We start from the raw sequence: 144,179 nt of genomic DNA on the forward strand, positions 1-144,179 counted from the left end.
ATTTATTTTTCCCTTATCTATAGTGACCTTCTTATTTTGAACTACATTATAACTTGACCTTTTCTAGATAATCAATTGTACTGCCCCTAGATTGTGAGTGAATCCTAGTGTCCTCATTACCTCCTTAGCCCTATCTGGATAAACATTAATAAAACATTTCTTTTTCTCATTCATAGTTTCCATTATTTTAGCAAAAGTAATCATGAGTTTATTTATCCTATCTACCTTTGTGGTGGCATTACCCAAAGGATCATAATCTTCATCAAAACAAACAATAAAATCCAAAACCCTTGAGAACACTATCCATTTTTCTTTCTTGGTTTCTTGTTCTTTCAAGGAGAACTCATTTCTTATTATGTCTTCAAGAAAGTATGAATCATGTTTGATTTTTCCATGCTTGATTCTGTGCCTAAAGGCCAAGTCATAGAATCCCTTGGTGTCACTAAAATGGGGATGAGTAGAGCTGTCTTGTATTGATCTAGTATTTTATATAGAAAAAACCATCCCCCCTTTTTTATCACAAATTGGTGAGTGGAAGTGCAAGTTGGGAAAATTGAGCCTCTACCCCTTTTCACTAGATAATTTTCCTCTAGTCCTCCTAGCTACCACAAAAATTCAGCTAACCCTACCTTTAATGGCACCTAGGAGGGAAATACCTGAGGGGTTCCTTTAAAACCATAAATCCTAATGATAATGGAAATAAAGTATGGGATTATGTCATCCCAATTGTGTGAAACTTTCAAACCAATAGGATTATCCATGGGCATGATGAGACTTATTAGTGCCTTAGGCACTCTAGGATTGTCACTTAATAAAAGGCACCTCAATTTTGAGTCAAAGTACCTATCAAGCCTAGCAAAACTAGCATTTTCAGCATCCCAGGTCATATCTGCACTACATAACTAGACTGTCAGTGCATCTCCATCCTATTCTCTATTCAGTTTCATTTCATTACCAAAATATGCTACTCATTTGAATAGAAACATATGCATCAACAAAGAATAATGACCCAAAAAAAATTCCACCTTGCCTTTTGCAATTCCTACCAGGCCAGTATGAATTTCCTCTGCTATGTACGAAAAATAAAAAATAACATCCACACCAAAAGAGGCAATCTGAGTGATAATGTACACTAAACTAATGGGCATGATATTCTATTCATCCTCACCAAAAAATTGACACAAAGCCTTGTATGCCTCCATAGCTCAGGAAGTGAAAAATTCCTTTTTGAAGGGTTCCCTAGAGGATGCTATAATCACTGGCAAATTCCTAATTGAGCTTATGTGTGCTCTCAATGCACCCTTCCTAATTGCATCCTTCTTTGACATATATTCTTTTTCTAATTCTTGTAGGTCAATGGGCACATGATAGTTTGTCAAAGGCTCTAAACCAAATACCTCTTGAATCTCTTTAGGGCTGATTGTGACCAGAGGTACACCATCAACTCTCCTTACTACTCTATTTGCTTGATCATAATTTTTTGCAATAGCTTCCAAAAGGTCAAAATCAAAAAAAACACTTGGAACTACTAGCTTTCCTATGTCAAAGTTCCAGATATTGGCATGTGGGGAAAATAAATTCCTTTCTAAAACCCATTTCTTAAACAAAGAAAGCACAATTTGAGAAGTTTTGGCATCTTTGGCCCAATTCCCCCTATTGTATAACCCATCTGCAATTTTGAGCCTATGGTTTAACAAGGTTAACCTTTTCACTTTCACAATTTCATTTGTAGACTTAGGGAGCAATCCAAGAAGGTCCTCATGGATATTCTTTTCCAACTAATCTTCCTATCTAGAGAACAGCTTCTTGGGAGGCATACTAATTATAGTTAGTAGAAAACTTAATTGCTACAGAGAGTTTAGAACACGAGGACTTACTTGATTTCTTGATTTTTCCTTTCTATTATTTTGCAATATATTGTGAACAATGGTAAACTATTTTATGTTTCGATCAAGCCCAAAAAAAATTCTCACTAACTTCTTTTGCTTTAGAACCTAGAAATCTTGTTCACATGCGATGGAAATGCCAAGATCTTCTACAATATACTTTTTTTTTGCTCACATGCAAAGCTTTCATTCCTCATAAATGAACTATAAGGGAAACAGAGTGGCACCACCTTCTACATTTTAATTCACACTACTGATCTCAAAAAATATGACGATCAAGGAGTGAAAATAGGGATGACTCATTTTCCACTTGACATGCTGGTAGTCAATCCAATGAATTCTCCACCTATTTTTTTCCTTCACTACTAGTGTTATAAACTAGATCCAATAATCCTTGAGGACATGTGTTGCCGAGTTGCTGCATCACTATACATAAAGAGTGAGAATGTTGCCTATATGATATAGTGACAACCATTGATTCCATCCCAATATGACAATAGGAATTTAATTCACATTTCAACACCACTGTGGTGGGTCCCTACTTCATTCACTTTTCTTGCTTTGTCACTACTCTTAAAACTTGAGCAACCTCCCATAGTGATGAAGCAACAACCATTGATTTGAGCTTGATTTAACAGTGAGGAAACTGCATTAAACTTACACAAATGAAGTGGGCCCCTTATTTTCCATGTTACATTGAGTAAATAGCACACAATTTTCCATAGTGACTTGGCGATGACCTTTGATCTAATTTAATCCAATAATCGCAAACTCTCATCTGACTTTTGACTTGAGTATGGATCCATGTTATTGATGAAACATAAATGTCCTATCAAACTAATAGATAATTTAGTCTTCTAATTTGTATTGTGACATCACATGATTTGGGCCTTGCCATGTTTCATATATTCAGGCTAGGCTCTATTTCGCTACTGGCAAGGTGCAAGGATTTTTTGATCGCGACATAGCAACCACCCGTGCTATTCAAACTTCTAGTGCATACATGTTTCCTAGTAGGATACCACCTTGTCTATGAGATTATGTGGCTCATTTCTGAGAAGATAGTTGTTGGGACCCACCTTCTAAAATTAGTGCCATAAAAATCACTTCCTATCGAGTCCTTGTGTCACTACCAATGAGATCCATTATTTTTCCAGTCATGACATGGCAACCTCATGAATACCGTTAAAGTCCAATACTAGGAAGATACTTGCTTTTCAATCATGATTACCATATTTAATACCTTAAACAAAGTAATAAAGGCACATATCCATAATACCACTTGGGAAACTTCATGATCATCATCTTTTTTTAAAAACTATCGTCTTCTATATTCTTCATGAAGGTGCTATGTCAGTATTGGTAGGGAACATTCTTTTATCGATCATGACATAGTGACTTGTCTGAAAAACAAGACTCTAGTGATGCCAACTGCAAACTTGTTCCAAGTGGTTTCCTTGTTAACAATGACAATTCTGACATGAAGCATGTGACCAAACTTTTCAAAACAATGCAGTTTTTTGGCACCGACCCTCCACTTTATGACATGACCAATCCATTTCATGACAATCACTATGTTACTATCATTTAAAACCTTTCATTTCCCCATAGCACCAATGCAAAAACTGTAGATCTTATAAAGATCTAGGTAAAAGGCACTTGGTATAGGAATATTCAAAATTTCAAAAAAAAAGTTTCACACCTGATTAAATTTAAAAGGATCACAAGACTTAGGGTTTGATAGGGTTTTTCAAAGGGTTTCAAATTTGAAAACTAAAAAAATTGAAACCCAAGTGGGCAAGACATAAAATTAAATCTGATTCTTTAACTAGGACTAAGAAAATTTTATTTTGTAAAAAAATCTGACCTACATTATCCAAGGTCTAGATGTACAAGTAAAACTTTTCACAAATTAGTGAACCCATATCCATAAAATATATTTATGCACATCAGATCATAAAATCACTTAAACTTGTAGATTATTGTCCTAGGTCAAATCAACTTTGTAGAAATGTAAACATGAAACATAATAGATTCAATAACATTTTTTGACACAAAGATTTTACATGGAAACACAATTTGGAAAAAATTGCCAATAACATGGTACTCATTCTCACTCTTTTGAAGTGATGCCTTGTGAAAGTCCAACTCTATTAAAGGCTATAATACACACTATAAATGTGAGCTAGTTAGAGGACTACAATCACCCTATGAGGAGTGAGCCTTGTTAGAGGACATTAGATCATTCACTCAAAAAGTCACTTGGTTAAAGGATTTACAAATGACTATTAGGTCAACCTTGATCCAAAGAATTTACCCTAGACTGGTACAATGATTAGAATGTAACAGTAAGGCTTGATCTAATAACAAAATACAACTCACATGCAGATTAAAAATCTGTGTTTCAGTCCCCCATTTTACGTTGGTTTCACGCACTTCAACTCTAATAGCCTATTTACCCTTCAAGATTTCATACTCTTAAGCCTTCTTACATTGCTTTCCAATAGCAATTTCTTCTATTCAGTCACTAAATAAATTAATAACTTAGATCTCTTTTCTAACTTAGGTTCTCAAACATGACTAACCTTGCTTCTGACCATCTCTATAAATAGAAAATTAAGATCTTTTGTCATTCAACCTCTATCATTCATTTTAGGGTTATGTAGGATTAGGTAGGATTTAATTTTTGAGTCCCTTCTCAAAAATTCTTCTTTAATCCTCTTTGAATTTTCCTCAAAAAGGTTTACCATGAATTTTGTGCCACCAACTCATCATAGTTATCTTCTACATGCTTCACAAAATTCAAGAAAAAAAATAGTCGCCTTAGATTCGTCAAATCTATAATTTAACATGAATACTACCACTTGGCATCAATATGTTGTCACTTAGCCTCTAAACTAGTCTTCCACTCATCTTCAACTAGATCACTTAGAAAATACTAAAGTTTATTGGTGCTTGACATCAACTAAACTTTACTCAGCTTACATTATATCACTCGACATATACTAAACTTTTACTTTTCTCAGCTCCAACTGATTTTTTGCCTAGCTTGCACTAACTTTGGTTGGCACCTACTACCCACTTGGTCAATCTTGGCAAACTCAATTCTTCTTACTTGTTCTTCTAGACTTAGTCAATGTATCCAACCTTTACAACCTTAAGTAGATAATCAATGCACTATAACATCATTGTCTTAACTAATCTGTGTACTACTTTTTCTTACCATAACTCAACCTTTTCTCTAGGTTCTTTTGTTATCCCATTTGATCAAAACCTTCTGATTAATCAAACAAATGATAGTACTCAAATCAACTAAGCATTTGTCCTACCAAAAAGTAGTAGGTTTGACATTAGTGAGAAAACAATGATTGAAACACATTCTCATAATTGTATCAATTTATTTTTAATAATCTCCCTCTTTGGCATTGATGGAAAACTAGTATGAACAACAATACCAAAAGGAAAATAATTCCTTGTATTGAAATATCTCCCTCTATAAGCTTCTTTCATCTTTTTTATAGGGTACAAAATTATGTTCTAATCAACAAACAATCAACTCTTGCAGGACTTCTCCTTTCTATGTTGATCACTCCCTCTTTTTGATATTCATGTCTCTATTTTTATTTATTCTATTCTTATATCTCCCTCAACACTATCTCTCTTACTAGGTAGATATTCATTTTCTCCCTTGTTCTCACCATGTTTGATATTCTATAATTATGTATCTATTTCTCCCTCTTTGACAACAATGCCAAAGACTTGTCATCCCAACATGTAGATATGAACATTTTTAGTTTCTCCCTCTATCACCTTACTTATGACTGATCAACTATTCCAGCTCTTTCATTACTTTAGGCAACTCCCAATGTAAGATCCACTGCACCAATTTGTACCATAATCCAATTATCTCAATTGATGTAGGGCACTACTCATGCTTCTTAAATAACCTTGGATAGGGGCATCACCCCTAATTTACCTCTTAAATACTCACAAGCATCCTTAGGTAATTCTTTTTTGAACATATCATCTATCTTCTCTTTTATATTCACATATTCCATCTTCACCTCTTTGTCATGACCTAACTCTATCAAGTGTTGATCTCATATTGGTTTTGACTAGTAAGTGTCTATACACTTAAGTCATTTACTTAGTTCATGTCAAGTTCGCAATGAGTGCCAAGTCACTCAAGTGCCAAGAAGATAGTGTATGCCAAGTGATACAGAAGTCAAGTAAGCAGTGCATGTCGAGTTATTCATATGCTAAGTTGCAGTATAGAAAATAGTATATGTTGAGCATCAAAGACTTTAGATGCTGAGTAACACAGGTTTGTCATAGTTGTTTGTAATGGCACAAACAACTATGTGAACAATTTTTGATCCGATTTAAAGGTTGAACTATGATATTTTGGAGATAAGGATGAATCAAAAGCTAGAATCCCTATGAATTACATGCAGCCAATCAGGTAAAGGGGAGGTTTAAGCAAAAAATTAGATTAATCACATTCATTGATTCATACCTAACCCTAAGTAACCAAGTTCTTCTTAAGGAGGAAAAACCCTAAACTTCATATGTGTGTGGAATAATCGAAGAGAGAATTTTACAAGTGTAAATAGAACATTCATGGTGGCTAAGGAATTGTAAGTTGAGATTACATTTCAGAATCAGTGAAAGGAGAACAAAGGAAGGGAATGTCATAAAACAAAGAGAAATCTAATCAATAAGGATCAAGAATACATCAATTTAGAGGTGATCTATCATCAAGAAACAAAGTGCTAACCAAAGGATCAATGCTGAAACATTCTAACAGGTGAATTAGTTAAATCTATAACTAGAGTAGTCCTAACAAGCTATATTGAAATCCTTTAATAGGGTAAGACCTAACAGTTTTTGTAAGCCTTTAATAGGGAAAATCTTCTATGGGGTGGATCATGTCTCATGATCAAACATTGTAACCTTTATTAGATACATTTTATTACTGCAGTAGTGAAGATTTGTGGGTTTCATCTCCACCCCAGTTTTACCTTCTCATTGGAGGGTTTCTAGGTAATCATATCTAGTGTCATACATGTGTGAATGTTTACTTGTTTGCATGATTTATATGTATATGCTTTACAAAGTATTTCAGTTTACATATTGAATGTATGAGATGGATGTGTGGTGAATGATTTATGGGTCAAAGTTTAAAGCTCTAATTCACCCCCAACACCCCCCCCCCCGCCTCCCCGCCCTTAAAGGTTTACCTTTCCTATTGTAATTCCAATAATTGATATAAGAGCTCAGTTCTCTAAAAGAGAAGCTTTGCATCTTTGAGAAAAGATCTTAGAAATGGAAGTCTACAAGTTGCAAAAGATCATTGAGAATTGGGAGATTGAAATACATCTCATTCTACATCATCTGAATCAAGCTAGAGAAGATTTAAAGAAATATTTGAAGAGAAGGAATTAAATTTCTATTGAGGAGAATGACACACAATACATATAGGTGGACACTACTAAGATATTTTCTAATGGAGACTCCAATGAATTAGATGCAGCAGTTGTAGATCTAATGGAAAAGAACATAGCCCAAGTTGATGAAATCATAAATCTCAAGTTAGAGCAAGAACCACAAGCCATACTACTATGTGAGGTGAATAAATAGAAAAGGAAAAATATGGAAGATAAAGCCTTGATGCAATTGGATACTTTGATTCAAATGATGATTGCCAACTATAAGATGAATGTCAAGGGCATTGAGATAACAAAATTGAAATTACAGAATGAGCAATTGCACAATGAACTAAAAAGGGAAAAGGAATTTGCAAAAAGTTTCAATAAACCAAATGAAGCCATCAAATACTTTGGGCAATTATTGAAATCCCCTAGATCCAATAATGATATATCTAGACTAAGATACTTAAGTACTAAAGAAGGAGAGTCATCCAACAGTTTTGAAGAAAGGAGCAAAAAATGTAAGAATTCCAAACCTACTTGTAATAATATTGTTAAGAAAGGAAATAATACTAATGTGTGCAAGAACAAGATTTTAAATTAGAATGTCAAGCATAAGAGCATGGTTCACTGCCATAAGTGCAACAAAAAAGGCCATTAAGCACATGAATGTAGAAATAAGACCATGTACGTAAAGATTTGAAGGATATTGTTATAACTGTTAGAAGTATGGGCATAGAGCTTTTGAGTGTAGATGCAAACCCATGTAGTCATCAAACATGCAAACAAATGTAAAGAACAATGTCAACACTTATAACTGAGATTATAATTTAGAGTATAGTTGTTACTAATGTCAAGAGTATGGACATATTCCTAAGAATTATATTAGAACACACTTCATAAGTTACTACAAAGGGTGTTTGAGTCAAACCACATGTTTTAGCTATTTAAATATTGGCCATGTCAGTAAATATTGCCCAACAAGGTCAAAGGCACCAAGTTTTGAGTTCAATAAAGATAAAGGAAAAGATTAGACATATATTGAAAATTTTAGAAATGAAATTAACAAGACATGGAAGAGAAAGGAGGATTACATCACATCAAGTGGAGAAGGGATCACTTCACCCAATGGGTCAAGTGATCACACCTCATCAAACTAAGTAATAAAGAGGTATGTGGGACAGATACTCAAAAATTATATCACACATTAGTTCCAAAGGATTTAGTACTAAAAAGATTACATAAGCATGAACAAAGATGCAAGATGTTATTAGGAATTAAAGAAAAAAAATCTTAAATTTTTTCATGTTATTGCCGAGCATGATAAGTTTCTGATGATCATTGAGTAAATTTCTAGAGGATGCAAAGCTAATAGACTAGCTAGTTGATGTCAAGCTCATAATGATTGTTGAACAAATGAAAAGACTAATGGATGCTGAGTGAGCCTAAAATTGGTTAATTCCAAGCTTACATTAGTGTAAGAACTCAACATTAATTACAGTACTTTGAAGGGGCATTTGATCAATTTCAACTCATTTTACATCATTTCAAAGTTGAGAAAGAGCAAGAAGAGCTAGAGGCAATCAGGAAATTCATCAAAAGTGATTGCAAGAGATTTGAACAATCATTCAACACCATTTCATTAGATTTTGTGAGATATTTATTGTGTGCCAAGCTACATTATTTCTATTTTCATAAACCCTAGTTTCATAAGATGACATCTAGTTCAAAGGGTGTAGAGGGTAAGGAGGTTTTGAATGTTCAGTTAGTTAGCAATAAGGTCAAAAAACCAAATTTCAAGGCCATACTAGATATTGCATATAAACAAGATCCCTCTAATGCATTATCCATGATACTACTAAAAATTTTAATGGTTTAAGATGTCAAAAATGTTACAACTATAAGATAAGGATTATTGGAGACATGAAGATTAGGCAAGGATATGATAAACTTTGTGAAAATGGGGTATTAAGGGAAGAATTTAAAATTGTAGAAAAGAAAAGGTTAACTCGTGCCCTAGATTTCTCAAATATTTTCAAAATTGAATGGATCAGGATTGTATTGAGCAAGATTCATGATAGTTCAGTATGGTTAAAAATCACCAAAAGAATAATCCATAGGGTAATAAGGTATCCAATTACAGATCAACCTAAGACTTTGAGGAGAAATTCAAAAGAGGTTATTGAGAAGAACACATGGGTTGTGTGGAATAAGAGAGCAATGCCAATTGACACCATCATAGATCCATTGATAGACTTTGCAGTAAGGGTAATTGCACATAAGTTTTACCAATCATGCAGATTGAACAATGTACCCTATATTGCAATGGATGTAGGTTACAAGATTGTCAAGAAGGATCACACATATGATCATATTGAGCTATAGTTACAACAGTTGATTGAGAACCTAGGAGAAATAAGGAAAATAAAGAGTGCTCAGTGAAAATTTGGTTCTATCTCGATATGTATCTTCTTTTATGTTCAAAACATCTTTCCTACATTTGGCACTATGGCATGGAAGACAGGTCCAGATTTGTGGCAGTACAAATAGGAGATTTCATTTAACAATTGGGTGAAAATTTTGAGTCAATAATGACAAGTTACTTTGAGGAATTCAAGTAATCTATGAAAAAGAGATTGAGAATTCTAGTATCATTAGTGGAACAACATTATGATGGTGTTTTTTTTCTAGTTGATGTTGACTATACTTTTGTTTAAGCAGCAACTTGAAGGGTAAGATGGCTAAGGCTATTAGGCTATGAAATTAATGTAGATGAGGTCTCTACAAAAATAACTGCATTACTTATAGAGAATATAGATAAAGATGCCAAAGCATTTGGTAATTATGAGATGGAAAAATCTAAGATTACCATGGAACTAAAGACTACCTGTATCATAAAGAAGAAGGGGAAGTTGGTAAAGAAATTGAAAGCTAAATTTGGTGAAGGTGTCAAGCAGGAAGAGGATGAAGAGGAAGAAGACACCTAGACCAAAGCACCACTTGCATTAGCACAAGGAATGGGAGAAGATCAAGAAGAGGAAGAGATAAAAATTGTAGAAGGTGTCAAAGAAGAAGAAGCTAAGGAAAGACCTACTCCTACTAATAAGAATAAGAGGAAGGCTAAGGCTCAACTAGTGACAAGATCCAAGAAGATTGTTAAACCAAGCCAACCCAAACCTACAACACCTACCACAAGGGCTTGTACATGTGTCACTACACAAAAGGAAAAAGAGAAGACCAAACCTACAGAGCAAGAAGGAAGAGCATTGAAAAGACCAAGGAGAAAATACATTTCTCAAGCTGAATCTAATGAAGAAAAAACAAAATCTGATGACAATAGCCAATTCAAAGTGATGATTCACAATCCATCTTTAGATTTAGAAAACCTATGTGAAAATGTTAAGAATAGAGCAAATTTGTCAGGATTTTCTCATATTGATTTTGATAATCTTGGTAAAGCTGAAAAGAATCAAGTGGAGGAGGTAATATATGCCATGATGGAAAATTTTAACAAATCCCCACTAGAGATTGTAAACTCTATGCCCAAAATTTTATATGAAAGAGTTGAGAAAAAATGACATTATTGCTTAAACCTAGAAAGACAAATTAGGGAGACATCAATTGCTCAAATTATGCCTAAACTTAGTAGGGCATGAATTGGTAAAGCCATAAAGAAATATGTTATTAGATTTGTTCTTGAATATAGAGCCTTCAACATATTACAAAATAACATTGAAGATGTTGTAAAGAAATCTATACAATTGTGGAATGTCAAATATGGATTAGCTACAACAAAAGAAGGAGAACAAGAGCCTGTTGAGGCTAAAGATGATGACAAAATCACAACAATGAAAACATAGTTGAGGGAGCTATAGAAATGAATGTAGATGAACATGCAATAGATGAGGTAAAGAAACAAGAAGAATAGAGTGTAAAAGATACATAATTTCCTAATGTCAGCCCTCAACAAATATCTAGTGTAAATGCTAAAATAGCAATAGTGAAAGATGTTTCTAATCTCACTGCTTAGAACATAATCCCCTAACAAAGGAAGATCTAAAAAAGATACTAGATCAATCTACACTATAGGCTAAATTGTGTGATAATCTTGTGTTAGTGAAAGTAGATGAAATTCAAAAATCAATGACTAACACTACAAGTTAAGAGGTGAATACACAAGAACCACCTACCATCACCCCTCAAGTCACTAATGTACAAATTATAGATAAAATACTAGAAAATACACCAACAAAGGTTGATACAATTGAAGTAGATAAAGTGGAAACTCAAGACACCACTGATACAAAAAGTTAAACAAGTCAGATAGATTTATCTGCATGTCCAACACAAGTACAAGGTGCAATTCAAGGCATTATGGTAGAAAAGGAAAAGCCTAAAGAGACTGAGTTGACACCCAAACTGAAGGAGCAAGAAACTATCCAAGCCCTAGTAACTTTAATAGAATTTGGCACTCCTTCCAATCACACTCTTCAGAAGCTGAGCATAGATGCAACACCCTTGCAATTCTTAGTGCCAAGTCCAAGTTCATCAAAGGAAAAATAGGTAATATAATATGGAGATGTAAGCCTTGATGAAGAAATTTTTTTACCAAAATTTGATTATGCCACAATGATAATAGAGTAGATGGGCATACTAAAGAAGCAAGCTTTGATGGATATTAAAGACATCTTCCTAAATGCATTTAATCTTCCAACTCCAAATGAAACCAAGCCACTTATAGAACACTTGAAATATTTAGTGGAAAAGGTAAGTGAGGTAGACCTTGATACAAATGCCAAATTACTAGAATGGTCTCAAAAGAAATTTCAAAGTAAAGTGAATGAGAAAATATTAGGTGGCATAGCACTCGCACAAGTTGCATTAGCAACTAAGGTAGAAAGTATGAAGAAGGTACTTGAGAATATTTTCTCACTATACACCAAATTGTGCAACCCCAGAGTCTTTATACAAGAGACAAGACGTCATATTTTGAGCTTGGAAAGTCAAGTTAATTCTTCAAGTGCAAAATTGCCTATGAATCTAGCTCAAAGTGAGAAGCATTTTAAAACTTTATTGCAAACCTAGAGTCAGTTAGCAACATTATCTGCCAAAGAAGCCAACATAAGGGAAAAAGTAATTAGCATCCAAAAAAAATTGACTCCTCACATGGAGATTTTTTACAAGGAGTTAGGGTATGCTGAAACTCTTATGAAGAAAGAACCCAATCTTTCCACATTAGATGGGCTCATTCACCTTGCTATCGAGTTGGCTATCCAAATTAAGTCTTTGGATGTAGCATGTGAAAATTGGGATGCAACTCTTAAGATTATACTAGAGGTCCATAAATATTTGTTTGATAAACACACTATCAATGTATAGCCCATTGACATCAGTGTCAAAAAGGGGGAGTATAAGAGTTAGCAAAGGGGGAGAAAGGAACAAAAGAGAGAAAGAGTGCTAAGCTAAAATAGAGTAAGAGCATGGGGGAGCAAGCAAAGAGCAAAAAAACAAGCAAAGAACAACAAAGATAAAAATTTTGACTATAGAGAATCACTTGAGTACTCAGCAAGAGTAAGATGATTTTGATTATAGAACCAAATCAAACAATTCAGGGGGAGTATAAGATTTTCAAGTATACAAGTTGTTGCAAAATTTTGAAATTTTGTACATAAGACAAATAAGAGATATGTTATGCTCATAAGAATAAGGATATAAATGCATGACCAAGTGTTTTTGACACTCATTTCAAAGGGGGAGATTGTTGATCTCAGATTGGTTTTGACTAGTGAGTATCTATACACTTAAGTCATTTACTTATTTCACATTGAGTGTCGAGTCACTCAAGTGTTGAGAAGAAAGTCTATGTTGAGTGATATAGAAGTTGAGTAAGTAGTGTATGCCAAGTCATTTAGATGTCGAGTAATAGTATAGAAAATAGTATATGCCAAGTATGAAAGACTTCAAATGTCTAGTAACACAATTTTGTCATAGTTGTTTGTAATGGCACAAACTACTATGTGAACCATTTTTGAGCCGACTTAAAGATTGAATTATGATATTTTGGAGTTAAGGATGAATTTTAAGTTGGAATCCTTATGAATTACATGCGGCCAATCAGGTAAAGGGAAGGTTTAAGAGGAAAAATGGATGAATCATAGTCATTGATTCATACCTAAACCTAAGTCACCAAGATCTCCTTAAGGAAGACAAACCCTAAATTTCATATGTGTGTGGAAGCATCAAAGAGAGAAGTTTGCATGCACAAAAAAAAAATCATGGTGGCTAAGGAATTGTGATCTAATATTACATTGCAGAACTAGTTAAAGGATAATAGAGGAAGGGAATAACATATAATAGAGAAACATCTGATCAAGAAGGATCAATAATACATCAGTTTAGAGGTGATCTATCATCAAGAAACAAAATGCTAACCCTAGGATCAATGGTAAAACATTCTAAGAGGTGAATCGGTTAATTCTCTTAATAGAGTAGTCTTGATAGGCTCTATTGAAATCCTCTAACAAGGTGTTTACTTAATTATGAGTCAAAGTCCTTTAACAAGGCATACTTCTCATAGGGTGCTGAAATCCTCTAATAGGGTAAGGCCTAACAGTACTTGTAAGCTTTTAACAAGGTATACCTTTTATAGGGTAGATCATGTCTCATGATCAAGCATCATAACCTTCATAAGATAAACTTTATTACTTCAGTACTAAAGATTTTTGGGTGTCATTTCCACTACAATTTTATCTTCTCATTGGAGGGTTTCTAGGTAATCATATCTAGTGTCATACATGTGTGAATGTTTACTTGTTTGCATGATTTAGATGTATATGATTCACATGGTATTTTAATTTACTTATTAAATGTCTGAGATGGATGTGTGGTGAATGTTTTATGGGTAAATGTTTAAAACACTTATTCAACCACCCACCCACCCCCCCGGAAGAAGTTTACCTTTCCTATTATAATTCCAACATCAAGTAATGATACTTGATTGAAATGTGATAAGTTTTTGTATGCATCATAGGGTTCTTTCATATATCTCTAGCACTTGTATTATCACAATAAAGTATCATAGGTTTAGTGATTTTCTTCATACCTTTGAGTAGTTATTTGATCCACACAATGTTTGTACAATTTACTAAAACAACAACATATTCAGCTTCACCAGTAGATTGAGATATGTAATTTATTTTCTTATTAATCCATGTAACCAACCTCTTCCCTAAGAAAAATGCTCCTCCACTAGTGCTCTTTCTATCATCAATATTTCCATCCCAATCAACATTTTTATAGGCACTCAACTCAAACTTTTCATTTTTCTTGTAGCATAGACCATAGACTTCTATTTCTCCTAGATATCTCATTATTCTCTTAAAATCCATCAAATTATTTTCTGTAGGATTAGTAAAGAATCTTGCATCTATCCCAAAAGATAACACAATCTCAAGTTTTGCTATACACTACATATTGCAATTTTCCAATCATAGACCTATATAATGTTTGAGTCACCTCTGTTGAATCATCATTCTTTGAAAACTTGTGCCATGTCACCATAGGTGTTCTTACTAGCTTGGAATCTTCCAATCCAAAATTTTTGAGTATCTCTTTTACATACTTAGACGAAGTGAGATATATATCATATTTCATCTGATGTACTTGCAAACCCACAAAGAATTTGATCTCTGCAAACATAGACATCTCAAATTCTTTCTTCATTTCATTTGGAAAGGCTTTACATAAAGTATCTTGACCTCCAAATCTGATATTATCAACAAAAATTTTATATAGTGAAATACCTTTGCCTTTTTTGTCTTCAAGTATAGATTGTTGTTATCATCAGTCCCTTAAAACCAATCTTGACAAGATAACTGTAAGGCCTTCATACCATGCTCTTGGTGCTTGCTTCAAACCATTTAAAGATTTTTGTAGTCTATAGGCCATGTTTTTGTTGTTAGCATCAAGAAATCCTTCTAGTTGTTCTATATAGACCTCTTCTTCCAATAAGCCATTCAAAAATCTAGATTTAACATCCATTTGATAAAATTTGAAACCTTTGTATGCAAAGTAAGCAAGAAGAGTTCTTACTCCTTCCAATCTTGCAATAGACATGAATTTTTCACTATAGTGTATCTCTTTTTCTTGTGCATACCCTTTGAAAACTAATCTTTCTTTATTCCTTGTGACTTCCTCATTTTTATCTAACTTATTTTTGTACACCCACTTTGTGGTAATCACATTTTTATCTTTTGGTCTAGGAACTAGAGTCCATGTCTTGTTCTTCTCAATGTGTTCAATCTCTTCTTTCATGGCTTTAATCTAGTCCTCATCTTCTAAGGCATCTTTCACTATTTTCGGTTCATGCATGCTAAGAAAACATGTATCACTTTGCAGCTTGTTTCTTGTCATTGGTCTTGCATCTTTATTACCAATAATTTATGCAACAGGGTGATGTCTTTTGACATACTTTTTCAATCTTCGTTCTTCTCTATTTTCCTCATTAGGTCTGTCAACTTTTGAATCACTATGTACTTATCTATCAAGTAATTCAGCATCTCTTCATGTACACTAATCTTAGAATCAGAATGTGCCTTAGCTTTAGTCAGCAACTTGACATCTAACTATAGCTTGGTTCTTGAATGTGACTAAACATTCATTATATGTGACGCGTCAGTCATTGAAGCTTGTTTTTGATTTGCAACTTGATTTACAACATCTTCGTCAACATGCATACCTTCATAAAAGTATACAAAAGATTTGTATTCTTCACTTTTTGCATCTAATTTACCATTCTTTAAATCTTTGAGAATATAACACTTTCTTCCAAATATCTTAAAATATTTTGCATTGGGTGAATATTCATACCATAGTTCAAAAGTTGTTGAATGAGTACCTTTCTTGACTTTCACATAGTTTTAGGTATAGATAGCTGTACTTATAGCTTCTCTCGAATATTTCAAACAAAAATTATTCTCCATGATGCAGAGGTTGAAGGAACTACCCACAAATTTTCAAATTCAAATACAATATGGACCCAAACCCCCTATGTTTCAATGGTGTTCCCAAAAGCACACAATGCCACCAAAGACTCCAAACTTGGATTTACCTTCACTAAGTATTTCCTCCACCTCTACACACCTTAAACAACTTCAACCAACATGTTTCTAAAGTTTCAAAACCCACAAATCTTTAGTAGATACAAAAAAAGACCAGTTTTGCCCTTGACTAGGCTATTCTCTTCTTTGGATCAGCAGACCCTGTTTTCTTGATTTTTCTCCAAAATTTTCAAAAACACCAAAAAATGAATAGGCTTTTCAGATACCCTTTTTCAGAGTTCTATAACATACTCAAAACTTAATATGGACTCCTTTGGAAAAATATGCCAAAAATCATGACTGTCACTATTTTTCAAGGGTAAAACACGAGGTTTTACAAAGCAACTATGCAAAATACTTATCCCAATTCCACTAAAATCATATATTCATCATATTTTGTGCCTAATTAGACAAATCCATCATCAATTTCATCCTATGAGGACTTTTGATATGAAACCCCCAAATCCAAGCCTTAAAACCCTCAAAATCAAGGGTATCACCAATCTAGGTCAAGCACACACTTCTAGGATCTAAAACTCAGGATTCAGCATCCACTCATCATGTCTTCAAATAATATCAAATAAAAAATATGCCTTGTTAAGCCAGATGTACGGCTGCATAACACCTAGCACTCATTTGGGTACCCAAATTAATCCTTCCAGCACTCAACTTTGCATTTCTTTCACAATAACCTGCAAATCTTCACTTTTCTTGCATTTTCATAATTATTTAGACATGTTAGGGCATTTAGGGTCCATCCCGTGGGTTAGATGTACAAAACTAGGATGGTACCCTCATTTCCTATTGAAAAATCAAAGCAAAACTCACAGTTTCAGCATGACAGCAGCAATAATAACTATAATTTGATAAAAAAAAAGTCTCAAGATGGATGCAAAACCTCAAAATATAACCCTATCAGCATAAAATAAAGGTTACAACATCAAATATATTTCAAATAAGCAAGAAAACTCAGAAATCTTATTCAATTCTTGGTTGTCCGTACAATTCATGTGCTTTTCTATACATACCAATCTTTCTTCTTTTCCATATGGCTGAGACATCTTAAATAAACCTTAGAATACCTGCCGAACTAACCAAGTTGGTTGGAAATTTTTATTTAATCAAACAAATAACAAGTTACTATTTTTCCTCGAAAACTAAATTCAAATTTCAAATTTTGCTTCTATGCATATTTCAGCATTCTAACCTATGCAACTAATTTAAGAATGATCCAATGACCTTATTGAATGCAAAAACACATGAAACTACTTCCTATTCTACCCTTCATGGCTCATATGCCATTTTTACATCATGTTGCCCATAGGGCTTTATTAGGACCTTTGACCTTTAATGTACTTTGTCCATTACAATATGCCATTATTGGCCTTAGAATGTTCCAATTAATGTTTAAAGAGGTCCTTTCTCCATTTTCTTTATCTACTACCAAGGTCTTCTTCATTGTCTTGATAGGTGCTCCTGCACCACTCCATCATGAGTGCCCTACCACAGTCCATTATAGATTTGTTCCTCCTTTCAGAAATTCCATTTTGTGGAGAATTCCTAGGTGTAGATGTTTGTCTTTTGATTCTTTTGTCATTAAGAAACATCTCAAACTCATTTGATCTAAATTCTCCTCTGTTAGATCTCATACATTTTAGGCTTTTACCTGTTTCCTTCTCAACTCTTGCTAAGTACCACTTAAACATTTGGAAAGCAGTAGATTTCTATTTCAAAAACATAATTTTCATCATCCTAGAATAATCATCAAAAAATATCATATTGTACTTGTCACTTTTGTAGCTTTTCATCTTAATTAGTCGACACAAGTCAGTATGACCAATCTCCAAAATTCCTTTAGAGGTGTGAGTCTTCCTATTAAAACTAGACTTCAACATTTTGCCTAATTGACATTGTTTGCAAATTATATTGTCAAGTTTCTTCAAATTAGGAAAACCTCTAACACTTCTCATGTTATTGATACTAACCAAGTTATCAAAATTAACATGACATAACCTCTTGTCCCATAACCACACATCATCAAATTCTACAACAAGATAGGTAGCATTATTCATATTAAAGTAGAATAGACTACTTCTAGTTTGATGACCTTTCCAATTAGTTTTCCATAAGTATCATATATCTTAGCTATCTTGTTCTCAAACTCAAACTTGCAACCTGAACTATTCAATTATGACACACTCAAAAAATTATAGTTAAGTCTTTCAACATAATAAGCATTGTCACATAAAATCTTTTCTGTGAGTTTGATAGATCCTTTTCCTTTTATTAGACAAGGTGCATCATTACCAAACCTTACACTATTTCCATCATAATAATTCAAGGTAATGAACTTACTTTTATCTCCAGTCATGTAATTTGAACACCCACTATAAAGGACCCATCTATCATTCTTGTTCACACAAGACACTAGTGCAATTGCCTCATCCTCATTCTAATCATCCTTTATTGCAACATACAACACTTCATCATCATGATCATTAGATCCATCTTTGATTTCCTCTTTTGTAATGTAGCAAGACTCCTTTCCTTTGTCTTTGTAGTCTTTGTTATCCTCATGTCTTCTACTTATGTATTTGTCACCACTTCTATCATTCTTCTTCTCTAGACATCTGGTAACGATATGACCAACCTCATTGCAATTAAAACAAATGATAGGTAACTTACCTTTGAATTTTCCTTTGCCTCTATGAAATATCCTTTGTAGTAGTACTTCAAGTTGTTCTACATGCTCCTCATCTATATCACTATCAATGGAAACATATTTTACCATTTTCTTCTTATTATTATTAGGTTCCTTCAACGACAACTTAGATTTAAAAGTAAATTCAACATTATTAGATTTGAAGTTGTCAAAATTAAATAGCTCAAAAGAAATGAGCCTACCTACTAGACCTTCAAGAGTTAGATTAAAACCTAGTATACATCTCAGTTCTTAAATTGTAGAAATTCTAGTAGCATAGATGGGAAACAATTTTTTCAAAACTTTTCTTAATATACTATCATCATCTATCTTACCAGTAACTCCTCTTCTAGCATTAACAACATATTTTATTCTAGAGCAATATTGAGCAACATTCTCACCTTCTTGCATCCTCATATCATCGAAGTTACCTCTAAGACTATTAGATTTTTCTCTCAAAATATTTACATCTCCTCCATAGATGGTGTGAAGAGCGTCCCACATCTTATTTTCACTATCACAACCCTTGATGTCATCAAACTTGGCACAACTTAGTGCAAAGGCAATCTCTAACTTTTTCTAATTGTGTTCTTTCTTCTTTTTCAGATCTTCAACAATTAGGGCTCCAATAGGATCAACATTCTCAATAGAAATGGTAGATTGTGCATGGTCTCCAAAACCTATTAGGTGTAGCTTCATCAGACTCTACCATGCAAGGAAGTTTTCCTTGTTAATCTTGGGTACCTCTCTTTTTGACATCATGATTTTTTTCTTCTAGTACCTTCAAACTAGTTCTCTTAAGCAAATGGCTCTAATATTAATTGTTGAAATTATTTAGGATAACTAATAAGGGGGTGAATCAGTTATCCAAGGTCCAAATGTATTGTTATCTCTCAAATTTGTGCCTATGACTAGATTCTAAATTAGTCAACTTTAAGTAACATGGGAACACTCCTAGGTAGTGGGAAGTAACTAAGTTAGGAGTGAACCTCTATGTTATAGGTTGGATCCCCTTGATGTGTCACTAATTTACCTCTTTAAACAAGAAAATAAACTTGAAGGGGAAAGGGTTAGAAGGATTTCTTGGAATGTAAATACTAAAAAACTAAAGTGCGGTGATACACTAGATGTTAGGATGAAGATATTGTTGGCTTGACTTAATGAAATGCTTTTAGGTAGCTAACAAGAACTCAATATTGCAAATAATTTATATATAAATATTTCGCAAGAAGGTTGTACTCTAGAAAAGGAGATAAAGGGAATGCTAACATTCTCAATGTCACAACTTGAAAGAGAGTGGAGTATCTCAAATTGCAACCTCCATGAACAATCAAATCTCACTTGCAGTTAAAACTAAGATAGAACCCATGGATGCAAAGAGTAAATCTCAAGAAATTCTATCAAATAAGAAACATAAGAAACAAGTAGATATAAGAAGGGCTATAACATTGTTTTATCATTTAGATCTCAAAGGTCATTGAATAATTTTCACCCAAATTGACTGCAAAATTAAAGTGATATGCTAAGAAAGGCACGAAGGACTCCTGAGAGATCTTGACCATGTTATCTTGCATAAGACTTCAAAATTGCCATCCCTTTCTCCACATCTTGGGAATCCTTAAATAGACCATGATTGCAAAAATCATTAAATGGGAGGGGTACATGTCAAAAATTTACTAGAAGAGTACAGATATTTCAAAGAATTACATTCATGTTTACATTCTATGCTCTCCCCATCATGGGTAAGGCCAGGTGTTACATGGTGTAGGAATACCTTAACTACCCTTTGCTTCTTGTTATTTTCAAAGATCAAATTCACAACCACCCCCACCAATATAGCATTAATAGTTGCAATTGTAACTAAGAAAAGATCATATATTTCTTGGTGGTCATCCCATGAAATGATCAAATCTGATCTCTACCATATCCATACTTAACTGCAGATTCTATCCTCATCAAAACTCCACTGCCTAAGTCACCAAATCATCTTTATGATTGATGCCAACCTATACTGCTTCATTTTTGTTATTGATATTGTACCACCTCAAGGTAAAAATTTAGTTGATTGCCAAGACATATCCACATGATACAACATGATAGGTTTCGCCTGCCACCTTTTTCCTTTATATTACCATGCTGACTTGGTTGACCTAGGATATTATGCCATGATAGGGAGGAAACATTTACTATCACCATCAACATCCCTTTTAATAGTGATGTCTAGCTCCTTACAAAAATGGGCCTCCTGGACACATGTCCATCAGGTGTTTCCTCGTATTTCTTAAGATCATTGCAACTTTATAATGTGAAAAAATGTTGATTTCCAATCTCCACAAGATCGACAATCATGGAAAACCCTGATTATTACTATGCCTACTACTTGATATTCCTAGACCCACATGACACTCAGTATCCAACGCATTGGACATGTCAAACCCTAGAAAATCATCATGTAGTGTTTGGCACATATTCCACCTCAGTAGACCTATTTCCCTTTGGGAAAAATTACCCCACATGGCCATGTGACACACTCTCACTTTCTCACAATGTCTAAAGCCCTCACAGCTTCAAAATGTGAAAAAGTGACTACTATAGATCCTCCAAGATCGGATGACCCAAAAAAATGTCACCACCTTGGCCATCATGTCAGTATCTTGGCCAATAAAGGCTCTATCATATTCCATCTTGACCTTGACATGTCAACCCATCCAACTTGGGGGCCCATTGAAGAAATTTGGACCCACAAATCCATGTGGCACAATCTCACCTCCTTACATTGTTTAAAATCCTCACAACTTCAAAAAGTGGAGAAGCACCAACCATTGATCATAGAAGATCTGACGATCAAAACAAAAGTGGCGCATCGATTGCCCATGTTAGTACCTTAGCCAATAAAATGGTGTGACATTTCCACCATGTCTTGACATGTCCATATTGTGGTCTCGCCTGGTCTCCTTTTGCAGCTTTGATAGGAATGACATCATGAAGTCCACATGGTAGCATGACACTTTCCTACTTTGCCTAAACATCCCGCAACTTGATGAAGAATGGAAGCTCCTACCGTCAATCATCTTTGATCTAATGGTGGATGAAACATGGACCACCCATTGAAATATGTGAGTGTGTCAACCAACCAGAAGCTTTTCATATGCCAAATTGACTTGAAAAATTTCTACCTTGTCTATGGCCTACAGAAAGTAGGACACACATGCCACATTGCAGCAAGACACTTGTCTGCATCGAGCAACTTCAAAATGTGGGCTTGTTCCTACCATAGTTCTTGAAAGATCTGATGAATGGGAAAGTATGGGCCCATTGGAAAATTAAAACATGAAACAACCCTTGGGACTTAGGATATAATGTGTATAACTAATTTTTCTAAAATATATTTCATGTACCCTAGTTATATGGGTATTTAATGAGTCAAAATATTCATCCCCAACACCCTAAGAAATATAATTGGTCAACCTATGACCCATTTTGGTTATGTTGAAAAAATGGGTAACATGTATAAATAAAACTTGTCACATTTTAATGAGCCTATATCAATAAAATATATTCATACATGCATCCATTAGATCATATAATCACTTAAACTTTTAGATTACTATCCTAGGTAAAAACAACTTTGCATAAACGTAAACATGAAACATAATAGATTCAATAACACTTTTGACATAAGGATTTTATGTGCAAATCCAAATTCAAAAAAACCACTAGTAACATGCTACTCATTCTCGCTCTTCTGAAGTGATGCGCTATGAAAGGCCAACCCTATTAAAGGTAGTAATACACATTTTTAAATGTGACCTAGTTAGAGGATTTCAATCACCTTGTTAGGAGTGAGCCTTGTTAGAGGACTTTAGATCATTCACTTGGAATGTCACCCGGTTAAAGGATTTAAAAATGACTATTAGGTCAACCTTAATCCAAAGGATTTACCCTAGACTAGTACAATGATTAGAAATTAACAGTAAATCTTGATCAAATAAAAAATTACAATTCACTTGCAGATTACTAATCTTTGTTTTAGTCCTCCATTTTGCTTGTTTTTCACACCCTTCTGCCCTGATAACTTGTTCACCCTTCAAGCTTTCATTCATTTAAGCCTTCTTGCTTTGTTTGCCAATAGCAGTCTCTTTTGTTGGGTCACTGAATGAAGGAATACCTTAGACCTCTTGTCTAACTTAGGTTCTCGAACATGACCAACCTTGCTTCTAACAAAATATCTCTATAAATAGAAAATTTAGATCCTTTTCCATGCAACCTCTATCATCCATTTTAGGGTTAGGTAGGATTAGGTAGGATTCAATGAATCTACCCATCTTTACATTTGAGTCCCTTCTAGAAAATTCTTCTTCAATCCTCTTTGAATTCACATTAAAATAGTTTACCATGAATTTTGTGCCACCAACTCATCATAGTTATCTTCCAAATGCTTCATAAATTTCAAGAAAAAAAAATAGTCGACTTAGATTTGTCAAATCTATGATTTAACATGAATACTAGTACTTGACATCAATATGTTGTCACTCCGTTTCCAAATTGTTCTTCTACTCATCTTTAACTAGATCACTTGGCAAACACTAAAGTTTACCAATGATCAGCATCAACTAAACTTTACTTGGCTTACACTATATCACTTGAAGTACACTAAAAATTCACTTTTCTCAGCTCCAACTCATTTTTTTCTTGGCTTGCAATAACTTTGGGTGGCACCTATAGTCCACTCGATCAGGCTTGGTAGACTCGATTCTTCTTACTTGTTTCTCTAGACTTAATCAGTGTATCCAACCTTTGTAACCTTAAGTAGATAATCAATGCACTATAACATCATTATCTTAACTGATTTTTGTACTCCTTTTTCTTACCATAATTCAACCTTTCCTCTATGTGATTTTGTTATCTCATTTGATCAAAACCTCCTCATCAATCAAACAAAGGATAGTACTCAAATCAACTGAGCAATTTTCTTACCAGCAAGTAGTAGGTTTGACATCAGTGACAAAAAAATGATTGAAACACATTTTCATACTTGTATCAATCTATTTTCAATCCTTGTTTATTACACAATGCCCTTCTCATCATCTATTTTTCCCAATCTTCTAGTTGATTCAATAATTCAAATGATTGATATTACATTGATTCAATTTGACTATTAGTAAATGTCTTCTTTTTTAAAGTTCCATGTATTCATTCAAATTCTCTATATCCCTCTTATCCACACTTAAAACATGTTACTTTGGACATACTTTTTACTTCTCTTATGTAACCATTTCCTTTACGATAATCTTATTCTCTTCATTGATATAAATTCTCCTCCTCTTATTCTAATTTACTTTTATTTTGATATAAATAAGATCTTCCACATCTAATAAGTGGTTTACATCTTTAAATTTTTCCGCATCTTCCTCTTGGTCTATGTTCCTATCTTTTCTTTAGTTTCTCTTAAAATTATAGGGCAAAATGATGAGCTTCCTCAATACTTTCCATCTTAACAAGAATTATTTCATCCTGAATAGATGTCCCTAATCCATTAAAATGCTTTGCATTTTTTTTTGTCTCATCATCCTTATGTCCATATTTGATATCCAATCTATTGAATTATTTAGTATACTCCATAGAAGATTTTTTTTTCATGAAATTATATATTTTCCATAAATAATTAACCTAACAATCATGAGGCAAGAACCTTTAACTTTTTCTCCATCTTATCCCAAGATTTTTTCTTTTCTTTTTCTGTCCTCCCTCTCTTAGTTTTCAAATTTACCACCATAAATATGCATGTCACTTCAACTTAGTTTTAGAAATTTTTTACTTTATATCTTCAAATCTACTTTCATATTTGAAATACTTTTCCATGTCATTTATCTAATTTACTAATTCATAGGAATATAATTTTCCATCATACCCTGTTAACTAGAAATGTTGTCTAGAATTTACTATAGTAAAGTATCTTAGAAATATTTCATCTCCTTTCTCTAGTAAAGGTTCATCATTTCTTGTAACAACTTCCTCATCTTCTTCAACATTTACATCATCAATTAGTCTTCATCTTATTTGTGCAATTTTTATTGTTAAAATTCTATCAAAATTCTATGTTCACATATCTATTATTGTTGGATTCACAACTCTCCTTCCCCAAACTACCATTGGACACTTTGAAATTTTAGGTAAAATCATAACTCTACAACCATACAAAAACTATATTAGGGCTTATATATTTTGGATTTCTAATGCAAGTTCCCGAGGAATGCAACCTTCTCTTTAATACTACCAAGCACACCATAACTAATTGAAGAGATATTAAGGAGATAAGTGTAATTATGTAGAAAGAATAAGCACAATATATGAAAAAAGAATTTAGAGAGAACCAATAGAGGACAACATTCCCTAATAGATAAATAAATTTACATAGGTTGTAAAATCAACTTTGTTACATAACTGAACCATACATGCCTTCATTATTACATTAATTGGCCCTAGACCTTAGATCCAATTAAAAATATGTATTCCTCCTTAAATTATGAAATACTACCTCTAGAAATAGATCAATTTCAATACATAGGCATCACGACACATATGTTTCCATCAACATCAAGAATATTATGCGAGAATGAGAAACATGTTACATGAAGTAGGCCTAATCAGAAATCATAAGGCACAAATGATATTGTACATTTTAAATCCTTTTTTCCTAGATTTATGTCAAATTATCTAAGAACATCATTGAATTCACCCTCAAAGATACATGATCATAGATTTCCATCACAAGATCAAAAGTCACCAATGGACATGAAATTGACAAGGATACAATAATTTAGAGAAGATTAATATAACTCAAGAAAAAAAGAACCCAAAAATCTATGAAAATGGGTATAAGAAATTGGCTAGGTCTATATAATGTGCCAAATATCACAAGTGATTACTCAATCAAACAAAGGATTATTGATACAGTAAAATAGATTGGAAAATTAGCAAAACCATAAAAATCAAACATAGAATAGTTTTGATTGATGCAAGATCTCTCCAAAGTCAAGATTTTCCCATGTCATTAAATTAATGTCAAGGTTAGGGGACATTTTCCTTTTACATGTCACTCTTAGAAACATGGAAGGAATATCCATTATTCATAGAATTCCCCTCTTTGTTACTCACACTCTCCCAATAATCTTTAAGGATCAACTCCTGCATTCTTAATTTATCCAAAGCTATTAAAATTCTATTAGAGTGAAAAAGAGGGTTGTCTTCTTTTGTAATCTCAATCTATGAGTAAAATTGGTAGGTATTGGTTTTGTATTTATTTTGAGGTTTAATCACAGATCTAGGGTTAGATTTCTTATTTTTTAGTAATCCAATAGACTCTGCATCAAGGGAAAAAATCCCTAGGGTTTTCAATCCTAAAAGGATTACAGACACACCATTTTATAGTAGGGCCCACAGAAAGAATAAATGTGTCTATAGGGTAAGACTAGGCCTATGTGTAGTGCCTGCCCCTGGTTTGCATTGCTGTTATCATTGTCAAATTCTTTTAGGTTGATTTTATGCATTGATTAGTTTATAGATATTGGATTTACAATATTATGATATTATTTCATGTCTTGAATTACAAATGCATCAGTTATTATTGCTTAGTTGATTTCATTCATGTGTTGTTAATGGTATTTTGATGATTCCTAGTTAGTAAATGTGGTTTCTTTCATAAAAATGTTAACATGATGTCTTTAATGATGATTATGTTGTATTGATAGAGATGCATTATTATATGTACGCATTTGATGTTAGACTTGTGATTTTTACGATACTTACCCCATACTTGCATGTGTATGGTGTGCGTGTTTATTTTATCTTTCTATCTGACGTGTTTGATGTGGTTAAGGGAGGGAGTCGTAGTCACCTACTAGTCGGGATCTACACGATGAACCACTCCCCGCCATTGTCTGTTTAGTTTAGATATATTATATACATGTACATGCTCGTCTTTTATGCAGGATGCAGGTACCGGGCATCGACTTCCCTGAATTGCCAGGATGAGCGTGCCCTATTACAAATACTCAAATGGTGAGAATGGGAAGATAATAATCAGGTCCAATCCTAGCCATAAGCCTATAATACTTGTCCTGCAAGGAGGACTCGTAACAAACTGTCTACCCTTTTTAAATCCGTGAGTCTTTTGTGCGTATGTTGTTTTGTGAGTCTTTGATGAATTTCTATTAATTAAGTCTAATTAATAGATTAAATTAATAATTTAATTTAATGAAGAATTATTATGACTTTTTGAATATTTAATTATATTTAATTAATTGAGAAATTAATTAAATATAAAGAATTGTATTGGAAGATAAAAGTTTTAAGATTAAATTTAGAACATGATAATATTTATTTAATTTAATAATAATATATTTAGAGTTCATTTTTAAATAAATGCTAAATATTATTGTTATTTAAGTTAATAAATAGTTATCAAATTAAACGTTCAAAATATATTAAAAAGGAAAAAGATATTAAATTATGAATATGTTTTAAGTTCGCATGAATAAGATTAAAATATAGAAATTAATTAAAAGATAAAAATGTGAACTTGAATAAAGATATTTTAATAATGTGCACATGAGATTTTAAAAAGTTATAAATTTATTAAAGTAAAGTGGAAAGTTAAATAAAGTAATTTAACAATTCACTTAATGTGCATGAAAGGAACAATAAAATAATAATTTTAATTAAAAGGGAAATTAATTGTGCATGAATGAATTAATTAAATAAAATAATTGTAATTTTAGAGTTGTGGAGTTAGAAACCCTAAAGGGTAATTAGATTCTATATTAGAGGGTTTTCGGGTCATTATTGGGGACACAAGTTTTTCAGACACAGATTTTAGGGCACACACAGATTTATGGAGAGCAACTCGAAGGGTTTGGAAGGAAAAGGATTTTACGTGGCTTGAAAGATTTTGCTTGCGGTAGGAATTTGCATTTAGTTGTCAGAGGTTAGCATCAGATCCAGGTAGGATCTTGTGATTTAATTGTATAGTAGTTTTTGCTTTTCAAACTTCTGTCTGCTCCGTGTCTTTTGTATGTGTTGTTTTCCTGGTATGCAAATATTTGTTCTTGATTGAGAAATATCTGTACATGGACTTAATGGATACCTCGCTGAGTTTACTTTAGAGGGTTGTATTTTTTTTAATAAGAATAAGATTTAATAAGAAATTAAGAAAATACAATAATCTATTGGATTTTGAAATCGGGTTTGAGATTTAGAAGATAAATGTTGTCTTTTTTTTTCTAATAGACTTTAAGAACGATATTAATCCAAGAAAGGGTTTGAAATAAAAAGAAAATTTTGAATTAGAAATTCGAATAATTAAACTTAGTGTTCCTATTAGATTAATAATGTGATATATATATATATATATATATATATATACATATATATATATATATATATACATATATATATATATATATATATATGTATACATATATATATATGTATACATATATATACATATATATATATATATATGTATATATATATATATATATGTATATATATATGTATATATATGTATACATATATATATATATGTATATATATATATATTATTGTGGAGTTTGTTTAAAATGAGTATCATATATTTTAATAAAATAAAAATTGTAATTTATAAATTTACAAAACTCCTCTTAAACATCATATACAATAATTTTATAAAAACATATATAGCAATTGTATTAAATTATAAATGAAATTAAATTAAGAAAAAAAAAAAATAAATAAATAAATAAATAATATAATTTGGGGTGGGTACCCCACCGTACCCCACCCATTTCCTTGGATCAGCGGCATAAGGTATGCTGCACGGCAGCTATGACTGCTGCCGTAGCAGCAGGTACTACCATAAAGGCAGTACGCTGCTGCTACTGCAGCAGCGAAGCCACCACGGCAGCCACCCTTTATAAGGGTCGGCGATTATTAAGCCGTAGGTTGTTTCTTTTAAAAAATTTTAATATTATGTTTTTTTTTTTTAATATTATTTAAGTTAGTTAAAATTAATTTATATTAAAATTAAATTATTAATTATTAATTTTAAATATTATGATTTTCAATAATAATTTTTAATATTATATATAATAATATATTTATTTAATTATATTAAATTTGTTTAAAATTATAATTAATGAATATTAACAAAGTTAGAGATTGTTAATTAATCTAGTTAAATTTTATTTAATGAGAATTAATTAATAATATAAGATGTTCAGTTAAGAGACAAATGTATTTAATATTGATAAAAGTAATAGGTTATATCTTTAAGAATCAGCAAGTATTAATTTAATAATTTAAATAAATTATTCTTTGATTGTTTTTAGGAAATTGACTAAAAATCAATAAGGGTAAAATTCAAACTAAGAACGAGATAATTTGTATGGGTGATCTTTGAGACTTATTTACTTAAAATTTATGCTTTGAAACACAAATTAAAACTGAAGCTCTACTGGTAACTCTATTGTGTATTTCAAATCAAATGCAAACCATGAAATTATATTATTTGCATGTATTGTCTGTGCTTTTGGATTTTGAGGTTGATTAGATGTCGACCAGTCTAGAGGGTACACCAGAGGTTTTTGTGAGATTTATTTTATACTATTTATATGGCTGGATGTCATAATGTGTTTTGTGATTCATATTGAAATTATATTTATGAGATTTACTTTGTGGAGCAATTATGTGTACTTGGGTTTACCATCGTGTTATTAGGTTTCCTGTTAAGGAACCGAGTTTGATCTTTATGGATGTTGTGGTATGGGACACAACTGTGTTTTTATGTGCTTAGGAGAGGTTGTTTAGGTACGTGACTTGGGAGTGGCTTGCATAGGGGTCCGGGACCCAAAGAGGTCAGTACCAGGGTAACCTAATGCAAGTTGTGTAATAAGTGATAATCTAGTAATTATAATTTATGGGGGGAAATACACACTAAAAAGATAAGTTAGAGATTTTTGATTTACCCATGCCTTGAGTGCTTGTATAGACTAAGGATGGGAATGAGATAAGTGCCTCGTCTTCTTGAGAGGGCTTTCTAGTTTCCATATGTGTGATGTTGAGGGTCCGGGGTTCAAAGTAACCAGTCCAGGGTAACTCAACGCTTGAGGGTCCGAGGTCTATTAAGAGATCAGTCCAGGGTAACTCAAGCAGCCATGTGATGACACTCCCTAGTATGTAGCCTAAGTCTCCTCTGTAGTTTTTGTGTATCTCTGGTGGTGTACTTATTGTTGGATGTGGTGTACTTATTGTTGGTGGTGTATCTATTGTTGGATGTGTTTATTGTGGTTACTTACTTTCATTGATGATGATTGGTGTTTCATTATGTTGTACTTTTGACATGTGATTTTTGACTTAAGATGATTATCTTTTGTTGACTTTATCTTGTGATCTTGGTATTTGGTTTATACTTGGTTTGTGTATGATGTTTGGTTATGTGATGTCAGTATTGGATTGAGTGTTCTTTCTTTCTAGTTTATTTTATCTTCCTGAGTAGTATGTGTTACCTTTGAGATAGTTTTGGCTAGTAGGTATTCCATGCCTAGGAGTGTTTTATGTTTGATAGCCGTTTGTGGATCGTTCATTATCTTCCCTGCACGGTGGGAGTGGAAGCCTGACTAGGTAACCACGCGGTCGGGAGGTAGTGTCTTCTTACCATTTGGGTTCCCCCTTCACATTGCCAGCTGTTGGATGTTCGTTGCAGAAGATGTACCTTTATCATTCTTATTTCTTATCTTACAGACTTCTTTTCAGATGATGTATATATGCTATCATGTATTCTATTGTACAGTATCTATTTTCACATACCCTGCGACATGTGCAATGGATGTTATTTAGTGGATGTACTTTCATTGTATTGTTTATACTTATGCATTTGCTTATGCGATTATGTATCTGGTATTTCTTTATGATCATGAGACATTGTACTTGGAACTTAAACTTATTAATTTAAAAATTATTAAATGTGACTCAACGTAAAGGAACTCTTGAGGAATTGAAACTGTATCTATATTTGCATATGTGTATTTGATGTGTATGTTCATATTGCTTCCGCATTAATGTTATCTTGATGTTGTTTAAAATTCAAAAAAAAAAATAGTTCAGTAAACATTGTAACATGTTAGGTTTATTTCTCTTGGGTTCCCGAGCGGGGCGTTACACTATGAGAAAGGGGAAGGTAGTTTAGTAATTAACTAGATAATGAAATTTTTAAGAGAAAAAAGATTAAGGTGGAAACTAGGTAAAGGATACAGATTGACCCCTGGTAAAGCATAACATAATTTTTATAAGAATTTTTTAGCCTCTATGATCTCTTTCACACTACTCTCCATGTAGTGCAATAGCTAAAAAGGGATGGTGATGAGTTCATGATTACAAACATAGTTTACAAAGGGGAGATGATAAAAATAAACACTAAATTCACCTTCCAAATTAAAGTACTTCATGAAAATAGCACACACATAAGGCTAAATATCCTATAACTTAGCCCAATTGAAATCACCCTTGCATTTAAATGACTTCTTGTTGGGTTAGAAAAGCTAGTTCAATTTGGCTAGGTAATTTTTTTGAATGAATTGATTCCATTTTCTTACCTTTATGGATAAGTTTGTGGATCTGGTAGTGACCTCTTTATTTAATTCAAATATGGTGCTATTACAAGTCACTCTTCTCCCATTCTAGGAGGACACAAACTAGTGAGATAAACACTCATCTTGTCATGTCACACACTCCATAAATGGGATAATCCTACCATGTTTGGAAACAAGCATAATAGAAAGGTCATTTTTATAATTATTATCAATATTATCAAGGTGAAATCATAGCCTATCACCACCCATGAATCTCAAACCAAGACCCAAACTAGAGCAAGGATAAGCTCAAAAGAACTACAACTAGTAAGTTCAGCAAGAAACTAACCCAAGGCAAAGAAAACATCAAAATTTAAACCTTGAGAATGAAGGATGTCTTATTTAAAAGAAAAGGTAATAATGGGACTCGTCATTATTACCAAAAATAAAATTGTATTATGCATTGTTCTAAGTACACATAGACACATGTGATGTGTTACAAGTTCTTAAGTGAAATAAGTTGGAAATGATAATTGAAATATCTTCAAATATGAAGATATTTTTCAATATGAGAATATAAATTTCTAATTTTTATAAGTTAATCCAACTTACATTATGACTTAGGCCATTTCCAAGTATAGCTTATGTGAAAATGAAAATTTTCCCCCTAGTTAGAACTCTTAGAGTGAGATGAACAACATTTTTACATATTCATTATAGAATAGAATAATAAATGATGAAAGATTAGAGCTACAAAGACTTAGTTTTAAGATATTATAGTGAAAAAAAAGATGCAATATTATTATTATTAGTAAGGTCATTTTAGAGTATACCAATAAAACTAGAGAGATAAATTAGTGGTTTGAGGGTAACTATTCAAGATGAAATCAATATTAGGAGTCTTCACATTATTGAAATATTTTATAGTTTTCTTTGGATATTCATGAAATTTTATCTAAGAAAAAATTGAATAAATCAAGGGAAAGTGATAGATTTTCAAAAGCGTGACATCAACCAAATAGGAATTAGATGCTAGAAACATAAGTATTGAAATTCGTTATCATACCATACAAAAATAAAATGATAATCAACTCCACTAGATAAATATATATATATATATATATATATAGAGAGAGAGAGAGAGAGAGATTTTTATGTCTATATCGATAAAAAAAAAATAGTTTTCATTAAAGAAAACAAAGAAATTTGATTCTATTTAGAGCAGAAACCTTTTTTTTCACTTTGTTTACTAGAAAGCAAGTAATGCAATGTTATGATTATGATTGTGGCTTCAATAATTTAGTGTCAAATTAGATGATGAGTAAACTTGAGTTAAATGGAGTGACACACCCAAATAAATACAAGGTATTCTAGAAAAAAATTCAAATTGACGAATATGGAAAATTTGGTGGAGTTTCAAATTAGGGCCTCGGTATGATCTATGGTTGTTTCTTTTCTACTTTTTATGTAAAATCATGGAAATTTTAGTGGAAATTCATATGTGATAGATGATAAAATATGCACCATAAAAAGGATGACAAAATATGCTTTAATCCAACGAGGAAAATAATAAAAATAAATAAACACTCACCCATTGTATTTTGTATTTGGTGAGAAATGATAAAATAACATTTTTTTCAATTCAAGATCAAATCCTAGACTAACATCATTCTAGAATCTCATCCTCTATTTATTGTTTTAATGGAGATTTAAATGCTTATTTATACCCTTTTTTTCTATTAAATATGGTTACTCGAATATGATAATTTTGAACAGTGATTAATGAATCTATTTTCCCCTACCATTAGAGGAGTTACAAAATTTTTTTCATCGATAGATAGAAATAAAAAATCCCCTAGTGAGAATACCTATTTAAATTTATTACCCAGATCTATCCTCACAAAGTAATAATGATATGAAAATATTTTGCAAGTGCCAATCCACATGAATTTCAACCTAAAATTTGGAGACCAATAACTAATTAGATTCATAAGCACTTACGTACACAAGACACTTTTAGAAATATAATGGAGAAGTAAGGTGTTGGGAGGGGGAGGTGAATCATGATCTCTCAAACTTTTACCACTTCAAACATGAATCATATTTAAACTTAATTCACCACACATCTCAACCTTAATGTTAACCATACATCATCATGTAACATGTAATATGATATCCAACATCTACTAACATGAATAACACACATAAAAAACTAATCAACACATAACACAAGATGTGGTAACATAGAAACCTTCCAAGGTGAGGGTAAAATTGCAGTGGGGATGACACCCACAAAATCTTCATTACTACAACAATAAAGTGTGCCTGTTAGGGCTATGTTTTTTATCACTTCTAATGATCTACCTTGTGAGGGGTTTGGTTTGTTAAAAACTTACAAGGTTATACAAGTCTACCTTGATTAAAGGGTTTATACATCACAATAAAGTGAGCACTTTGTTATGGGATTTATAATAGGTCTATTAGGGACACCCTGTTAAGAGATTCACCTGATACACTAGTTAGAATATAATCACTACCATGATCCTTTGATTTGCACTTAATTTTTTCTGCATGTCTTTTATTTCCATTATGTAATTACCTCACTATGGAAGATATGCAATATCTCCTCTCTGCACTATCAGGTCACCTTAGTCTTTCAATCTTTTATTCACCTTCACTTGCACAATCCTTTTGCTAATAATTTAAAAACATAAAATTATGTTTTTAACCCCTCTCTTACTTTTCACTAATTCACACCTCTTTAATTCTTTTAAATCTTGAACACCATATATAACTAACTTGTTCTTTTCAAGACAAACTAGTGTCTTACCAATTTCATGAGTGCTATCTAGACGTAGGCATCTATGCAACTTTTGCAAATCACCACATTAAGGGAAAAAAACCTTTTAAACACATGGTTTTATGATAAATGAACCCATCATCTCATTTACATAGTACACTTGCAATAAATTCTCTCAGTGACTTAGCAGGTAATTGTAGACCACATTCCTGCAATATTTCATTAGTATGCAAAGTATAACATATATAATGATAAGCATCATACTGCATCTGAAATCTCAACATGAACTGTACAACAACATTTAGTGCCTATATGCTTTACCTTAACATATAATGGTTTTTTTTATCTCAAAAAACTTTTGTCTAATTTTAATTTGAGGAAATCTTGGAAGAAACATTTCATAAAATTGTGTTTGAATCATATGCAAAAAATGTTTTGCATCGGGATCACGGTTTATTTTTTCAATTCTTCTTTTGACAACATCTTTTTGGTCTGGTGAAGCCCTTATGTTTTCACACTAAAAGTTTTCTATTAATGATCTTAGTGCATCAACAATAAATTTATCCTTAAATGGGAGTCTACCTTGGAATGACCAAAGAGAAGTCCTATTAGAATTCTCAACTTTCTCTCGCCTCATTGAGGATTTGAGTAATGTTGTTCTACTTATCCTGAATGATTTATTTGTTTTTCTTACCATACAAGTTTTTTTCCATTTCCTTTCCCATTATGGTTGATGTGAGGATCCATCAACTTGTATTAGCATCTTTAGTATGTTGAACCAATGGATTGGCATGCATCAAAGAAATTTCTAATAATACTTTTTTCACTACTATTTTCAGATGTTCTTAATCCCAAAATTCTTATTGTCTCTCTAAATATCAGAATTTTAACCATTTCAACAAGAATTTTGCATCTTCCACTTTGATTTAAATTTCAAAATAGTTATTCCAAATCTTTTGAACAATTCTCTTCCAATTTATTTCTGACATTTTATCATGCATTGGATTAAAAATATTTTCATCAATGTTAATTAGAAACATTGGTTTTCTAAAAATTATTCTAGGAGATGTTGATGTACACACATGCTCTATATTTCTATTACTTACATAATGTGGATTCATAATTTCAACTTCAGATGTCGCATTAGGGGTATCAGGTGATGTAATTGTATTTTTCATAATCATTTCAATTGGGGTATGTTGAACATTTTCTTTTGCCAAATTAGGTGTATTTGCAACATCAATATCAATAGATAGATCTACATCACTTACATTGGAGGCATTTGATGATGTACCTTCACATAATCTCCTCATACACTCTCTTGTTTTTTCCTTTGTTGCCTCTCGTTTTTCAATCATTCCTCTTTTATTCTTTCCCATGATTGTAGATGAAAATTACGCTAAAAATAATAACATGAATAAAATAAAAAATAAAATACAAAACTAAACAAATTTGCATGATTATTTTATGCTCAATCATAAGATACTAACATAAAAAAAGATGTTGGCACATGAAAAATATAAAATTTAGCATTTCCAAACACAAAAAACCTTACAATTGCATACCTAGTTTAGAAATACATGTGAAACAATAGTAGAATGTGGTGGACCATACTAAAACATCATAATAATCATTGAAATATTTTATTTATAGTTTTTCAATAACCCAATCGAGGTTTGTATAAATTGATCAAGTTATTGAGTTCTAACTGCATTATCCATATGGACAAATAACTCGGTCGAGTTTTGTATAACTTAGTTGAGTTCTATATTACTACTACACATAGATAGATTGAAGGAGGGAGGGAGTGATAGAGAGAATGAGAGAGAGGGGGTGAGGCTAGGATAAATATATAGAAGGGGATACAAAGAGGGAGAGAGAATAAGGGAGGGAGAGAGAGAGAGAGAGAGAGAGAGAGAGAGACAGAGAGAGAGAGAGAGATTAGGGGATCGGATAAAGATAAATAATTAGAGAGAGAGAGACATGGGATGGAGAAACGATTAGGGGATAGAAGAAAGAGAAGAGGGGATAGGAGAAATATAGAGAGGGGATATACGAGAGAGAGAGAGAGAGAGAGAGAGAGAGAGAGAGAGAGAGAGAGAGAGAGAGATTAGGGGAGATTAGGGGATATGATAGAAAGAGTGATAGAGAGATGGAGAGAATGTGTGTGTGTGTGTGTGTGTGTGTGTGTGTGTGTGTGTGTGTGTGTGTGTGTGTGTGTGTGTGTGTGTGTGTGTGAGAGAGAGAGACAGAGGATATGAGGGAGGGAAAGAGAGATTATGGAATATTAGGAGATATGATAGAAAGAGTGAGAGAGATAGAGAGAGAGAGAGAGAGAGAGAGAGAGAGAGAGAGAGAGAGAGAGAGAGAGAGATAGAGAGAGAGAGAGAGAGAGAGAGAGAGAGAGAGAGAGAGAGAGAGAAGGGGATAGGAGAAAGAGAGAGTGGGATAGGAGGGAGGGAGGGAGAGAGATTATGGGAGATTAGGGGATATGATAGAAAGAGTGAGAGAGAGGTAGAGAGAATGGGTGAGAGAGAATGGGAGAGGAGAAAGAGATTAAATGATATGATAGAAATAGTGAGAGGGAGAGAGAGGGAGAGAGAGATTAGGAATATGATAGAAAGAGTGAGAGAGAGAGAGAGAGAGAGAGAGAGAAAGAGAGAGAGAGAGAGAGAGAGAGAGAGAGAGACTATGGGAGATTAGGGGATATGATTGAATGAGTGAGAGAGAAGGGGATATGATAAAGAGAGAGAGAGAGAGAGATTAGGGGATATTAAAGAAATAGTGAGAGAGAGATTAGGGGTATGATAGAGAGAGAGAGAGAGAGAGAGAGAGAGAGAGAGAGTATGGGAGATTATGGGATATGATAGAAAGAGTAAGAGAGAGGTGGAAAGAATGAGAGAGAAGGTGATATGAGAAAGAGAGGGGATATGAGAGAGAGAGAGAAAGAGAGAGAGAGAGTAGGGGATATGATAGAAATAGTGAGAGAGGGAGATCTAGAGGGATAGAGAGAGATGGAGAGAATGAGAGAGATAAGTGGGTGAGAGAAAGATAAGAGGGAGGGAGAGAGAGAGAGAGAGAGAGAGAGAGAGAGAGAGAGAGAGAGAGATTAGGGGATATGATAGAAAGAGTTAGAGAGAAGTGAATAGGGGAGAGAGAGGGGGGGATGGAGAGAGAGAGAGAGATTAGGAGATATGATCAAAAGAGTGAGAGAGAGATCTAGAGGGATGGAGAGAGAGAGAGGGAGGGAAGGAGGGAGGGAGGGAGGGAGGGAGAGAGAGAGAGAGAGAGAGAGAGAGAGAGAGAGAGAGAGAGAGAGATTATGGGAGATTATGGGATATGATAGAAAGAGTGAGAGAGAGATGGAGAGAATGAGAGAGAGAAGGAGATAGGACAAAGAGAGGGAGGGTATAGGAAAAAGAGATAATGAGAGAGAGATCAAGAGAGGATGGGATGGAGAGAAGAATTAGAGGAAATGATAGAAATAATGAGAGAGAGAAGGGGATAGGAGAAAGATAGAGGGGGATAGGAGAAAGAGAGAGGGGGGTAGGGGAGAGAGAGAGAGATTGTGTGAGATTAGGGGATATGATAGAAAGAGTAAAAGAGAGGTGGAAAGAATGAGTGAGTGAGAGAGAAGGTGATATGAGAAAGAGAGAGGTGGGATATGAGAGAGAGAGAGAGAGAGAGAGAGAGAGAGAGAGAGAGAGAGAGAGAGAGATTAGGGGATATGATAGAGAGAGAGAGGGATGGAGAGAGAGATTAGGGATATAATAGAAGGAGTGAGATAGATATGGAGATAATATGTGTGTGTGTGTGTGTAAGAGAGAGAGAGAGAGAGAGAGAGAGAGAGAGAGAGAGAGATTAGGGTATATGATAGAAAGAGTCAGAGAGAAGGGGATAGGAGAGAGGGAGAGAGAGGGAGAGAGAAAGATATTAGGCGATATGATAGAAAGAGTGTGAGAGATGGAGAGAATGAGAGAGAGAAGGGGACAAGAGTAAGAGAGAGAGGGGATAGGAGAAAGTGACAATGAGAGAGAGAGAGAGAGAGAGAGAGAGAGAGAGAGAGAAGATGGGATGGAGAGAAGAATTTAGAGGATATGATAGAGAGAGAGAGGGGGGGGATAGGAGAGAGAGATTAGTGGATATGATATAAAGAGTGAGAGATAGAATGGGATAGGAGAAAGAGAGACAGGGATAGGATAAAGAGAAAAAATGAGAGAGAGAGGATGAGGTGGAGATGAGGATTGGGGGATATGATAGAGACTTGTTTAGTATAATACATAACCTTCTCTCTCTCTCTCTCTCTCTCTCTCTCTCTCTCTCTCTCTCTCTCTCTCTCTCTCTCTCTCTCTCTCTCACACACACACACACACACACACACACACACACACACACCCTCCCTCAATCTAATCTTGTGAAGTAGTAATACAAAACTAGATTGGGTTCTGAATGAATTTTTCATTTTTATAACCCAATCAGGTTATTTGAATCCAAAAGACCTGATTGGGTTATGGCTTGGTGATAGCCTAGGAAAATGACCCAAAGGCTTGGGAGACTGTTTTCTCTCCATTTTTTCTTTAGAAGTTTTTTCATCTTCTAAGATGAATTATCATCTTTGTTTTTATCAGGTATGCTAATGGTGAAGTGGGTATCTCTAAAATCACCACCATAATCTTATACGTCTTCTTAGCTTTCCAACCATATATTTTTTTCTTTTTTTGGACAACATTAACATTTTAAATTTTAATTACTTTTACCATTGTCTTAACATTCCTCATAGACATATGTCTATCATTTTTTAAATAACATTTGATATAATTCACCAAATTCAAAATAAATTACATATTACTACTCTACACTTGATTATATATACATTTAAAAAAAAACAAAATCTATTTTCAATTATTTTGATGCAAGTCATGCTCAACACATGAACAGGTACCAAAATTTCAGAATGTAGTCTATTCAATAATTCATAACAAAAAAAATACTCATCATAAAATTACAAAAAAATACACAACTTCTAGATATGACTCTTAGCTATCATCCTACCAAAGGCATATGAAAAATACTAAATATAACTATATCTTTTGTGTTGCACATGAAAATAACTATGTTATATTTTTTAATAAAATCAAGAACTATTTTTTTTTGTGCATAAGGTTTGACCCACCAAATCTTATCCATTTTGTAAAAACTATAGTAGTTTATAAAGTAGATTCAAAGTACTATAATTTGTATGTTTTACACATCTTTCCATTTTTAGTGGATAACCCTCAAATGTCACGTCCAAGTTCAAGTTTACCTGATTTCAAAAAAAAGATGTCCAGTTATACGCCCCTTTCTGTACACCATTTTGGTGCACTCACCCAATATGATACAATGATGGCTTAGGTTTCCTCTCTAGTATCCCATTTCCATCGACAACAATATTATGTACATTTAAACTTTTGGAACCAATGCTTTTATGCTTGTCTCATGGCATCTACATCCCTTTCTTTTAACAACTATTATAGTTGCTTGAAGAGTGATTTCTTCCACCAATAACTATTTAGTATTTTATATGAGAAATTATTTACTTTGGTAGAATTTTTTGAACCTGGTAAATATGATTGTACCTCATTTATATTTGTGTCAACAAATTTTGATTGGATAGTAAGCCATCATTTACAACTTGTGCATTTAATGTCAACTTTGACCTAAATCATGAATCCATAAAAGTTGTTTAAATACTACGAGTTTATGGAGGACTACTATTACACCACTTATTTCAGTTCATTGTAGAACTCTTGTGCCAATTATTCTCAAGGCTATTATGAGGGAAATCAAACATTGTGATCTAAATCTAATTACATCACAGACATTAGGGTAGCTTTGCCATGACATCATTTTAAATTTCAACAAGTTGCCATTAATAAAACATACTTTTCATATTTAGGACCTCAAAAGATCTATCCCTTAGATTTATGAACTCCAAAAGTATGAGCTATATTACCATTTAAGAAAAAAATTGGCAATTGCATTTATATCCACTAATTACAAGAATGAAAGATCCTAACGAGGGGATTGAGAGAAAACAATAAAACCCTAGTCAACCAACAAAAGATAAGTACATATGAAACAAATATAGATAAATATATCTATTCACATAAATATCCATGTATAAGCTAAAATATAAAAATTATCTAAACAATTATAGATTTAAATGCATTGGCATACGGTACTATACACAACAAATACATCCAATTATTTGCACAACAAACATACACTATACACATATGAATAATAATAGCATTTGCAATTCCTAAAATAAAACAAAGATAGAAGAATGTGTCACTGTATCTTTGACACATAGAACAGTTAAATTCATATTTATCTTACAAAGACCATTGAATCTATTTTGATATTTTGATGGACATATACTATAATCAATTATAATCCATGTCATGACACATTTTTCTTAAGAGTCAAGTATGCCACCACCTTGTAGTTGCATCAAGAAGTGACTTCATGGTAATGTTGCTATCACTAACCCAAGTCAACAATGCATCTATTCCCCATAATACAAAAGAAACTAGGCATTCTATCACATTATGAAACAAAAACAAAACAAATAATTCTCACAAGAATAAAAATGGGGTTCAAAAAAGAAAACCTAAATAGGCATGAATTCAAGAATAAAATCTTATTAGACAGTTCACAAAAACAAGCTGGTAAAAAGCCCATTCAGTCCTCAACTGCAACCCAATGTGATCATCACTTCAAAGAATTATTAAAAAAATATAAGAGAAAAAAACATCATGTATAATTTTCACAACATTAAATGGTACATTTTGTATCAAGAAAAGGCAAAAAGAAAGTCAAATATAAATTTAAAATTTAATAATGCAAGTATCGAAAATAATAAACATCCTCCCCACAGATTGACTGAAAATCCATGGAAAACTTTGAGGATGTGTGTAAGACATGTTGATGTGAGTAATACATGGTTATCCAAAAAAAAATTATGAATCACTTAATCATGTTGAGTTGTTTCAAGAAGTGGGAAAGAATAAAACTGTAATCCAAAATAAATTGGAATTTTGGTTTAGAAAAGGTAACAACCTTCAACAACATGGTAAGAAGATCCAAGGTAAAGTACAAGAGCAAGCCACATTATCTTGTTTAAAATAAAGCATCTCTAAGCAATATGCTCAAAAATTATAATCTAAATTCACTTAACTATAACATGCCATTAATGTTATAAGTATTTAACTTACATTCCCCAATATAGGGCCAATACAAGGTAGAACCTCAGAAACAAGAGGATGCAAGCATCCTTGCACATTCCTGATAGCTTGTTGGAGATGATGAAGAGAGTTATAGATTTTTCACAATTATGTCAATCCATAAGTAAGAAACTATTATTGCCTCACAATCTACCTAGGGATTCCCATTATAGATCTTAATTGAATATTTTCAATCTATTATACATATTTAACAATGATTAGAAAAATCAATATTGAAGATAGAACAAGTGAGAATTAGAAAAACATATCCCATCAGCAATAATATTGAAAAAACAAAAAGAATTGTTTGGGAGGTTTCAGCTTATGCTTCAAATAATATTTGCAAACTCTTTCTTGGGATTGATTTAGCAAAGCAATAGAGAAAATATTCATGAAAATATTAAATTGTTAGATTTTTCAATAAAATGGAGAAAACTTGAATTAGACTAAGCTGCAATAATAGCAAAATTTTTCTAGATATTTTCTACTATTTCAAATGTTGGGAAGTTTGAATATATGTTTCATTCTTCCTACTCCATTTTTAATGTTCTTTTACCTATAATGTGTTTTGGAGCATGTTGGGGTCAGTTGTAACATTTAGGAAGGAAAATTTGTATTGATACTTTTCTCCTAGTAGCTGTAGTTATGAATACTTGAGAAAGAAAGATACTTTCCAAAATAAGTCATGGCTCGACAACATTCCCATCTTAACGTCTTTTCAGCCTTCCAACTTGCCATAGGACTCCTATCCAACTAAATTATGGCTCTAAGTCCAATATTCCAATTCTAAAAATTCCATTATTAATGATATTATGTTCTATATACATTATATTATTTAGTATTTATTAAGAAATCTCATTCCTCTACTGATATCTAATGATGTTATGTTCTATATACATTATATTATTTAGTATCTATGAGTTTTGAATTATTTTCCTACATATTCTAGACATATATATTTAAATATATATTTCATCTTACCACAATGAGCGAAAATGTTACTACCTAGAAGTCAATAACAAAATATGATCTTTTGTGATCACTAATATGAGATTGGTGATGCTTTTCAATGTCTAGTCTTCATTGTATGATTTGAGGTATTGGTGAATGATGATTAAGTGATTGTTGATTAAATGAGTGATGGTGTAATAAATTTGGGTTTGGTACATTGGCGAACACTGAATAATGATTGAAATCTATGTTGCACCTCTTTTGTTTAAAATTATACATAAACATAAATGCAATACAATATATTCAGATGGTATAGAATGTGGTTCATACTAGTCTTGGTATTTAGTAAAACTAGAATGTTTGTTATGAAGAAGAATAAGTTTCATCATTATATCCTAGTATCAATGAGACCCTGCCTTTTCTTTGCCTAGATTTGACTAACAAATCAAGTTTAATAGTTCATTTAATGAATGATGGGTTGTAAATACAAATACTTAATTGAAACTAATCCAAGAGGTTTTGGTGAGAAAATGGTGCTTACCTTTTCAATGGAAAAAAAAGAAGTAATTTTTAATATTTTGGATAGTTTAGTACTGTAAAAATATACCAACAAACTTAATCTCATCTCTTGTATAATTAAGTCATGCAAAACCTAGATTTTTGTGACCTCTCCCATTGTTTTATGTTGGGTTATTCAAATAATTTTATTTCATATTTTGGTTTTCCTTTGGATCAGATCCAACAATTTAGCACAAGATGGTTACAAAAAATTGTGATTATGTTCATCTTTTGCTTTTGTAGGAAGCAATTCTTACTATAAAACATAACCAAAGAAATTGAGTTTAAAAATCTTTTGTCCAAATATGATTGAAATACAAGCTATACAATCAGTTTTAAGTACTCAAGACTTTTCCAAAATCATGTTAACTGGAGAAGATGGAAGCCACAAAATGCAAAAGGAAACATTTCAGCATGCCATATTGTCTGATGTTCTAATCATTCACCAGTCCTCTAACATAGGAAATCTTGGGAAGGAAAACTTGGTTTTTGATCCAAATAAAGAAATAAAAGTAGAAATCTTTGAAGAGTGTTTTGAATCTAAAGAGACTTCAAAGAAAAAAGAAGCTAATGAAGCGAAGGCTGCAGAATCCAGTGGTTGTGCAAATGGAGAATCACAAAATGAATAAGAGAATTCTAAAGTAATTGGTGAAAAGTCTTATGTATCCAATGTGAAAAAGGAGAATAATTGATTTATTGACAAGGTATTGTTATTAAAATTTTGCACGTGTAAAATTTTAAGTATACATGCAATAAAATTATAGAAATGTCATTCATTTCATTCAAACAATAGAAATGTCCTTGTATAATTTATTTTCAATATACATTGATGTTTTACTAACCAATGAAATGAATTCATATGCTAGAAAGAAATGATCTCACACAAGCCGTGAGTGTAGCTACTAAGTTTCTCTCATCAGAAAATAAACGAACAAGATATATATGAGTGAAAGAAATAAAGAGTAGAGATAACCAGTCATTTCTTGTTTCTTTGACTGCTTATGAACTCTCTCTCCCTGCCGCTCTCTTTAAGCTTCAAGCTCCACTCTTTCCAATAGCTGCAAGAAACATGAAACCAACTGATGTTAGATCCCAAAGGATCTAAGCAATGATTGTATATCTCTATTCCTATACATACTTTATCTGTCAATGCTTTTCATCATGAAAGAAAAATAAGCAATGTATTGTCATCTAGTACTGAAGGAAATGAAATTCTTTGTGAATGTTACAGGATGGAAAAGGTTACAGCAAAAAAATAATGATTAATATCATGATGAAATAGCACAAACTCTAAAACAATAGAAAAATTATTATTTTAAGATTCCAGATTTCTATTCACAAACAATAATCAGCAAGCAAGAAGACATGTGATTTATACAGCTTTCTCAAGCATGGGAGAAAATAGATACTTAGAGTGTCAACTGCTATGGTAAACATAGATTTCCATTAGAAAATGGACGTCAACAAATTATTGGTTAAGAATATACTTTGCAAACCAATACCTTCTTAAGGATTTGTATGACTCAAGACTACTATTGTAATTCTATGTGAGGATTAGTATCTAAGGTAGAAGTTCTTTGACCAGATCAAATGTTTAGCAAGTAAGAGTCATGTTAATGATTTTGCACATATTGTAGTGCCCATGGCTAGAATTAGCAAATGAGGATGGGCTTGATTCAGAGGTTGATGTGTTTTCAATTTTATGTTTCTAATCTAAAAGTATGTTGCAATAAAGAACGCAAGTTCTTGCAATATTTGTATTCACAGTGGAAGTCTTCTTTCCTGCCATACATGTGCTGGTATCTATGTGCTAGTATCTAACAACAATTTTTCAAACCATCATTGATGGCCAAAAAGAAAAAGTTGGTTAACTTTTGACAAAGATAGATGAACCATATAAGAAGAAGACTGGTGCAGTTTATATGAGGTAATGACATAGAAATTGCAAATATCACACTACGCAATTCTCCATTCTGAACACTCTACCCGTACAACTATTAAAATGTTTCCCTTAGTGTATTGATTATCTTGGCTCCTCTATATATTCCAGAAACAAACAACATTGTTCCAAATTCTTGCTAGAATTGTATCATCGAAAATAGCAATCAAAGGTGGTTGGAATCAGTATGGAGTAGCATATGGTTGACTATCTGCAAATATTGATAAGAAGACAATAGTATTGATGAGCAGCGAGTTTCCAGTAAGGAGTTTAAAAAAGAGATTCAGACCTAGAATATCAACTACACTTTCGGGCCACCAGGAGATTGTAAATTGTGTGAAATGGCTTCCCCAAAATAAGGATATTTACAAATGTGACTATGGTTCATTGAAAGAATAGTACCTGTTGTATGGAGTCATTATGCTAGAAATAACCGTGAGAGTAATGTTTTAGCCATGGGAACAAATAATATTAAATTCAAGTAACCATTCTCTACATGGAAGTCGCACAATGAGTCATCTATTCCAATATTAGGGTGGTTCTACATGGGCAACATTAGGACAGTATCCTCACCTAGTTGGTTACTCAAAGCAAAAGGGAACAACCTAAAGGCCTGCAAAATGATGTGACTTCGTACTGGAACAAGTTTATGAGAAAACCTAGAAAATATAACAGTAATAACTTATAGGTATCCAACATATCAAATATAGAGACAGGCAACACACCTCATTCGGGTTTTTCTCTTAAAAGCACCTACAAATTCATTCCAAGGAAGAAACCCCATTTGTGTTTTATAATATAAAGTTAAAGTAGGGAGCCCAGCCATGGCAAGAAAAGGGAAAAGCCATTATATAATGTTATTTGAGAAAGAATATAACACCCAGCAAGAAATGGCTTTCATGGAAAAAATTCTTACAAACAAGAGTATAACAAACGATAATAAATGGTCTTGACATCTTTACAGGTTAAGCACTCACAAAACTGTATTATGTTATTCAAAGTAAATTCCAGCATATATCCATGTCAGTAAATAAAATACACTTCAAAACTCTTCAACACAGTAGATTTAAAAGGAGAAAGATCATGTGTAATAGCAGCAGCCATACCTTCAAAGCTGACCATTGTGTGAAGAAAATCCAGTCTAGATATGACAGCTGTGAAAAAACCATCAAATGTTCCCAACGTCAACAGATGAAACCCTTGTTTTCTTGCTTTGAGACCCTTCAAAAGTTGAAAATGAAGAAGATGAAAGAAGATTAGGGCTCTTCAATATGAATGCCTTTTGTTTTTTGCATATTTTTTTAGATCTGTAGGCAATATCATGGGATGTTTATCTCTTTTCCTTTATTTTGCATAAAACAAAATGTGAAAAGAGGTGTTTGTTAACCTCATGGGCTAGATTTATTCTTGTGCATAGGATATAATTTATATAAGAAATAATATTAATGTGTTATTTAATATTATTTCCTATTTTTAAAAAAATGTAAAAGAACAAAAAGGGGGATATTTTAATTTTAATTATTTCTTTTGCATAAGTATTACTGTAAAAGAGAAATATTTAAATGATGTAACTATAAGTCATTAGATATTTTTTCTATAATTAATGCAAAAGGAATCAAATGAGTCATTATTCTCCCATTATGGTCTTGAAGTCTAGAATCAGTTGGGCAACATATTGAGAGAATATAGGGGGTCGAGTTTGACTTTGCCCAGTCAGTTTGGAGGTCTTTATGACTAGTTTGAGCATTTTATTGACAGTGGAAGATGAGCCACTGGGTTCTTAATGAGATAATGGAGTTTTCCTAGGGTTAGGACTTCATTATCTAAGTTATTAAGTCCTCTTTTTGGGGCTATTATTCTGCATACGACCCAAGGAGTTGGGCATTGTACTTCTTGAGTTTGTGGATCTCATTTTGGCAATTTTAATTTGATGATACAGTTTTTGGAGACCTCTTTCTAAGTTCTAAGCTTTATTACAAGGTTTGTAATTAAACATTTTAGAGAGATAATTCTCATGACAACAATGTGATCATATTTTATGAAGTAAATTGCTAAGCCCTTTTCCTTCTGCAAATTTTGTGTGCGTCTTTGGATGATTTGATGGATTAACTTGTGAATATTTCATTGTTCCTTGTTTTCTGTCTCATTCCAGCACCTTTTTGTAGAAAAGTAATTTTTCTTGCATGTTTTGATATGTGTTTATAGGTGAAATTAATCAAAGTGAGGTATTCGTTTATCCTGCTTTTGTAGTTTCAGTATTGAAACCTTATCATAAATCACTTGTGCAAGCCTTTACAGGAAGTTGTGCTTTATGTGTGTTTCATATAGCTAGATAATCCTCTCTATTAGATTTTTATTACATCTTCAAAATAACTTCTGGTGTATCACCTCCTTAGTTTAAACTTTGGGTTTTAGGTTTTCTTTTAGCAATTTCTTACCTTTTCCCTACAAGTTTTCATGAATTTAAGAGATTTTCACTGAAAGATTAAATAGGAGCCGACCTAGAACCTAGAGGTTTCATTTCATTAGCCAGTCTCACATAGTGAAATGACTCCCATGTTAAGTAAGGGTTACTAAACTTCTTTAGTTTAGTTTAGGGTGTAAATCCTGAAACTTGCCAGTTTTGGCATGCCCGGTGGGACTCGAGCACATTATTCCTGTGTTGGTACAGCTGAAGGTCATCTTTCAACCAACTAGCAGAGGGTGATGAATTTATGAGAAAGATTCAAACATGAAGTTCCACTTATTTTGAATATTTACACTTAGAAACTCCAAAAAGACATTGAAGGAGCCTTGCTAGAACAAAACTAGCGTCGAGGAGGCAACTTTTAGCTCTTGTTCTTCGTGTATATAGCATAATACATTAAAGAAAAGTCAGACATTTAGCAAGTCCATCAGTAAGAGTTGATTCTTTTGACATATCTACTGATTCAACTAAAAATTCAGCAAGTACTAGTTTTATACCAGTAGGTATAACAAATACAAGTTTTCAATAGCAACCTGTACAACAGCAACTAGTACAACAACCTCCACCAATGGCAAGGGCATATGCTTTTGTTCCTTTTAATCAAGGGGGTCCCTTGAATTTTGCACAACATCATGACATACCACTTGCTGCATTGAAGAGTTTGCCAAATTTTACTGGAGAAAACCAAACTATAGCTTATGAGCACATAAGGATGTTGCTACTTTGTGCAACGCACATCATGTTACACAGGAGGATGTGGCTACTAAGCTACTGGCAGCATCATTAAAAGGGAAAGCACTTTAGTGGTCCAGAAGCCTAATTGTTGGTTCTATAGGATCATGGGATGCTTTGGGTGACACTTTAACAAGACACTTTGAGGATAAGTTAGACTTTGTGTTGCTTGTGGAGCAGCTCAAAACCATAAAGCGTGCACCACAAGAACAAATGATGGATTTTATTAATCGGTTTCAAAGGACCTAGACTAGAATACCCAATACGGTAAGACCTTCAGTAGATCATGCTTTTATTTATTATTTGAGAAGTTTAAATAGCGATATTTTAGTAATGATTTAGTCTATGGGAGGTGTTTCACTGCCTCAAGCTTATGAGATTGCTATTAGAGTTGAAAATAGTCTTATCCAGGCTAGTAAAATAGCCCCTAGACCTCCAATGCCCATTTTTCCAAATATTCAGCCCAATATGCTATTAGCAATTCATTCATTAAACCCATTACCTATTGTTCCCAGCCAAGAAATTACCATGGTAGATCCTTCAAATACCACAAGTCCTTCTCCAAAGCTGAGGGAAATCAAGAATAGTCAGCTCAAAATTGAAAATATGATGCAAACCTTTAGTAATAAGCTGGTTAATCTGAAAAAACAACAATTTCAGCCTAGGCCATCTTATCAACGGCATAATCCAACTATAAATTTGCCTTACTAGCAGCAAAATCAAGGCCAACCTCAAGGAAATAGGCTGCCATTTCAAGGTAATGCAATGGGTTATAGGCAAAATATTAATCAAAGACCTTTATGGCCATACAATCCAGTTCCTCTCAATTCTACTAATCGAGGTAGAGACATTGTGCCCATGCAAAACAATCTTGTAGCAGATTTTGAGTGGTGTTATCCCTATAATGAACTTCACAATCAGGCTACGTGCACAAATGGATTTATAAATCAGGCATTAATGGTGCAAAATATAGTAGCAGGATAGAAAAATATCACAAATGACGCACCTAAACAACAACATGATGCACTAACTCCTAAGACCAATTTCCTCAACTAGTAGAGAGATGAGTTTTGCACAATCAACAATGACTCACCCATATCGGCGAATACCCAAGCTAAGAAAAGAGCTCTTGAAATAGAGAAAACAGAAAACAAGGGTAAATCACCTAATACAACTGAGCCATCATCAAATGCTACAAACACAGTGGAAGACACTCATGTCCCTATCACCAAGGAAACTTTTCACAAGTTAGCAGAACATGGTGCAGTTAAAGCACATCAGAAGTCACACTTTGTTGTGTCATTCAACATAGTGGAGAATATGAAGAAGATGAACGTGTGTATGTCAATGTGGGAGCCTTTGGCTATTCTTGGTCAAATAGATATCTTGCAAAAGGCTCTCTTGGATGAAGCAAATTTCGCAAAGGTGATGAATGAACCAACAAAGGTGGTGTTAACCAATGTTGATGAAAAGAAGGATGATAGTGAGGAAACTACCAAGGAATCAAATAAGGTAATAAAACTACCTCCTTTCTACCTTTCTTTGATCATTGGAAATTAATTAGTCCATAACTGTATGGTAGATAGTGGAACTACAAGCTCGGTAATGCCAAAAAAGATAGCTGACCGGTTAGGACTAAAATACCAGCCCATTGAAAAAGGTGTTGTCCAACTTGATGGGACATCTATGGGTACTATAGGTGTGATTAAAGATGCAAGTGTCACCCTTCATGCCTGTCCTAATTTTTCCATTTAGTAGTATATCTATGTCATAGATTTACCCCTATACTTTGCTATCTGCTTGTCTAGGGACTTCACTACTAAGATTGGTGGCTATTTGTCATCTAATTGGTCCCACATGCTTTTTAGGACTAGATATGGCACTAAAGTAATGATTAAGTTTGAGTTACTTGCAAAAAACCACATAGAGCCCTATGTACCCAGTGTTGTCAATGCAAATCTGCTTACATTTGATGAAGAGGAGTGTCATACTGCTGCTAAAAATCAAACCCAGATAGATAACATCCCAAATATTCTTCTTGATGAATGGGCATCTAGTCAAACCTATGAAAACCAATTTTATCATATGACAAGTGTTGACTTAGGGACCTATATTATCCATGAGCAAAATGAAGTCATTCCCAATCTAGTCAAACCAACAAATTAGTTAGGAGAGTCCCAAGATCTGTTATGGAGTATTTTCATTGATGGTTCGAGGAGTAGGCAAGGTGCTAGTGGGGGTGTCATGTTAGTCTCACCCATCAACGAGAAATATTATGCTGCTTTTAGATTTAGTTTTTCTTGTACCAACGATACAGCAAAGTATGAAGGTTTAATCCAAGGGTTAGAATGAGCGAGAAAACACAAAATTAAGTGTTTAAAAGTGTATGGTAATAGCGAATTAGTAGTAAATCAAATCAGATGTTTGAATACTGCGAAAAATGATATTTTAAAATCTTATAGACATCATGTTTGGGATTTACTTGAAAATTTTGATGCATTTAATATACTAGTTGTTTCTAGAAACAAAAACTAGCACGGTGATAGGCTAGCAGCTATAGGAGCCTAGTATGATATTGTTAACAACGTGTCCATACATATGATCAGAAACATATCAAAATCATTAGCAGGCCTTCAATTCTTGATAATGATATTAATTGGCAAGTTTTTGACAATGATGAACAAATTCTGCAATTTTTGCTGGAAGAAGACATTTTTGCCAATTCTAATTAGTAGAGGTATAAGGATCAATATGGTGATCAGGTGATACAGTTAAAAAGCAACAAGTTCCCAAAGGGTTTAGTAATGCTAGAAAGCATTTTCAATTGATATGATCAGTTAAAACATGGAAAGGCTAACTTGTTGGTTAAAGAAAACTAGTATGCAAACCTGGAAATTGCACCAAGTAAATGCCTAAAATTTGGCAAAGTAAATTTAGCTGAATAAAAAGAAGCTTTTCTTAATTTTTTGCAAGAATTCAGTGATGTGTTCACTTGGAAATATAGTGATTTAAAAGGATTCAATCCAAGACTAGCACAACATATAATAGAGTTGGAACCAACAGTAAAACTAGTGTGTCAAAGGCAAAGGCCTATCAATCCAAAGCTAGAACCCTTGATGCAGAAAGAGGTTCTCAGACTGATCGAGAGTAAAATTATTTTTCCTATTAAACATACCAGCTAGGTTGCTAACCTGGTCCCTGTAAGGAAGAAGAATGGGGAGTTACGGTTGTGTGTAGATTTTAGGGATTTGAATCAAGTCCTGCTGAAAGATAAGCACCCACTTCCATTCATGGAATAGAATTTGTAAAGTGTATCAGGGACTGAAAGGTTTTCTTTATTGGATGGCTATTTGGGTTATAATCAAATATTGGTAAAGGAAGAAGATCAATATAAAACAACGTGTACAACAAAATGGGGAACAATGGCATACAAAAGAATGCCATTTGGATTGTCCAACGCTAGAGCTACATTTCAAAAAGCTATGGAGATGGCTTTCAAATATTTGATGTACAAGTTTGTCTTGGTCTATTTAGATGATGTCACAGTTCACAGAAAACACAAATCATATTGATCACTTAAGGTAAATTTTTGAGTGCTGTAGAGAGTTAGGCATCTCATTAAACCCTAAAAAGAGTATATTTTATGTACATGAGGGGAAATTACTTGGATAAATTGTATCTAAGTTAGGCATTACAGTGGACCCTGAAAGAGTTGTAGTAATTCTGGAGTTGCCTTTACCACAGCACAAGAAAAGCCTTCAAAGTTTCATTGGTCGCATCAATTTCGTGCAAAGATTTTTGCTTGATATTGCAGCACTTCTCAAGCCATTAACAACTATGCTTAAAAATAATGTCATTTTTGCATGGACAAAGGAGGCTAGAGATAATTTTCAGGCCATAAAAAATGCATTAGCATCAGCACCTATCCTAATCAATCCTAATTTCAATAAGGATTTAATTATTTATGCATATGGTGGTTATGATGTGATTTCAATTATGCTAGTACAACAAAATGCCGAGGGATTGGAATAGCCAATCACATTTTTTAGCAAAGGACTAGAAGAGTATGAGCAAAGGTACAATTTTGTTGAGAAACATGTTCTTGCTATTGTAAAAAGCCTTCAGAAATTTAGGCACTTTTTGACACATAACAAGGTCATTTTGCATGTCACACACCCAAGTGCCAAGGAATTCCTCCTAAGTAAGGATTTGAATGAGAAAAGAGCCAGTTGGATCACAAGCATCATGGAATATGAAGTAGATATCTAGATAACCAAGCTGGTTAGAGGAAAGGGATTGTGTGAGCAAATCATAGATAAGAATATTTCAGAGCTTGAGGAGAAAGCAAATGCTATTTTACTGATTGGAGCTGCTAGAAGCGATAATGGAATAGCAAGTTGGTTGCAGGATATGATACATTTTTTGAAAACCAGTGAGTGTTCAGCCACCTTGGATTGAACAAAGCGAAGATATTATCGCTTACAATTGATTCCTTTCGTGTTGATTAATGACATTCTATACTGTAAAGATTTCGATGGAGTCCTTCTTAGGTGCATTGATTCAGGTCAGATTGCTCAAATATTGCATGAATTTCATGATGGGCATTTAGGAGGACATTTTTCTCCTAGGAAAATAGCTTATAAGATTCTACAAGCTGGCTATTATTGGCTTGATTTGTTCAAGGATTGTCATGTACATGTTAGAAAATGCAGTAAATGCACTATGTTTTTTGGAAAGAGGGGTTGCTAGCTTTGCCTTTGCAGCCAATTAAGACAGAACAACCTTTTCCAAAGTGTGGCATTGATTTTATAGGGGCCATTAACCCTCCATCAAGTGTAGGTCACAAGAGGATTATTATAGCCACTGATTATTTCACACGTTGGACTAAGGTAGACGCGTTAAAGGATGCAAATGAAATATTAGTCCGAAGTTTTTATGATGATATTGTGAATAGGTTTGGAGTACCTGATTCCATTGTTTCTGATAATGCGCTTGCTTTCATTGGAATGAAAGTAACTGATTAGGCCTTTAGTCATGGGATATATCTTAGTACCAACTCTAATTATTACCCAAGGGTAATGGATTGGCAGAGTCTTCTAACAAGAACCTCATAAGAATCATCAAGTGCAATTTGCAAGAGAATCAGAGAGATTGGCATTCAAAGTTGAAAGTTGCCTTATGGGTTGGTAGGATTACTCCAAAGAAAGTTATTGGAAACTCACCTTATAGGCTTGTAGATAGAAAAGAAGCCAGATTGTCTATTGAGACAAAATTACCAGCACTTGATCTTGGTAAACAACTAGTTCTATTTGAGGAAGGTGACCCTATTTTAGTGCAGTGTGCTCAATTGATGGAGTTGGAGGAAACCAGGAAAAAGGCCATGGAAACCATGGAGTATCGAAAAATTTAAATAAAGAGGAGCTTTGATAAAAGAACTCAAACTAGGGAATTCCATGTTGGTGACATGGTACTGAAGTGGGATGTTCTAAAGAGCAGGCTAGGCCAACATAGTAAATTTAATCATGTGTGGGCTGGGCCATTTTAAATTGTTGAGTGTAAATAGCATAATTCTTACCAGATTGCTAGCATGGAGGGAGATCTACTACCAATCCCTGTGAACAGGATCCACCTCAAACCATGCTTTGAGGTATGAGTTTCAGTCCTACTTTGTACATATTAGGTTAGTTCCCCTTTTTTTCCATAACTACGTCTGCATTTTGTTTTGTTTTGTTTTCTGTCATATAATTTTTTGTAGTTTAGTTTAGTCAAGTTTCTAGTTTATGTTTTTCAGCAGTCATATCCACCCATTTCATTCATGCATGCATAGATATGTGTGCTTAAATGCATGCACATATCCAACATATGCACCCATACACACATACATATCACTAACACTAAATATGTATGGCTGCCAGGCATACATATCTACATACCTATGCATACGTTGCATACATACATTCACATAAGTCCATACATCCACACATACACCAACCAAATGGGTTACTATGATGCTTCAACTCCTAAAGTTGATACTTGACTTTTGACCCTGCATACCCATCAATTTAATAAGAGTTCCCAATCTTACTAAACTTAGGAGCATACATTCAAAACTGAACCAATAACTTTAGAAGTCACTTTGAGTCAGGTTTAGGTGCTAGGAATGCATAATCAAACTCTATGTCCAAGAAATAAGAACAGCTAAAGAACTGGTCAAATGTCAAGCAATCAGACATACAGTAGAAATTGCCAAAAATGTTACTAAAATTTTGCACATGCATAAAATTTTAAGTATACATGTAATAAAAGGACAAAAATTCCATTCATTTCATTCAAACAATAGAAATTTCCTTGTATAATTTATTTTCAATATACATTGATGTTTTACTAAACAATGAAATGAATTAATATGATGGAAAGAAATGATCTCACACAAGTTGTGAGTGTAGCTACTAAATTTCTTTCATCAGGAAATACACGAACAAGATATATATGAATGAATGAAATACAGAGTAGAGATAACTAGTCATTGCCTATTGGTTTGACTGGTTATGAACTCTCTCTCCCTGCCTCACTCTTTAAGCTTCAAGCTCCACGCTCTCCAAAAGCTATAAGAAACATGAAAAAATTGATGTTAAATCTTGAAGGATCTATGAAATGACCATATATCTCTCTTCCTATGCATACTTTATCTGTCAATGTATTTCATCATGAAAGAAAAATAAGCAATGATATTGTGATCTAGTGCTGAAAGAAATGAAACTATTTTTGAGTGTCACAAGCCCGTGCTCAAACCTCATAATATACAATAGGATGGAAAAGGTTATAGCAAAAAAATAATGATTAATATCATGATGAAATAGCACAAACTCTGAAACAACAGATAAGAATTATTTTAACATTCTAGATTGCTATTCATAAACAATAATCAACAAGCAAGAAGACATGTGATTTATAAAGCTTTCTCAAGCATGGGAGAAAATAGATACTTAGAGTGTCAACTGATATGGTCGAGGTAGATTTGTATTGGAAAATGGATGTCAGCAAATTATTGGTTAAGAATATACTTTGCAAACCAATACCTTCTTAAGGATCTGTATGACTTAAAACTATTGTTGTAATTCTATGTGAGGATTGGTATCTAAGGTAGATGTTCTTTGACCAGATCAAATGTTCAGCAAGTAAGAGTCATGTTAATGATTTTGCACAAATTGTAGTGGCCATGGCTAGAATCAGCAAATGAGGATGGGCTCGATTTAGAGGGTGATGTGTTTTCAATTTTATGTTTCTAATCTAAAAGTATGTTGCAATAAAGAATAAAAGTTCTTGCAATATTTGTATTCATAGTGGAAGTCTTCTTTGTTGTGATGAACGTGCTAGTATCTAACAAAAAATTTTGAAATCACCATTGATGGCAAAAAAGAAAAAGTTGGATAAGTTTTGACAAAGACAGATGAACCATATAAGAAGAAGACTGGTGCAGTTTATATGAGGTAGTGACATAGAAATTTTAAATATCACACTATGCAATTCTCCATTCTAGACACTTTACCCATACAACTATTAAAATGTTTGCCTTACTGTATTGATTATCTTGGCTCCTCTAGATATTCCAAAAATAGAAAACATTGGTCTAGATTCTTGCTAGAATTGTATCATCAAAAATAACAATCAAAGGTGGTTGGAATCAGTATGGAGTAGCATATGGTTGACTATCTACAAATATTGATAAGAAGCAGACAGTATTGATGAGCAGCAAGTTTTTAGTAAGGAGTTTAAAAAAGAGATGCAAACCTAGAATATCGACTACAATTTCGGGCCACCAAGAGATTGTAAATTGTGTGAAATGGCTTCCCTAGAATAAGGATATTTACAAATGTGACTATGGTTCATTGAAACAACAGTACCTACTGTATGGAGTCATTACATTGGAAATAATCGTCAGAGTAATGTTTTAGCTGTCAAAACAAATAATATTAAAGTCAAGTAACCATTCTCTACATGGAATTCATACAGTGAGTCATCTATTCTAGTATCAGGGTGGTTCTACACGGGCAACATTAGGACAGTATCCTCACCCAGTTGGTTACTCAAAGTAGAAGGGAACGACCTAAAGGCCTGCAAAATGATGTGGCTTCATACTAGAACAAGTTTATGAGAAAACCCAGAAAATGTAACAGTAATAACTTATCGATATCCAACAACTCAATAATAGAGACAAGCAACAAACCTGATTCAGGTTTTTCTCTTAAAAGCACCTGCAAATTCATTCCAAGGAAGAAACCCCATTTGGGTTTTATAATATAAAGTTATAGTAGGGAGCCCATCCATGGAAAGAAAAGGGAAAAGCCATTATATTATGTTATTTGAGAAAGAATATAACACCCAGCAAGAAATGGCTTTCCTGGAAAACATTCTTACAAACAAGAGTATAACAAAGAGTAATAAATCATCTTGATATCTTTATGGGTTAAGCTCTCACAAAACTGTATTAAGTTATTCAAAGTAAATTCCAACATATATCCATGTCACTAAATAAAATATAGTTTGAAACTCTTCAACATGGTGGATTAAAAATGAGAAAGATCATGTGTAACAGCAGTGGCCATACCTTCCAAGCCAACCACTGTGTGAAGAAAATCAAGTCTAGATACGACAGTTGTGAAAAAACCATCAAATGTTCCCAAAGTCAACTGATGAAGCCCTTGTTTTCTTGCTTTGAGACCCTTCAAAAGTTGAAAATGAAGAAGATGAGAGAAGATTAGGGCTCTTCAATATGAATGCCCTTTGTTTTTTGTATATTTTTTGAGATCTGCAAGCAATATCATGGGATGTTTATCCCTTTTCCTTTATTTCGCATAAAACAAAATGTGAAAAGAGGTGTTCGTTAACCTCATGGGCTAATTTTATTCTTTTTCATAGGATATAATTTATATAATAAATAATATTAATGTGTTATTTAATATTATTTCCTATTTTTAAAAAAATGCAAAAGAATAAAAAAGGGGGAATTTTAATTTTAATTATTTCTTTTGCATAAGTATTACTGTAAAAGAGAAATATTTAAATGACATAATTATAAGTCATTAGATATTTTTTCTATTACTAATGCAAAAGGAATCAAATGAGTTATCTTATTCTCCCATTATGGTCTTGAAGTCTAGAATCAGTTGGGAAACATATGGAGAGAATATAGGGGGTCGAATTTGACTTTGCCAAGTCAGTTTGGAGGTTTTTATGATTAGTTTGACAATTTTAGTGATAGAGGAAAATGAGTCAATGGGTTCTTTATGAGATAATGGAGTTTTCCCAGGGGTAGGACTTCATTTTTTTAGTTACTAAGTCCTCTTTTTGGGGCTATTACTCTGCATACAACCCAAGGAGTTGGGCATTGTACTTGTTGAGTTTTTGGAACTCATTTTGGAAGTTCTTATTTGATGATAAAGTTTTTGGAGACCTCTTTCTGAGTCCTAAGCTTTATTAGAGGGTCTGTAATTCAACATTTCAGAGAGATAATTTCAATGATAGCTGTGTGATCATGTTTTGTAAATTAAATTGCTAAGCCATTTTCCTTTCTACAAACACTGTGTGCATCTTTGGATGATTTGATGGATTAACTTGTGAATGTTTCATTGTTCCTTTTTTTTTGTCTCATTCCAGCACCGTTTTGTAGAAAAGTAGGTTTACTTGCAGGTTATGATATGTGTTTATAGGTGAAATTAATCAAAGTGAGGCATTAGTTTATCCTCCTTTTGTAGTTTCAGTATTGAAACCTTATCATAAATCACTTGTGCAAGCCTTTACAAGAAGTTGTGCTTTATGTGTGTTTCATATAGTTAGATAATCCTCTCTGTTACATGTTTATTACATCTTCAAAATCACTTCTAGTGTATCACCTCCTTAGTTTAAACTTTAGGTTTTAGGTTTGCTTTTAGCAATTTCTTACCTTTTCCCTACAAGTTTTCATGAGTTTTAAGAGATTTTCACTGAAAGATTAAATAGGAGCCAGTCTAGAACCCGGTGGTTTCATTTCATTAGCCTGTCTCACATAGTGAAATGACTCCCATGTTAAGTAAGGGTTACTAAACCTTTTTAGTTCAATTTAGGGTGAAAATATTGAAACTTAACAAGTATACAGTGCATATAAATGTCTGTAGAATTGTGATTCATTCATTGATATAAGAAGAAATCATAAACCTTGTTAGATAAAAGTTTAAATAATGTTTCTATTTGTTTGCCACCTTTTTAGAGCAAAATAGGATACCATCCTACCAATATTTGACACAATCCAGATCTTTAAAAACTAGCAATAGTTTACTTGGAAACAGTGGCAATATGTCTTGTTAGAGCCAAAATTCAAGGATTCTGAATAGTTTGGTCATAATAACGAAGAGTTCAATACAAAGTGATAAGGATAGAGTTTTAGCATTTACAAATAACATAATTAAGACGGAAGAGAATATTGAAGTCACACTAGCTACATTAAAGCGTCTACTTCATAAGAAAATTAACCCTGGAGCTACAAGGGAAAATTACACTATACCACAACCTTTTTCACTAGCTACTGATAAAAGGGCTTCATTTGGATCACAACAAACTGGCAGTGAAGTAGCTCAGAAACATTCTAGGCATGCTAGTATAAGTAATGTGGCATCTCCACTGGCTAGAAAAACAAGGTAGTGGGACTTCATCTTTTAAATTTTGAATAGCCCAAATAGTTTAGAAGAGCATCTAAATCTGAATTGAGGGAAAATTGTGATTGTTGATGTTTTTCGATCTTTGTAATGCATGGTGTTTGATGAAGATAAGTTAATTGGTGATGTATTGTGCTTCAATTATGAGAAAATGGATCCTAATTCATAATTATTTTTTCTGGATTACTCATTATCTATACAGGTGACTACTAAAACTGCTTCAAGAGTTTCAAAAACAAAATTTTCCCATTCTATTGGACACAAGTGAGTATTTTTTATCTTGCTTATAGTGGGCTGCTCATTTTTTTTCTGTTATTGGTGCTTTGTGGAAAAATTTCAGAACCATTTCTCTAACAAATGTGTATTTGGTAGCTGGTCTCTAATAGTCAAGTTTCTCAAATATAGAAAATGTTTTTTCCCTGGTTAATCACACAACCTGAAAATCACAGCTTCAGACTTGCAAAGAATGTACTGATATTCTTGATGTCTATGTGTCTTCTCATGGTATATTACTGGAAGATGCTAGTTGAGTTTTTTATGTTGATTAGAATCACTAAAATTAATAATACATGACTTTTTCCAATCTCACTATTTTATAATAATACATTTGGATTATTTATGTTAATTTGTTGATATTTTTCATAATGCATCAGTATTTAATAAAATAAAAAACTTTTGAGAATCATTTACCTGTTGATATTTATTTATTTTCCATGACACAAGTCTATTCTTGTTAACACTTTTAGTTTTATGTTTTTAGGTCTTCAACGGTAACCAAAGCCTCTAAAAGTTGAACAAGCATTGTTGCTACTTTCATGGTTAGCATATCTAGATGTAATGAATGGGTTGAGAAGTGAAAAGAGGTAAGAATTTACTTCTTAAAATGGAATTGAGCATTATGTCCTTGGTAAATTTTTTATATGTTTTTCTGATTGATTATTTCTTTGTAAACATTGACTATATTTTCTTTTTCTATGATTCATCAGTTTAACACAAAATTAGAGGAAAAACTCCATGCAAAGGAAGAGGAAAGGCCACAATTAGAAGCCAAGGAAAAGGTTAATGGGAGTTTCATCTTTTTGAAAATCATGTGTGATACTTATTATCTTGATGAATAAAAGTTTGTTTCATACTTTTGGTCATCATTTCAGGCGTTCATGTACACTGTTTTTGCAAGTATTAACTCAAGGTTATAGACATTACTATGTGATGTAGGTTCTTTCAACGTATGCATCTAGAATGCTAATTTTTTCCATAGAAAATTTCACGAATTGTGTAGGAAGAACAGTTGAAGAAGATGAAAAGAAGCCTCTCATTCAAGGAAAATCTCATTTGAGATTTCGATCATGAAATAATACCCTCAAAACTTGACATAAAGAAGGTAACAATGAAGCCTGCAAACCACCTCTACCATATGTATATTTTATTTATGTTATGTGTATTAACTATTGCAAAGAAAGACTCTTACCCATATCAACAATAGATCCTTATTCCCCACATTCTTTTGCAAAAAGGATATCCTCTAGGTTATGGATTATCACTCTATTTGTCTTACATTGATAACTCCAAACTCTTCATAGCTTCAATTCCAAGGAGTTTTAATCAACTAAGCCCTCGAATGCCCTCAAGAAGACCACCAAATTGACAAACCCTTATGTTCTGTCTAATCACATCTTCCTAAAAGAATTGAAAGCTTGGTTTGATGAAGAAATCCCCATTTCCTGCCATAAATTTCACATGAACGACTTTCTCTTTCTGGTCTATAGATTTATTTGGTGATGACTATTATGTCTTTCATATTTCATGATTTTATTTTTTGAAATAAATTAATAAATTTTTTAAATTATAAGTTCTCTTATAAAATCATCTTAGTCTATTTTTTAATGAAAATTAATATGAAATTAGAGAAAATTGTTGTTTTTTGATTGCTAACGAATTAAAAGAATTTAATAATTCAATAAATATTAAATAAAATATATGTAAAAACATTTTTATAAATTGAGTATATACAATTTTATAAAAAATTATTATTAAATTTTTGACATAAAATTTCCTCTCTGAGTTTAGTATTTTAATGACATCATCCTCCAAAAGTTTTATCTTCTAGATGACATATAAACTTCAAATAAATTAGGAAAGGTTTTCAAACCCATACTAATGATGAATTTGGAATTACACTTTGCAAACTTAGAACGTCATGGAATTTTTGGTCAATCAATGCGGATTTGGCATCATGCTCCTAGTAGAATTCTAATTTTTTACATGCTTTATGGGTAATACTCTTGTAGCATCTATGTATATTGCCATTTTAATATAGGTTGTCAAAATTAAGAAAAAATCATCTATCTATATTATTTTATTATCATATTATCAAATGGTATAATTATAAAGGGGGAATGATCATTTAGTCATTTTTGTTTGGAAAACTAATTATTGGTGACTAATTATTTAGTCATTTATTTACTAGTTTTGTAGACAACCAATTATTAGTGACTAGTTTTTCAATCATTTATTTAGTCATTTATTTGATAGTTTATTCAGTCATTTTCATTTGGATGATCTTGTGATTGTATTTGATTACTAACTTAGTCACTTATTTAATCACTTATTGATGTAAATTACAAAGAAATAATAGAATGTGATCAATTTTGATCATGTGACTAAATATTTTATTAGTGTAATGAAACATTTTAGTCACTTAGTCATATATTTGCCAAAATGTACTAGTGTTCACTTCATGGAGGTACTCTTCTCTAAGGCTCCCATCATCGCGACACTCGTCACTGAAGCTCCTTTCATTGAGGTACTCATAGTTGAGCCCCCCTTCGCCAACATTCTCACCATCAAACCTCTCTTTGTCAAGGTTTCATCCATCTAGAATATAATAGTGGTTGTTGTGCTTATGTTAGTGGCTAAGTTTGTGCCACCATCGACATATGTTTACATGACCATACCCAAAGAGATATATGAACATAATGACATGAAATATTTCATCAATTTGTGTCATTGAGATCCTATTGAAGGCTATGATAATGTTTATATCAGAGTCGCACAACGGATGCTTAACAATAGTATAGTGGTGCAAGGGAGATTTGATGACAATTCACTCATTTTGCCTGCATGTTTGGTTTGGTATCCTGATGCAAATTGCAAAGCTAGTGTTGAAGTGAACCCCCATAATGCTCTTAGTGTGTGGGATGAGAGCAAGGCTACTAATCTATAGGAGAGCATGGATAAGAATTTGGAGTCAATTAAATGGAATCATGAACCTAGAGAATGGGGTAAAGATTGTTTGTAGGAACAACTGCTATTGTTGATTGATGATGGAGTCTATCCTCCAACTGTGCTCAATGCATGTATAATTGTAATATTTCTCTATGAAGGTCTTTTGCACAAGAGAAGTAGGGTTTTCCTAAGTTATGAGTTTCCAGAAGAGATTGATGAACATGATGACATCGATGTATTTTATGATTGGCATCTTTGGGATCTTGGCGACACATGACACAATTTTTTTTTATATCAGAGTGACATTGCAAAAGTTTGATGGCAGTGTGGTGCTATGGAGATTTCACTTGTCTCACCTACACATTTGATTTAGGACCCTGGAGCTATTAGCATTTCATTTGATGACAGATTGCTTGAAGGCAAGCAATCTTTGGGAAGTGAGGATTTGTCATGTCCAAATTTTTTAATGTAATAACTTAATTTAATTAATTAATTAATTGGTCCCAAAATTTAAATAATATAATAAAAGGGCCTTTAATTAGTTACTTTAATTAATTACTATGGGGCTCAAGTTAATAATATTGGTATTTATGGTTCTGATTGATTTAGTATATCTTAGACCCATGTTTTATTTTAATTATTTGTATTGGTATTGTCGTTGGCTATCTTTGTAAACCCTCATGAGTTTCTCTAAAGGGTATTCAAGCACAACATATAGGTAGTAGTTGTCATGTGATTTGGATTATTTTATTATATGTGAATTCCTATTGGAGTTTTGTATTGTTTGCCATTTTGGAAGTGAGAGATCTTCCCAACTTGGCTCTTGCGATTTTAATGGGAATCAACCCTCACCCTATTTCGTCCATTGTATTTATTTGCTTCGAATTTGGCAAATCTAGAACACCATTTTGGTCTAGAACATATATATCTATAAGTGATTATCTCATTATATTTTGGTGTCTTTTTAAAGTTGTTAATTCATTCTAGAGGACTTAGCATTGGTGAATCTAAAGAACAAATTGTACTACCTTCTATAAGGATCGTAAGGCCTTCCATGACACACTCACCTCCATCACCATATGACCTCCTCTCTCCCTCATCGAACACATCACCTCCACCATCATAAGACCTCCTCTTCCCCCTCATCGTATGACCCCTTAATACACAATCATACAACCTCTCTATCACAACCTTATGGGCCTTCCAGACATAAACCTATAGCCTTTCTGCTACAACCATACGAACCTCCTGAACACAACAATATGACCACTTAGATAACCCTCCAACTACTTGACTATAACAAAATTAAGTATACTGAGGAATCACAACTTCAACTGCATAGTTGTATCAAAGCAATTGCATTCGGTTTGAGTTCCCCTTCGGGAACTCATTTCCTTCAGGTCAAGATCCCCTTCAGGAAGTCATTATCTTCAGGTTGAGATCCCCTTTGGGAAGTCATCGCCTTTGAGTTAAGATCTCCTTTGGATCGAGATCCCCTTCAAACCAAGATTCCTTCAAATCAAGTTTCCCTTAGGATCAGGTTTCCCCTCAGAACCAAATCCCCTTTGGATCAATTTCCCGTTTAGGTTCAGATTCCCTTAGGACCAAGTTCCTCTTCAAATTGAGTTCCCTTTGGACCAAAGTCCCCCTTCAAACTAAGATTCCCTTCGAATCAAGATCTCCTTCAGATTGAGGCCCCCCTTTGGATTGAGATTTCCTACATTGCCTCCAAATAGAGATCCCCTTCACAACAATATTCCCTTTGGACCAAGATCTATTTTAAGTTGAGATTGCCTTAGGAACATTACAGATGCATATGTGCATGCTCGTCTTTTATGTAGGTTGCAAGTACTAGGGATCGACTTTCATGAATTTCCAGGATGAGCATGCCCCAGAAGAATAACTCAATGGTAAGAATGGGAAGATAATGACCAGGTACAATCCCAACCATAGCCTAAATACTTTTCCTGCAAGGAGGACTCGTAACTAACTATCATTTTTAAACCTATGAGTCTTTTATGCATATGTGGTTTGATTTTTGCTTTGGTTGATTTTCTTTATGTTTTTCATGTGGTTTTCCTTTATAATTTTCTTAGTAGAATGCTTATTTATTGTTATTGGATTAATCATTTATATTTGAATTATTAAATGTTGTTTACTTAAAAAGAGAAAAATATTAAAATAAGATGATATTTAATTTGATAGAACTATTTGAATATATGGCTAATTTAAAAGATTTAACTTTAGGTCTTAATTAATAAAAATAAATTTTAAAAAATTAAATATAAAATATAAAATATTATTTAAGTGTGACTATTTAATTAATATTGACTAAACTTGGATTTGCATTTAAAGAATGCACATTAATTACTTTATTGATTTAAAATAATAAATAATTACGTTTACGGATTGTATTAAATAATAAAGTGGAGGAATAAAAATAAAAGAATATTTTAATTTAAAAATGAGTTAAATGTGCATGAAAAATAATAAAATAAAATAATTATATTTTAGGGCTTTTAGTCATAGAAGCCCTAAAAGGGAGTTGAGAGCTCTATGTTAGAGATTTTTTGGTCATTATTTCACACATAGGTTTTGGAGAGCAAAATTGTAGAATTTTGAGCAAAAAGAATTTTGGAAGCTTTGAAGGGTTTTGGTTTAACAAGGGTTTCACCTAGTTGCGAGATTGTTAGCATCAATGTAATGTAGGGTTTGAAATTCATAATAATATATTTCATTCAAAAAGATCTATATTCTTTGTATTCTTTGTCTTCTGCGTATTTGGAAATTGATTGTCATTTTATTTTAGTAGCTTGAATCTGTGCAAACAAATTGATTTTATTCAACTAGTTTAGATTTGTGCAAACAAAATAAATCTCCATATGTTGATTGAAGGAGTTCGGAAAAAATAAACTTTTTCGTTGTCAAATCCTTATTGAAAATTCCACAAAAGAAATTTAAAGAGAAGAATAATTAAATTGATTAGAGATTGATAGAGAAATTATGTAGATGCAATCTACAAGTTATATATATATATATATATATATATATATATATATATATATATATATATATATATATATATATATATATATATATATATATAATAATAATAATATTATTATTATTATTATATATAAAATTGATGGTTTGTATAAAAGATAGTTGAATTTACATTAAACGATATACTTCCATATATGCCTCTTGAAAAAATACAAGTATATTACCTACATGTGAAATATGGTAAAAATAAATAAATGAATAACAATTCGATATATATATATATATAGAAAGAACAAATAAACTGTAAAATATAATTATAGATGCATGTGAATGGTGTGTTTACTCCACCTATTCACTTTTTTTTTAGGAACTCTGTTTTTAGAAAAACGCATAGTCTAACATAAATTAACTTGTAATAAATGTGTCCACGTTGGGACCCGTTCCAGCACATCCTAATTTCATTCGGGCATGTTTTCTACGCTACCCTATATTTAGTATTTAGTGGTCGGTGAGACCCCACCTCCCTCCTTACTTATTCATTTTTTAATATAGAAAAGATAAGCTTTAGAAGAGTGGTGGGGCACGCAAGCTTCCTTTAAAATATAATCTTTAAAAAAAAGTTTTATTGGTATTTAGTTTGTTTAGTAAGTGATTTAGTTATAAATTATTTTATTATTTATTTATGAATATTATAAAGTTAATTTATTTGAAATTTTAATTTAGTTATATTTTAAATTATTTTATATTATCATTTAATTTAAAGATAACTAATGTTAAATAAAATTTGTAAACTAATTAAATTAAATTATGATTGAATTGGGATTTATTTATAATTCAATTAATTTAAAAGTTATTTTTTTTGTTAGAATTATAAATAGGAGCTTTCTAATGAATGGTTCATAAGGCACAATATTTGGTAAAGGTTTTGTAAATGGGGTTGCAAGCTTTGGGTTTAACCATGGAGGAAACTCCATGGTTAAGTGCGCTCAGGCTGGAGTAATACTAGGATGGGTGACCTCTCGAAAAGTCTCAGTGCTTGACCCCTATGAGCATCACCTAGATCCAATGAGTGCTAAGTGTTTCATTTATTCTCATGACAGATAGATTCATGTTGAATCACTACTCATGAAACATGGATCAATGAGTTTAACTCAAAATCACACAGTTAAATCCTGGTAGCAATATCGGAATTATAAATAATTTAGTATGATTATAATGGATTATAATTATACTTAATGCTAATATTATTATATGGTCAAAAGAAAGTTCATATATTGACATGTTGTATAGTTAAATTCGACTACTAAACACTTGATTTATTTTTATACATTTAAGATTGAGTTCGTCTTTTATATGTTTGGGTGTATCCTTTTATTCTAGTTAGTTTTGCTCAATGGGAATTACATCAGCTTTAGAAGTGGTACACTTGAGGCTTTTGCATTTCCTTCTATTATATTTATATGACTGAATGTCATGATGTACCTTGTGATTCAAATTGAAAATTGTATTTATGAGATTTACTTGGTTGAGCATATATGTTTACTTGGGGTTTTGAGAACTAGCTTTTTTTTGGGTTGCTTTTTAAGGAACCGAATCCGATTATTGTGGGTATTGTGGTATGGGGCACAACCATGTTTTAAGTACTTGGGGAGGCTGTCTAGGTACATGTCTTTAGGAGTGGCTTGCAATAGGGGTTTGGGACCCAAAGTGGTCAGTACCAAGATAACTATCATAAGCTGTGCAACAAGTGATAACATAGTAATTAAAATACCTTGCCTAGCCCTTTCCTTGAGATACACTAAAAAGATATGTTAGAGATGTTTACTTTGCTCACACCTTGAGTGCTTGTATAGGCTAATGATGGGAATGAGATGATACCTAGTGAGAGGTATGACTAGTTTTCCTTGTCTTCATGAGAGAGTAATTTGGATTTGCATTTGTCACATTGAGGGTCTGGGGTCCAGAGTGACTAGTCCGAGGTAACTCAATGCTTGAGGGTCTAGGGTCTAATGAGAGACCATTCTAGGGTAACTCAAGTAGTTTGACCATGTGATAACAATCCCTAGTATGTAACCTAAGTCTCCTCTGTAGATTTTGTATTTACCTCTAGTTGTGTTTTATTATCAGATGTATTTATTGTCAATGATTAATTTCATTAATAGAAATTGGTCTTCAGTTGGTTATTATACTTTGACATGTGGATTTTGACTCGAAGAGGATATATTTCATTGACTTTATATCTTGATTCTTAATACTTGATATATACTTAGTATATGTATGTTGACTTGGTAGGTGGTGATGGTATTGGATTGAGTTTCCTTTTGATTTTGATTATCTTATATCTTTATTAGTAGTTTATGTACCCTTAAGGTAGAGTTGGCTATTAGGATTCCTTTCCTAGGTTTATTGTATGGTATGATATATGTATGAAAATCATTCATTATCTTCCCTATACAGTAGGAGTGGAAGCCTAACTAGGTGACCACGTAGTCGAGAGGTAGTGACTTCTTACCATTAGGGTCCCTCTTACTTTGACAAATGTTGGATGCTTGTTGATGTAGTTGCACCATTATATTTTTTATTCTTATCTCAAAGACTTCTATTCTGTTGGTGTGCATATGTTATCATGTACCTTGTATTCTGATGTGCTTGTATCTATTCTCGTATACCCCATGACATGTGTAGTGGATGTATTTTCTATTGGAAATATTCAAGATATGAAATGTTACTGAGAGGGGAGGGGTGAATCAATGACTTCAAAAAATTTAATACAATTCAACACTTTAATCATATATGCTATTCACCATTCATTCATCTTATCTACTACATATATGAGAGATCAAATGTCCATAACACATGTACATAGTGATTTGGTAACCCAGAAACCTTCCAAATAAAAAGTAAAACTGGGGTGGGGATGATACCCACAAAACTTCAATACTGCAGTATAAAGTTGGCCTCTTAAGGCTTAAATTGACCACTTCTGATGATCTTCCCTGTTAGGAGCATAAAGGACTACTAGGTCCACCTTGTTAGAGGATTTTAAAAACATACACTGAAGTATGCACTTGGTTAAGAGATTTAGAAAAGACTATTAAGTCTACCTTGTTAAAGGATTTAGAAATTGGTTCACCTATTAGGATGAAACAGTAGATTTGACTTACAACTTGATTGTTGATTAGATCTTTGAAGTATAGATCACCTCTTGTGATTGATGAATCTTTACTGCTCCTTGTAGACCTTGCTGAATATTTTGCTCTGCTGTTGATTTGCATTTATTCTTCTCAAAGCATTACATGTCCATCTTTGATACTCTCATGCATATATTTTAAATGATATAATACATTACATATATATCATTCCAATAATTATAATTGCAAGGTTGGCTAAAACAAAAGTGAAAAAAACATTATTGAGTCTGCCCAATAGTAAATAACTTGGGTTCACTGAATCAACTCGGTGACCTTCTGATACTCGATATCCACTACATTACTCGGCATCATCATGCACTTGGTAGAAGTGAAGGCTCAGTCCATACTAATAACTCGACGTATTTCTAAACTCGGTAACCACTGGTGACTCGGTAGATGTAGTGTTACTCGACAAATATAGTGTTACTCGGTAAGAACTGAATCCTTCATTTACCTTGATTTCACTTGGTAGACACTACACTTTCATCAGTCAGTAAACATTACATTTTCATCACTCGATAAACATTACACTTTCATTACTAGGTAAACATTACACTTTCATCACTCAGTAAAAATTGTAACTTCCAATGCTCAATTTACACTGGATTCTCATGACACAGTCTGACTGCTCGGTAGAGGCTGAGATGCTTGGTGTAAACTGTGAAGCTCAGTGAGTGTAGGAAATTGAGTGCTGAGCTCGGTAGCTATATTGATATAGATAAGTTTTGTCACTAATGACAATAATAACTTAATACCAAAAATCTCCCCCTTTGGCATTAGTGACAAACAACTTATAAGCCAAAAACATATGTACATAACCTGACTCAATGAATTTTGGTTTTTCAAAATTGTTCTTTGTAGAACTGTTGCATATACATTTCTATATATCTTCTTGATGACTTAAATGTATATATAAAGATACTTTTGTGCACATGCTAACTCTATTGAGTGCTAGCTCCCCCTTTCACTTATACTAATAACTCTCCTCATTTATTATTTTGAATCTCTCCCCCTTTTTGACAATAATGCCAAAGGACTACATATATAATTTATATGACTACACCAAAGTGAGATAGAAAATCTTGATGTACCTTAAAGATGGTAGCAAAAGTACTATCCCAAGTCTGCTACAAAATTTGAGAGGTGGAGAGAGCAATTTGATCTTCTACTGATAATTGGATCATGTGATCAACCACTGAGAAGTTATGATCCTGGATCAATGTTTTGCAATGAGAAATATGTTTCTACATTGTATCCATGATAGGAAGGATCATGTTCTGGATGTCTATTAGTGTAGACTGGATCCTTGCTTCCTCTCTCAATAGTTTTGCTTGCACGTCTACCAGATATCTAATTGTGATGAGGGATTGTGGAGGAGCAGTCCAACTTTAGCTTAGATGCACTTGATTGCATATCAATGTCAATCTTATTTAGCTTATCCTTTATTTCTTTAGTAAAACTAGAGACATCACAAAGTTTGGCAAAAAGTGATGCTACACTATTAAAAGAATTTTCAAAATTACCCAAAAGTGTGGACAATTCAACTTGCTTGATTGCTATCTATTGAGCAATATGCTCTAGCACCTTGTCATCAAATTTCCTTTTAGCATTTTCAATTAGTTTTTCTTTTCCAGAAGGATCTTTATTGAATTTATGTACTGCCTCTTCTACCTTAATCAAAATGTGTTGAGTGGAATCTACTTCAACACCTATAGCTTGTGTAATTATATCCTTTGCATTCTCAATTATTTTGTACTCCTTATCCCTTTCAAATCTTAATTACTTTTGTGTAGCTTTCATCTCTATGAGTTGACTAGCTAACCTCATCTTTTCAATGGTAGCAGTGTCATAGTCAATTTTTTTTATTACTATCTTTGTGTCTAAGTCAATGTCTTCTTTAATTTCCTTTCTAGTGATCAGAAGTTTTAATGGATGTTTTTGTTTGACTTTTGACATCACCGGTTTGACCTTTGGAATAGACACGATAGTGGAGATAGAAGGGCTAGCAGTAAAAACTAGGATATGACTCAAGGATTGAATGCCAATAGAAGTATTAACTGGATAAAAATTTGAAACACTTCCCAAAAATGGTGTCACACTCGGTAGAGTACCCATAGTAGTATCTGAACTGATTGGAGTTGTAGTTGATATAGATAATGTTGGTGAAAACAAAATTGTAGAATTTACTAGAATTGATGAAAACAAAATTGTAGAACTTAGTGGTACACTCACTGATGGTGAAGGAGCTAAGGAGGCTAACTCGGTAGCTAAAGAAGTGACAGACAACTCGATAGATAAAGTGCTTGTCACATTTGTTTCAGATACATGGAGCTGGGAGATGGCTGGTGAAGATTGAGCAATTGATGTGGCAATTGTGCTCATAGTCTCACTTGCAAAAGTTGTCTCCATAGTAGATTTATTAGTCTTTGGTGGAGAGTGAGGAAGGGATGCAATAACTTCTGCTGCAATTTTTAATAGATCTTCTTCATCTTTTTCTTCCTCAAGTGCTTCTTCCTCCTTTTCTTCTTCATGTTTTTCTTCAATTAGTGCATGCAGCTCTCCTAATGTAACCATGATATATGGAGTGTTATCAAAATCATCATTGTCACTGCTATCATCATCCTTAATTTCAAAAGGATCATCTAATGGATTTATGAGATGATATGCATCATTCCAAATATCTATAGCATTTTTGACAATTGATTCAATGTGTTTTAATAATATGAGGCAAGTATTGAATCTCTTATTGATTCTTCCTTCATGATCTTTCAATGCCTTTTTGACTTCTGCATCTATTAGACTGGGTACTAATTTCTTCATTTTTTGCTGAAATATATCTTTGAAAATTTGTACTGTGTTTTTTCAATTGACTTTTATTTTGTCAAGAAGTACTGCTGGAATTTGAGATGCGAATTGATCAAGAGAGAATTTCCAAGTTCCTAACTTTTCCATTACCAAGTCTTCAATCTCCTTTTGCGCTGCTGAAGTTTGAGTTTCATATTTGAGAGCTTTAAAATTATTGATACCTACTCCAATCCTTAACTATTTTAGCCTTTCCTCAAATGTGAGTGGAGGCTTGACAAGTATAGTTTCCTGCTTGCCTTGTCTAGTTCTTCTAGAGAATATTGCAGTTGGCTGCTTCTTAGGTTTGGTGATAAACACCTTCCCTTTCTTCTTTGGCAGTTCCTCTTCTTTTTCAGATTCTTGTTTTTTGCCTTCTTCTTCTTCTTCTTCTTCTTCATCTTCGTCCTCTCTTTTACCTTTAGTAAGCATAAGAGGGCAAGACATAGTTTTCAATTCGGCTATGTTCCTCTTTCCTTTGCTTATAGCTTGGGGTAGCTTGATTTCAAACTCAATTCTAGTCTCGGCTTCATCATAAGTTCCAAAGGCAAGAAGCTTAGGATCTATAGGCTCATTCACCAGTGCTTCAATAATGTCCTTGGTCTCATCAATATTTACCTCATAAGGAGGAGGTTTCACCCATGCAACTCGAGGTCTAACTACCTGAATGTATACCTTATCACAGTCAACCATGAAGCATACATCATCTTTGTAATCTTCAACCAATTTTGGTGGAATTCACAACCTATTATTCATTCTTTCCTTGAAATCTTCAAAATAATTATCCATAACCTTCTCAAAGTTTTCACCCATGTTAGCATTAAACTCATTAATCTAGTATAGAAATGGGGTGTCTTTTCTCCATGCAACTGAGCCCTTTGATGGAAAGAAAATTTTAACATAGAAAAATAAACAAGTTAACAAGGAGCCAAATTTGTAGGGATTATTCTTTGAGGTCCTTATGTTGTCCATATTCTTGTTCAATTGTTTCAACAACAATTTGGATAGGTCAAATTCTAGATTTTTCTTCACAATCTTGAATGTTAAATCCACGGCCTCACAGGGCACACTGTTCAAATGACTAGTGCTATAAATCTTGTGAGCAATGACGTGAATGCCACACCTTAATTCAACATCAGTATCAGTACTAATCTTCAAACCTCTACCATCCCATTCAGCTAGGGTTTTCTTTTGTAACTCCTCCTGACCTAGGGTTTTGGTAGATTTGGCTTTGCTGAGTATGGGGAGACCAGTAATCTTATGAATTATCTTCTTGGTGATTAACACTAGTTGCTCTAACCATAGTTTCCCATTGTGAACATGAATGAGTATGTACCTAATCCACTTAATTTGGAAACTTCTTGGCATATGCAAGATATGGGTTAATCCTTTGTTCTCTAGATGCTTATGCTCGGGTTTTAAAGAGCCATCAGCACTCATTTCTCCTAGGGTATTGTCCATTTCTAGGTTTCCAATCTCTTGAAAAAACCATTTAAAATGTGTACGAATATCATTTATGAGGAGTACCTTTGGTGGAATTTGGGATTGAGCTCCATTAGGGTCAAGAGATTCTATAATAGCTGGAACAATTTTGAAGTTAGGCGCTTTCCATTCTGCACCCTTTACCAGCATCTCTGAACCCTTCTTTGCCTTGTTGCTGCTACTACTCCTGAATGCCATCATTGCTTGGTAGGTGTGAGAAATTTTTTGAACAAATTCTCCACTTGAAAATTTCTTGAAATCACTTGGAATTTACTTGAGTGCACCTGAAAATCTCTTAGCTCTGTAATTGCGATGAAGAATGAAATCAAATTCTACTTTTTGACAATTTTTTTTGTCATTAATGCTCAGTACGAAAGTCAATGAGATGACATAGTTCTTGACAGGCTATCATTCATTTACTTGCTTGGTAGAAGCTTGCAACTCGGCGATGGAACAAAACTTTAGTTACTCCTAACCTAGCTTGGTTGAGTTTGAGACTGAATTTGCTTGGTATGACCCGATTTCTTGTGACCCTTTGTATCTAAAATACTGATTGGATCTTTTTCTTTCTTTCATTTGGAACTACTCTAGATATAGCTTGATTATATAGTTCTAGATCCCCCTTTATGAATCTAATTGGAAATGGTGGAGTCACCCATTTCTTGAGTGACATTGCCATCATTTGAACTATTCTGCTCAGTAGATTTAGGAATCCACTATTGTCTTATCTATTTCTAAATGTTATCAGCTTTAGCTTTCTTTTAATTTTCAATTCTTCCTATATTCATTCAATTCTTGGCTATATGACCGAGTTCAGTGCATGTATAACATCTTACTGTTGTATCTCTTTTTCTCGAGTGATACCTTGAGTAGACCTTGCCAATGTGTCCATATTCTCCACAATAATGACATCTGCACCAAGTATTGTAATCCCATCCAAAGATTGCTTTAACAAGTTGTTCAGTTGGATTGAATGATTTTGATCTACATTGGAATGCCTTGTGACCATGCTTCTTGCATTTGTGACTATTGCCTTCAAATTTTGGTTTGTCCTTGTATTCATTAGCTTTATGACCATGTTGACTGTAGTTGTAGAATTTTCCATTGAATTTTTCTTTTCCATTACTCCAACATTTGTTTGATGTATGACCTAACTTACCATAGTGATTGCAAGTAGGTTTTTGATTCCTTTGAGCACCTTATTTGGAAGATTCACCTTCTTCATTATATCCAAGTCTTACTTTACCCTTTTGTCTATGAGTACTCTACTCATTTTGTTGGTTTAATTGATTCATATCTTCTTGAGAGTTCATCATTCTTTCAATGATTTTCTTTTTAGTGATTAAGTCATTTTCTAAACTTTCAATTATTTCTCTTTCAAATATTAAGTCACTTTGTAAACTTTAGTTGATTTTTCTTTCAGTGATTAAATCATTCCTTAGGCTTTCATTTTTAGATCTCAGATTCATAATTTCTTCATTTGCATTAGATTGTTGATCTACAAAATCTTCATGTTGATTGGATTGATTATTTCTTGCCTCCAAGTCTTCATTTGCCTTGTTTCTCTATTCCAAAACTTCACATAACCTAATTGATTGAATTTCTTTTTCTCTTTTAAGCTTTCTTACTTCTTCCTGCAGAGAGCCATTCTTTGCTAGGAGTTCCTTGATTGCCTCATTTGCTTCATCTGAACTACTTGATGGTAAAATGTGTTCAATCTTTTCTTGAACATATTGATAGTCATTCATTTGTCTTTCAAGTTCCTTCCTTCTTTTCAGGGATTGTGAAAGATGCTCCTTTGCTTCTTTGAGTTGAGCCATAGCCATTTCTAGATCTAGCTTTTCATTTTTAATTGCCTTGTCAAGTTTGAATATCTCCATTGTCCTTGATCTTTTCTCAAGCTATCAAACTTTATCCTGAGAACCACAAATGCTCTGATACCAATTGTTGGAAATATTCAAGATATCACAAGTTATCGAGATGGGAGGGGTGAATCAGTAACTTCAAAAACTTTAATACAATTCAACACTTTAATCATATATACTATTCACCATTCATTCATCTAATCTACTACATATATTAGAGATCAAACATCCATAACACATATACATAGTGATTTGTTAACCCAGAAACCTTCCAAATAGAAATTAAAACTAGGGTGGGCATGATACCCAAAAAACTTCAATACTACAGTATAAAGTTGGCTTGTTAAGGCTTACATTGACCACTTTTGGTGATCTGCCTTGTTAGGAGCACAAAGGACTGCTAGGTCCACCTTGCTAGAGAATTTTAAAAACATACATTGAAGTATGCACTCAGTTAAGAGATTTACAAAAGAATGTTAAGTCTATAACCTTGTTAAAGGATTTAGAAACAGTTTCACCTGTTAGGATGAAATAGAAGATTTGACTTACAACTTGATTGCTGATTAGATCCTTGAGGTATAGATCAGCTCTTGTGATTGATAAATCTTTACTACTCCTTGTAGACCTTGCTGAATATTCTGCTCTACTCCTAATTCACATTTATTCTTCCCAAAGCATTACATGTCCATCTTTGATACTCTTATGCATACATCGTAAATGATATAATACATTACATATATATCATTCCAATAATTATAATTGCAAGGTTGGCTAAAACACAAGTGAACAAAACATTACTGAGTCGGCCCAATTGTAAATAACTCGGGTTCATTGAATTGACTTGGTGACCTTCTGATACTCGACATCGACTACATTACTCGGCATAGTTCTGAACTCGGTAGCCACTAGTGACTTGGTAGATGTATTGTTACTCAGTAGATATATTGTTACTCGATAAGAACTGAATCGTTCATTTACCTTGATTTCACTTGGTAGACACTACACTTTCATCACTCGGTAAACATTACATTTCCATCACTCAGTAAACATTACACTTTCATTACTGGGTAAACATTACACTTTCATCACTCAGTAAACATTGCAACTTCCAATGCTCAATTTACACTAGATTCCCATGACACAGTCTGACTACTCGGTAGATACTGAGATGCTCGGTGTAAACTATGAAGCTTAGTGAGTGTAGGAAACTGAGTGCTGAGCTCGGTAGCTCTACTGATATAGATAAGTGTTGTCACTAATGGCAATAATAACTTAATGCCAACATTTTCATTGTACCAATTGTACTTATGTATTTTATTATGAGGTGATGTATCTATTATTTCCTTGTGACCATGATATTGTACATCAAACTATAAATAATTAATATAATTTCTTAACCATGACTCAATGCAAAGGAACATTTGAACAATGAAATATGTAATGTATTTGTATGTGTGTGATTGATGTGTATGTGTGTATTGCTTCTGCATAATTACTTTGATGTTGATTTTTTTTTTTTAAATAGTTCAATAAACATTGTAACATGTTATATTTTATTTCTCTTGGGTTCCCGAGTGAGGCATTACATGAAGAACCTTAGCAGTGAATATACCATCAATCTACTTTTCTAGCCTGCCTTGAGTAATTTACCATGAGTACATTAAACCACTCGTTTATACTACAAGGGTGTTTTACCATTCAACTACCAATCCAATGGGTGAAATTTTTTTTTAAAAATTCCATTCAAATAGTAAGGCTTAAACCATTCCATCTCATCAATAAGAAATAAATTGTATCAGCTTCAACAATAAGGTGCACACATAATTCTATTTCAAAAATTAAATTTATAACTCTAAATGATAAATCATAATATGTATCAATTCCAATAATTAAACATTAAATGATCTTATTTCACATAATAAATAACTTATAAGATAAATTTGTATCCAACAAAAGATGTGCTTTGTCAAGAATATAAATTTCCCATATAATAGAGCAAGAACATAGATTGCAGCTCCATTTTTCCAAACAAAGGAAACACACAACAGAATAAAATGACTGGAGACAATAACACAATGAATGGAAGCACACAATACTATCTTTCTTGATTTTATATTAAATCTGAAAATAAATCATTACAAATCTGAAAAGTTCTTCTACAACTTCATAAATAAAACTAAAAATGCTATTGTTGTTCACAAACTAAACTAGCAACAATTTAGTGTTGTATACAATCTTCCTAGAGCTTCTTACAACTCATACAAAATACCTAGAGCAATCATAGCTCACCTAGGAAAATAGACAGTTGATGACAATCTAATAGAAGAAGGAATGTAAATATCTCTCCTTTTGTCTATTTTTTGTTCACACATCTTTCCCACAAAAAAATCGAAATTCAAAATCACCCACTGGAATTAAATTTGTTAATTGTTATTACTACACTTTTTTGGAGATGTCAAGAGCCACTTGGGGATTACTTTCTCAAATTTTTCTTATTGTTGTTAACTATTGTTGATTCCAAATAGGTAGGTGGCATTAGTGGCTCGAGGGGAAATTAAATTTATTTTGACATTCCAACATGCTTGTCATGAAGTGGGATGATATCTCAAGGCAAAGAACCTCAGTAGTGAATGGACCATGGTTTTCTTGCCTATCCTTTCTTGAGAAACTTGGTGTGAGTATGGTGAAAAACTCGTTTATAGTATAAGGTATTTAAACCCTTGAATTGCCAACCCAATGGATTGAAAATGTAAAAAAGAAACATCCAATCAAACAACAAGTCTTTAAAAACTCTATATCATCAACAACATATCAAATGTACCTGCATAAAAACTAAAGGTAAAAAATGATTATATTTCCAAAAAAAAAGCATCAATCTCAAAAAAAAATCCATAATATGTATCAATCATAATAATAAGACATAAGATGAGCCTATTTCATACGAGGAATTTTAATTATAAGATAAATAGATATTCAAAAAAAAGGGGATTGTCACCAAGTGGGTGAATAGCTTGGGCCAAAGAACCTTAGTAGTGAATGTATTGTTGATCTACTTGCCTAGCCTGCCTTGAGTAAGTTGGCATAAGTATGTTGAACCATTCATTTATACTAGAAGGGTGTATTACCATTCAAATAGTAAGGCTTAAAAAATAAATTATCATCAATAAGAAATATATTGTATCAACTTCAACAATAAGGTGCAAAAGCAATTCCATTTCAATAATTAAATTTATAACTCTAAATGATCAAGCATAAAATTTATCAATGTCAACAATAAAGTATTAAATGTATCAATTCCAACAATTAAACAAAAAATGAGCTCATTTCACAAAATAAATAAATACAAGATTATATTTTCCAATATAAGATGAGCTTGTCACGAAGTGAGCCCATATCTTAAGGCAAAGAACCTTAGTAATGAATGGACCATGTTTTGCTTGCCTAGTGTTCCCTAAGAAACTTGGCGTGAGTACGTTGATCAACTCATTTATACTACAAGGAAGGTAAACCTTTGAGCTACTAACCCAATGGATCAATAATATAAAGAAGAAACATCCATTAAGATAAATAAGTCTCAAATATTCCATCATCCATAAAATGGAAAATATAGCTACTTAAACAATTAAGTTAAAAACATTTCAATTTCAAAATAAAATTTATCAAGTAACACAATAAGACAAAAGATGAGCTCATTTCATACAAGAAATCAATTTTAAGATAAATATATATTCACAAAATAGGTGTTAACTACCAAAATTTGCACCCGGCACCAAATTGAATGAGTTCAGTAATTCAGGCATAACATGGGAATCACTTCGATCTAGTACATGCAATTAAAGTGAGACCTCCAATTTCTAGGCCAGTTCTTATATGATGTTTTATTTAAAACTTGTAAATTTTCTAAGGGAAAGGGATATAAAGATGATAGATAGATAAGATAAGATACAATAATTTTATTAATGTCCAACAAAAGACCACAATGTGGGTCTATGGGACTGGAAGCTTACACCAAGAAGAAAGTAGACAAACGGAGCACCAAACGGTGTCCGAAAAAAGAACAAGTACAACAGCAACAAAAGAAGAAGAAAGCATGAGATATCATGAAAAAGATTAGGTTTTTTTCCTAATAGGGAAAAAGTCCAACAATAACTTATTTGTGCGGCTACCAGAGGCCCTAGGATGAAGCTGAGTCCTATAAGAGGAATGTCATTAGTGCACAAATCCCCTGCGAGGTCTCACAGATCTAGAATGGCCCATGTTAGGGAAACTATATAGTCACTTCACACCTCGAGCTAGAGCTAAGGGCAAGAAGAAGGTCGTAATAAGTTATGACTAGATCTAACTCCTAGGAAATGATAGCTATAAAGTATGGTCACGAAGCTGTAAGGATTCATGGAGCGCAATGCAATGTTGATCTGTGTACCTAAAAATATATGAAAGGGATCTACAATCTCTAAATATACAGTAAAATCTCCCTCTAATCTCATAGTATATGGGGCATCTAAAAAGGATATGGATCTCATATTCTACCTTTGCTAAGGTACAATGTCTACACAGTCAATCCTCTCTAGCAATATGGAGATCGACCTAGATTTAGAGTTTGTGCAAGACCACCTTGAAGGAGCCGAGGGAGATGTGCAAGGTGTGTGTCCAACATCTATGTAAGTACTTAGGGCATACAATAGTCCCATCCCAAATATCTAAGAAAAGAAATTTAAACCTATGGTAATGCACTTGAATTCAAATTTGTGATATTTAGATTAACTTTAACACTTGAAAATCACAAAACAATGTTTAAATTCACACAAATTTCCTTTACCATTTTGCACATGCAAATAACTATTTTGCAGAAAAGTCTAAATAACTACTTGCTCAATAAAGGAAAGATAATTTCATGATAATGAACCTATGACAATTTTCTCAACACAATTTACAACCTAAACATTACATTTATCACAAAATAGGTGCAAAATAGTGAGATGAAAGATGACTTTCACTAACAATTTGATCAAACCACACTGTACACAACACCATAAATTTCAAAAAGATGATAATGCTTATGCCAAAATGGTCTCCAAGCTTTCTTCCGAATATGTCATAACAATGTTACATAATCATGCAGTTTTTTTTTTTTTTTTTTAAAGACTAAAGGATAAAGAAAATCTACTAGTAGCAAAATTTTCATAAGAAAGAACTCCCTAGGATGAGTTTCAAAACTCATTAAGTTCTAATCCCAAATCAACCTCATGGGGTCGAATGCAACAAAGAAGCCCAGAAAATAGGCCCTAAAACACTTCCAAATGACATGTGTGTAATGATAAAGTCGAGCCATCTCATACTTTATCATGAATGGTCTTTAAAACTTTGCTAAAACATTCAAACTGAGTCAAAACTAACTCTTTAAAGGACTTAAGTACCCCCTATATTCTCTCCACCCATCTTCAAACAAATCCAACCTTCTCCTACACACAAGGTTGTCTAGCTTGAATAGTTTATCCATTTGACTCATAAGTTCATGTCTCTATTTTTACATTTAAAATTTAATACTCAGTTTATGTTTTATAAGACAACATGAAATAAACATCAATTACATCAAAGATATGCAAAAATAAAATGAAATTAGATTTAATAACTTATTAAATAAATAACATCATATATGTTATCATTATCAAATTCATAAATACTCATCAAATAATAAAAGGATATTATTTGATAAATAAGTTATTAAATTTTACTAAAGAAGCATAGTAGTGTGTGGGTATTTGAATGTTAAATGTTTAATCCATAAATTGTAAATATTTCCCAAGAAGACTCTACATATAGTAACCCTAAATCAAGCCTTAATGCATCCTTTCTGCATCATTTATTTGAGATAGAAGAACACCATTTAGTCGAACCATAGTCGCTATGCTATTTTCTTAAATGATGAATCTCTGTCATGTCTTGCCATTTTTGAAGATGGAACTACTAAACTTGATGAATTTATTTCAGCCGATTTTGTTGCAGGAGCCTCGATATTTTACTTTTTTTCCCCCTAAAATCCCAACCCTAACATGTTGTCATGGAGAACTAAATTGAGTCTATCTCTATGAGTTTGTTGTACATTTCTATCAATCTTATATCAGTTAGTTCATTTTTTGAAAGAAAGGTCTTTTGTAAATGATTACATACCTTTTGATTTTTGTAGTCCTTGTGATATTTCTTGTTGTTAATGCTTATACCTATAGATTTCTCTCAAAAATGACATTCTTTGATCATTGATACTAATAAGTAATTTTCTTCTAGATTTTCAATCTACACTCCTTATTTATTTGCAACTTAAAATTTCTTTGATATTCTTTCATGTCGTTTTACAAAAAAAAAAATTGGGTTTCATTGAGGTGAAGGGTTTGTGTTTTTTACCATTTAATTATTGAAGTTATCTCCTATGTCCTTGTTTATATCTAAAATGCCTGCCAAAATCGTGTAACCACAAAACTTCCCCTTGTCAAGTTAATTGCTTTCCCAATTCAAACTAGCTGAACTTTCATGCCCCTTTGACATTTGACTGAACATATATAAGAAAAATGAAACTTTATCTCTATGCCTTGGATATGTATGTTCCCTTTGTTTTTCCCTTTCTTTCTCTGATAAAGATGAGTAACAACCATAGTGGTGTTTTATATTAGATTTTTCATCTTGAAAACATAATGTAAAGTATATTAAAGAAATACTAGAAGCACACCATCTTATTGTTATATAAGTTTGTATCTATTCCTTTTGGAAAATTTAGGAATGTTGCTTGTCACTACCTAATCATGGTCTTTAGAATCCAAAACTAGTGACTACTCATTACTTACTCATGCCTATTATGTACACACGAGGTCTTCAGTGTTTATGAATATCAATTCATCAATATGAAGAGCACACGATTATACTAAGAGGGGGTTTAATCTATATAATAACAACTTTGCTAATTTAAAAACTCTTAAACAATTAACTTCAAATGCTTAAATAAATAATTATGCACGCGAATACAATAACACAATTTTTATTTGGAACCCAATGCAAAATAAAACCACGAAAAATAAATGCTTTTATATAAACTTGTTCTTTTACAATGCGTTGTCCTAGATTTTGTCACCACAAAATGTAGGTAATAGTATGAAACTTTTTCAACTTAGTTTCACATTTATCTGAGTTTAGTTCATTATTTAATTGGATAACATTGCTCAATCAATCAACCCCAATTGATTTAATGAATGGTTTTACTGAAAGCTTTTGTCCAGTCCTTTTAGTTTTTCTTTTTGTTGAGCCTATGCTTGATTTTTGAAGCCTTCAACATCTATTTTCTCATTTTTGAGAGTGTATGTATTAGTTTTTGGTCCTTTTTTTTGCTCAAGTTATTGCTTTCAAGTTTCCATTTGATTTGATCTATCTTAGGGATTATTTAGAGTTGTAGTCAAAACATATGACCAATTTAGTGCCCAAAAAGTGGACCTTTTAGGTGAAATTGCATGAATTAAAAATATCATGTTTTAAATAAAAAAATGCTTAGATCTACCCATATAATGGCTTGAAATCCATCACAAGGGAAATTTTTTTGAGTTTTAATGCATATATATGCATTTGGGGGGTCATGATTTTGCATACCCAAGTCAAACATAATAATTTTATATGCATTTTTGAGCCACATTTTTGTGAAAAAAACCCAGATTTGGAGCAATTTTGATCACTTTTTGGCTCAAATAGAAGTCATTTTGAGGTTTTGACTCATATATATGTTATTGCATAACACGTTTTTGTCTTTAGATGTAAAAAATGTTTCATTCCATGCCTACAATGAATCACGTTTTTGCTAAAAATGTCTAGAAAATTTGGGATTTTATCAAAATTTATGCATTTTGTAGCCACCTTTTTGCATTTGGATCCATGTATTAGCATTTGGTGAAGTCATTTTTGCATATCCAAGAAAAAAAAAACAATTTATATGCATTTGTGAGCCATGTTTTTTCAAAAACGGCCCAGACTTTTGCATTAAAATGACACATTTTTGTTAAAAACACTCAAAAAATGACATTTCTAGCTCCATCATTACATGCCAAGGAACATTGCATCCATGTTGGTTAACAATTTGTGTTCATAGATATTTTGGTTTATACCTTGACTCTTGGACAACCCACTGGCTTGTAGAGGACAAAGAAGTTAACAACAAAATGGGTCAGTGTAGTAATCTATTAACCATAGAGTATAGGCAAAAACCAAGTCACTCAACACCTTAAACAACTTAGGAAATTGAAGGGGGAACTAACTCATAGCATGCAATCTATTCTAACCTAGCTGCAAGGAAAGGAAGCATGCATAAACAACTAAAACAGTAGGAAGAAAGGAAGAGATGGTGAAACAAGTAATTCTCGAATTACTCAATTAGTTGATGTTTTGACAATATCTAGATTATCTATCTCTCAGCTTCTCCACACACTAGTTTTTGGCTTCCTCATGCAACTAACTACACTAAACACACAAATTACAGTGTACAACACGGAGAACAAATGAGATTCTTATGTAGAAGAAAGTAAAACATACAATCTATTGAACAAAGGAAACATAACTAAGTTCATTCACATTCATTTAACTTTCAACATTAGCACATTCATTCCATTTACTATACAATTAAATGAACATCAAAACTTAAGATGAACTCAGAGTCACACACAATAATCCTAGCTACACGGGTTTTCCCAAAGTAAATTTTGCCAATCTCATTAACATCATAAAAGGTTACATTTATAGGCCTTCTCTAAATGGCCAGTTATATGGATGATTGCTTTGTAGAGCATCTTTAGATAGAAAGACTAAGAATAGGAAAATCTTGAATCATTCTCCATTACAGATACTAACAAAATGCCAAGAATGGCTAAAATTAGTAAAGAGAAAAGGGAGAATGGCAGATGTCTAGAAAAGCATCAAAACATCATCCCTTTTTAGAAGTAATAGATTTGGCTCTATAAGCCTTTATGGCTTCAATTACTTTGTCTATCTCTTTGACATCTGGAATGATGATAATGTCAGCTTAGACCATCCAGTAGTCATGCATCTCTATTAGTTCATCTATTCTAGCCACCCTGGATTGGAATTTCTCCATTTCTCTCCATATGATTGCATCCACTACTGAGAGCTCCTGAATCTTGGACACTTGGAAGTTGAGCGGGTTAATGATTTAATCAAAAAATGCCAAGAATTTTGATTTATTCTCTCAATATCCAGAAGCTTTCCATTAGTGGACACAAAGGACTCTATATGCAGTATCCTCAGATATTGAAACAAATTTTCAATTACCTTTTACACCAGGTCGTGCACATCCTTGAGCTCATTTGTAGATCTCATGGAACTTTCTATAACACTCCAAGGATTGTTTCTAGTGAAATAGAGACTCCTTGCCTGTCTTCAAAATCTCGTGAGTAATGGTCACATTTGTCTTCATGTCAACAACTTCTTGTAGAAGGGTTAATTTCTTTGTCAGTTTGTTTGCTTCTTTTTGTATGGTTGTTTGATGATTTGAATCTACTTTGATGAGCTTGTGAGAATCCAACACTAGGCTTCCCTGATTTTCAACTAGTGGGGGGCTTGAGACTTGATCTAATCTACACATGCTTGTCCAACCTGCCTAAATTTCCTTTCTTGTTTCAGCTTTAGGAGTATATTTTTATTCTCCTCTTTATTTGGGTCAAATTGACTTAACAAAGTGCTCCCAAGAGCAGACCTTAAGCATTCTACTAATTCTTTATTCAAGGCTTTCAATATTTCCTTCTTTTCTCTATGCTCTTGCAGCTTATCCTTGATTTTCTCATTGGTAGACTTCCACATGTTCAACATGGAGTCATGAACTGGGATGCCAAGATCTACCATTCTAATTCAAAAATCATCCTTTGAGAGCTTGTGAAATCTCCCTTCTTTCTATGGCTCAACAATCTCAACTAACATATGGTGAGTCATTGAATCCATAACCAGTGCAACAATTGTCTTTTGCTTCTTTGTCTTCTTCAATGGCTGAGAGGAGGTGACTTGTGTGATCAAGTTCTCTGATGGGGTTGCATCCTCATATCTTCTCTTCTTCCTATCAATGGTCTCTTTGAGCCATGAATTTTTAGAGAGCACATTGATAGTGGATTGCAATGTAGTGGGGTCAAACAACTTCCTTGAGATTAATGGAGTTTACTTACTCTGAAAAGAAATAGGGAAGACAACAACCTTAGTTACCAAAAGGGCTAAAGTATCCCCTTGTTGAAATGCATCTTGGTCTTAGCTATCTATGGGGTTCGTGTTGCCATCCAAATTGATGACTTGAATAGGGGAAGATGGCTTGGCCACTAATTTTTCTTGTTCTTTTACCTTATCCTTGTCATCCTCATTCTCCCCAACTTTCCTAATGTTTGAAATAGAGCCATCTTCATAGGTAGGAGTGAGTGGCACATTCTTTTTTAAAGGTTGGTCTCCACCCTGGCCAATGGATTGTGATGGACCTATAGATGTTGATGTAGTGGATGTGGTGGTTGTTGCAATGGTTAACTGGGTGGCTTTAGATGATACTCCTCCCATAGAAACATTACTTTCGCTCCTCTTTTTCCTCTCTTGGGTCCACTCCGCCTATTTATCTATTCTCTTGATAATCCCCTACATAAGAACCTTCATAGAGTCAATGATTGGATTTGTAGGTGGGCTAGACAAAATTGCGGTGTCTTTGATCTTTTTGTAAAATGTGGGGTGCATGTAGGCTCCATCATCTGCAAGGTTAGAAACATCAACATAATCGTTATATAATTTAGTCTCATCAATAGTTATCCATGACCAAAATCTCTCCCAAGTTTGGTACTCACTGAGACACTCAAACCAAAAGTCTTCAAAAGTTTGGTACTCATTGTATCCCAACTTTCAAATGATCCCTTACAAAGTTAACTGGATCATATTGTGGCTTGAGCACCTCATAGTCTAACAATTTATTCTTTCTCTCTAAGCTCTTTATCAAATTATGAGCATTTAATCTGAAGGCACATGAATATGGGCCAACCACTATAAGGAAGGGAATCTTGACTATCTTCTTTATATTAGAGCATAGGGTATTCAATTCAAGGATTTATCGACATAGTTCAACTAGGACAGCCTTGTCCTCTGGATATCTTGGCTATCTCTTAGGAAATTTTTCATAACCTCCTATTCGCAAACATGAGAAACTCAAAAATTGGATGAATGAGCATCTGAATTGGCTTATGGTCAAAATCTACTTAGGTGAAAATCTCCTCTCATGGCATCCTTGCAATCCTTGGCATAGCCTCATTGTGAAGGCATCATTAACAACTATGTATTCCTCATAGCTTCTTTGCAACTGTAGATGTAGGTAAAATTCATAAAATTTGGTGTGCTCATCATAATTTGGGATGCTAGGGAGGGCGGGCTACAAGTGGTGAGTTCCTAATGCATAGATAAGATAAGTGGACATGTCGAATTTCTTGAATCCTCTGGTAGAATTCAACCATGAGATGCGCTCATCACAAATAATCTGTGCCCAGTTGATCTGCATATCCTCAACAAATATTGCTTTTACTAGGAAAAAATTGTGCTCGATGAACTCCAAAAATCTCCTCTTTTCCTTTTAACCTGAGGACCAAGGCAAGGATGTCTACTATCTCCTTTTGCAAATTTGTCCCAAATAGAGTCTTAGGCATTTTTCTCTTCTTTGAGCAAGCAGTTTGGAACCATGTCCTCTACTTGTCCTCCCATTCGAGAGTTTTCTTCTCATTAAACATGGATGTGGAAGACCCAAAATCAATGTCATAGTATTCTTCTGTTGTTGGAATGCCAAATGTGGACTAGATCAATGCCTTATTGATTGAAATAAGGATATATTGCTCCAAAAAAAAGATTTGCTTCATCTCAAGGTCATATCTCTCGATAAACTCCTTCATGATCTCAGGTGCATGTACTACCATTGGAAAACTGACTACCTTAACTAGTCCAGTCTCCTTAAGCTTCTAAGTAATGGGATGATATGGCTAAGAATTGAGTCTCCTATGAAGATCACCCAAGTCATAGAATTTAAAAGATGTATCTGCTAACACTTTAACTCACACTCTAGGCCAATTAACTTATCATAACTAGCAGCTCTAATTTCCATTCACTACGATTACAAAGGATACAATTCTTGAAAAATAGCCATTTCAATATACTTGTAGAAACCAATTACAAGCAATTCCGATGAAATAGATTTAGTAATTAGAACATTGGTGTCACACAAACAAAATTAAATTAGGCCAATAATTATAATAGTAGGATTTGAATTTAATTCGATGAGTAACAGATATTTGAACTTTCCATTCATTTGCATGTATAAACTACTTTTCTGAAACCTCTATTACTTTACATAAAGTAAAGTAATATGACTAGGAGTCACTTACTAACAAAAATTCTTTAGCTTTACGAGAAGTGCTCTACTTTGCTTCAAAATACAAAATGCAGATATATTTGATAACATCAACATATGTGGGAGAGAGGGAGAAACTTAGCTTTTTCACAAACCAATTTTCCTTCTATTTGGGATCGCTGCATGGGGAGTAATCCTTAGATGGCTCGCATACTTCATTCCTTCACTTTTTGCCTAAAGCCTTTAATATCGCATCTCCTTCATAACGGGGTTGCATTTTCATCAGTAACTTTTTCAAAAGTATCCTTTGAGCATCTTCTAAGGATATTCACATTTTAGAATTACTTTACTTTCTATTTTCAAAGCTTCTGAAGAAGTGGCCTATTTCATTGCCTTGGAATAGAAAACCCCTTTCTCGACACCATTTCCTAGACTGAAGCACTACAAACAACACTTTACCCTTAACCCCAACCTGATGACCTCAAAGCTAGGTCTTCGAACATCCCTTACTGATTATGAGACCAAGATGTTCATTAAGCATCATGTTTACACTATTTGATCATTGGGACTAAGATTTGGCTCAAGTTTATACAACTTCAAAAGTAGAACTAAACAACTTCGTTGCCATAAACATGCAATAGAAAACCCACAAACTCGAGTTTCCTCGTAGCACGTGATTTTACCTCCATGAATATGAATGGGATTCACTCTGGCTTTGATCCACAACTTTTTAGGCCTTTGGGCATGACATAATCATATTCATGGCTTGTTAATCATTGTCACGGCTTCATCATTCAGATATGCACTTGATAGAGTTTGCTCAAGGGGAAAAATAACTCAAAAGCTCAGAATCAATGGCACATGGAATGTTAGGGGAAGATAGCAGAGAATGAAATGTGGAAAAACTTACTTCTCATCAAGAGGATGCTAGAACACACTCCAACCATGCCTAGATCACCCAAATTTTGTAAGCACCAGAAAAATAGGAAGCCTGCATAGATGGTGGGTAAAGGTAATGCAAGGGAGACCTAGAAAACAAAGAAAGTAGAGCACTTCGGGAAAGATGAGAAGTAAGTGACCTAAAAGATACTTAGAAATCACACTTGGATACACACTCACTTTCGTACCAAAGACTTCAAGCTTGAAAGGGGTAAGACTAGAACATGGAAACAATTGGCTTTGACTGGGGACTTAGGTATTGCAAATGCCTAAGAAGGTACCCAAAATTTTTGGTTTCGTTCAGTTGTAATGGAAAACTATTGCGGGAAACTAAACTAAACACACAACATAAAGGAAAACTAACCTAGGAAAGCAGGAAAAAAAAGCAAGGCAATACACAAAACAAACCTAACTAGACTAACACTTAACTATAGGGGTTACCTATTTTCAGTTATGAATTTGATACAACCTTAGATCCTGGCCATTGTAAGAAAATGGCAAAATCTCTCCAAAAGGATATGCCAGAATGAAAGAATTATTCTGGTACTTGCACAATCTTGAAAGGGCCCTTCTAAAGGGAGTTGAATTTGTGATGCATACCTTTGGGTTCATGCCTCTTATCCCATAACAGGACCAAATCGCCCTCCATGAACTTCCTTGGTATGGCCTTCTTGTTGAAGAATGTCTTTACATGACTTTGATGTTTTGTAATATGATCAACCATCCTTTTGCATTCTTCTTCCATCTTAGTTAGGGACATAATGCATTTCTCTAGATCATCTTGGAAGATTGGATCCTCTATCACTTCTTGTAGTTTACAAATGGATAGCTCTAACAAGAGTGGTAGACTAGCTTCAACACCGTATACCAGCTCGAATGGGGAAATCCTTATTGCCTTCTTAGGTTGTACTCTATCTGCCCAAAGCACATCATGCAATTTCTTGTGCCAGTTCTTTTGGTTCTCAGAAACTAACTTCTTCATGATGTTGATCACTTTCTTATTACTTGATTCTGCTTGACCATTCCCTTGAGGGAGTTAATCTGATGAATGACTAAGGTGTAAACTTTTGTCGTAGCAGAATTCCATAATCTCTACAGAAGAAAAGTAAGAAGTGTTATCCATGACTAGCTTTATTGGCACGCTGAACCTTATCAGAATGTTCTCTTTGATGAACTCATAGACAACTGTTGAAGTAGTAGTTCTAAATTTTTACCCCAAGCTGAAAATTTAGGTAGAGCCATAATTATGCTAATCATAGGTGCATTTTTGTGTTTTCGGCCAAATACAAGAGTTTTAATAACATATAAACTAGAGAGCTAAAACATTGCATTTAAAGGAAGAAAAACATCACATAAAGGTTTAAAACTGATTCTTACAATTTTTTCTAAAAGACTTTCTTTATTGATCAAAATGTTCAAATTTTCACACATGCTGTGAAATTATCTAAAGAGAAAAACAAAACTGAATTTCAAAGCATGATTACATGTGAAAAGAAAAATAAGGTATAAAGAGTCATAGGAGCCAGTCATTGTTTGAATGATTAGCGATGTTGCTGCTCATTTTGATGATGCACGCTCTCGATGCCCTTGCTACTCCTATTTCCCCGCATTCCAACACCAAATCTTGCAATCACATGAACAAATAGAGTTAGATGCAATAGATCTAAGCAATAACCAGCCTACCTCATTGTTATGCCTCACACATGCATCCACATTTTTAAAAATAATCTTGATTTTCTCTCTAATTAGTTTGTTTCATGTGCAATAACATATATCTCTGATTAACAAGTGAATGTACATGCGATTCCCACAAGGGTTAGAACTCAGCCTGTTAATAGAGATAAAAAAATCCCATGATAAGGAAGCAAGTTCCAAGGTTGTTAAACTGAAAAAGTGAAAAGGCAAAGTGTTGATGCTGGTGTTCTAAAGTGGATATTACAGAGGCACGAAGTAAATGATATTTTCAATCAAATAAGTATGTTTGCTTCAATCAGAATTTTAGAAAGCATGACATCCAAATAGAATGCCATAGAGCATAGTGTTTCAGTTATTTTAGAGCTTGGTATTTTCACTTTTGGAGTAGCAAATGGAGCATTTTTTCTTCGTAACAGAGAGCAACGTTGTCAACAAAAGTGCAAAGGAAGGAGCGAATGTATGCTTTCAACAATTAGGATCTGATCATAATAGCATAAAAACCCACAGTAACAGTATGAATGCACATATATCTGAAAGATTTTTGTATGCATTTTAGAGTTCATCCTCTAGATTTAAAGCTATAATGAACAGAAGTCATGAGAGTGAAAAAGTTTCAGTTTTATGACAAAGAAATGTCTTTTTTTTTCCCTAAAAACTCTCTGGTTAAGACCTTCCGATTTAGGGAAGATGACAGCAAAAATGAAAATCTTTGTAAGAAATTTTCCAGATTTTTAAGAGAAAGTACAACAAGAAAAACGTGCCTTACCATGATGATCTTCAACAAAGAATAGGTCTGCTATTTGAAGCCCAGAAAATCCATAAAAATGGTGATATTTGAAGCTCATAATGGTGCCATAAATTACAGAGAAAGAAAGAGCAAAAATGACTTTCATTTTTGAGAAAAAAATGCATGAGATAACACCAAGAAATGTGCCCAGAATGCAGATTCCGACCTGCTATGAAAGCTCAAAGAAAGAGCAGAAAATCTGGTATGAAATGGTAGAAAAACATACCCAGAAATGACCAATTTCGAGCCACAAATGTCTTCAAAACGCCACTAAAACCCTTGCACATCTTCTCATGGCAGCTAGCAAGGGCCAAGGCGTCAAAATCAGAAGAAATATGTTACTTTTCACGCCCAAAAAATGCCCAGCTTTGCAAAAAAACGCGTAGCAAGAGTGCATATCAAACCAGAAAAGCTCCAAAAAGCTACAGCAAAACACTTTTTCTTTTCCTCCTGTAGCAACCAACAAAGAGAAGGAACAAATTTGAAAGAAAAATCTATGAAATGCACAGAGATCTCCATTCTTTTTAGTTTCCGAACCCTCTTCTTCTTCCATGCGGCTGGAGCTCACAATGGAGCTAAATGAAATGAGATAAATGAGCTTCTTTTAAGGTTCAATCCCTAATATTTTCCAAACCTATCGTGCATAGTGGAGAGGCTTTGGTTTTGCCTTTACTTTCTTTTAATTTTTTGCCTTTCTCCTTCATACTCACGTGAGTGAGTTTTGATTTGTGCAAAGTGTCAAAAGTGGTGACTATTGCCTGCTTTAAGAATGTAAGCAATATTATATAAAGTGACATATTTATAAGTCATTTTATTAATATTTGGTTTTAAAATAATTTTTTAAATTATTTTTATATATTATAAAAATATTTATTTGTTTTTAATATATTTTTCTTTTTGATGAAGTTATTTATTCAATAACAAATAGATACTATGTTGATATTATCAAATTGATTTAATAATCAATTAATATAATCAATATAGTTTGTATTTATTATTAATAAATTAATTAACAATAAATATAGTGAGTATGTTAATTTTATTTTAAAAAATTATTTTTATAACATTAGTATATTTAAGTGTTTATTATTATTAAGTTATTATAATTTGTCAAATTGTTATTAATATATATTAGAAACAAATATCTATTTTTATGTTATAAAAAATTGATAAATATCTTTGGTAAAGCATGATAAGGAGATGGGATGGACTTATCTGCAATTGTTGAAGTCAAAGAGAGTTATTACATTTTGAAGACTTTTTGGGATACTTTGAGGGATAAGATTACATTTTAAAGGGGTTTTTATGATGATATTATCAGTTCATGACTTTTGGGCCACTTATTCCCCTTTTGAAGTCTTTGTAGGAGGCTTAAAAAGTGTGTTTTTGACTGAACTTGTGTATGAGCTGGTGGCTTGCATTTATGATGCAGCTAGATGTAAAATGCATATGTATGAGCTTGAGGCTCATTTGTAAGGAGTTTTAGTTTTAGCAGATTGGGGGACTTGTGATTTTTGTTCAATCATTCTCCTCATTTCTTGCCTATTTCTTGTAACTTAGTTTATGATAATAAGAAAGATAACCTTGGATACCATTTTTATCAATTGTTTCTACCCTATTGTGTTTGTAGAACTGTGTATCAGTGTGATTGATGAACTTGTTAGTGAAAAGAATGAGTTTTCCTCATATTTGTCTCACTATGTCATACCTTTTCTATTATAAATGCAATGTGTAGGTTACAGATTGTGTCAAGCAGGTGTTATAGGCTCTTTATTGTGAATTTTTCGGTTCCTTTATAAAGCAATTGGGCACCTAGACCTTTTTGTAAATTATTAACGTGCATGCCTAGAAAAGACAAGTTGTGTGAGTTTAGATCTATTATTTTGGTGTTCAAGTGTTTCAATTTTCTAAATATCATAAGTAATTTTCAATGCATCACCTTAGTCTTAGACTTTATTTCGGTTATCCTTCTATCTCCTTCCCTCCCAAGTTTTATATTTATGTTTGAAGAGCAAATAGGTGAAGCAACATAAGAAGCTAGCCTAAAACCTAGAGATTCACTCCTATTTCTAGTACACCCACTACTCAAGAGTGTTTTCATGTTTCTCGAAATGACTGAGTTTTTCGAATTCATTCAAGGGTGCAACTTTTAGAGGTAATAGCAAGCTTGTCTTCCACCCATTTGATGAAGTAGTTTGTGGCAGTGATGACATACAAATGACCACAGAAGAGGGGGTATTGATTGCTCCAATAAAATCAATTCCCCACTACTAAAAGGGGCCTTCAATTACAACTAGCTTTAAAGGTAGAGCGGCTAATTGAGGCTTGTTGGAGAACACCCTACACTTGTCAAACTTGGCCACCCACTTATAAGCATCCTTGAAATTGCCAGGCCAGTAATAGTATTGCCTTGAAATCTTGCATGTTGCAACTGTTGATGAAAATAAACCACCACAACTCTTATTGTGGAAACTATAAAGTAACCTTTCTTGTTGAGGTTTATCGACACATCTCAAGAAGGTTCCATCTATTTCTCTTTTGTCAAGTTGGTCATCACATATGATATACTTAGCTAATTTAACTCAGAGGTCTCTTTTTTGCTTATATCTCAGTCCATCAGGGTAATCCCTGTAATTCAAAAAATGGGCATTGTTTGAGAATCAGGGGTTTTATAGGTTGGCCATTAGTGCCCTTGAAGATTCATCTTCTTGACCTAAGTCCTAATTTTTTGCAATTATCTTGCACAATTCGTTTTCTCACACCAATTTTTTTGGCTTCAGGTCAATGTCATACTCTTGAACTTTTTCTATCCATGCACCTCTAGTGTTGCAACCCATCTCTTTTGGGTCAATATGCTTTTGACAGCCGAATCAGATACAAATACAATAGAATGATAGTGTAAGACATAGAATCTAAAAAATTTGAGCGCTCTTACCACTGCATAGGTGTACTTTTCCATTTGTGAGCATCTCAACTCATGCTTCTTAATGGGAGTACTTACGAAAGCAATGGGTGCTTGGACACCTTCCTTATTTTTCTGCATGAGTATTGCAAATAGTGTATGGGATGAGGCATAGCAATATAGTATGAACTCCTTAGTATAATCTGGATGTACCAACACAGGTGCTTTGGCTATGGCGTCTTTAATCTGATTGAAAGCCTTCCTTCTAGAATCATTCCATTTGAAGGTTTGACTTCATTTCATCATATCTATTATGCATTTGGTGATTTTAGAAAAATTAGGGATGAAACATCTCAGAAAGTTCACCTGTCCAAAGAATGATTTGACTCCAGATTTTCTTCCCAAAAAATTCAATTGTTGGATGGCTATAACACATTCTGGGTCAATCTTGATGCCTTCTTGGGAGACTATGTGACCCAAAAGTTTTCCTTCTGTAACACAGAAGACTATTTTTTGGAATTGAGTGAACTCTTATGTTCCCTAAATTTTTTCAACACTCTCTCCAAGTCCCTTAGATGATTTTTTCTTTTCTTGGAGAGAACTAGCAAATCTTCCAAGTAGATAACGATAATCTTATCTTTTAGATCAGCAAAGGAGGACTTCATATCCCTTTGAAAGGTGGCACCAACATTAATGAGCCAAAAGGGCATTCTATTATCTACAAACATTCTCCAAGGAGCAGTGAATGCAGTCTTGAACTGATCTTCTAGATCTAGCTCAATTTGGTTAAAACCCAAAAAATCCATCTAACATGGACATCATTTCGGAGCCAACCACTATTTGCAAAAAATGATGCATATTGGGCAAGGCCTAGTTGTCCTTTAGAGATGCCTAGTTCAAGTTCCTGAAATCCATACAAATTCTAATCTCCCCACTCTTTTTTTAGACTAGGACAATGTTAGCTATCTATGTCGAATGGTGTATGGGGTAGATAATTCTTGCTTCCAACATCTTTTGAACTTCCCTAAAGATGGCATTTGATAGGATAGGTTTGTAGTTATGCTACTTTTTCCCAAAGGGAGTGGCTTCAGGTTTGAGAGGAATTTTGTGTTTGAACTCACCATTCCTAAAGGTATATCCAAAGCAAATACATCTTGGTATTCTAACAAGAATACTTTTTCTTTTGCCCTTGTATTGATTATCTATGAAACTTGGATGGAGAAGTAGCAATGAAGGTGACACAGCTAACAAGTCCACCCTTGCATTTTTCTCCCTTCGAATAACTTGAATTGAGAAAGCATCCAAGTGCTCAATCTCATCCCAGACCCTATTTCTGTAATTCCTGAGCCTTGCATTCTTTACAGTGTACTGAGCTCCAACTTGCTTCACTATAAGCTTTGTGTCTCCTTGACCTCTTAAGACTTTCACTCCTCTCTACTTTGTAGCTGTGACACCTAACAACAAGGCTTCATACTCTTTTGTATCGTTGGTGTTTTTGAATTGCAACTTGTATGCAAGTTGGGTTACATCTCCATTTAGGGATACAAGCACTACACTAGCTCTGGACCTGGCAATAGAGCAATTGCCATTGAACTCTATGGTCCAAATCTTTGGATCACTAGAAGGCTCTAGTTGTTCCTTAGAACAATTGAAGTTAGAGAGAAACATGTAATTTCTAAACTCCATTTCTTGATATGGGATCTGTGCCTTAGGATCATTAGACTTCAAGACCATGAATTTGGCCTTCTTAAGTTCCAACTTGATCTTTTTGTTACCCATGGGAATTGTGGCATGAGATCAATCCATTTTGTTTTCCCCTCCCATGTCTCTGCAAAAGCTTCTACTCAAAAGCATACAGTAGTTGGCTGGAATATCTACTACTAGGATGGTTAGCTTCATTCACTTTGCAGGGTGAGCAACCAATGTTACTTGTGCATCTTTCACTTGACCTATTAGAGGGACTTTCTTTGCATCCATGGAATAACAATGTCCAAAAGGTTTGGTAAGGGTCAACCCAAAGGCACAAGCAACTAAAGAGGGCATTACATTATTAGAAGCTCTGGAATCAATTATGCAATTGCTAAGCTTATGGCCATTTAGGTATAAGGACACATAGCATGGGTCTTTCTTTTGATCAGGGGAGATAGCTAAAACTAACGCTTCTTCCTCTTTGAAGAGCATAAGAAAGAAAGGCTCTTCATCAACTAGTGGTCCACTATCCAATTGAGGCTGGTAGTTGCTAATGGTGGAGTTGACATTAGGTTGAGTTCAAGCATTTGCATCATTTTTACAATAATCCAAAACCTTTTGTAATTCAATAGGATAATTTTTGAGATAATCAAGGGGAGACACCTAGATATGAGCATCCTTACAATATTGTATTATATCAAATGAGAAATGCAGCTTACCACTTGATTTGAACCTTGACTACTCTTTCCTCCAAGATGAGGGAGTTGATGCTCTAGTTGTAGCTGGTGAAGGGCCAGTGACTATGTTCTAGGAAGGGACAAAGTTCACCAGGTTCTTCTCTCTCTGACTTCTCATAGCCACGATCATCTGAATTCTGTCCAAGGTGGCAAAGCAATCACCTCCAACATCTGAATCTGATTCATACTCCAAAAAGAATGTTCCAGAGTCCCCATGGGGAGCAGAATTGTCTTCACTTTGGGGGTACTTCATGGTTAGCTCATTACTAGTAGTGAGCTTCTTATATCTGTTCATTTCTGGGTAGGAATCACTATCGTGATTAGCTCGTAAATGAAAAATGCACATGTATTGCTTCTTGGGAGGTGTGTAAATAGCAAGCTTTTTCTGAACAGATGGTAATTGCAATGGTCTACCTTCAAGTGGCCTTCGAGAAACATCTTGATATGCTTGTTGGAGCAAACAAATGGGCTTTCCCATTTTGTCTCTTCATGGAAATCATTTCATTAGAGAGCTTCTGAAGCATTTCTTCAGTATTGTTAGTTGTACCAGGGATAGAGCTTGTAGAAGCTCCATTCTAAATTTCTCTGTTCCATTTTCGAATTACTCTCTAATCATCCTCTAAGTCAATTTCCAAGGCTGAGAAGCCAACAGGTTAGCCACATGTGCATGCCCAATTTGAGAACTTATGTCAGGGGGCATGAAGCTGATGAATAACATCTTCTGGTTGTCTGCAGTAGGTCTGCTTGCAGTAGGGATCCTATTTACTAATTTATTGAACTTTGCAATGAATTCTCTCATAAGAACGTTGGGTTCCTTCTTTATCTGGGTAAGTTGAGTCAATAGAGTACGCTCATCCTTTGTACTCTTATAGCATTCTTCAAATTGGTTCCGCATGTCATCCCAAGTTGCGATACATCCTACTAGGAGGTGCTGAAACCAGTAAGTTGCATTGTCAACCAAGGTTTCCACAAACATTCTTATTGCTACATCTTCATGTTGGGGACAAATGACACTACATGTGGCAAAGAAAGCCACGATGTTCTCGTTAGCAGAGACCTTCCCTTGACTATTGAATATGTGAAAATTCTTTCAAGAAGCTCTAGGGAGGTCATTGTTGGTAGCAATTCGCAAAGGGCCAATAGCATTACCCCAGGGAATAGCCATTGAGGCAAGAAGGATTACTGGTATAGCCTGAAAGGTGATAATAGTAGGGGTAACTATTCTATGAAGAGTGAGAGAGTTGCACAATGATGGGATTTGAGCAGCAAAAATAGGAGGAGAATATGAATGGCTATGCATCTGAGAAATAGGGTGAGGTGGCAGAAAAAGAGCACCACAGGTACCTTGATATATTAGATCCAGAGAGAGGGTTCTCCCTCTTCCTATAGGATCTTCCAATATAAGGAACTCAGCTTTCTGCAATTCTTCAAATACAGGGTCAACTTTCCTTTTACCATGAGCGCTATGTGTATACATAGAATCTAGGGTGAACTATCTTAGTTCACAATAGGAACACTTCTCTTAATCTTCTTTCTTGTAAAACTCCCTCCCAATATTCATCATTTTCTTCTTTTCTTTCCAGGGCGAAGCTTACTCTTCTATATTGGTCAAGGGACTTTTGGCTTTTCCAGTCAAGAGTATTCAACTGATTTATTATGTCCTCTTGTTCATCGTGGAAACTAAGGTTAGGTTCCACTATAGAGATTTTTCCTTCGTGAGGCAACACAATGTCTTCTTATAAGTTTTTATGCATGACTCAACTATATGAGTGCCATAGAGATAATCTCTAAATTTCTTAGTAAAGCCACATAAAAACATAAGAAAACTTAGGACGTATGACTATCTTCCCTAGTAGAGTCACCAAAAATTGTTGGTTAACAATTTGTCTTCCTTGATATTTTGGTTTATACCTTGACTCTTAGACTGCCCAATGGCTTGTGGAGGAAGAAGAAGTTAGCAATAGAAGGTCAGTGTAGTAATATATCAAAGACCCTTGAATTGAAAGGTACAACTCCCTTTTGAATGCAAGATATGTAATGAATTTTTTTTTTAAGGTTTTGGAGGTATGCTCTTAACCAGAGAGTACAAGAGAGGCAAAAACCAAGTTTCTCAACACCTTAAACAACTTAGGCAATTGAAGGGGGAACTAACTTGCAACATGCAATTTATTCTAACTGGGATGTAGGGAAAGGAAACATGCATAAATAGATACAACAACAGGAAGAACAAAAGAGATGGTGAAACAAGTAATTCTGAGATGGCTGAGAGGAGGTGACATGTGTGATCAACTCCTTTGATGGGGTTCCATCCTCATATCTCCTCTTCTTCCTATCAATGGTCTCTTTGAGCCATGACTCTGTAGAGAGCACATCAATAGAAAATTGCAATGTAGTGGGGTCAAACAGCTTCCTCTGTACTAATGGAGTTGACTTTCTCTAAGAAGAAATAGGGAAGGCAACAACCTTAGTTATCAAAAGGGAAAATTTATCCCCTTGCTGAGATGCATCTTGGTCTTGGCCATCCATGGGGTTAGTGTTGCCATCCAAATTGATGTCTTGAATAGGAAAGATGGCTTGGCCACTAATTTTTCTTATTCTTTCCCTTATCCATGTCATCCTCCTTCTCCCAAAATTTCATGGTGTTCAAAAGAGAGCTAGCTCCACACGTAGGAGTGAGGGGCACATTCTTTTCTAGAGGCTGGTCTCCACCATAGCCAATGTTTCGTGATGGCCCTATAGATGTTGATGCAGTGGCTATGGTGGTTGTTGCGGTTGACTGAGGGACCCCAATTGATACTCCACCCATAGACCAAGTACTTTCGATCCCCTTTTTCCTCACTTAGGTCCACTCCACCCATTTTTTTGTTCTCTTGATTATCCCTTGCATAAGAACCTCCATAGAGTCAATGACTAGATCTGTAGTTGGGGTGTACAAAATTGGGGTGCCTTTGATCTTTTTGTAAGATGTGGGGTGCATGTAGGCTACATCATCTACAAGGTCAAAAACATCAACATAATCGTTATATAATCTGATCTCGTCAATGGTTAGCCGCGACCAGAATCTCTCCTGAGTTTGGTACTCATTGAGACACCTGAACCATAAGTCTTTAGTATCTAAAACATGTCTGTAGGCATATCCCAACTTCAAATGATCGCTTACAAAGTTAATTGGATCATATTGAGGCCTGAGCACCTCATAGTATAACAAATTAATTTTGCTCTCAAAGCTCTTTACCAAATTCAAAGCATTTGATCTGGAGGCACATCAATACGAGCCAACCACTATAGGGAAGGGGATCTCGGCTGTCTTCTTTACATTAGAGTACATTGTATTCACTTCAAGGATTTTTCAACATAGTTTGACTAGGACCAGTTTTTCCTCTTGATATCTTGGCAATCTCTTAGGAAATCTATCGTAAGCTCGTATTCGCAAATAGGAGAAACTCAAAAACTCGATGAATGAGCATCCAAATTGTCTTATGGCCAAAATTGCCTCTAGTGAAAATCTCCTCTTAGGGCATCCTTGCAATTCTCAGCATAGCCTCATTGTGAAGGCATCATTAACAGCTATGTACTCCTCATAGCTACTTTGCAACTATAGATGTGCGTAAAATTCATAAACTTTGGTGCGCTCATCATAATTTGGAATGCTAGGGAGGATGGGCCACAAGCGGTGAGTTGCCAATGCATATATTAGATAAGAGGACATGTAGAATTGCTTGAATCCTTTGGCAGTATTGGTCTCAATTTTCCCAATGGTTGTCTGAGAATTGGAGTTCATGATGGAAGGCACTAAACACTTTTAAAAAAAAGTTAAAGGTGCTGATAGAAAGTTTCTTTGAGTTTACATCAAGAAACCATCAAGAATGTTTTCAAAGTGTCAGAGACTCTAGTTTGTGTTGATATACAAAGGAGAACTTACGACAACTTGAATGAGAAAAAGCTTGATCATATCAAGATTTCAAATGATAAAAAAACACTTATTAGAGTAAGAGGCTATCAAAAGATGCAACACCATGATTATCAAGGTGAATGTTGTGGCATGAAATACATGAACTTCCAATCCTGTGATCATCCAAGATAGCATTGCCAAGTACAAAGCCCTTCAAAATAATACATAGGATTGTTTTAATTCTCTTCTGCCTTTCTTCTTCTTCTTTCATGCTTGTAATTGAAGAGGATGTATTACATAAAAATGTGTAATGACATGTAATCTAATAATTTCTCTTCTAGTTAGACTTGGTCAAAGTTGGTTGAGTTGCTTTCACTTTTTCCTCCATCTTTTATTCAACTCCTGTGCCTATATAAAGGAGTGCCCCTTCATTGTAAAATCATCTTTTATTGTATGAAAGAGAGCTCTGGAGAATTTGTGCTAGTAGAACTTTGATTGCATAGCACTATATTGATAGAAAAGTGAATACAAAGGAGCAACTAAAACATAACTTTGATTGAGTGCAATTATTACTTGTGACAATTGGAAGCTTTTTCTATCATTTGCATATGTTATCTTTGATTCATGTAATATTGTGTTATTCATAATTGAGTGTAGAAAAGAGTTAAGTAACAATTGGAGCTGGAGCTTTGACTAGGGGCAATTGTAGAAATATATAGACTAGAAGCTTTGTCTATAGCTTATATGTCTTTCTTGATTCATTAAATAATTAGGATATCTTTAATTTTTGGAAGTCTTTGTGCCCTATTAGTAAACCTTATTCATATAGAATTACAACCAGACTTAGAGCCAAATTGGTACACTTTTAGATAACCTTTGAGTTAGTGTTGGTTTATTTGTATCACCGTTTTCAACTTTTAGATAGAAGTGTAGTTAGAGATTTCACCCTACCCATTACTTGCTCCACGGGTAAGTGATTTTTTTTTGAAAATTAAGAGCTAAGAATATCGGTAACACCTTTTTACAAAATCTCTCAACTTCTTGCTTACCTTGAGTTGATCCAAGGAACGATGAGAAGGGATAGCTTCCCTTTAAGGTAGGAGAGACTCTATCTCACACGTTGTACCTGGTCATCCTATTTTGCGACTGAATTTTACCCAAAACCACTGATTGCAAAATATCCACCCAACACAATGATTTATTGGCTCCAACCTACTACTGGCTCTAATCCCTTTGTTTATGAACAAAAACTCACTAGAAACTCCAACTCCCACATGTTGCAGGCTCCGACCTACTAGAAGCACCAACACCCAGTTATGTCTTCGTGAGCACCAACACCCACTTATGTCTTCATGAGCACCAACCCACAGCACAAACTTATTTTCCACCTTTGCGATGTTGCTATCTTCAACTGATGATGGACACTATGTATGTTTAACTTCTAAGTCAGACAATCACCTCTTATATCCTTATAAATATTTATATATATTATATCAGACAAAAATCTGATCATCTATTCAACCTTAGCTTTCTCTTTCTTTCTATATATATATATCAGATTTAAAAATCTGAATATATTTGTATGTTTATACTCTGCTCCCTTCAATATTTCTTCATTTTTATATCCACTCATACTTCACCGCACTATACTCTTGCCGATAAATTCACTTATTTTCCTTTATATCTCTGATTCGTCTCACTCACTTCTATTCACACTTTTATTCTTCTCTCAATCGCTTACTTCTTCATTCACTGCTGATTCTTATGTTCTACTCATTACACACGTCTTCATCTTCAAAACTGATCTCATATTTATATTTCCATCTGCTAAAAGTCACTCTTTTTGCAGTGTAAATACATATCTTTATATCTTTACAAACTTAAGTTTAAATCTTATTACTTAAAACAATTTTGTATTTAAAGTTGTTCCTTGTAAATGTTGATGGAAATGGTGTCATGAATGTATGAAGAAATTGTCATTGATGGCAAATGAGAAATGAGTTATTATCTCTGAAGTCATAACTTGGTTGTTCATGAAGATAATTATTTGTAAAAGAAGAGAAGGAAGTGTTAACGATGAAAACAAGTATAAAGCTTACCAAGACAGCGATGAAAAGGCTTCACCATAACATAAGTAAGTTATTACCATTAAAGTGTGGAATGGATTATTACCATTAAAATCAAGGACACTCAGGAGATTGTGAGAATTTGTCATTGAAGATATCACTACTAAAATGGTATAACAGTTATAGTCACAATAATAGCTGATTGCAGAAGAAAATAAAATCAGAGTACTTCATTATGTTGAAAGAAAATCAAATTGACTGTGCATTAGCAATATGAAAAGAAACATCAATGAAATGAAAGAATAATAATAGTAAAATGAAATTGTGAAGAATATTCTCCTAGACATAAACAGAATCTATTGAACTTTATCGTGATCAAGAAGGCAGAAAGAAATCTCATAGCATAACAAAGACAGAACAGAGGAGTCTTCGGAAAAGCCAATGCAATGAACAAGTTCAGATTTAAAACATAACAGCCAAACTGTGATACAAATATAGAAATGTGGTATGGAAGATAAAAGCTATGAGCAAACATATTCAAAGTATGCTGAGAAGGGAATGCCAACAAGTTTCAGTTTGGAGTTCTGAAATAAGCCAATATAGCAATGATTTTGCAACTTGGGATATAGCAGTCACGATATCTGTGTTGAGAAACATGTGTCTCAACCTTGCAATCCTTTCTTGGAAAATTTCAGAATTTGTTTGTGGAAATTTTCCACTTGTTTATGCATTGGAAAATGGTTAGTGAGTTGTTAAAATGAGTCTTGTCCATAGTAGAATATAGGTAGGTCATTTTTAGAGCCTTGATGACTCATTTTGTGACTTTTATGGGGGTCTAGACTAAGAGACAAAATTGTGGACGGGATTACTATTTTAACTTGGTTGTTTTTTCCATATTGGAAATGTAAATGTCAAAAATGGGTAACATGTGGCATGGTAGTTTTGCCCATGGTTTTGTAAAATCATAAGTGGTTTCCAGGTTGTAAAATCACTATAAAAGGAGGGCTTGGGGAGGTGTTTGTGTAATTGAGTTTAGTTTGCAAGACTGGTGCTAGAAGGAGTCTCTCCAAGTTTGAGTTGTGGTGATGCACTCCTGTAAGAACTTGCATTGCAAGTGTATTGTAATCATCTTGGTTTGATAATACATTGTGTGAGTTTTGGAGGGTGGGGTTTTTCTCCCAGAAGGGTCTCCCCATGATAATCACCGTGTTGTGTGTTCTTTGTTATTTTGATTATGTTATTATGCATTTCTTGAGATCATTGCAATAGTTACTTTGATTTGCATAATCGTCCTCTCAAAGATTAGCATAGGAAGCGATTCCGCGCACCTTTGCTTCCTTACAAGTGGTATCAGAACTTGACCGGTTTTGGTTCTATTTGTTGGGTACAGGGTTTTTTGAGCTAATCAAGGATTGAGTGGGAGCTTGTGCAGAGCATTTCATTTCTATGTTGCAGGATTGAAAAGATGGCAAGCATGTCAGGGAGAATTGATGTTGAAAAGTTTTCTGGGACAAACTTTGAGATGTGGAAGCTGAAGATGGAAGATCTGTTGTCTAATCGAGATCTATGAGATACAATTGATGAGAACAAGCTGAGACCCACAGATCCAACATTAGCCGCACAATATGATGTGACTGATAGAAAAGATAAAGGTCTCATTAGATTGTGTCTTGCAGACTCAATTCTAATTAATGTCCATGAAGAACCTACCACGAAGAAGCTTTGGAAAAATCTTAGTGAGATTTATCAAGAAAAATCATTTGTGAATCAGATTTTCTTGAGGAAGAAGTTGTATTCCTTGAGAATGGAAGAAGGTGGACAAATTTCTGAGCATCTAGAAAGGTTTAATGTGTCGGTGACTCAGTTGACCTCAGTAGGCGTGCCAATGGATGAAGAAGAAAGGTGTCAAATCTTGTTATGTTCATTGTCAGACTCATGGGATAGTCTTGTGATGGCTATAGGGAGAACTTCAGTTGTCTTGAAGATGGAGGACGTTGTTGGTTCTCTACTTTTTGAGGAGATGAGAAGGAAGGTCTCTCTAAATGCCAAAGAGGCTTTGAGTGTTCACGGAAGACCAAAAGAAAGAGGCAAGAACGAAAAGCAGCATAGCCATTCTAAGTCCAAAAATAATGGGAGATCGAAATCCCCTAGTAAGTCCAAGGAAATCTGTTGGAATTGCGGCAAACCTGGACACTTTTGAAAGGACTGCAAAGAGGACAAGAAAAAGAAGAAGAAGAAGAAGCAAGATTCTAATTCTAAGTCCGAGAAGGAAGATGGAGATGCTTTCATTGCAGCCTTGGCCACTCATGCAGGTGAAAATGCATGGTTAATAGATTCAAGTGCATCTTTCCACATGACTCCTAATAGGAACTGGTTTAGTAAGTATGAAAATTTTGACGGTGGTAAGGTGTATTTGGGTGATAATTTAGTACTTGATATTGTTGGTCATGGAAGTATTCATGTGAAATTTTCTGATGGTAGAATTAGAAGATTTGATGGTGTCTTGCATATCCCTGGACTAGCAAGGAATTTTTTATCTGTTAGTAAGCTAATAGATGTGGGTGTGCATGCACAATTTTTTGAAACAAGTGTAAAAATGGTGAGAGGTGCTATAGTAATAGCAAGAGGAAGTAGATTGGGTACATTGTACCAACTTGATGCATGCACAGTCGAGTGCAATAGTACTTTTGATAATATTGTGAAAAAGACTACTCAGTTGGAGAAGGAGAGAGTTTCTCTTTCAACAGATGGTCATGGTTTTTGGGTACCCAAGGGTGCTCTATCTACCGAATCAAAGTTGTCTATAGAGAAGACTATTTTATGGCACTAGAGACTTGGCCACAAAGGTGAGAAGGGCCTACGGACCTTGAAAAATAAGAACCTTGTTGATGGGTTGAATGACTACAATCTTGAGTTTGATTTTTTTGAGCATTGTATCTATGCTAAACAAAATTGCGTTCATTTTTACTCGAGTTCTCATAAGTCTTCATGTATTTTGGATCTAATTCATTCAGATGTATTTGGTGCAGTTGATGTTCCTTCTATTGGTAGATCAGTTTATTATGTTTCTTTCATTGATAATTTTAGTAGAAGAACATGGGTTTATTTCCTTAGGAGTAAAGCTGAAGCTTTCAGTCATTTCAAAGAATTTAAAGCAATGGTTGAATTGTAGACTAGAAAGAAAATAAAATGGTTGAGAACTGATAATGGTGGTGAATTTTGCTCTAATATTTTTGACACATTTTGTAAAGATTGTGGTATTAAAAGAGAGAAGACAACTCTGTATTCTCCATACCAGAATGGAGTTGCAGAAAGAATGAACAAGACCTTGATGGAGAAGGCTAGGAGTATGCTAAGTAGTGCTAGACTAGAATAGAAGTTCTAGGCTGAAGCTATAGCCACTGCCTGCTACCTGATAAACAGGTCTCCTACATTAGCTCTTATTGATAAGATGCCAATGGAACCTTGGTCAAGCCACAAGCCTTCACTTAGACATCTGAGAGTGTTTGGTTGTGAGGCATATGCTCATGTGCCAAAGGAGAAGTGAACAAAATTGGACAACAAAGTTGTCAAATGTATCTTCATTGGATATAGTTATGGTGTGAAAGGATACAAGCTTTGGGATCCTGTTGCACAAAAGGTATTTTATTCCAGAAGTGTTATTTTTAGAGAAACTAAGCCTTCTTCTGTTACAATGCAGCCAGAACAAATTAAAGAAGAGAAAGATGTGATTCAACTTCTTGCTACACCTGAGAAAGTTGAATCAAGGCCCATAGAAAGACGAGATGTTGAAGAGAGCTCTACGAGTTCTAAATCATCAGAGGAAGAGGAAGAACCTAATCATGAACCTGAACCTCCTAAACCTGAACTAGATCTTGTTCGAAGATCTACTAGACAAAGGAAACCACCTGAAAGGTATGGGTATTCTCCTAATGATTGGAGGTGCATATTTGTATTGAATGCTAACATTGATGAACTGAGATCTGTAGAAGAGGCTCTTCGTATGAATGATTCAGAGTCTTGGAAAGCAGTCATGGATGAAGAAATGGCAGCTCTTAAGAGGAATCAAACATGGGACCTTGTACCATTGCTTGAAGGACGGAAGCTTGTTGGTTGTAAATGGGTGTTCAAAAGGAAGATGGGTTAACATGGAAGCATTGAGAAGTATAAAGCACGTTTGGTTGCAAAAGGTTACTCTCAAGTTGAGGGAGTAGATTATGGTGAGATTTTTTCTCTAGTAGCCAAACTGACATCCATTAGATTTTTTCTTTCTATTGCAGTAGCTTATGATCTAGAGATCGAGCAAATGGATGTGAAAATTGCTTTCCTTCATGGAGATTTGGAGGAAGAAATTTACATGTCACAGCCAGAGCACTATGTGGTGAAAGGTAAAAGTCATTTGGTCTGTAAATTGAAGAAATCCTTGTATGGTTTAAAACAGACTCCTAGGATGTGGTACCAGAAGTTTGATACATATGTGTTGAGTTTAGAATTTGTGAGATCTAAATCTGATCACTGTATATATTTCAAATCTGATGGTGATGGTTTCCTAGTTATTTTCTTGTATGTCAATGACATGTTGTTTATTGGCAAAGGAAAAGGTTTGATTGTAGAGTTAAAATCTCAACTCTCAATAAAGTTTGAAATGAAAGATCTTGGTGCAGCTAGGCACATTTTGGGAATGGAGATTATATGAGATAGATGGAACGGAAAGCTTTGGCTAGGCCAAAGTAAGTATTTTGGTACTATTTTGAAAGGATTCAATATGCAGGATGCAAGACCATTGAGTGTTCCTGTTACTATGGGAACAAAGCTTTCTAGCTCACAGTGTCCTACATCCCCATTGGAGATGGAAGAGATGAGTTGAGTACCATATCAGAGTGCTATTGGAAGTTTGATGTATGCTATGGTTTGTACAAGACCAGACATTGCCCAAGCAGTGGGAGTACTTTCCCGTTATATGTCTAATCCAGGAAGAACACATTGGGATGCAATAAAAAGAGTTTTCAGATACTTGCGAGGTACCTGAGAGTACTCAATATGTTTTCATGGAACAGGAAGTGAGCATTCCTTGGATATTCGAGGCTATGTGGATTCAGACTGGGCTGGTGATGTTGATAGAAGAAGATCCACCAGTGCATATGTGTTTACATTATTTGGTGGTGTAATTAGTTGGATGAGTAAGCGACAGGCTGTGGTCGCTTTGTCCACTACTAAGGCAGAGTATATGGCAGTTACTCATGCTTGCAAAGAAACCATCTGGCTAAAGAGATTGTGTTTAGATATAGAGTTCAAACAAGGTGCAGTGACAATTTATAGTGATAGCTAGAGTGCAATCTGCCTAGCGAAGAACCTGACTTTTCATGTGAGGACCAAGCACATTGATGTACAATATCATTTTGTGAGAGATATGGTTGAGGACGGCAAGGTGAAGCTAGAAAAGGTAGAGACTTTAGTGAATGTTGCCGATGCATTAACTAAGCCCGTGAGCATAGAAAAATTCAGATGGTGTTCAGATTCTATGGGCCTCTCGGCCCCTAGCAATTAAGTCCATGATATTTCGGATCCCCTGACTCTTCCAAGGTGTTTGACAAGTGGGAGAATGTTGAGAAACATGTGTATCAACCTTGCAATCCTTTCTTGGAAAATTTCAGAATTTGTTTGTGAAAGTTTTCCACTTATTTATGCATTGGAAAATGGTTAGTGAGTTGTTAAAATGAGTCTTGTCCATAGTAGAATATAGGTAGGTCTTTTTTAGAGCCTTGATGACTCATTTTGTGACTTTTATGGGGGTCTAGACTAAGAGACAAAATTGTGGATGGGATTACTATTTTAACCTGGTTTTTTTTTCCATATTGAAAATGTAAATGTCAAAAATGGGTAACATGTGGCATGGTAGTTCTGCCCATGGTTTTGTAAAACCATAAGTGGTTTCCAGGTTGTAAAATCACTATAAAAGGAGGGCTTGGGGAGGTGTTTGTGTAATTGAGTTTAGTTTGCAAGACTGGTGCTAGAAGGAGTCTCTCCAAGTTCGAGTTGTGGCGATGTGCTCCTGTAAGAACTTGCATTGCAAGTGTATTGTAATCATCTCGGTTTAATAATATATTGTGCTAGTTTTGGAGGGTGGGGTTTTTCTCCCGGAAGGGTTTTCCCACGATAATCACTGTGTTGTGCGTTCTTTGTTATTTTGATTATGTTATTATGAATTTCTTGAGATCTTTGCAATAGTTACTTTGATTTGCATAATCGTCCTCTCAAAGATTAGTGTAGGAATAAATTTCACACACCTTTGCTTCGTTACAATCTAAATGCAAAATAAATAATGAGTTTGCAAAGTCAATGATAATCAACATTTATTCAAATACCCCTTTCCAACATCAGGGCTAAAGTATGAATCTACATATGCTGCATTAAATAAAGAGGAGGAAGTGTATAAGTCATGGAATAAAAGAAACAAGGCAGTGTTTGGATGAGCATAAGTAATAAAAGATAATTCTACAAAACAAAAAAGGACCATGAACTTATTACATACTGTGTAAAGAAGGCTGCGTAGATATGGAGTTGTTAGCATCAATTTATTCTGAGCATGTAGCTCGATATTGAAAGTCATCAATTTAATTGAAGGCAGCAATAAAGCTCAATGAGATGGCATCAGATGTTTCCATTTTGAAATTAAAGTATGATTTAATATCACATGACAACATATGTGTATGATTCAGTAAACTTAGTGAAAGAATGACATGTTCAAACAACAATGAATGGAAGTTGACTACTATAAGCCATTTCTAGAATCAACAACATCGAAAATTATTATCAAAGGCTATGCTGAGTCATCGTACATTTCTAGTCAGCATGAGTAAATGATGGAGTTTTATGATAGCTCAGTTCAGCGATTGAGATCTACAGAGCATGATGAACAACAGAGTCATCGCATGGTTCAAATTAGTACTTGACAGAAGTTTGAAATGAAATTGTTGGTAAACAGATTTGTTATTTAGAAAATACATGATTTAGTCCAATGAAGTATGTGGCAAATCAATTTCTTCAATAGTTGGATAGGCCCTTGATATCTGGCCTTCCTCTGTGTTTAGAGAGGTAGCTCCCTTGTTAGATAAAATTTTCATTATTAAATAAAGATGATTACAACTTATAATATAGAAAGAAACTATTGATGACAAATGTACCATACGACTTCAATGTTTCTATAAAATTGACATAAACTACTAATGAAGACAAACAAGAACCATGCTTGAGAGCTATCATTGACACAATGCTAATTCAATAATTCATGAATACTTGCACAATACCATGAAAACATTCATTATAGAGAATTGACACTTTTATAATTTAGAAGAATGGAAAAAGAACCCAAATGCACATTCTTTTATTTCCTTGCACCAAGAACATAAACAAAAATTTTGATTACAAAGACAACCTCTGTACCCACATCTCAAAAATTGTCTTATCACCAAAACTCTAACATAAGTGTTCCCTTATTCCAAAATCCAAAAAGCCCCCCTTTACATCGAGGTTTGTGAATTTATAAGTCATTCTGGCTCACCTAACTTTTTAGGTTCGTCACCACTTAAAAAGTTAGAGCTTTGAATTTGGCATGTATTTGAAAACTAAATCATATGAATCAAGACTCTAAATCCTAACTCTAATTACAATAAGTGACATAAGTCACTTTTCACCATAAGATAATAATAAAAAGAAAAAATTACTCTAAAAAAAGACTACAATGCTAATTTTGCTAAGGTAGCCTTCTATCTTCATATTCTTCCTTCATCATTTTCTTTGTCCACCAATAATATTGAAGCTTCTTCATAAGTGGAATAGTATGACGGCATATTCATAGCTCATGACTGAATATAATTTACCAATTGACAGGAATAGATTTGAAATTAAGAATATTGCTCTTTAACCAAGTAATCTTGCCTCATTCCATCGGAAAATTCACAAGCCTTCTCTATGCTACTTCTTTGTGATACCACGATCCAAGCTCTTTTAACCGAATCACATTGTGTGATCATGATAGAGATTGGATCGTATTCTTCAAGCTTCACAATCGGCAATGCATTGATTGCAAATTTCCAAGGATTTTTCGACGAATCTGTTATGTGCAATATTTGAAATCATCGCAGTCATGAGGTCACTGGTTTATTTAAGAATTCACATTTTCTACAACCTTACCACCGCTTTGGAGCATTTTGTCAAATGGTTCACATTCAATGTCTTGGATCCCACATTGCATGGCATTGATATAGGATTTTCTCACAAAGTTCTCATACTTTTAGTATCCAAACTGGAATCGTCCCTTTCCTCTAGATGAGCCTCTCATCATAGAATTATGTTGAATTGTTCATGGTCTTTGTCAACGATTCCACATTATTCATGCAGCTTCTCTCGTGGTCTGTTCCAATTTTGAATGCTCCTATCTCATTCACAAACAGAGTATATGAAGGTGAATCCCGAGGATGCTAAGGTTCACATTGCCATTCTATTGAGACAAGGTGCTTGAAAGACATTCATTTCATATCTCTCTGATCTTTTCTCTTGTTGATCAAAAATGAAGCCTTGAAGAAGACTTGTAATATCATGCGAAACACTTTCAAATCTACACAAATGCATCCAAACTATGCACTGTTACTACAAGGACATTCTTTGACTGTGACTAAAAACAAGGCTCTGATCTTTGAAGCCATGTTTTCCACTACTGAAGTTAGCATTTCATTGAGAAATACCATGCTGCAGATGAGAATTGGAACATTCCAACAAACAGTTTGCTTTCTTTGTCTAAGCTTCTATACCATACTTACATGTCTGCTCATATGTTTCATTTAATGTTCTTTCCATCAGTTTGAGAACTATATCATGAACTAGATGGAGGCGATGGTATTACTCATAAGCTGCACTCATTGTAATCCGTTGTGATATTTGGTTTAACTACATGAGCATGATGGTCGTGGATATATTCACCCGATCAAATTGCCAACTCTTTGAACCAACAGTGACATGGAAGTCTTTCTATGGATGCGGTGGGGGTGGGAGAGCCGGATTGACGGCTCCCAAAGACTACGCAGTTTCATCTATACATGTAAGGAAGATTCAAATTCAAGCAGAGCAGATCTATATTAGGCTGCACTCTCCATGGCTTGGTGATGGTGAGTGTTGTCAGACATTTGATGTGCATGACCTGTGAGGCATTTCAACAAATAGTTTACTCTTAATCTGTCATAGCGCTGCCTTCAATGCATTTTGTCAAACAAGTCACACACCTTGTCTATGATTCGACACACTGCATATATTCTGGAAATGGAGTTACTGTGATTTAGCTATAATCTGGTTAAACACATTGGTCGGAAATATCCATACTTCTTTACTCATTCTTCTACAGACATATTGTGAACTCAGAGGGCAACGCAATGTGACAAGAAATTCCGTCATACAGACCATGTGCATTGGATTATGGAAAATACCACTGATGTCCTTCGGAAGCCGCAGGTTGAGATGATGTCTTGTCTTTGGTTTTGATTCACATGCTCATATCTTCACCAACTTACTCTCCTTTTTACATGGGCTTGAAGCTAAGGAAAAGTTGGTCAAACATTGCACATGTACCTTATAATTCTTTCTCTGTTGATATTCGTAAGTAACCTTCAGCCGTTTTTAACACAAAAGTCATATTCCAAACGTGTATTACTAATCTTCTGAAGTCACCTAATGCGACGGCTTGGAGGTGAATATTTCCATCTTAATGGTCCTTGCAATCATTCCAAAATGCATTGTGTGAAGTAATGATATTGAGATGACTGTCTGGTCTTGATCTTTGACTGCAACTTTCCAAGCTTTCCCAGCATGTGTACTTTGGGTTTCTTTTGTAGGCAGGTTAATGGAGGAATTTATCAAAGGTAAGCCATTGACACAATTTTTATTAACTGGGAAAGAAATTAGTAACCGTCTCTGATATACATGTTTTGAGAAAAGACACAATTCAAAATCGAACTTCTTTCTAAAAATTTTGGTACATAGTAAGATAGGGGTTTGAATATGTAGTGCAAGAAAACTTTTAATATGTGGAGAGAGAAAAGTATGGGGAGAGAGAAAGTTTTGGTAGCGGGAGAGAGAAAGTTTTAGTACATGATGAGAGATGATTTTGAATATTTGAAATTAATCTCTCTCCGAAATTAATTAAACTAACTCTCATACTAAAATATTTGGGTAGCAGAGATGAATTACCAACATTCTCTGGGTATACAAAATAGATAAGAGACTACTGATGATAATTACAAGCCAATGACTTGCAAATAACGAATCAGATTATTAACAAGGATATGAATACGAAGACATCCATACAAATAATATAGAAAACACCAGACAAATTCCCTCCGTACAAAGATATACATACAAGTAAAGCTGAGTCAGTATATGCCCTATGTGCGGAAATATGAGAATTGAGTGAGCATATATAAATGCAGATTTTAAGGCCACATAAGCAGTCAATGGTTATAATACTTAGTATAGAGATCAATTTGGAGATACGATTCTGTAAATGGAAGCTCATTAATTCGTTAATATATTTGCCAAGTCAACAACTTAGCAATAGGAATATGAGACTGAATGCCTACACGATTTTATAAATAATAAGAGTGGAAAGCAGCGGCTAAATTAGATAGAAGTGAACCATGATTACTAAACAATTTCTTTTTGTTTTACTGAAAGGGTGTGTAGCATATAGAAGATGCATCTTTTGGTCAGAGATGAATAAAGCATAAGGAAGAGAAAAAGAGGTGAGAATATATGAGTGAGTGAAGTGCATGGATGTGAAGAAAAGTAAAGGAATAGATAAGAAGGAAGGTGTCAGCGGTGAAGTAGAAAAATGGAAGTGTATGAAATGAAATAATAAAGATAGAGAAGTCAGAAGTGAGAAGAAGCATAGGAAGAAATATAAAAGACATAAATTCAGATTTACCTAAGTTCGGTGGAAACCATGAAAATTCAGCTAGTCATCATGTTCAGATGTTTAGTGACTTGATTGGTGATTTCGAGATTGCTCATGAAGATGCGCATATGAAGTTGTTTGTTCAAATTCTAGAAGGTGATGCTAGAGATTGGTTTTCCTTTCTGCCGGCATGTTCTATTTCATCTTGGGATGAATTACTATTAGAAAGAGTAAGTATCTCTGATTCTTTAGAGAAGTTCTTGAAGATCCAAATCAGTGATGATAATTTAGTTCCTAAATTTAATAGTAGATTTTCAAAAGTTTTGAATAAGATTCCAGAAAGTTGTAAGACAAATGATCAAGTGTGTTTAGTGGTTTATCTTGACACATTTGACAAGAAGATGAGTTATCTATTAAGAGATAAGGAGCCCGAGACCTTGCATCAAGCATTCATGATAGCAATAGAGATTGAAAGCAATATAAAGTACGGATTAACTATGAGTCACTTCTCTAGAAATGTTTGCTGGCAAGATGAGTTTCAGAGGACAAATCAATGTCATAAAGAGTGTCCAAATTCAGATCAGCAAGTATGTAATACTGTTGTTGGAAGCAATCTTGTTGAAAATTCAAAATCACAAACATGTAAAGTTGAGATGAAGTCTCTTGTTTTCAAAGGAGAGATAAATCTGTTCTTGCTGAATGGAGTGCACATGTTTGTAATATTACATCAGCAGATGACAAAGTTAGCTTGCTTGATAAGTTATACATGCAAGATATAAATTTGGTCATTCCTTCTCCTATTGATGGATTGCATTGTATTGAGAATGTTGTTAACCTTGAAGTTGAAGGATGTTCATCTCAGTATGAGGACGAAGAGGCTGAAAGTTATGTTTCAAGTGATGAAGGTAAAGCTGCTGATCCGATATATTATGAAGAAGCATCATGTGAAAACAATGATGAGAGTTGTTATTCAAGTCAAGAAGAAGACAGTGATAACATATGTTCATGTTCATATGAATCTGATGCAAATTGCGAAGAAGAAAGAAATGATGTAAGCGAGTACTCTTATGCAAGTAAAGGTATGAGTTCTTTTTCTAAATTTGAAACTGAAGTTCCATTTCAGAATTATGCAAATCAGCTTGAGGTTGAATGTTGTGAAGAAGAGTTTTCTACACAATATGAGGCCAAAGAGATAATTTATAAGGATGAATGGTTTAGTTGTGTAGATGAATGTCATAAGTTTGCATGCAGTAGCAACCAGTAGTATATGAGTGATACTAAGATTAATGCATCAACACCTACTAGTAAGATGAAAGATGATTGGTTTGCAAGACATTTGAACCATCTTAATGAAGACAACGCAAGTAACATTGATGGAGTGGATGGTGTGTCTTCATGTGATGATTTTGATTTTTCTTCTTCATATGTTGAAAGTGTTCATGACAATGATGATGTTAGAAATGGTTTCAAAGTTTTCAAGAATCTTTTGTATGGTGAAAAACTTGATGTTAATCAACACATCACTTGTTATAATGTATACAAATGAGTTTTGCATGGAATTATCAACCCACTTTTTGAAGAGCACACAGAATGTTTAGATTTAGTTGAGGATGATCTTGATGTTGATACATTATCCTACTACTATAAGAGATCATATTTTTCTTCTTCCAGATATAACAGTGATTATGATGATGATGTTGCATCTTATAATTTTGATAACAAGGTGTTTGACGAAGTTGTTATTGAAAATCAGTATGCACCTTGTAATGAGTTTTATGATGAATACTCTAATATGGTGACTAATCCGTTTGTTGATTGTAAAGAACCATTGGGGGATCCCAGAGTAGTTTCAAATGTTGATACTGATGACATTTGTGAGTACAAATCTGATTTCTCATTCAAGTACCATCCAGTTATACACAAGGATACATAATTTCAAGGTATGTGTGACCTGTTTCCCCAAGTTGAGTATGAAGCTTTCATATTCAAAATTGATAGCATGCATGATTCATTAGATGAATGGGAGTTTTAGTTTTAGTTTGATATTTTTGAGTATGCTGATCAGAACTTTCATAATGAACAAGTTGTAGAAAATGAATCTAGTTTTTACATGCATTATGAAAGTGAAGGTGTAGGTTCTATTTTGCCAAGTGAGTTGATTCAAAATGCTAATCTGATTCGTGAAATTGATAGAAATGATATTTCTAGCTTACCTCATGAAAGTTCAGATGAAAATTAGATATATGATAAAGTTAAAATTATTTTTTGAAGTTTGGTGACCTGGGGGCATCGTTTGTATAGTTTATAGGAGTAATTGTTTTTGCTTTTAATAAGTTGTTCAAGAGAAGTTTTTTGTTGTCAAGTGTGTGGTCTACTTCTTCCAGAGATCCGAATCCTTTCCATGCCTATAAGGGACATGCATCTATAGATAGAGCCACTATTGGGACTCAAAATTGAAGTCCCATTTTTGAGTACCATCCTAAAAATTAAGCCCTATAAGTGCTTTTTGATGCATGTGTACCCGACTATCCATTTGAGGCCTAAGAGGTGTTTAATGTTTCTAACACCTTGAATTTAGTATGTCTATGCATTTCATGAAGATAGATTGTCATTTCCAGTCATTCTGTGAAGTCCCATTTTGAGCAATGTCCAAATCTACATTTTTGTCTGTGTTAGATAGTGATAGGAGGTCTAGTTTGCATCTAAATATCTCACACCCAGTAATGTTTCATGACTTTCTACTTTGGGAGTGTTTAGTGTCCATACTAAAGAGCCTTTGTTTCAAATTTCAAGTCATTTCAATATGTTTTGAATCCCTCAAAGTTGGTCATTTATTGTTGTCATGTTAATGCAATTTGTTTAGAATTTTGGGAGGTCCTGTTTGACTAGTTATAACTTTGACCCAGTTGATCAAAATGAGAAAATTCATTTTGCATTACATTCTACAGGTCATAGACTTGTTATGTTTTTGATTTGAGCTTCTAACGAATCCGTTTAACAAGTTTTCGAATGCAATTTGATATGCAATTTATAACTTTTCATTGGTGTTGAGAAAGGTAGATTTTTTGGTACCCTTGTTCGAGATGTCATAACTCTGAATTTGTGATAGGTGAGATTGAATGGATTATGCTATTGCGTTCTACTCTAAAATTCTTTAAGTGTGTCAATTTTTAAGTCTTGAGGATTCTATCTGCACACTTTCCCAGGTCTGTCCCATTTGCAAAAACCACTTTTCTACTAGTGTTTTCAGTTCTACAAATTTGAGTAGCTGACTTTGACCATTCACCAAATGTGCCCAATTATTCATCATGAGCACTAATCGCAAATTTATATTGTCCTCATGACAATGAACCAATGTCCCAATTTATGTTTCTCCAAGTGTCAACTTGATGTTTTCAAAGCCAAATCCGAATGTGATTTATTGTTTTTTGACATGTTTGCTTATAGGCAGTTCTGAGAAGGTAACTTTGATGCTCAATATCTTTTGATTGGGAATTTGTCATGAGACAAGATTTGGCAGGGTTTAAGAATGTGGAACAAAAAGTCAGTGTATCTGATTTCAGAGCTCAATTAGGTGTTTTTGTCAGTTTTTAAAAAATGATGACTCAGTGATTAAGTTCAGAATTGATCAGTATCAAATGTTCATCAAAGCATTTCGAGAAGTTAGTTGTTTGAAATGCAAAATTTTTAGCTGAACCCATTTTGGGCTCGACTAATTTTGCTAGATTGATAAGATGAAAAGTTAATTCCTCAATAATGAATTTTGAGAAAAATGAGGAAGTTCCTTTCAAGAAAATGAGAAATGCACTTGATAATAGAGTAGATGTAAGGATGATTCTCCATGAAATAAAGCTCCTATGCCACATGGATCATAAAAATATTGTCACAATTAATGATATCATTCGATCACCCCAAAAGGAAATTTTTTAATGATGATTATATTGTGTACGAACTCATGGACACAGATCTCTACCAAATAATACATTCCTATTAGCTCTTGATAGAGGATTATTGTCAATATTCTTTGCATCAATTATTTAGAGGGCTCAAATACATGCATTACGCAAACATTCTTTATTGAAATCTGAAGCTGAGTGATTTCCTCTCTAAACGCAGACTATAGTTCCCCATAAGATTCTTTTTATCCATCTAAAATCAGTACTCCACCTTGTTCACTCATGGATGTTCTTTGGGGGTTATATCATACAAGTGTTAATAAAGAACTGGGTTGGAAATAGATGAGCTACTGCCGGCTTCAATACCTCATTGTTTTTAGATCATTGAATGATGCCGAAATTCAATAGCAAGAGGGGAAGTAGACCACGACAGGAAGCAAGACTGGAGGATTCAAAGCATGTGAGGCTAAACCCAAGAAAGGCTCTTTCCAAGTGGCTGAATATATAAGCCTCCACCAAAAACAAAGGAGGTGACTGAGCTTAGGAAAGAGACATATCTGATTTGAACCAACCATTGTTCATTTGAAAATGGTGATCCATCCCATTTCCATCTTCCATAGCACCTCTCAATCATCATTCCCAGCTTTGATCAATGGTTCTATACATGTGTGGACTCATATTTTCAACCGCAGACCTTCACTATTCCAGCTTCCTCTTTGCAACCCATATAGCGAACTTTGTGAATGAATGAATGGGCATCTGAAATTAGCACAAGATTTGGTAGGTGTCAACAACCTATTCCTTAGAACAAATGAAGCATTTGTTAAATATTGTCTTTAAAAATGGTGAGGCATTTGCAGCAGATGTTTGTTGTGAGGAAATGAGTATAGGTGGCAATGTAATACGTTTTCTCAGCTGCTAATGTCTGAATAAAATGTTGGATGGATGAAGAAGCCAGTCATCAATAAGAGAAGGTGTGTGCGATGCAAAAGGGAGGAGGAATTATGATTGTTGGGGACGCCTCCTCCATACCCAAAATTTTTAAGTATGGCCCGCACCATATGTTTCCAATAGCAGCCTTGTTTCATACTTTCATTTGGCCATGTTTTTCTTCGTGTGATTGTTCCAAGTGCTTAGTCCCACATTCCTTGTGGGTGCAGATTTTTTTAATCATTAAATGTTAAACCACTCAGCAGAAGAGTGTCTTCAAAAAGTACGGATTTTATAAACCAAGGTTTTACACATGGGGTCTGTGGTCGGCAACAGCTGGAAGAAAAGTCAAACAAATTTTGATTGGTTGTGCGGCTGGAAGAAATAAGATATGATGAAGTCAGCATGACTTTGACCCGAGAACAAATCATTGAGTAACATGTGTCATTTGTCGAATCAATCAAATTATTACAAGTGGCAAAGACAAATTTTGATTGGTTGTGCAGTTGGAAGAAATAAGATATGATGAAGTTGTGCGGCTGGAAGAAATAAGATATGATGAAGTCAGCATGACTTTGACCCGAGAACAAATCATTGAGTAACATGTGTCATTTGTCGAATCAATCAAATTATTACAAGTGGCAAAGACAAATTTTGATTGGTTGTGCAGTTGGAAGAAATAAGATATGATCAAGTCAGCATGACTTTGACCCGAGAACAAATCATTGAGTGACATGTGGCATTTGTCGGAACAATCAAATTATGACAAGTGGCAAAGACAAGTGTGGCATGAATTTTGAGATGCTGATGTGGCACGAGGGACACGTGTTGCAAAGGTGCATCCTCGCATGTACAGTCAACTAATTGTAATGCGGGGAAGTGCCTAGCTGACACTTGGCAGCAGGCCTTGGTCAGCGATGATGTGGTAGGTCCAGTCAATAGGTGAGGTGGTAGTGACAGAGTGGTACGTGGAGCAAATAAGAAGCTAACATATGGTAGTGAGGTGTCAGGCAATCTGAGGGTGCCACATGGCGCCTGAGTGGATGGTGACATTGTAGATGCCAGCCAATGGCATGCTACCACATGGTAGTAAGAGTCAAACCTTAGTTGACCTGAAATTCCTAGATAGGGTAAAAATCAAAGTGATTTAAAAATTGAATTTTATATTGTTTTCTCACAAATGCTCACATATAGTGATTTTAATTTCAAAAGGATATTTTCTAAAGTTTCAAACTTTAGAAATTTTTAAACTTTTGAAAAATAAATTTAAAAACCACTAGCAAGGGCATGTTTTTCAAAATAGGTTTTTGGATGTTTCTGATGAGCTAATATAGTGATGCTATATATTGTTGGAATCGAGAGAGAAAAAACTTTCCATTTTTGAAGTTTATTTTCACATAGGAAGCCATTTGTTCAAGTTATATGAAGTTTTGTTCCAGATTCTCAACTTGCAACCGCATTCAGGTACTGAAGTTTGAATGTGATTTCTAGCATGATAATGAGCTGAATGCGTGTAAAAGGAAGTAAAGGTGCAGTTAGGGTTGAGTTTGGTAACCTTCAAATCAGTTAAATCTAGGTTTTATTAGCATTTCATGATGCATTTCAGATATTTTTGTGACACGAAGGTTTTCATCATTCCAAGTTGATTACAAAATAATGATGAAAACTAAATCAGATTTTAGGGGCCAAAAGAAGAGAAATGTTTCACAACTAAAAAGAATGGAGATTCAAGTGGACACATGTCACTTCCAAATCAGATATGGGATTTTATTCTTATTTTATATCTTCCTCTTTCTCATCCATTGTAGGAGTTTGGCAGTTTTCACTGTGAAATCACATTGTTGGTTCCAATTTTGGAGAAATTACTCACTATTGTGATACCATGTGTGTTCCAATCTTTAGTTTTCTCAGATCTGTGAAACCAATGGTTCCAGTTTTGATGTGTTTTCATCATTGTGACTGTTGGTTATCAAAACCATTGATTAGAATCTTACGAGCCTTGCCTGCTCGATGTTGGGATATCCAACCGGTTAAGGCCAACTTGATGGGATTGATCAATGCGATCCAAATCCCTTGTGCTCTTGGCTTTGTGAGACCAAGGCGGGTGTACCTGATCCAGGATAACAAACTTGAATCCAAGATGTTTATAAGAGATAAATTCAATGCAAAGATAACTTCCTTAAATGGCAAGATTTCAAGGAAACTTCTGGATTGTCAATGATGATTATTAATCTTTGAATTTCAATTATTTTAATAGAATTGTTAGATCTTGAAAAAATATTTAGAGTGAATTACTAAAACAAATAAATATTAAAGCCTACGCAGAATTTAGATTAAGAAATGTGAAAGGTTTTGATAATCAGTGCCGAAATTTAAAAGGGCAATAGAGTCAAAAGTATATGTATACACATTCAACTTTGTGATATTACGTATATTGTATCTATAAACAATTCAGTTATCACGATGCATCAAATTGTTTCGCTTTTATTCCTATTTAAACCAGTCTATGATGTATTAACCCTTGTATGGACAAAATAGATACAAATAAAGAAAACAATAATATTTTATGATATTTGTATTTGTTAGATTTAAACAGCAGCGAATAATTTGATCTACTTATCCTAATAATAAATTATAAATAGATAAAGAATAAAAAATGATCACTAAGGACAAACTATATAATATTTAACTCGAAAAAATAAAAATCTCACTGATTATACTGTAGAAAAATTTTGTGTTGAAGACACCCAAATGTAGATGATCCACTCAACACAATTTCACATCACACAATATTGAAATATTCTTCCAATAATTTCACTATTGAAGAGCTTAGATACATTTCAATCTCTTCCAGAAAAGGAGTTTTGATAATAAATATGTTTCAGGAATACCAAGAGTTTTTGAAAAAAATAATGAATGATGAAATTGTTGGATGTTACATTACATATTTATAGACGAAGAAGAGGTATTTCCTCAACCATCACACCTCTTCTATATACCTAACTCCAGTTTAATAACTATAACCGCATGACTTATTTAAAATTTTGCAATTGTTTTACAATATTAACTCAGTGGGATTATGTAAGGAGCTAGTTGAGTATATTGGGTGATCGAAACTGTTCCAAAACTGTTGCCTCTATACAATACTCCGAATTCATTTTCTTCATACTAAATTCAGAAATTTGATATTAACATCTAGTTGGATCTTTATATTGCTACTCTCGGGTGTATTGCAGGGAATCACACTCCTTCTTCTTCATCCTTCAAATGTGAAGACACCAAGTCCAGTTGTTATATGCGATATTTTCTCTTCATTGGTCCTTCAATATTATATTCACCTGAATACTTCAATAACCTGGCAAGTTGGATTCCTGAACTTTGAAGACTTCAAGCACGAGCAGGTCCCATAAATACTTAATGTCACGATGGCATCTTGACTTTGCATCATGTTTGTCTTCCTTTGTCTGCAATCCACATAGACATCAAGAAGATACATATTACATTTGGTTTCATTCTCTTCACCAAGTGATACAAACTTCTGTCTGGGTGTATTGATCAGACATCTGCCGTTTGTGATTTTCTATTGACATTGGGTGTCTTCAATATCATTTACGTAATGCACTCAACTCTTCTTGGGTTGTGTTCTGGATAGAAACAACCTCATCTGTAACAACACTTGCCCTTGTGGCTCTTACCATACGACGTGATGATGTTTTCCTCCGCATACTGCATACCACTTCTGATAATCTTCTTGATCGTAACTTTATCCATATTAGAAGTTTGCTCTAGTAACACTAGACATGGCATCATCTCAACAAGCCCATATGTAGAGGAAACATTTATATTTGTTACTGCCTAGATGTTTCCATTAGTAATGGTAGCAAGCCTTTCACAAACATAGAAGTTTATATCAATACATGTTCTTGCATTTTCATAGTTGTATACACATTTTTCAATTGACACTTGAGGGATAGTATTACTTGACGCAAATCTACTCCAATTTCATCACTCCCAATGTAAGATTTTCCCAAACACTGCCTTATTGTTTATAAAAAACCATCCATTTCCCCAAACATGTTTTTCAATCACTAGATGTGATCCAAAATATTCTGAGAGCTCTAGATGTTTCCACTCAGGCTGGAACTATTTCATTTGCAGGTCCCCAACATTCACAATATCTTTTCCAAATATGCTACAACAAACTGAATCTGCTATTCTGGGTACTGCACTTGGAAAAAATGTGCTTCTACAGTGAATTATGTCAAAATTATTTCCTTATAATGCAATTTGATGTCTACTAGATGAGTTGGGGCAAATACTGATGCAATTTTTAACTATTTGAAACTGGGATGAGTGTTGGTCCTATCTTAATTTCTTATCCTAAAACTCTTTCAATTTCAATGTTACAAATGCTCTCCAAGCTTCAAACATTTCAAATGATATCAATGATAGTGCTTTGTCACTGTTCTCTCACATGACTTCACAAATGGAGACTAAAAAATTTTGCAAAAAATTTAGGCTCCATCAGTGGCTCTTATTGTGGACATATGCCCGTTGTGGGCATAATGAGACTCCAACTATCTCTGAGAGAGCAGACCTGCCAAAACATGGGGAGTAATCAGTTCATGAAATAATACAAATAAAAATCTAAAGAAGAAAACAAATATAACAATAAAAAGGAAAAAAGGAACAAGAACTCTCCTTTATATATTTATTGAAAAAGTGGCTTAAGATATTGTCCATGAACCAGAAAATCCTACATGTGACCATCTGTATCCTGCAAAAAATAAGATTGTTCCCCAACCTTTTCAAAGATGATAAATGGTCCCAACCATAAAGCCTCAAACTTACCATGTTTCCCTTGGTCTTGATCTTTTGCATTCCATTTCAAGACCCAATCACCTACCTTAAAAGATTGGTTTAAAATTTTCTTGTCATGAAGAAATTTAAATGGTTGTTTATTAATATTTTGTTACTGCGTGAGCCTTCTTATTTTATCTAGCTCAATTAGTGTGTTTAATCTATTTTCCATGAAATTGATATCCTCTAATTGCTCATCAGTAACAAATTTGTAAACATGCAATAAATTACTTAAAGGAAGCTTTGCTTCCTTGCCATAAACTAAGTTAAAAGGAGAGAAACTAGTAGACTTTTTCACTGTAATTCTGTCTACCCACAATGCTAAATTCAGCTTTGAATCCCAAGCGTGCTTGTTATTATCTAGCATCCTTCTGATAATATTTAGGATGTTTTTTTTTACTAGACTTAGCTTGTCCATTGCGTTGGGGATGATACAGAGATGAGTATGATACAGTTATTCCATATTTCCTACAAAAATCAGCGAACTCATTAGATTTGAAACACATACCATTATCTACTATAATCTTTTGAGAGACTCCGAATCTAGTTAAGATGTTTTCAGTCAGAAACTTAATTACTACTTTACTCATAGACTATTGAGTGGGTATAGCCTCTACCCACTTGGTAAAGTAATCAGTAGCCACAAGAATTCAATTGTGTCCACCACTCAATTTATCACTAATTTCCAAAATCAATTCTCCACATTTGGAAGGGCTCTTCTACCTATAATGTTCTTAAGAGAAGGGCACCATCATATTTCAACTTACCAGAGAATTTTTGACATACCTCACACTTTTGCACATAAGAATGACAATCTTTAAAAAGTTGGGGCCAGTAATACCCTACTCGCAATATTTTTTGTTGTGGTCCTAGCTGAAAAATGATTGCCGCAAACTCCTTCGTGCATCTCTCTAAGAATAACTATAGATTGAGTAATATCGAAATAGAAAAGTAAAATTCCATCTTGATTTTTCCAATATAGATCTCCCTGGATTAGGACATACTTAGCGGCCTATAATTTATTAGTTTATTTTTTATTATCACTCAGATCATCTCTACGTTTTGTATGCTGTAAATAGTAAAATATATCAGTATACCGAGGACATCTCTCAATGCTAACCTTAGTATGATCATAAGTAATTTGATTGAGCTATATAGCCTCCAAATTTGATCTTTCCATAAGTTTAGCTAATCCCTGCCCTCTGACTAATTTTGTGATTTGAACATCTATATTAAATTATGAGATTTGATTTATCCAATGGTGTCATCTTCTAGTAGTTTCAAATTGTCTAAATATATCCTTAATGGTAGCATTATGCACATAAGCAATGACTTCAGCTCTGACTAAATAGAGTCAAAAAGATTTAACTGCTTTAACAAGAGCATAAGCCTACTTTTCATTTATATCATTATTAAGTTTAGCAACTTGTAAACTTTTACTAAAGAATGCAATCAGATGCACATGTCCTTCATCATTCTTTTCCAACATAATGGCAGCTATAGTATGATAAGAAGCAAATGAAAATATTTCAAAAGATTTCTTAAAGTTAGGGGATTTAAGAACTAGAGCTTCATTTATTGCTTTCTTTATCCTAGCAAATGCTCCTATAGCTTCATTATCCCATGCGATCTTTTCTCCCTTTTTAAGCATCTTAGCAATAGGTTTAATAATCTCAGCAAAATTAGAAACAAATCTTCTCACAAAATTAATTTGCCCAAAAAATTATTGGATACCCTTAGTTGTTTTAGGCATTTGAATGTTATCAATGGCTACTAATCTTTCTAAATCTATCCTTACCCCTTCCTTAGAAACAATATGCCCTAATAATTTCCCTTCGATGACTCCAAAATGACATTTTTTAGGGTTTAAAGAAATCCTAAATTCAAGAGCTCTTATGAAAATTTTCTCCAAATGCTTACAATAATCTTCCACTTTTTTAGAATAGGCAATGAGGTCATTCTGATAAACTACCATAATTAAGTCAATTATTCCATCAAAGGTGACATCCATTGCCCTTTGAAAGTGGCTCTCGCATTTGTTAACTCAAAAGGCATCCTAGCATATATGTAAGTACCCCAAGCAGTTGTGAAAGTACTCTTATATTGTTTAGACTCCTTGAGCTTAACCTGATTATAACCCAAAAATCCATCCATCATGGATAACAATTCATTACTGGTTACCTTCTGAAGCAAGATCTCCATATTACGTAATACAAATTATCTTTTAGGGAAGATATGTTCAAATTTCTGAAATCTATACATAATCAAATATCACCATTCTTCTTGTTAATTGATACTAATTTGAAACCCATGTAGAGTGCCTAATAGGTTTAATTATTCTGGCATCTCTCAGCTTAATTAGTTAATCTTTCATCACTGGGACTAGAGTTGGATTGATTGGGCGTTGTCTCTACTTAAAAGGCTTAGCATCAGGTTTTAATGGTATTTCATGTTGAAATAAGTCTTCCCTATAAGCTTTAAGTTCATCATAACTCCAAGTAAAAACATGCCTGTCCTTCCTTAACAAAGAGATCAACTCAGGCCTTATATTGGATGATAACTTCTTTCCTATATAAACATTTTTTGGAGAATTTTCACTTCCTAAGTTTATTTCCTGAATATCATTTTGGATTTTAGTGGACATGCTAGGTTTTGCACTTTCTCTTTCATCAAAAAATGCTTTCTAAGGCTACTAGGCCCTTAGGTATTTTGTTTGTTCTTAATTGAACTATTTCTTTTACAAATAACATTTCCTTTCCATCGTCCTCTTCCACACATCTGTTCCAATCAATAAACTAATTTTCATAATCCTCCTCACAAGTTAAAAACCTAATGAGATCTCTATCATCTTCAAAAACCTACCAGTTTTGCATGTTATCTAGTATTAAAGTTTTGTTTTTCATTTCTATTTAAATAACCTCATCAAATGGAAGATGAATTTGTTTAATAGAAAGGTTGGCCATTATATCAGCCAAGTAGTTGGCTGACCTATCAATCCATTTTATAGAAAAATCATCAAAAAATTGTAACAAATCCTATACATAATTATGATATTGTTTCAATCTCGGCTTCCTAGTTGAAAACTTATGCCTAATTTGGGAAACAATCAAATCTAAGTCCCCTAAAATAGTGAATAATTTAATCTCATAAATCTTAGCAATATCAAGACCAATAATTAAAGCCTCATATTCTGCAATATTGTTAGTACACTCAAATTTTAATAGGAAAGAAAATTTAAAATTTTTACCTAATATTGAAATAAATATAACACTGGCCCCATTTCCTTCCTTACTACGAGAACCATCAAAGAACATCTGCCAAATGTAACTACAGTATTCTTTTGCATGTATTGAAATTCGATTAATAACATTAGAAGTAGGTTTAGTTATACTCACCTGGAAATTATCCATGTAAGAATGGAAAAAGTTGAGTTTAGGATCTGGAGTGTAATCCTCAACCAGGTAATATGACTGGGGTTCCCTCTCAATTCTGATTTCTTTGCCCCCTACTATATGGTAGTATAAGACAAATCTAGTCGTACATGACCACCAACCAAATTCAACCACTGTCTAGATAACATGTCATTACTCGCTGAAATCTTTACTACAATGATGTCAGTTCTATATGATATATGTGGAAATGATGGAAAATGGAATTCAACATTTTTAATAATACCAACTACTAACACAAATATATTATCCACAGCATAGCATTTCCCAAAAGAAGTATCTACTTTGAGACCTATTAATTGCTGTGCCAAAATCAATCATACCATTCTTTATCAATTTATTATTTATTAGTACTATTACATAAAATGGGTCTATTTGATTTGAATTTTTATTCATTGTTGTCCTTAGATATACAATAGGTGGTTCTTCATTATTTCTTGCATCATTTTTATCACTAATATCTTCTATGCTAGATAATATCTTTGAAGTTTCCTCCCTGTAATCAGGAAATTTCATCATTTCCATTAGAGGAATAGTAATTTTCAATTGAGACAATGCATGATTCATAAAATTATGATAGTTAGATATTTTCTTACCACTATTGTGCTTGACTAACTATTTGGTTAGATTAGGAGCCTGATTACTTTCCTTTTCCTTAGCTTGAGCTTGATTACCCGATTTTTTAGATGTTTCTACTTGCTGCTGATTTTTTGCAAATATATCAGCTGATTACCTTGATGAGTAGTGTTGTCTTTATTTCTTCTTTGATAGATGTGTTTAGCATGTTCTACAGCTGCAATAATATAAGCTTTCCTTTCCTTTGCTATCAACTTTCGTAAAATAGGTATATCTTCCTCATCTGAAAGCACCTGCTCGTTACAACATTACTGATTAAAGATCTTGTAGTGATAATCAAAATTTTGGTCTTCATCTGTAGAATCATCCTCATCCCTACCCCATAATAGTTTTGATGATATGGAATTAACTATAGGTTTTTCCTGGTCTTCCTCCTCAACAATAGATTGTGCAACAATGCAATATATAGGATCATGGGGATTTCCTATATACATCACACCATGCCCCATCATCAACAATGTTGATTTTTGCTAAAGAATCAGGGATGTCTGTAATGTTCCCATGTTCTATGCCCCTATGATTTCATTACTAGAGGGGTCATACGGATAGTTGGGAGGCGGTACAGACTGGAGAAGATGGTGTATGGTTGTCAAAACAAGGGAGATATATGTACAGTAATAGGAGGTGGCCAAGTGATGTCTGTTCAGTGGGAAAATGAAGGCCATACGGATGGAAAAAGTCAAGGCCATACAAGTGGAGGGGGTCAAGACTGTACAGGTGAAGGGAGTGAAGGCCATATGAAGCACATAGTTAAACTATACGGTGGCTACCAAATTTAGTGATGAAGCCATACGGTATAGCTATGAAGCTATATAGAGGTGAGGAAGTTGTACAAAGTGAGGTGGGAGATGTGGGGAAAAAGTGAAGGGTGTTTCCTGAGGTGGAGGCCGTACAGTGTATGGTGGGAACTAGAGATAGATGAAATTCGTAGGTGATGCAAAGATAGACTTTGCAGATAGTGTAAACAAATAGCCAGATTTAATGCAAATACATAAGACAGAGGAGTAGATCAAACTAACACAATGAATATTTGCAATATGATGATGCTCTCACTTTGCATATTAGAGCAAAGTATTACAAGCAACGAAATAGGGTGAGGGTTGAATTCCACCAAAATTGGAAAAGCCAAGTAGGGAAGATCTTTCACTTCCGAAATGACAAGTTACAGAGAATCCCAACAAAAATTTGCAGTACATGAAAAATAATCCAAAAGAATGCCTCCAAACTACCTACAAGCCATGCTTAAATACCTATCAAGAAACTTTTTGAGGGTGTACAAAGATAGCCGGCAGTGACACAAACTATGCAAACAAAATAAAAATGGGTCTGAGATACATTAAATCAACTGGCCTGTTACAAAAGTTTGATTTATTATTTATTTTATAATGGGAACATTACAATCCTCCTGTCCCAAAATTTTCTTGTCCTCAAGCAAATGCAAACCTGGTTCTAAGAAACCTTCCTTAATCAGCTCCTTCAGTTCTGAGTCAGGCACTAAGTAGATCTTCTCATCTAAGTAAATGATGTTATCAATAACCTTGTATCTTTCATCGTGTACACAACCATCCATCAACTCACATGCAAAAGCATTCTTGGAATACTTGGCCAATAGATGAGCCTGCCACTTATCCAAGGAATGTGGCGAGGTGTTGACTATCTTGTTTTTACTTGCAACATCTAGGGCCAAATCCTGTTTAAAAATTGTCTAAATCTTCTTGATTGTGACTTCCCTCGATCCTTTATTTGACATTCCTTTTAGCAACACCTTCTTGCCCTCCATCTCGAATGAAAAGTCCATCCTTTTGAAACTTTGAGCGTACTGGTCAAGAGTTTCCAACCACTAGATGCCCAAAATGATATCAGTATTAACCAAATCTATGACAAAGAAATCATCTGCCAAGGTATAGTTTCCCATGGAAATTTGTAGTTGTAGGATCACATGAGGGCAAGGTAACAAGGTTCCTCCTGCAACCTTAACCTCAAATCGTTTGTGCTCAATTGCGTGTAGGCCTTTACTAGTGACCAAAAATGAATTGATGAAATTGAGTGTAGTGCCACTATCAATCATGATTGAGACTCATTTTTCATGAAGTGTGCCGTGAACTTTGAGGATACCACCTCCAGTTGATGTAGTGAGGGTAGCAATGGAACCCCTTTTTTATATGAAGACATTTATTCTCTCTTGCTGGGTAATTTCTTTGTTAGTCACTACAGGTACTTATTCTTCGTCGTCATTAGGCATCACCTCAATGTAGTGAATCTTTCCCTTCTTGAGCTAGTGATTACTAGGACCCCATGGTTCTTTGCACGTGAAAAAAAGCTATTTCCTCCAAAGTTCTTGCTGAGAATCTTCATCAAACTGAAGTTTTTTTCGAATTGGTTCCTTGTCTTTGTCTTCTTGTGGGGATGGTGTTGGTGTAATTGTAAGAGTTTTTGAGGAAGATGCGGGCATGTCATGCACCTTCTTAATAGTTTCATTAAGTGTACCTGAGTTGAACACTTTGACCTAGCCTCTCAAAGGCTCTCTCAGCCCATCCATGAATAACACAATTCGACATCTTTTAGTGATGTCTATGACTAATACTAATAGCCTTTGGAACTCAATGACATGGTTGTCTACAATGCCTATTTGCTTTAGCTAAGCTAGATCTTTGAAGTTTAGCTCAAGATCCTTCCCATCAAAATGATCAATGAGTCTCTCAGTAAACTAAACATAAGAGGTCACTTCATCATGACCGAGAGTGATCAATCCATGATGCCACCACTCATGCACCACTCCTTCTAGATGAAGTGATGCGAACTTGATTGCTTCCTCTTTGGGCATTGCATTGAGTTGGAAATAGGTATCTACCTTTAGGACCCATGACTATTTGGTAATGACTCTAGATCCATCAAATGGTGATAAGTTCACCTTTGCAATCTTTCTTCTGAGATAATCATTAAAATAACCATGATTTCCTCCACCGGAATATCTCATTCTTACATCAACATAGTCTCTGTAAGATACATCTCCTCCCATATTTGCATTCTACCAATCTTTATGAAGTTTTTTTTATATTTCCTCAAAAGTGGGATCTCTTACTTTGTGTGGTGCTTCCATCCTTGGAAGGAAGATGGGTATTGAGGGTCGAGAGCAAGAGGGTTGAAAGTTTTTCCTTCTAGAAACAGAATTGTCGCTATGCCCATTTTGTTCTCCTATTGTCTTTTCCTCGACCAATTTTTGTAGAGTTTCTTGCATAGGACTTTGGATTTCGTTGATTTGCATTTGATTTCTATTTAGCTCTCTTCAAAGATTCATGAGTTCTATCATAGGATCCTGATGACCTTCCATTCTATCATTAGATTTATTTCATCTTCTCCTCCAAGTATAAACTTGCATTCACTTCCACAGGTAGGCAAGATCAGAAGCCCTAATACCATTGTAATGTTCCATGATGACTCCAAGCTGATCAAGTTGTAGAATCTTGAATGGCCGTATAGAAGTGGTCAAGAGGGAACTGATAGGGAGGAGGTATAGATTGAATTGGATGGGAGAAAGTAGAGCCATACAATGGATAATTGTTGGCCGTATGTTAGAGTCTATGTTTTGGTACAAGGTGCCAATGGAGTATAGATAGAAGGGAGATAGAGGTGGTCGTATGGTGGGGAAATATGACACATACAATGGGATGGGAGTGAGTTGTACGATGAGATAAGGTGACCCGTATGGTGGGGAAATAAGTCGTATGAAAGCTAGCAGTGATTGGACAGGCTATATGGAAGGTCGTATGCTAACGTGGGGAGATGCTAAGTGTACTTTGAGTGAATGGAGGGTACAAGGAGTTGGTGAAAGGTGTGAGATGAAGTCGAGGCCATACTAGCAGTGATAAGGCCATACAAAATTTCCTAGAGATTGCACGGAAAGTGTTTGAGCCCAAGAATAAATGCAACACATTCATATAGAATACTAGTAGATCAGACACAAAAATATAAAACTTGAATATGAATAATCCCTTCAATAATAACCAAAGATGATGCTCTGACTTGCCAAATATGAGCAAAGTAATACGTGCAACAATGGAATAGGGTGAGGGTTGAATCCCACCGAAACTGTATGAGCCAAATAGGGAAGATCTTTCACTTCCGAAATGGTAAATTACAGAGAACTTCAATAAGAATTTGCAGTACAGAGATAAATAATCCAAAAGCATGCCTCCAAACTACTTACAAGCCATGCTTAAATACCTGTTGGAAAACTTTTTGAGGGTGTACAAACATAGTTGATGGCGACACAAACTACAAAAATAAAATAAAAATGGGTTCAAGATACATTAAATCAATCAGCCTGTTACAAAATTTTTATTATTTATTTATTTTATAACAGGAACATTATAGTGTCTTTGACATAATTTGGTCTCTTTGGTTTCCCATCCTTCCAATTTGTATTGTAAGGCATGTCCTAGAGTCTCACTCTATCATTTCTATGGAATGATGACCTTTTATTTCTATATTGTTTAACCTTCATATCTTTGAGCATGTCCATGATCTCTTTTAATTCATCCTTCTTAGGGTTTTTAAGATTATATAATTATGGGTCATCCCTTTTGTTTATTTTGCCTGTTGCTTTCCTATCATTTTCAATCGGCATAGCAACTTTGAAAGCTTGTGACAATGAAGAGGGTCTTTGAGATCTTATCTAATAATGAGCTTTACTATCAAATGCACTTAAGTAGAAATCAATAAAAAATGAATCCACTGGTGTAGTCTCTCTAGGGATCCTATTTAAAACTTTGTTAAATATTTTATTAAATTCTACCACAAATTCATTTTTATTCTTCTTAATACTTTTCAATTTGTCTGATGAAAAAGATGTGTCATTGTGATCACCAAATTGCTCAATAAACTGTTTAGCAAAATCTCACCATCTAGAAATGGATCCATCCGACAAACTTCTATACCACTCTGCAACATCTTCAATTAATAGTTATACAAAAGGATTCATGAATACATCCTTGTGATTCTCCTCAAAAATCTTCAATTACATTTTTCAAATTAATCACATGTCGCCTAGCAGATTTTGTCCCATTTCTTGAAAATTTTGGAGTAGTATTCCTTAAATCATTAGAGACTGGATTCAGATATCCTCTTATCCCTTCAAAATGAAGCTATCTATATCTTTTGATTGTCATTGGCTGCCAAGTCCATTGGTTATTATTCAAGTGCCTATTAAAATTGTTATTTTGATTCTTATCCTTTTTGTTCTCATATAGCGGATTAACATGGCTAGTGGCGAACAATGATTCCAAATTCTTTCTACGAGGTGGATTATACTTTGATGATGTATTTACTTCAATTTGTACTTGATCAGACCTTTCTTCTCTCCACCTATCTAACTTTTCTTCATTGCAAGATTTTTTATGTGGGGAAACAATAAGATCCTTTGATATCCCTATTTTTTCAAGGATATAATCTAGTTGCATTTTTAATATTTTTGCTAAGATTGCATTGCTACCATTTGTTGTTTCAACCATTTTCTTTATAATCATATCCCAATGCGTTATCTATTCATGCTCTTCATCATCCTTAATATGAGTTATCTCACAATCCAATTTTTCTTCAACCCTAGGAATATGAAAAAATGAATTACAGTTTTCTTCTTCCTTTTCAAGACTAGTATGACTTGATTTTCCCATCTCAGTTTGTTTGTTGGTCCTTTATTAAAAATTTCTGTGTCTTGTGTAAAACATTTTTTTTTTTTTTTTTTTATTTCTTATTTCTTGATTTTTTCTCAAAAGTTAGTTGCTCAAGCCTTTTAGGTCAAGGATTCATTGACCTTCTTCCCCACATATACCTTAAAAGAAAATAAATGTTCTTCAATAAAATATATTAATGAAACACAATAGAGTCGCCACATTCTTTTAAAAAAGAAAGGAATAATCTAGGTGTTTTCCTAGTAGAGTAAATGCTAATAATAACTTGAAAATTGATTTTCTAAAAACAATAATAAAACTTAAGACTTAGTTTCTTTCAAGTTTTATGTGAGATGTAAAAAATTTCACATTTAGTGAGAATTAGAGCTTTGTACACAATCAAAAATTTCAACTTCAAGAAGAACTTTATGTATTCTATGCTTAAATGTTGATAAGAAATCTAATTTACAAAATCTGAAATTGTAACATAGCAAATGGAAAATACTGAAATTAAGCTTAATAATGTATTCAAAATTTTGGGAAATGCTTAGAAAAAGACACAATTTGAAACTTACCACAAAATTGTGTTTTAATAAGTCTCTACACTAGTATGATGGAGTAAGTATGCAAAGCTTACTTGCGATTTTAGTCCTCAGTAGAGTCACCAATCTATTGGTTATCAAAACTATTGATTAGAATCCTACGAACCTTGCTTGCTCGATGCTGGGATATCCAACCGGTTAAGGCCAACTTGACAGGATTGATCAATGTGATCCAAATCCCCTACACTTCTAGCTCTGTGAAACCAAGGTGGGTGTACCTAATCCTGGATAACAAACTTGAATCCAAGATATTTATAATAGATAAATTCAACGTAAAGATAACTTCCTTAAATGGCAAGATTTCAAGGAAACTTCTGGATTGTGAATGATGAGTATTAATCTTCAACTTTCGATTACTTTAATAGAGTTGTGAAATGCTGAAAAAATATTTAAAGTGAATTACTAAAACAAATAAATATTAAAGCCTTCAAAGAAAAACATTAGAAAATTGCTAGCATATTGATTGAGAAATATGAATGGTTTTGATGATCAATGGTGAAATTTAAAAGGGCAATAGAGTCGAAAGTATATGTTTTCACATTCAACTTTATGATATTACATATATTGTATCTATAAATAATTCAGTTATCAAGATGCATCAAATTGTTTTGCTTTTATGTGTATTTAAATCAGTCTATGATGTTTTAACCCTTGTATGGAGAAAATAGATACAAATAAAGAAAACAATAATATTTCATGATATTTGTATTTGTCAAATTTAAATAGTAGCGAACAATTTGATGTACTTATCCTTATAATAAATTGTAAATAGATAAAGAATAAAAAATAATCACAAAGAACGAACTATATAATATTTAGCTCAAACAAATAAATATCTGAATGATTATATTGCAGAAAAACTTTGTGTTGAAGACACCCAAATGTAGATGCTCCACTCAACACAATTTCATATCACATAGTATTGAAATATTCATCCAATAATTTTGCTATCCAGGAGCTTAGATAAATTTCAATCTCTTCCAGAAAAGAAGTTCTGATAATATATATGTTTTAGGAATACCAAGAATTTTTGAAAAAAACAATGAATGGTGAAATTGTTGGATGTTGCATTACATATTTATAGAGGATAGAGAGGTATGTCCTCAACCATCATGCCTCTTCTATATACGTAATCCCAGTTTAATAACTATAACCACATGAGTTATTTAAATTTTGTAATTGTTTAAAAATATTAACTCAGCGAGATTACACAAGGAGCTAGTTGAGTATATCAGGTGACCGAAACTGTCCCAAAACTGTTGCCTCTAAACAATACTCTAAATTCATTTTCTTGATACTAAATTCAAAAATTCAATATTAACATCCAGTCAGATCTTTATATTGCTGCTCTTGGGTGTATTGCAAGGAATGACGCCCCTTCTTTTTCATCCTTCAAATGTGCAGATACCAAGTCCAGTTGTGGTATGCGATATTTTCTCTTCATTGGGCCTTCAATATTATATTCACCTCAATACTTCGATAACCTGGCAAGTTGGATTCTTGAACTTTGGAGACTTCAAGCATGAGCAGTTCCCATAAATACTTAATGTCATGATGGCATCTTTAGACTTTGCATCATGTTTGTCTTCCTTTGTCTGCAATGCACATAGACATCAAGAAGATACATATTACATTTGCTTCCATTGTCTTTACCAATCAATACAAACTTCTGTTTGGATGTATTGATCAGACATCTACCGTTTGTGATCTTCTATTGACATTGGTTGCCTTCAATATCATTTACAAAATGCACTCAACTCTTCGTACGTTGTGTTCTGGATAGAAACAACTTCATCTGCAACGACACTTGGCCTCATGGTTGCCACCAAACTGCGTGATGATGTATTCTCCTCCCAATACTGCATACCACTTTCGATAATCTTCTTGATTGTAACTTTATCCATATTAGAAGTTTGCTTTTGTAACACTGGACATGACATCATCTCAACAAGCCCATATGTAGAGGAAACATTTAATATTGGTTACTGCCTAGATGTTTCCATTAGTAATGGTAGCAAGCCTTTCACAAACATAGAAGTTTATATCGATATATGTTCTTGCATTCATAGTTGTATACACATTTTTCAATTGACACTTGAGGGATAGTATTGCTTGACGCAAATTTACTTCGGTTTCATTTCATTACTGCCAATTTAAGATCTACCCCAACACTTCCATATTGTTTATAGAAAACCATCTAGTACCCCAACCTTGGTTTTCAATCACTGGATGAGATCCAAAACATTCTGAGAGCTCTAGATGTCTCCAATCAAGCTGGAGCTATTTCATTTGTAGGTCCCCAACATTCAGAATATATTTTCCAAATATGCTACAACAAACTAAATCTGCTATTCCGGGTATTGCACTTGGAAAAAATGTGCTTCTATAGTGAATTATGTTAGAATTCTTTCCTTATAATGCAATTTGATGTCTACTAGATGAGCTGGGGAAAATACTGATGCAATTTTTGACTATTTGAAACTAGGATGAGTGTTGGTCCTATCTTAATTTCTTATCCTGAAACTCTTTCAATTTAATGTGACAAATGCCCTCCAAGCTTTAGATACTTCAAATGATATCAATGACAACACTTCATCACTATTCTCTCACATGACTTCACAAATGGAGACTCAAAAATTTTGCAAAAAATTAGGCTCCATCAGTGACACCACATTCTTCACCATATTTCTCTTGTATGAACAACAGTAGTGAAGATAATATAGATAGTTCTGATCTATTACGCATTCCTATGTTTTAATTTCATGCATTTGAATATATAGTTTCAAGGAAATGAATACAAATGAGCAAGAATCTCTTAGTTTCATTCCGATTCTCGTCTCTAATCTCTATAATCAACAATCTTATGTGGTTTAGGGACAAAGAACTGAGACCCATTTGCATCCCCTTAAGTTTGTATACCTGATATGTTTTTCTATTGGAACAAAGGGCTAGGTAAATGCTTGATGTATTCGATAGGGTTGCTGATTATTTTGAGAAAGATATCTCATGAGAATGACATCTTTATGAACACCGATGTCTGATTCACAAAGTGATAAGATAGATCTGATATCTGGATGTATGAAAAATGTCATCGATATCATACACGCATGTATTTAATTTGTGGAATTGCCCAATAAATAAGGTACTGATCAACTACAGGATCAACTTGTTCTTATTGCTGCATATTTGGGGTTTTGTTTAAAACAACATCATTAATCAAATTTTTCCCTTTAAATGTTGAAGAACTTGAAATGATGCCTTCACCTAACTTAGCAATTTCTTTGGTCATGTTATTAGCTATTCCATGTCTGAGATCTTTGCATAAGTGTTAGAAGATTAAGGGTTTTAATCTGCTTTGTTAGATTCAAGAATATGCTCTAGCACTGGTACCATATAAGTGAATCTAAGATACATTTGCCTAGGTTTTGTAGAGCCTAAAGTAGAAGAAGGGTCTAGCCTTATAGTTGGCTTGGTGTCTTAAAGGGTATATTGAAGATGGGAAATGGATGCCCCTAGATGTATCTTGTTCTCATCGGGGCAATTTGAAACTGTGTTGTTTCAAATTACCAACATATATAATAAAAAGTTTCATGAATAATAAATACATTTCCTTTTAATATTATGTACTTTTCTTGCTTTGTCTGATATCAATTGATCAATGATACGCTAGGCTTAAACCCTTGTGGGAGTAATATATTACATCCATGTGACATTGAACATTTTCTGTACATGACACAAGCAATTAGAAAAATAAATCTTAGGTTAGGTATTTGGATGTAGATACATATGCGGGGTAATATGGTGATTTCTCTAGCCATTGCTTAGATCTTTTAGATCTAACCCATTTCTATTATATTTGTAGGATTTGGAGCAGGAGCGTGGAAAGTGAGATAGTGAAAGCAAGCACATGGACAAATGTCAACACAACCAATCATTCTAGGCGATGACTAGCACCCAAGACCGTTCTTTCATATTTTTTTTTCTTTGTAGTTATGTTCAAAATCAAGCTTTAATTTATTTCTTTTACTGGTCAATTTCACGGTGTGTGTGGAACATTATGGACATTTAATGAATAAAATCACATTTTAAGAAAATTTTATGGTACTTGTCTTACTTCATGAGATATTGTTCTATTTTCATCATAAAATGCAATTTATAGACATAAATGATCAAGTGTTTGCATAATGTTATGCTTTGAACATAAACACTTAGATAATCAGTCATTTTTAGTAGCATGGCTCTTTTTGTTTGAGCTGGTACGTCAAATAGATAACAATAATATCTTGTAAGAAACTTAGTTCAACTAAGTTTTGTCATCTTCATTCTTGGTCACATAAAAGCATCATTAAATTCCATAATAATATCACATAAAGATCCATAGTATAGAGATGAAACATATGACTTCTTTGTAGAACTTTGTGCCTACTATTGATGCATAGCATCCTACTGCAACACCTTTCAACACTCCAATCTCATGCATTTGAGGCATCTAACAAGAGAAAACACTCTTCTTAACTTAACCATTCACCACCTTCTTTCCAAAAAATCCTAACATTCTACACAAAGACGTCTTCATCTAAGTCCCCAAAAGGACTCACAAATGCCCTTCAACACATTTACACCCTTGATTACAATCTTCGCAACTTCTACCTCTTGTTTGCAAAACCTTCAACATACTTACACCCTTGATCTTAATCTCCACAAACTCTACCCCTTGTATGCAACTCGTTCAATGTCCCCTTACCAGGCAACACCTCTTCTAAAGGAAAAATACTCTTGACTAATCCCATAATGGAAAACGAGGGCTATTTTGAAGCTACTTCATTGTAATGCCTACCTCTAGTTGAATTTTTTGATGGTATTGTCGGATTTTGTTAGGCTTTTTTTTAATGTTTATGTTTTATGATTATCGGTACTTGGTTACCAAATTATTTAGATGTTATTTCATAATCAGTTGATTAATGTGATGATTTATTTAAGTTATTCAATAATTTCATGTGTTTATGTTTATTATTTTGACGATGATATATATCTTCATTTACTAACTTTCAATTATTTCATGATGTTAGTGTTAGGAACCTGTGTGTTCCTTCTGTTTATTAGAGTAGTGTTGTTGGACGCATATGCTTTGTAAGTCGTCCCGTGAGTATATTTTATTATCCCACATGCATAGGTAGTATTACTTTTCTAGATCGTACCCAGTATATAAGAATAGGTTGAGGCCCTTGATGGGCACGGACGAATTTATTGTATTGAGCTTGCTCAAAGGAGGTTACCCCCTCGAAGTGGCCTGCGATCAGTAGATTCATTCTGAGTTTTGCTATCACTTTGTATTCTGTTATTTCGAGCATTCTCACGATATTGCTATAAGGAGGTTCATCACATCTGGTATCAGAGCACTCTCTTGGGCTCGCTGGGTGGAAATTACATCAACTTTTTTTTCTGTCGTGGCCTTCAGGTTCCTCTCACTTCTAATATCTCTTGTTATTGCAATAACTCTTTTCAGTTGTTCTGTCTGTGAGTGAATTTTTCTAAGTCGACTGTTCAAAAAAAAAAAAAAAAAAAAAAAACTAGTAAAAATTTTTCTGTTTTTTAGTCGTAGCTTCCTTGTTTGCTTTCTGTTTCTGCTCATACTTCCGCAGAACGTCTGCAATATCATTTCGCATACTTCCTTCCTTGGCGACCCAACCCCAAATTTTACATATCAAAGCCCTAAATCCCTCATTTATCTAATTTTAGGGTTTGCCCTATCTTTTTCACCTCTCATCCAATCGCCACCAAACTGAGCCACAAGATTCAATTCCTCATTTTGCTCCCTTATCCCTCTTGGACTGTTCGCCTCATTTCGCCTCCCTACCCTTGAAACCCTCATTTTTCTTTTTCCCTTGTCCCCAGATAGTCTCCCACCACCCGTCGAACACCCATTTCCTATATGAGTTTTACCCAAATCCAAGTTTGCCGTAACTAAAAAAGTTTTTGTTTCTCATCTTCTACCCAAAAAAAAAAAAAAAAAAAAAAAAAAAAAAAAAAAAAAAAAAAACAAAAAAAAAAAAAAAAAACCTTGTTTTATGGTTGTTACGCGTACAGGAGCAAAAATCATGGAAGAGGAAATTGCATCCCTCAAAACCAAACTTCAAGATCTGGATGACAAAATTCTGGGTCTTAACTTTCAGCAGTCAGCCATGAGCCGAAACCATTCAGGAGATACTGGGTCCTCTTCTGGCAATTTCCGTGGACCAAAGCTTGATTTTCCACGCTTCGATGGTTCTGATCCGACTGGATGGATCTATAGGGCAGAGCAGTATTTCAATAGTCATTTTTGTGCCCTCAGCCACCCCTATACTGCCTCCTCTGTTGCACAAATCTTCATGGACCAGATATTTCGTCTTCATGGACTCCCTTCTTCCATTGTCTCTGATCGTGATGCAACTTTTACCAGTCATTTTTGGACTGAACTATTTTAGAAAACTGGCACCAAACTGAAAATGAGTTCGGGCTATCACCCACAAACTGATGGTCAAACTGAAATTGTCAATAAATGCTTGGAAACTTATCTTCGTTGCTTCACTTCCGAACAGCAACATCAGTGGGCCAAGTGGCTCCCTTTAGCTGAATGGTGGTACAATACCTCTTACCACACTGCCTCTAAAATGACTCCATATGAAGCAGTCTATGGTCAGGCACCTCCAGTGCTCCTTCCCTACACTCCCAACAGCTCACCAGTCCAGGCAGTTGACATAGTTCTCCGCAGCAGGGATCAGATTCTTCGTACCTTACAGGATAATCTTCACATGGCCCGTAATCGGATGAAACAGCAAACAGATCAACACCGTTCTGAGCGCTCATTTCAAGTTGGGGATATGGTTTTTCTTCGTCTACAGCCATACAAACAATCCTCCCTAAAGCTGAAAGGGCATCATAAGCTGGCCCCAAAATTTTATGGGCCTTATAAGGTTCTGCAGAAGATTGGTTCAGTTGCTTATAAACTGGAACTTCCTCCTTCTTCCCGCATTCATCCAGTCTTTCATGTTTCTTGTCTAAAGAAAGTTCTGGGTACCACTATCAGAGCACAAACTACTCTCCCTGAAATGGATACGGAAGGATCCATTATCCTGGAGCCGGTGGCAATCATTGACCAGCGCACTCGCCAGCTTCGCTCTCGCTCCATCTCTGAGGTCTTGATTCAGTGGCATGGCATGCAACCAGAGGATGCTACCTGGGAACCCCTTCTTCAGATTCAACAACAATTTCCACACCTTAAGCTTTGAGGACAAAGCTTTTTTCTAAGGGAGAGGGGATGTTAGGAACCTGTGTGTTCCTTCTGTTTATTAGAGAAGTGTTGTTGGACGCATATTCTTTGTAAGTCGTCCCGTGAGTATATTTTATTATCCCACATGCATAGGTAGTATTACTTTTCTAGATCGTACCCAGTATATAAGAATAGGTTGAGGCCCTTGATGGGCACGGACAAATTTATTGTATTGAGCTTGCTCAAAGGAGGTTACCCCCTCGAAGTGGCCTGCGATCAGTAGATTCATTCTGAGTTCTGCTATCACTTTGTATTCTGTTATTTCGAGCATTCTCACGATATTGCTATAAGGAGGTTCATCACAGTTAGTTAGAGGAATGATTTACATGTAGTTTCTATGGTTACATACCCCATACTTGCATGTGTATGGTGTACACATCTATTTTACTTTATGATTGATGTTCCTAATATGGTTGAGAGAGGGAGTTGCAGTCACTTGCTAGTTGGGATTTATACAATATACGACTCCCTACCATTGCTTGTTTTGTTTCAAATATATGAGTGTGTATATGTGTGGATTTTATGTAGATTGTAGGTAGTAGGTATTTACATCCCTGGATTGCCAAGATGAGTGTACCCTATCTCAGTATCTCAATGGTATAAGTGGATAGATAACTCTTGAGTCCAAATCCTAACCTAAGCCAATTTTCCTAGAAAATAGGACAAGTATCTAAGGTAGTTCCACCTTTCCAATTTCGTCAAATGACGTGAATTCGTGATTTTGACCCTAGAGTTTGTTTTGGTGTTCTGCACTTTATGATGGGTTTTTATATTTCGTCTTGTGGGTCTATGATAATTTTCTGTTTTAATTAAATCATATTAAAAGATAATTTAATGGCAATTTTATAAAGAAGATTCAATATTTAATTATATTTAATTAATTGATAAATTAATTAAATAAAATATTTAAATTTAAAGATATTATGAAAGTTCTAATTTAAGGCATACTTATATTTATTTGGTTTAATAATTATTATTTAGGAGTTTATTTTAATAATAAACTCTAAATTATTCTATTAGTTAAATTAATAAATACTATATTAAAAATGTCTCGTAATTTAATAAAAAAGAGAAAACATAAATTTAATAAAGTTCATTTTAATTAAATTGCATAAAGTTTATGCATGAAATTAAAATATAATAAATTTATTAAAGAGAGAAAGAAAATTATTCAATAAAGATATTTTAATTAAATGCCAAAAAGGTTGTGCATAAAATTAAAAGATAATAAAATAATAAAAGATAACGATCAACGAGTTCCCTCACGTGATTGCACAATTAAAGCCCTAAATTTAGGTGAGACCTCTTTATCAGAGATCTAGAGCTCATTTCTAGATACATAGGTTTGGAGGAGCTAATTTTTGAAAAGATAGTTTTTGAAGGAAAAAAGAAGATTCTTGCATGTATGTGCATTCATTATTTTAGCATCAGATCCACGTAGGATCTTGTGGGTTTGTGCAATAGTTGTTGGTTCTTTGAATTCCTATCTTCTCCATGTCTGTTGTGTTTCTATTTTCAAAATTTCTCTGGGTTGAAACTCTTGTTTGGGAAAATTGATTTCCATTATAGAATTGCCCGTGTTTTAATGTAAAACCTCATGAATTTATTGTTCTTGTGTTTCAAAATCTTGTGTCTTGAACATAAAAATGAAAATTGAAACCATGTAGTGAAATTGAAAAACTCTATAAACAAAATACTTGGAAAAGAAAACTGAAATCCTAGTTGTTATTGAATCTTTGTGTTTGAAAATGAAAAAGAGAACTCGAAAACCTGTAAGTGGAAATTGAACCTTTGTGTTTTCATAACCTAAGGTATCAAGAAAGTTATATTATATGTACTTTATGTGACATGTGATTTATTGGTGTTGGGGTTTTTGGGTTTGACTTAGCTCTAGCCAGTTAGGATGTTTACCAAAGGCTTGGGAGTTTTATTCTAAGATGCCATTATGATGTTTTGCACATGATCTTTTATACCTGACCATGGTAATGTGTTGTGTGTGTGTGTTATGATGAGTTTGATCAGATGTTTTGATGTGCTTTCTAGTTTTTTGTGTAGAACTGAGGTGAATGGTATGACCTCCTAATATAACCATTGAGTCTTCAATTACTTATCTTTGATTGCTTCCTAGTTGCTTGTATAGGACTAAGGTGATTATATGATTTTTTTTTGGTGATGTCATACTGCGACATGGATTTCGTTTATGTGTACTTGATTTTGGATCATTCATGTTAGGATGATCATATTGGTGAAATCGATAATTTTGATCAGTGATAGTTTAGTGCTTTCTAGTTTCTTATTTAAGAACTGATATGTGATTTATGGTTATTTGAGATCTTTTGGTTTTGTTGAGCTTAGGGTGGGTTATCTCTATCTCATGTTGGGAAGTGGCTTGCAATGGAGGCTGAGGCCCTATAGAGGCTGGTGGGTAACCCATTGTAGGTTATTTTAATAAGTGATAACATTTCATTAAATGGATTTAAAATGAATTAATAAGATATTGGTACTGCAGAACATCACTAGGGGGTCTGGAGTATTAAAAGACTACTAGGGTAACCTTAGAGTTGACTTGTTAGTATGCCTTGTCTGTATGAAAGGATACTGATGCCACATAGAGACACTAGGGGGCTGGAGTATTAAAAGACTAGACCGAGTATCCTCAGAGTTGGCTCATGTGATGACAATTGCCCATGTACATAGTAGATTTCCTACATGTCTTTGTTGCCTCTGGGTTTAGTTGATTCTTGTATCTTGGTACCCCTTTGAGATAGTTAGCTTTCAGGTGATTCCTTTAAGTTAGATGTTGGTTTTGATTTTTGAGTTTGTTATCATGTTTGGGACTTGAGTTTATCTCCTCAGAGCGGTGGGAGTGGACCTTTTTGGGTTTCATGAGGTCAGATGGTAGTACATTTTCTTATAACTTTGAGATCCGATAGTTTGATGCTATGGCTAGAGTTCCCTATTCTGTACTCTCTTTCATTCTATATCTTATACACTATGATAGATGGTTGTACTATATTGTATTGTATTTTATTTATATGGATTTGTACTTGTAGTTTTCATTTAAAGGTGGAATTTTTTTATATTGATTTTAGTAGTAATTAAACATAAATGTGATTCAATATCATGGGACCCTTAAGAGATGTAATCTGTTTATGATGGTGTTGTGTATGTGAGTTAATGCTTCCACTATATTTTATCTAATGTTGTTTATTATCTTTAAAAAGAAATGTTTGACAAACTTAGTAAAATTTTAGGTTAATTTCTTTTGAGTTCCCTGGTGGGGTGTTACATCCATTCTCTCAAAGAACTTTTGATCATGACTCATCATAAAGTCAAACAATCTCCAATAACCTATCTTCCACATAACAACTAGGACAATCCGTTCTATGTCTAATCACAAGACCAACTATGCAAGCAAATTTCTTTTACAAGTATAATGCAATCCGATATGTACCTTTGTCACTATTGTAAAGATACTAGTATCTATGGAGCATTACAATATTTTGTCAATGGTTATAAAATGAATTAAACACTTATTATCCTTCCTCTTTAATGGTTCATTCCAAGCTTATTGTCTGAATGAAGGAACAAAATGACTGTTGATGGTGATAGGACTATGACTGTGGCAATCATAGGAGAGTTGACAGTGAACCTTAGGACAAAGCTTTAATGCTTCTTAATGTTGACAATATGGGTAAGTGCACCAAGTTGTGGTGCCAAAAGGGGGGTATAAGTGGACACCTTTTTCCTGAAATCAACAAATTCAGGACTTCAACAAGAATTTGAAGATAGTTACGCTCAAAATTTTAAGATATGACAAAAACAAAAGTTGTAGTCCTTTGAATCTAGTTTCTAAACTACTAATTTTTTTTTCAAAATGGTTTAGTTTTAGGTCCTCAAAAAAGGGGGCCACAGAAAGTGGTACTGTTTATTCCAAAAAAATATAACATAGTACAAAGTGTGGCCCCCCTAAAATTTTAACTTTTTTTTTGAAATTCTTTAATCGCTCCTGTCAAAAGTTACCTAACACTATGTAGTTTATCTCAGATT

The sequence above is a fragment of the Cupressus sempervirens genome, chromosome 11 (genome assembly GCF_028749045.1).
Source record: "Cupressus sempervirens isolate cs-2001-9-10 chromosome 11, ASM2874904v1, whole genome shotgun sequence".
NCBI classification, from domain to species: Eukaryota; Viridiplantae; Streptophyta; class Pinopsida; order Cupressales; family Cupressaceae; genus Cupressus; species Cupressus sempervirens.